This window comes from Neodiprion virginianus, chromosome 6 (genome assembly GCF_021901495.1).
Source record: "Neodiprion virginianus isolate iyNeoVirg1 chromosome 6, iyNeoVirg1.1, whole genome shotgun sequence".
Classification (NCBI taxonomy): Eukaryota; Metazoa; Arthropoda; class Insecta; order Hymenoptera; family Diprionidae; genus Neodiprion; species Neodiprion virginianus.
This window is the reverse complement of record NC_060882.1, coordinates 744192-865675: the sequence shown is the minus strand read 5'-3', so window position 1 is coordinate 865675 and position 121484 is coordinate 744192. Positions and strand designations below refer to the sequence as shown.

The window sequence follows — 121484 nt, the reverse complement described above, 5'->3', positions numbered from 1 at the left end:
TAAATTTAAACGAGGTTCTATTTTTCATTTTTCGTCGCTCTGCAATCATTTTGTAGTCGTTACTCAATTCAATTGTCTATGGTCATCATCAATTATTATTCACATCAATTGATTTCTGTGATCGTCTGAATGGGCGAAACGCATCTTTGGACCATCTTTTGCGTTCCGTGGTACGCTAGATGGAAAAAGATGCTGAGCTCGAAGACTTCGCGTCGAAGAGGATCGCCGACCGTCACGCCACACATTAAAGCATGCCTCCCAACCTCCCTCCCGGATTTGATTCGCACCTCGGAACAACAATCCGCATCGCAATGTGTCGGATTGAAAAAGACGCAGATGCGGATTGGGTTTCCGCAGAATTGTGCAACAAGTCCTAGATATTTAAAGTTTCTTCACAGCCTAATCGATCGCGCCTTTTTGCGCGAAAATTAATTACGAAAATCGGACGCGCCATGTGCGCGTCGATTTCGTAAACGGTATACTTACATATAAAAGTAAAGCACTCTTAATGTGCTAAGCCATCGGGTCTTCAGTCGATTTTGTTACGAACAATATCTTCAAATTTATCGCGTCTTTTGCACGTTTACTCGATACTTTTTGGTTCTGTGAGAAAAACGGCATTTGCTAGCAGGCACTTAGCGCGCAAGGACAAGAATCTCGGGAGTGTACAGTGATAGTAAAAAATCTTGGCGTAAGTATTTATTAAATATATCTTGAGTGTAAAAAATTATTTGTTTTATCGATTGTATTATATTTCGTTTCACAGCTGCGAACCATTTTTTCATCACCAGTACACTGAAAAATATTAAATGTTCGGCAGAGCAAAATATTCATGTCAATAGTAATGCTTGGTAGAAAATTATGGTTGATTCAAAAAGTATATAATTTTCTATTTTATTGTAAATGATAATCGCGTTGCTACGAATGTCATGGCTTGGGCTCGACATGGTTTTTGTTAGTTTACGCACTTCCGTCGTTCTGCTAATCGTACGTTTGTCTTTATCTGCTAATCAGACCTCTTTTCTGTTTCAGTGATATCTGTTTCACTGATAAAAATCAATATTTCATAATTTAGGCTTAAGTATAGTTTAGGTCACTCATCATGATCAAGAATTGTCAAATGTGTTTTTTTTTTCTAACAGTTTTTTTTGTCACTCGATTCTTTTCTACGATATTTTTCTATTGTATGACAGACATACTCTGACTTATCCACTGCTTTCGTGATACTAACTACAGATACCTCGAACACTTCCGTTACCGATGAGATGGCGCCAGCAGTGGAATCCAAAGCCGTTGTATCGTGGCCATGGACCGAAGTGAGATGCTGCGAAAGGGACCCTCTGTTGTGAGCATTGGCATGTACAGCCGCGAGAGTCGATCGAGCAATGCGCATCGATAAGCCTCTGGATTTATCTTCGAAGACAGTGTTCGAAGCGACTTTGTTGGTGCGGGATCTACCGATGCGCGTGAACATGAGTCGAGCAGAGTTTTACTGGGATAACGAAAGGAAGAGAGATAACAGTGTTGGAAGTATTGTGAATTAATAAATCGAAGTGACCAAGATAACGTAAACGAAATAACAAAACTAAACGAAACGAAGGATTGCTTCCTCGCGGATGATAAATAAATGTCGAAATACGTATTCAAGGAATGAAAACAAAGATGTGCTCTCTCGGCGCGCGACGCTTGTTATAAGGTTTAAGTTATGTGAAAGTTTTCTACCGTGCTCAACGCGTACTCACACATCTTAATGTAGTTTTTATATTTTACACCCAGTACCTTACATGCATATTATGAAAAAGTTTCTTGTTGTGATAAACGTACACCATGCCGTTGTACTGACTCTTCATCTCGTGATCGTGGAGTATTGTTTTGGTTGAAAAAAAACAATGAGTTGATTTAATAATCGACTCATTATTTTCTAATCCACATTTCGTCTACTCTCAATCCGCGTGCGGATACGTGTAATATGAGGGCAGTGAACAACGTGGAGGAAGGAAAAATGTTTCACTCTCTTCCAGCACCCTGATGTAAAGCATGAAGGTGAGACTCTCATTATTTTCACATTCCATTCAATACATTCACCCCGTTTATCATAAATTTATGTCTTTGTACGGCAAACGGGTGTCGATTTGATTCACGGCATTGCATTTATGTGAAAATATCATAGCTCGCAGATAAAGCAATCCGTGAAATAGATTTAAACTATTATTACACCGCGTCGGTCACGCATGTTTCTAATTTTTCAAATCCTGCCTTTAGGTTCATATATTTCATCAGAATAGCAAGTCCATAAGGATGTCGAGACGATGGTGATTTTCGTTTCCTCGCAGTGTACACGTATCTCTCAATTCGCATCGAAACCGTCGCTTTCTCGTTCCTGAATCTCGTTTATTTTTCCCCCCTGTTATGTGCTATATCACTGAAAACATATCGGGTTTTCTGTATTCGCAACTCGACACCACCGACTAAGAGGGACGGATCATTCTCACACGAAAGCTTGTATAAAAGAAAAGTTCCAAACGCGACACGCGTCCGGTGATTTATCGCCAAGTGTTCGTTGAAAAATCATTGTTGAATGATATTTGGGCGTTCTTCCAGAGAGAGAGAGAGAGTCGGTGAAATAATATGTTCGATCGAATCAAAATTCATACGAGCATAAGGTGTCTGTCTAAATTTCATTTTATTTCGTTGAAAAGTTGTACATTTTATTGTTCGGATTTTGTCATCCGAAACATGTTTTATGTAAATGCTTATGGATTGATGACATAAGGCATAACCGTGACTTTAACCTGAATCACGAATCACCGCTTCGGACAATCAATTCCTTTATACCCTCAGATAGTATGATAGTTTATCAAAAAGGCGTCGCTTGTACGTACGCGATCAAAGAAAACAGGAGCAGCGGGAGGGTGAGGGAGGGCGGGAGGGAAGGAGGAACGTGGTTTGCACCACAATAAGCGAGGACCGCGACTCGCCCGGCGTAACGCGGAGCAAAGTGAAGCAAAGCGAAGCAAAGCAAAGCGCGAGGCCTGGAGCCATCCCGGTTTTGACTTGACCGTCAGAAAATTACGTTTTAAGTGCCTGAATCAACAGGGAAGACGAAGCCAGAGACCGAAAAACAGGCTGCTCGCCATTCTGCGGGTTCTCGGTGTTAATTTATCTCACATTTCGGATTCCCCTCTGCGACGAAAGATGAGAGAAGATTAAAAAATATGAACAAGTTAAGCATACAAATTGCGGTGATAAAAATTCAAATTCCGAATATACGTATATTCATATACGGCGAACGATCGAGGAGGCTGCAAATAATACATGACATACCCACTTGATAAACGCGGCACTCGCGCAAGATTGTTGCAATCTCGCCAAGTTTAAGAGACAGATTAATTGCAGGCTCTCATTCGGTCGCCGAGCGTCCGTCTCCAGGACACGCGAAAAAGGATCCGTGTCTCGATTCGCGCCATGCACTGCGGCATAGATCGGGACAGTACCAGTGGGCCCAAGTCAAAGAGCTCCAGGAGCCGCGGGCACGCCCGATCTCTTTCTCTCTCTCTCTCTCTCTCTCTCTCTCTCTCTCTCTCTCTCTCTCTCTCTCTCTCTCTCTCTCTCTTTCTCTCTCTCTTTCTCTCGCTCGCTCGCTCGCTCTCTCTCCTCTCTTTCTATCGCGGACACACGGAGGGGACAGGTACATATAAAATATAGGTTTCGTTTTGGGCAGCCCTTGGAATGCGGTGGCCGCAGGGCGGACGGCTCTGTACGGCTCTGTACATACATATAACGCTCCTCCTCCTCCTCCTCCTTCTCCTCGTCCTCCTCCTCCTCCTCCTCCTCATCATCATCCTCCTCTTCTGCCACTCGAGAGGAATCGCGACGCGGTCCCCCTCGTGTTTTGGTTCCCCGTTGCCCCATTCGCGCGTCGTCTGCGTGTGTGGGGCACCCCCCCTGCCGACCCCTCGAGCAAGCCGCCCGTGTCTCGTGTCTCGTGTCCGTGTCCCGTGTCTCGCGCCGCTCGTGGACCGGCGATAACTAAGAGACACGCGCGCGCGCGCACGCTCTCGGGATCAACGATTCGGCACCGATCGAAATGCCCGCGGTCCTTTATCCGGATCGTTTCTGGTGAGCACCCTGAAGTTCGTCGGGATCGCTTCACACAGACTCCAATATTATGCTCGGATACTACAACTCGATGCTTTGCTCGTTTTTCTTCGATTATTTTCCTTTTTAAGGTTCCGTACCTTAGAAGGATAAAACTGACCCCTTATAGGATCACTTCGTTGTTCGTATGTTGAGACTCTTTTTCTCAGGAACGGGTAGATGTGTCGGATTGCAATTAATATCAAAACTGAGATCTACGGTCCCTTGGACGTGTAAAATGTTCAAGCTTCTAAGTCAACGCTGCGATGAAAAGATTAGGTAGACGACTGGCTTTCAATGATTTCACGTGATTCCCAATAATTTTACTCTATTTTACACGATTTCAGGTGATTTCAATTTCGAAGATAGTCACTGATTTCGATCAACTTCCAACGAATTAACCTTGATTACAAATAATTCTAAGCGATTTACGGTCGAATTCAATCGATTTTCACCAATTTCAAATGATTTTCAACCGATTTCTCAGGAATCGCTTCACATTGAGTGATTTTCGATTTTCAAAAATGTCAAGCCCTTCGAGAATAGTATTTTTGAATTTTGTGCAATGCTGGAACTTGGAACTTCCATCTGCTCGGTTCTTATGATATCTTTACACGGTACAAGAAAACCTCGGTGCAAATTCATTGCAGACTATAATTTGGCGTTCATTTCATAACACTATCCCTGATGTTGAATTATCGAATTAACCACAAATATATGTTCTTCAAAGTAGTCCACATCAATCGGATCAATTTTTCATCGTCAACTTGAATTAAGACCACCATCATTGATCGTTTACAGAAATTATTCGCAATTTTTATCATCTTCATTTCGTTATCTTCCTTACTATACCCTTGTTTCCTGCGGTACTTTGTTCAACCGATTTACCAATTTCGGCTATCTCGTGTGAAACAATGATAGTTTCGGCGAAGTCTATTCTAAGCAAATTTGAACCGAATTCATCTGAATAGCCTAGTTTACACGTGTGGAGAAGTCGAGCGATTATACCTTACGTTACACATACGACTGGCGGTAAAGGTGAGACCGGGCAATGCGTTTAACCTGCAGGGTACAAAGGAACGCTCAGAGGTTGGATGAAAAGAAAAAGAAGGAAGAAGGTGTGTTTTATTTGGAAAAAGGAGAGTGCAAGATATAATATAAACTCCCGGGAATAATAGGAATAAATGGTCAAGAAAGAGTGTAACGTGTACCGCATGGGCAAAAAGGTTGCGTAGTGAAAATAAACAACAAGAGAATCCATACGCTGTAATAATAATGATAGTTAAAAAAGTAAAACGAACAAGGATTTATACAGACAGATACGCGTGTACAAAAATCAAGGAATTACGAACTGCGGAGGTTCGTTAATCGCGTAATTCTGGTCGCAATCAGTTTTGAGTGCCGGTTAACTTCGTTTTCTTTTCTCACCGCATGCATTCAGCGTTATACGCGTATCCGTACGTATTCATAAATGCATACATAGGTATGTGCGTATGGCGTGTCGGATGCAGACCGCGACGAGTCTGCGGGGTATTTAAATTCGGCTGCATGCAGGCTTAATTCGTAACATCTGATTCATCCATTAGACCGTTCACGTCACAAACTGCATCGCGCGGTCGCGAAATACATTACGATGCATGCCCGATGAATCCCCTTGCCATTTAAAATTTTCCGAAATGTGAGGATCTATACTGCGTAGATCGTGAATTCTCCACATTGGCATTAATTCAGAACTCTCTGTCACGGATAAATATTTCTACACGCCCATAACACATATGTATACCCTACCTATGGTATAATTGAAAAGAAATTCTCATTAACGTAACTGCTAGCAAGATTATAAACGTCGATAAGTTTAGCGCTAAGAATCACTTTGCTGAATTGGTCGGATGTTTTCGAGGATGCCGATTATCCAGGCTGGAATCACAGGTTTCCGTTATACCTTGTAGCCGGCTCTGCAGGTCAATTAACGTAACGTATATATGCACAAATGAACGATCGTTCGGAAGACGTTAATCAGGTTTCGGTAGGCATACAAGCCAACAACGTCCAACAAGCCATTCGTCGGTTATTCAAGCAAATCGATTGACATCTACGTACAAGGTCCACTGAGCCATTCGCGTAACCTGAATTCCACCCCAATTTTTTAAGGGGCGATGGGGGGGATTTAAGATTTACGAAACCTTGGTAACGGCGAAAAATGACTGGGTGCAAGATGCGCCCCAATTGGAAATCGGATCTTCTTGTCACGCTGATCGGTTCCGCATCAGACGCGTGCCAGACGGGAAATTTCGAATCTGTCGAAACGGAAACGGACGAGTCCTGCGGTGTTCGGAGAAAACGGGAGAAGCATACGTAGTGGAAATTACGCGGAAGGGGTCAGACGGCGCAGGCGGCAAAGGGCTAGCCAGCAAGGGTGACGAATCGGCCGAACCTGAACGGTTTGGGGCGGGGGGGCAACGCCCTGGCCCTTCCGAGGGGTCAGGCACCTTGGTGCCTCGGGGGCCGGGTATCGTCGAGATAGGGCGAAATTTGTTACCGAGAAACTGCGCGGCGAGCTTGCGGCTTCTGGTGGAGCGCGGCTCCGGGCTCTTTACGCTCTCTTGTACGCGATCTTGTAAGCTTTTAAGTAACGCTGCGCAGGTACGGATCGATGCGATCGGTATCGCAACGACGCGCCTCGGTTACGGCGCGTTGCGAAGAAGCGGAAAGAATAAAAAATAAATAAAATAAGGAGAAGTCGACAGAGGAGGAGGAGGAAGAAGAAGAAGCTGCGCTCCGCCCCTTTATTTACCCTTCCTTTCTACCGCGGGAGCAGGTTCGTTATTTGGTAACCAAATATAGCAAAGAAATTTCGACAATTACCAAAATCGATCACCGTGATCTGCTGCAGCACACGAGCTGCTGATCCGGGGAAACCTGAAGGACGACGCGATCTTACATGGACGGCAACCCAAAGTCGACATCACCGATTTGATTTCTTCTGTAATATGTTATAGTAGACTAGAAAACTAATCGTAAGTGAAACTTTTTTTTTTTCATCTGTCGTCAACACTGAAGGGGTGACACCACCCCCCAAAGTAAGGCATGTCGAAGGGCGATTTAAGTTTTTTTTTTTCAATCAAAAAAATTACATCTTTCATTTTCCGATATGAGAAAACTTTTGCAGTTGAATTAGTTAAAAAATATTATTATCTCGTGGGCAAAACTGCCAAATCGCCCTCTGACATGCCTTTATTTGGATGGTGGTTTCATCCACTTAAAATGTTAAATGTCAGGTAAAAAAAAATACGTGTCGCTTAGTTTTTAGTCTACTATAACTGATTACAAAAGAAATCAAATCGGAGATATCGACCTGGGATACCTTCCTTGTTAGAGGCAGCTCCGTGACGCTTAAGTATTTTTCAAGAGTATATACCGATCGTGGTGTTGATTTCGAGGTATCTGCGATCTCTTGCGGACATCGAATTCGGGAAATCGGTAATATCATTGCGAGGGATCTTACAACAACAATTTAGTCGAAGAATAGTTTAACTTCTTATTCATATCTTGTATACGTTCATCTATTTAGATCCTGAAATTATTCTCATTGCAAGGTCATATTCAACCGATCGTATAAATTTATAAATAAACAGTGCAAGTACGTTTGTAACGAGAAATTAAATCTGCTGATTAATTCAAGGCTTTAGCATGAACTATTATTCACGATCGCGACAATTTATCGGTTTCGAGGCACGTTACGCTCGCATAACGCGCGCGATCTTCTTTTCTGATTGAAAATAATTTTGCCACACTTATCTACATACATATTATATGTTACGTATTTATGTATGTATTACATTTCCACAAATTTCAAGATTATTCAAGCGTTTCGGTTTTCAAATAACCGGTAATCCGTTCCCGAGACAAACTAAGAGGAAAAAAGGTGTACAATAGTTTTGACACAAATTTCAACTTTCATCTTTGATCAATGTCCAATTTATTGTCGTACCTAGTCAATGTTGCTTTTATTACTTACATTCAACACGCGATTTCTCATAATAATGCATAATGCAATACATATTTGTCATAGCGAGACTTGTGTACCTTTTTTTTCAAAACAGATGACGGTCCAATTTTCCATTCCGCGTATAACCGAAGCTTCAGCGTGAGATCGTAAAATCGCTGCTACTTTTCTGCCTTACGTATAAGGAGGTATACAATCTTTTTTATCGACTATTTAAAAAGGCTTCCGGACGCCTCGAACCGCGGCTGCACGACGTCCGCACGATTTTCAAAGTGATTTGTTGCACGGATATCGAAGAGATCGAGGCGCAGCCATATAATCGCGGCGTAGTATCTCCCACGTCCGATCACTCCCCGACCTTTGACACAGGGAAAAGCTGAATCTCCCTGGGACTTCCAGTACGTAATATACGATCTTGGAATTTAAACTTTGAGCCAACAATAGCAATGCCTACGTTTTACGTACCCTCGGTAGACGGCCGCGCGATGCGGCCACAGCTGCAAGACGAATTACCAAATTGATCGTTAAATCTCGTATATGCAGCTATTCGTTCGCAGGCTAACCTGATATTATAACTGTACCGACATTTAAATTAATTATATCGGTGAGAAAATATGTAATTTCTGTGTCAAGATGCGGTACGAACGTGCTCGCAAGTCCGCGAAATTTATTATACAGTAAGATCGCGTGTCTATGTAACCGCGACGTCGCGATTAAAGCATGCTGCAAACCTAACTAACCACCCCTCTTATTCTTTCTCTGTTCATCTTACAAAGTTTAGCAGCCCAGGCGTTTTCGTTATACTCGCAATTCGGCTTCACTCCGCTGCACGTCGCGTCAGTTGAGTTTCGAGCTCGCGAAAAAACCCGTTCGATTATTTTAGACGACGTGATTACTTTTATGCAAATTCACGACCAGCTAGTTATTACGTACGTGTATGTATATACTTTTTATTCACATATCGCAACACGATTTTCGATCAATTTAAATATATAAGTATAACCTTTTGGTTCTCTTTATTTCTTAGGTAATTTTCTTCATTTGCTCTTCTACGAAACACAAGGAAGAGTACAAACGCGTGTATTTAAAGGAGAGAAAAAAGAAAGGGAACAGAAGTCGCGGCTTATTCATGCCTTACGCGGATCGTGAGATGGGAATTTATTAACGCCTAATTATTAGAACAGCGATTCACGCCCCCGATCTCAGCGGAGTGCCGGCCGGGGAGATGCTGCCGAGACAGCAGGTATATTTAATTTTTCACTCATTGTCGGTACCGCACGCACGCAAACTGTAAACACACACTGTGCTTAAGCGACCTAGGGATCATGAATATGCGTGAATATAACAAAGAACACACCGCTGATGCGGTGCGGTTTCGCCCTCGTAGGATATAGAAACTAAATGCGTTCTTGCCTACTTCACACGATAACGAATGAAATACCATCGTCTCTAATTGCGGTAGCAATTAACCGGCTGACTCCGTTAATGACCTTCGACTATCTCCCGCGTATAATAATGTAATCCAGCCAGAGGAGAAGAAGAAGCAGAAGAAGAAGAAGAAGGACAAGCAGAAGAAATCGTCGCTCCATTAACGATAACACTTTCTTCTTTCTTCGCCCGGCGCTTCTGCACGTTTATGTACACGCGATGTCTCGCCGCAATGATATTATCATACGTATATACAATATTGTATATATTTTAACGTACGCATACCATGCGGTTATGGCTATCATGAGGGGATTCTTCTGTTGGTCTCTTCTTTTTATTCCTCTTCTCGTCGCGCCGAAGGAGAGACGTACACCGATTACTCTTATAGTGCGACTGACACCTCTCGAGAGGAAATAAATGATCTCGTTAAACGTAACACCGTCGGACAGACGGATCGAGAGAGAGAGAGAGAGAGAGAGAGAGAGAGAGAGAGAGAGAGAGAGAGAGAGAGAGAGAGAGAGAGAGAGAGAGAGAGAGAGAGAGAGGAGGGGGGGGGGGGGAGAGTCACTTTGGGAATTCTCGTCCTCTGAACTGGTAGCTGCATTGAGCCATGGCATAAGTTGAGCCAAGGAACAGAGGATGCGGGCCGTGAGCCGAAGGATCTGGTGACCAGTTGATTAGTAACAGTCTGCGCAAGTTGCGGCTCTCGCCTGTCGACATTCGTGCAGATATATAATCATCCTCTATACGGTATTATGTGTACATATTGCTATTTCCATTTATGTACGACGTTTCTCCGACGCACTGTCTGTATTAGGATCTGTGAGCGATGAAGATGCATGTGCGAGATTATTCTTCCTTCCTGCGTCTGCGACATCTGCAGGGTTGCACGACAAATTACCGTAGATTACAAACAACGACTGTTCACTGCTGCAGCAGTTACAAACGCAAATGCATCCAGGACGAGGATAAGGAGAAGACGAAGGATCTTCTGTATACTGTAAATCACTTGCAATCTATTGAGCTATCTATAAACCGGGAACGGTTAATCTCAGTCTCGTGCACTTCATTTCTACACATTACTGATGCCGCAGAAGCGTTCAATAGATAATATTATACAAACAGGTACACACATAAATACCTACTATAGGTCTGCGGGCGTCTAGTTCTGTAATTTGCAATAAAATCTACTTGAATTACCGAGCCGGTATAAATGAAATTGATTTATGTCTCGTGTAGTCGGTAGAAAAGACGATCATCGTCATCGGGATTCTAAGGATGAATGGATCTTAGGTACCGTCTGAATGAAGATTTAGCGGAATAGAAAACACCGTTCAACAATATCACCAGGAGTTCAGTTATTCGTGCGAATGGTGCACGCGAATGATTTCTATTGCGTACTGTAATTGAGATGGTAACTTAATTCGTGTTTACCAGCATCATCGATCCCAAATCACACACTGAACGAGATTTCTGAACAGTTTTTTCTCATCTCTCGGTTCAAATTCATCTTCAAGCGAACGATCCTGTCCTGCAGTAAAACACCTTGTCTCTATACGACATCCTGTGTGAGTAGTAAGGCAAATACCGATTCTCGATGCAGATTCCTGTACCGACAGAGTTACCGACCCTTAACCAAGACGCAAACCTAACATCTCACATTCTATAAATAGTTTTGTGTTTTGACCAAGCGTCGGTAACCGTGACGATGTAGGAACCGGTTTCCGGAGCCGGCATTGCTTCACCACTTGCATCATTCACAAAAATCCATCTTCTCCTCTATCATCTGCGCCTCTGTAGCTCTGCTAACCGAACTTCGAACTCCGTTGAATTGCAGATTCCTGGACTCCAAATCCCGGGATTCGTTCGGCTCCTCCAGTTGGTCGTCAAGTAGCTGCCCCAGGTAGTTAATTTGGAAATATCAGCCGGAATGGAGTTGGCCGGGCAGCAGCCGTTGTTCCTCGGGCCAAGCGGCGTCGTGGCCGCCGGTTCCGGGCCCGGAGGAGTCGTCGTCGCGCCCCGGCAGAGTTCGCCGATGATCCAGGGCGTCGGATCCGGAGGCAGCGTCATCGGCGTTCCCGTCGAGCATTACGGAGCTCCGCTGGGTCTCGCAGCCTGCATATCGGAGTCCGGACACGAAATACTCCGGCCAAAGCCCCGACGGTACGTGCAACACGCGTCGTTCGTGTCGCCCGCGCGTCTGCTATCTTCCATTTTTCTCTATTTGTTTTATTAGAATCATGCTTGTTGTTTTTTCGTTTGTTGGTTTTTTTTTTCTCATGGCTTTTTACTTCTGTTCTCAAGAGTAAGAGCGAAGCGGCGTATCGCGCTTCCACCACACATGCATCCGCCGCTCTTTATCTTGTTTTCTTCTCCTCGCTCGCGTTCCTCGACCTTCTCTTCCCTCCTCTTCTCTCCGTCCAGACGACGCAGCTGCGGAACCTGCAATGCCTTCGGAAGCCGAGACCGAGCTCTCGATCCGGTGACCCAAATGCTACCTAATACGCGACCGCGGCCCGCCTCGCCCTCTGCGCCTCTTCGTAAAAATTTTCAACCTGTATTATGTGCGAGGAAACAATCGGAGTCATTTCGAATCGTCGCAACCGTTCATTCCAGTTTTCATATTGTATCGCGTATGGAGCAGAGACACTGAATAATCGGGTAAAATTTTTCACATTTAAAGTCTATCGTCGTAAATGCAGTCTCATTAAGTGTCAGTCTTTTTTTACCGACCATTCTAAATTTAAAAACAAATTCATTCTGCACATCTATTTATGACGTACAGTATTGTAGAAATGTTTTTCAACCCTTCAAACCCGCAGTGTCAGAACTTGTTCGAATGTGGCTAATCAGGAAGTTCGGTGATCATAAGTTGGAAAGCAATCAAGACGAGGCTGAGCCGTGATAATTACAAGTTCCTTGGCCGAACGAATCATTATCATATAATCCAGTACACGTATAGGTGGTAAACATTTTACCGTCGGTGTCGTATAAACTGGAACACTACAATCCTTCAATTTTCTCCAAGTATATAAAATTGGGGGGCGATCGAAACCTCCGGCAACCTCGGGGCCGCACAATGGAGGCCCAGACGTAAGTCCGTGCGGTATCAATAGGACGATACATCAGAGGCGTATAACGGTAGCTCCAGTTAAGAACGAGCGTAATTGCTCGGAGGCCGGTAGGTAAGGCTCTACCCCGATGCCCCGGTACTGTTATAACGCTTGATTGAAACCCACCAGAATTTTCTACCCGGCTGCTGGTATTCTTCTTCCGATACTTACTCCGCGGCGTGTCTCGAACATTCGAGAGAGCGAGAGAGAGATTCAAAAAATATAGCCCTACAGCCCGCGACTAACGAGCATCGAATGCCTGCCTCGGCGATTCGCGAATAAAATCGCGGAACATATTTGCAGTTCCACTTTCGACCGGGCGGAGAATCGAGGCACAAATAGGTCGACCACTGTTCGACTTGAGGATTGAAAATTTCCAGCTCGCATTTCAGGATCAGTCCGCGACCTTTGGTTTTTCTTTTATTTTTCTTTGCTACTGCTTTCCTTTTTGCCCTCGGGAATGACAATTTTTTTCCTCATATTTTAACTTCGGTATTTAACGAAAGAAAACATTATGCGCATAGATATATGTATCATTCGAACAAGGTAGCGAAGTCCGAAAATCAAAATTTTGTGAAAAAATTGAACAGCATTTTTCTATTTAAAAAAAAAATTTAACTCTGGCTGCTAGCTTCAGCTTCGTATACACGGGCACAGCGAGATAAATTTATTTATATTATTACAGAAATTGATGATAATTGCAGCGTGGAAAAATGAGAACGCGAAAAGAAATGCGACTGCAGCAAATTGCAGAGTTGAAACTATTTTCCGCAATAGTAAAGCGTTCTCATTCGCGATGCGTATTACACGTACAGGTACGTTATGGGCTTACGAAGATCAATCAATGCAGTCAGTCGGAAAAGTGCATACCTGCGGTAAGCGCAGAACGCTGCTTATAAGTACATATACATATATAGGTATGTACGTAATATTTGCAATACCGCAGGGATTAGGACGCGGTGAAAGTTGACGTATACGTATATAAGGTCTACTGTAAACAATATCCTGTGTATACAATATACATATTTATACCGTTGCACGTTAAAGTTGCGTAACGATATTTGCGGTAAATTAGTCTTGGCAGTTGCGTCGCGTTACGTTATAGGTACTATTACACGGAATATGAAAAATCAAAGTCCTCGCGGAGATTACACGTTACAGCCATGCACTCGTCCATTATATATACGTACTTGACGGGCAACGACGCCTGACTAATCGTTCATAAATTGATACTCCCTCAAGTTACGCGGGGTAATTATTTTGCAATCGAAGATACAACTGCCAGCTTTTTTCTTTTATACCTGAATTACATGCGGTTTCTTTTCAAACACTCGCATGTTTGCACAAAATTCATCACAGGCGCAGCGATTATTCACGGTACAATACTTGGGTTCTTCCGAAGATTCTGTTCGGAAGAATTATCCACACTGACACGTAACGACGTACGAAACAGCAATCGTGGACGCGGGCAAGCTGACGAGCAGTCGAGAATAGCTTATAGCTGCAGGAGGATCGGCGAGGAGATGACATTCGCGAAGGAATTTCCAGCAGGCGATGCGGCGTCCTTGAATTCACTTATACACACACTCGCGCCGCATCCTGCACGCCGGCTAGCTTTTAGCACGCACGCGTGCGGATGCATATCCCGTGGTGTGCGGCTTTGAGATAACCGCTGCATCGTCGCATCATTCTATGCAACGTATAGGTATACACACGCTGTAAAATACCACGTGTAGCTAATGGCGGAGCGAAAGACGCGGCGAAGCTGTAGGCTTCTATGCAATGTAGCCATCTCACCATATACATGCACGCCTTCGGACGCACATACGTAACATACTTTGCCGTAATTTTCAATTTCCCATTATACCCCGTGTAATAATAATTTTCACTCACCGCTCGAGCGCAGCTAGTTTTTTTTTTTTTGTCTTTTCTTTCAATATACAGCCTTCATTTGATCCCTTGGCGTACACGTATGTGTGTAATTTACAATTTCAAATATTATTCTATACGGATGGATCGGGAAGAATGAGGAAGCGGCGGTGGCCGAGAAGGAAAGAGAAGGAGAACGAAGGAGCCGCGGAACGCGCGCTGGCTAATGGCCGTAATTAGGGTCTTCAGTTTTGCCCAACTGATCTCTCATGCAGTCAGCGATGCCTGCGGCTCGGTAACTCGTATAGTCTTAATCCTACTGCAGCTTGTGCGGAAACATAGCCTCTCGACTTGCCCCGCGGAATATCATCCTACACGATGGTTCGCAGAGGTCGGGAGTACCGAGAGAGTATAATTCGGAAGCCATTCTCATGGGGCGAAGATGGGAACGAAATACACGTACAATGTGAATTCGTGAACATCACATGCGTGATATACGCAAAAACGTATCCCCGCGTACATCCTTGCTGCGATGAATATCGTATCGATTAGAATTCACTGATTGAGTAATTTATCTTTGTATTTAATTCCATGCATTCTCTGCGGTAATGTAATAGCTCGATATTAATTAGGCGTGCCCGATACGATACGAAAAGGGCGTATCATCGTCAGCGCGTGTTTAAGATGGATCTTTCAATCAAATGATCCAGCGCAAGGATGAACAACATGTTGTGAAGAGGTGCCGGAGCGTTGCTGCGTGTCAGGTTGTAAAGATATTGGGAGAAGGGCGAGGAGGTGGGTTCGTTCGTCGTCGAGACTCTCGCGCGTAAAATCGTTTACGTGTAGAAAAATAGGCGTTAAAATTTTCGACGGTCACACACAAGCCAAGGCATGCTCGATCAACCCGCGTACGTGCTTCGGTGTCTCCATCGAGGTTTAATTGCTAGATAAATCAACGCCGTGTTAACGAAGACACCTTGCGGTATACGCATGCGAACGCAGGCCAGGCTTGGATACCGAAAGGAAATCCTACGGGTAGTACACGGATAACCTGTAAGAGTGAGTTATTAGAGGGAGAAATTACCGTGGAATTCACCTTGTCGCATGGCCGGACGATGATCCATTATAGACCTCGGAGGAAAGTGGTTTATACATCAAGTTTACGGGGTATTCGGTTCTTCGCCCAACGCTGATACACCGCTTCAAAGTGATCGAGTGTCTCGAAACTAGCTTGATTCGTTTCCGTGTCTTTCGAAATAAAATATCTTTCTCTACCTCTGACGTGGTTTGGTCACTTCAAATTGGGTTAGTATGATTCATAGGAAAATCGAAGACAGCTATGAGTTCTGCGGTGGCTTTTGTGCGAGACGTTTTCGGAACCGAAACAACGATTCGTCCGCGTCACGTTTAAGCGGAGCCAAATTAGGATGGAATAGAAACTTGTATGCACACGTATATATGTATATATAATAGATCTTGATGCAGCGTGATACAAGCACGGGTTACCTATGCTTTTGAATCGCCCATCGCATCGAGTTACTTACGGAGTCTTAAATATGCGAATAGAGAGCTACCGCGCACAGGTACGTGAATACAATCTTCCGACTGTTGTTGCTGTTGTTTTTGCCAGCGCGTTTAATTAGTTTATGTGTATAATGTGCTGTATACCTATAACCGTATGTATGGGGATAGCATGCCGCGCACCATCCGAACTGAGCTTGTTAAACCGGCGTAACTTTATACACAACACAATGTATGGGAAAATTTTAAAGCGTACGAGGTATGGATTGTAACGCGTGGGATGAGCAATGAAATTACAAAAATAAAGTGAAAATAAATGGATAAATAAAAAAGTAAAGAAACGGAAGAAAAAGGAAAGAGTTTGAAAATATTGTAAAGGAAATACGTTGACGTGCGCAGCACGCGTATATCAACCTAAACGGGGTATTCAGGCTAATAGATCTCTTTGTTTCGAGCCTTCCTAACTCTTTCGTATACGAATATATGGTATATAATCGTTCCTTTCCTCCAAACTACTTCCGGCACCGAGTCCAAGCTTAACTTTATACACCGGGTTGCATGCTTTTTGTCTCATGCGTTAATATTGTACAGTATTATATGTACAATGTCATTATAGAATATTCTCTGGGTCAAGTTTATTCGTTACGCGCGTTACACTCTCTTTTCTTCTACAATAGCAATATTCATTACACTTTCATACAATGAACAGTTCAGAGTAGGAAGGAAAAAAGAAGAGGAGTTTCTTGAATATATCGTTCTATTTTATCGAACAAATTTTAGAACGGGAAATGATTTAAGGACAACTTGGTTGTACAAATTCTTCTTATGAGCCGTTGGAGTGACATAAATTACACATTTTCGTTCCATGTATACTTTTATCTCTCTTCCGTACCTTTCTACAATCGTCCAGCCTAATTATTGAGTTGAGTATAGGCCTGTACGCCCGGTACTTACAATTTATAGGGAGGCTTATCCCAGAGTCTACCACATCTGCCTATACCTATATATATATATACATATTATAGGGAGGTATATAATATACACACGTGTTTATACATAGGGAGAAAATTTGTGTATTTTACGAGGGGCTTCCGAGAGGAGCTGCAGCAGCAGTGAATCGATTTACCGATGTACCGCATCATTTTAAGTCCCTCGAAATCTTTACTCGAGTTTCCTTTCTCTCTCTCTCTCTCTCTTTTTTTTTTTGTGTTTTATTTTTACTCTCTTCTCGTCTTTTAAATTTCGTTTATTTCGTTCCTCCTCTTATCTCTCTCTCTCCCGGGCTGACACCCTTCGACGCTGCTGCTTCGATCTACATATACTGTCCCGAGGCCCGTTCGGCAGGCACCGTTTCCGTCCAATTACCAGTACTTTAAAATGACAAATTACCTACTCACAAGCCACGATGCTTGAGAGTAAGAAAAAAAAAAAAAAAAAAACAATTTGAGATGGCAAATAATAAAGAGCCACGTTTTTTACGGTTTCTTCTTACTTTCTTTTACTCTTTGTCCCACGCTTTTTGAAAGTACTTTCCAAAGGTTTTTTAAAATTTTTTTATTCTTCTGTTTTTTCACACCGTGCAAGCTCGCACCTAAAAAGACATTTTATTATTCTTACCGAAAAAAAATTCGAGGTCGACAATTCGTATTCACGTCAGCAAACTGAATTGTTTGAAAAATGACTCTGCGAAAAGAATTTTGTTGCTGGTATAAATGACGGTTTTTTCTTTATCGTAATTGTTGTTCGTTTTTTTCCTATACCTCGATTCGATCCGATTTGATCACCGTTACATTTTCGGATAGGACGTAACAAGCAATTTCTATTACAATAGCAGATATGTAGGCTGCGGATAAGCAATGAATAAATTCCTGCGAGCTGACGACGAATGACCGGGGGGTATAGGTGAGCCTGTATAAGCTTAGAAGCTTGAAACCTCGGATCTTGCGGCTTGGTCCGAGGCTCGAATTCGCACCATCATCGTTACCGAAGCCCGCTGATGGCATGCCTCCGGTAGATTATACATACGTTATATTACACACGCCTAGCTTCCTTATGCGTGTAAGACACGCGTCTGTGTGCGTATTATGTTACAAGAGTCGGTTCATCGCGATTCCGTCGATGCGCAGCGTCCCAACCGCGGAATACAAGGGATTCGTCCTATACGCACGACGATATTACAGTCGAGGGGGAGGAGAGGAGAGGAGCTCAATAATGCGTTTCAAATCTTTCACATTCATCGAGCACAGTGCGCACACATACTTACATATCCGCTCCTGCGACGTCCGAGATGGATAACGGTATCCTCGAACGTGGCGATAGCGCACCATATACATATTATACACGATATACGATACATGTATACATATATAATATATACATATACACACTGTATGATTGTGCAGGAATTCGTGCAGTGTGTTGGTATATTTGACATGGTAAAACGCCCAGCGCAGTCGGTCCTTTCATCTTCGACAGAGATTCATTCCTTCGTCTTAGCATGCGACCTTCTCGCTCGGGGTCGCGTGCAGGTAACGAGCCTATCTAGGAATTTGAATAATATCGTGGCCAGTTACCGTTTTATTCAATTTTCCAAAAATATCTAACTTGCAACCGAAAGCGTGGAAGAAGAAAAAGACTTGCCGACCCGTGCAGAGTATACGATAATACCGCTCGTGCAGGGAAACTTTTTCGTAAAAAATGAATCGTCAATTTGTCTCAATATTTTAGGTGCTTTAAAATAGTCATAAGCCGATCGATGCGACGAGTGCGTCAGATGGTACGACAAAGAAACGCTGAAATCTTATCGTACTCTGTCACCTGTTGATCCCATTATATTTTAACTAAATATTTTTAACTCCCGAGGCACTGCTTACTCGTCGGAGAAATCGGCCAAGAATCGATTCTCAGACGATAAGCCTTCGGGATCCCAGACAAAAACCTCTCTCTCTCTCTCTCGCTCTTTCTCAAAAACTAAAAAAAAACTACCGACAGAATCAAAGAATTTTCAGAAACAACATGAAATTCTTAAAGAATTTTGATTTCACTCGTTAATAATAGGCACTATGTGTAAGTAGACGAAATAGTAACCGCAGTATAACAGGGAAAAATGGACCACGAATTACACCTATAAAATAGGAGTCCTGTCTTTATACGGTGAATTATTGCGGGTTTAAGCACCGACACAGCCTTAGATCACGCAGGAGGAAGTTCAGGTTGTTCGTCGGCGTGCGCCGGGAGTCATAGCCATGCGAATGGCTGCGGGTGAGGTAGGCATGTAAAACGTGAACGCCAGGCACATGTTTATGCTGTACGTACCCTAGTCGGGATATCGAAAGGGAAAGTGATCTATCTACGTGTTCTTGGAAACTGGGCAAAAAAATGTACAATGAATTACCGTGTAACTCGTGTTGTCTTATAACCAGGTACATACCCTGACTACCTGACGGTATGTTACTTACTCCGCAGACTGCCGAGACTCGGCTCGAGGCGATAGACACTTTTTCTACAAGTTCCGATCTTGCTCTCAATTAACCTGCTTCGAATCAGTTCTTTATTTTCTTTTTAACTGTCGGTAATTTACCGATTGCCACGTTCTGTACGGGTATGTTATTGTACAGAACGTTACATTGAAATTTTCAATCTTCATACTTGCAAATATTAACACATTCGTACAAAAAAAATTACGACTTTCGGTTTCGAAGTTTTTTTTGGCTCAAAATGAATTTATTATACAATTTTTATCGCGAGATAAAAACCACGTTAGAATGACACGCGTACAATGTGTGTCATAGATGATAAATATTTCGCCGCTATAAAATTACGGTATCTATATGCGGTTGCTAGGAAGGCGGGGTAGAGTAGAACGATATAGGTGTAGGCACCAATTATTAGTCGATCGTAATTCACGACGTTTGACTACCAGAAAGATCACGAGAAACGATAGAGTTTTTCTAGTCGACTCCAGAGGCACAAGGTCCGACCGCCGGATCGGCGACCCTCCGGGGCATCTCGATTATCCTCATCGCGAGTATCTCGATTATATCGAAGGATCATAGGTGTACACGTACTTAAGGAGAGACCGTATTCGAATGAGAAATCGAGAACATTACGATTCTTGTAATTCTCGTACCGCCGCGTGCGCGCCTCTTCGACTCTCTCACGCGGTGATACAGCGAGGAAAAGGGAGGGTGACTAGAAAATTAATAATTTTTTTCGACATGTATCGCGTGTGTACTCACCTGACCGGCGGAGTTTCGCCAGGTGAACACAAACAATGACCGGTGGCGGTGCCTTGAACTCGACGGAGGTTCGGCGGGTGAAGAAGGAGGAAGAGGACCACGCATGTGCGCGCTCCCAAGAACGAGGAGGATATACGACGGCTATAATGACGACACCCACCTCGTCCGGTGCCGGTTGAACTTCTCCACCCGTAGTCCGGTCTCCGACGGACCTACTTCCGGTTTCGTTCCGCAGAGTTCATCGTGCAGACCGGGGTCTCGAAACGTCGGCGATGAACTTGCGAGAAAAGCTCTTCACTTTCACGATTTACGACCTAGTTTCATCGAAGGTAGGCTATGCGAAGTTGTACGATCGAGCACCGGAGGTGACGATTAAAATATTCTCACCCGCGGCAAATATTCATGGAGACGATTCGCAGGGCTTCCGCGTCTCGGAAATGCAACGTATCCATCGCGTGCGGACGTCTGATCCCAGATGACGATCTTATTACCCTGGATGGGCATGAGGCGAGTTACAGCTAGACCATTCTTCATTCTTCTATATTACCACGGTGGCTGGTGGTGCGATGCGGCATCCGTACACCGGTACGGAGAGGTGTAGGTGATCGTGGAAGTGCCGTCTCTCTTTCCTTCTCCGGTGGATATCAGGGATGAACTCACTGTTGCCGCAGAGACGATGATTCTCTCAGAATGCAGCGTTTGCCGCTTACCGAGTATAACTGCGCTTTACCTGCTAGGTCGTTACGTACCTACGTATGAGCGGCAGCTACGCGGTACACGCACACACACGCGTGAGAAAGACATGCAAAGCCAAACAAAGAAAATACTTGAAAAGAGCACCTTGTCACAGGAATATTACGGTTTAGGATAAAGTCGAGAGCATTATAGGTATAAGGTATGATATTACATACGAAGACAAGAGCGATTATTAACACCAGGGAATAATTGTCCCTCCGGGGCAGCTCGGGTTTATCGAGTGAATCCGCCTCTGAACATCTCCTCGTCTCTCCTCGAGCGACCCGTGTCGTAGACCAGTGAAGCTCGGAGGTGAAAACCCTGGGAATATCTCTCGATCCCGTAAAACAACAATACCATAATCAGAAAAGTGCGGTAAAAAGTGTAGCGGTGTGTGCGTCCTTCGTCGCGCACGAGTGCAGGGTCGCGTCTCTTCATCGTACAGCCTGGCGCGGAAAAGCGCGATGCCTTACGGCGGAAGCTGGAGAATTCGCGCACGATTTCCCGGTTTCGAGAAACCGTTGCTAATTACCCGATCAGCTCCATCGACCAGAGGATGGGAATCTACTCGTCGGGGTCTCTGCGTTAGAGCGAGGCGACGGTGCGACGGTTGAGCGGTCATCGTCGTCACGGGGGGAAAGCAGGGACATCCCCGGCTCGAGTCGGCCGGAAGACAATCATGGGAAGTGGACTATAAGGCCCCCATTGCAGCAGGGGGGAAGGGGGTCTAAATGCGCGTCAAACGAAGGAGAGCCTCGGTGCTGTACGGTGCGACGACGAAAGGATGCGATTCGATACGAAGACGGTGCTCTCGACGCCCCGCCGGGGAAACTTCGCCGGCACTCCTTATTCCGCGTCCGCACGGTTCATTCATACATTCAGTTTCACCGTGAGTTACGGATCGGCCGGGTGGTCGGTTTAGAGGTGCTCCTCGTTTTCCCTGCTCAGTGCGCGTCGGTTCTCAGCGTGGGCCGGTACTCGAGGTGCTTGCTGGTGTACTCGCGCGAGGCGGAGTCGTTGGTGCAATCCTGGATCAAATATGCAAGCTCTTGTTTCGGACCGCCCGTGACATGCCCGTCCAGCAGGAGACGGGCAGGCGTTGTCGAGGCGACTGCACCTGTCTTCTCTGTCGCGAGCTGAAGAGCTGCAAAATGAGCGGTTCGGGGCTCCAGGACCACGGGGATACCGCGAACTTCATCCTTCGTCGGGCGCCGCCGTTCGCCGACGCTGTTCTTCCCTCGAGGACGTGTCTCTGGCGTCAGAGCCAGGGCGAGGACCATGGGAAGATCGTTGCCGCCGGTCAGAGGGTCCAGGTCAGCGTTGGAGAGCCCGTTAGGAAACCGGAACCGCCGGTCAAGCCACCGCGGCGGGACGTCAACCCTGGTGGAAACGACGCCGAACACAGACACCGGACCGTTGTCTATTTTGGGGACACCAACAGGGCGCAGCAAAAGAAGGACACTGATCGCCTGCCGCGGCCCGACTTCGTTGCCGAGCTGAAGAAGGTTCAGCACGAGACAAACGACGCCGGCGACGAGGAACCGGCGATTAAATTGCTGACCGATTGCTTTTCTGCTCCACCGGACGATTCTCGCCCCGAGCTCAATGGGAATCCTGAGAAACGATCTTCCGAGGAGACCCCGGCTAACGGCCGTGAGAACCACTTTGCTAGGATACAGGTGAAGGCTGGGACCACTTTCGACGCACCGAACGAAATTGTCCTCAACCTCAGCCCCAGCAGGGCCGACGTTCTTCGTATCGAGGAGGACCAGAGCTCCCTTGAGGACTACTGGTCTCTGCCTGGAGACACGACCGGATTCAAGGCCGACTGGAGTTTCGTTCAGCAGTGGCGACTTAGAGGGTAATTTATTTTACGTGGGAGGGGGAACGTTTGGACTGGTGCAGGGAAGAACTGCGATCACCGGGGATAATGTGTTGCTCGAAGTACAACGTCACTCTCAATTTTCGTCTTCGTGGTGCGTGAACCTTGGAGGCTGGCCTCGAAATCGAAAGGAAAAGTGGTAATTTGGGATCTCAGCGTTCCGCACGCTGCGGTTACACTTGCCGAGTGTGTAAATACCTGCTGGATTTTCGTACGCACGCGGATCTCTCTTGTAATATTCCTTTCTCGGAGTCACGCATGCCCGCCAATGAAATACTACAAGACCTTGGTCTTATTTCCAGCTCGACGAGCCGAGGAAAAATTTAAAAATCGAATCACTTGTTTTTCACTTGCGTCATAACGATGTTCGAATCACGTTCACTCGAATTTGACTGCAGTTGAGCTGCAGGAGTTGCATGCAAGTGCAGTCCTACAATGGAGTTAAGCGTATACTGGCGCAACGAGTTTAAAGTTCCTTGATTCATCGCTGCCACGTGTGCAGGGAACATCCGTACCGTATCCGTATCGTATTCGTTGAATCTCTATAAACCGCTTCGGGTTCACAAATTCATATGTATGCAAGCAAAGGTGGATTTCAGCATCGGGTGTCACAGTTCAATACCGTTTTCTCACCTCTTGCGATCACCGTGGACGTCCACCTTACTGTGAATGCATGCGTCGTGCGCGATGACCACATTTCCACGACTCTAGGTTCTTCGTTGTAAAAGTATAAGTAACGCTCTGTTGGTTCGTGGAGCCGTCATTAGTTGAACGATAGATTAAAGCGTGTCTCCAACGGAATATCACGAACGCACTTTCACGCCTATATTTTCTTGATTATGTGACGAAAAAGAATCGTACGTTCTCGAGCTCGCGTTATATTCCGTTACTCCGCTGGTGCGTCTTCTATATCTAGTACCTGAGCCGTTTCACTGATCGTTAATAGAAAATCAGCCTGTAACCCTGTGAACACCTTCGCCAATTCTTTATTCTAGACCCGCTGGGGGCGGAGGCAGGGAATTTTACACTGCTCCCTACGCGAAGGAATCGCCAGACTCTCCTCAGCAAACGGGGACGCACAATATGGTCCACATGGTTGCCGAACGAGACACAGACAGCGTGGCACCGACGCCGACGCCCCATCATCCCCATCACTCCCAGCACCATCATCTCAGCCTGCATGAACTCCGCGGTCTTCAGGTAGGAGGGTGCAACTTTGCCATCGTGCATAACTCTGCAACCTTCCCAAAAACGTTTCGGCGATCTGTTTTATTTTTTGTTCAATTACGATCAGCGGGGACCAGAATGCACGGGCAACAGTTCTTCGGATGAGAATCGGTCCTCTGGACATGCGAGCATGTCGGACACCGGAGGTCACACTAGCAGCAGTTCGCCCCCTCATCGTCACCACAGAGTTCACAGTCCACAAGCGTTGAAGGTTGTTCCAGAAGATGACCGTTTGTCAGCATCGGTAACCCAGCGTAACGCCAGGATGAGATCGGGACAAAATCGTAATCGGCACAGAGCTACTCCGGCAAAGGTGAATTAGAGATGAAAGAAAGACTGATCAAATACTTGAAACGACAATCGGATGGTAGGGGCAATTTTAGCAATGAGTTTTTTTCTCTTCTTCTTTCACAGCTACAGGTGCCGTGGTCAGGATCCGGACTGGAGGACATAAAGCTGGCTATTCAACAGCTGACGATGCGTTCTCACACCTCGACCTCGACGTACTCGTCGTTGAGCGGTTCCGAGAGTTCCGAGCCTGCGGTAAGACGGCTTATGCGTCACTCAAGCCTCGAGACGATCAACACCAACGTTACCAGTGCCGACGAATTCGTGTGGGTCGACTCGCACAACAGGCTTGTCGAGCTGCAGCAGCTTCCTTGGACCCATCACGACGTCCTCAGGGTCCTGCAGAACGGACGTACCAGGGAACACATGGAGCGTGTCTCCATGGAAACAATACCGCGATTATCGTACCTGCTTCAAAGGGCTCTCGTAAGAGTCGGCAGGGAGACTCAGAGGCTTGCCAAACCTCTCGGTCTTTGCAGCAAGCACGAAATTTACAGCGCCTTCAAAATTGTGCTTTGTCCAGCCTTGGCTGATTCTTGTACAAAGGTGAAAACCGGGAATTAATCCATTTTCATACTCATTCTGGTAACCTATTGATAATTAACAGAAAGGAGAAATTAGACTTGACTTCGAGCTGTACGGCACATTTCTTAATATCTCAATGTTAAGATACAGACATGTTGAAAGAATTATTTTTTTTTTTTAAGAAATTTAACAGTCAGCATTCTATACTGAAAGACAGCCACACACTAAATAAAGAATTGCGAGAAGTATCATCTAATCGCATTTCCAGAAGCATTTAATCGCTTTCCAATCGAAGCTGACTCTTTCTAGGCTTGCCTGCGAGCAGCAGCCATGTTCGCTGTGTCTGGGGACCAGCTGAAACAATCAAAAGGTTCGCGAGCAGGCCTGCAACTACCGGTCGGCCGTTTTATCAGATGGATGACGGACGTGAAATTAGGAAAAATGGTTCACGAGTACGCAGCTGTGTATTTGGCTGCTGGTGTGGAAAATCTTTTAGAAGAGATTTTGCTCCAGTGCATTCCGACGGAGCCTCACGCAACCTTGACCGCTACTATGCTGGAACACGCGATAGCGAACAACGGAGACTTGTGGGGGCTACTGCAGCCTTACGCGCACTTGAATGCGGGCCGAATCGCGTCTGGTAAAAATCCATTCTCGATTAACTGTAGCGAATATTCGTTAATGTTTGTCAATGTAACGATCGTTTCACGTTTAACCTGCCGCAGGCGCACTCGCGATGCCTCGATGGGCCAGCGTCAGTTCTCTCGGTTCAAACTCATCCTCACGCAGCGGGCGAGAGGCTGCCGGTTCCACCCTTGAACCTTCGCTGCTGACGACTTGCGTAGGCTCCATACCTGAGCTTACCGATCTAATATCCAAAGTAGCCCAGTCCGGGCGTTGCCCGGTCCCATTGACGCCCAGGGCCCTGAACGCGCTCTTTTACTACATGAGATGCTCTCAGGTTTGTACTGAAACGCAGTATCAGAAACGGTTGACATCATGACAAAAGTATAAGACACTGGATGAAAGCAGTGGAGAGGATAGTCAATTGCGATAGCCGGAACAAACTAGCAACTAATCACGTGGTTCCACGTCTCTTTTTGTTTTATTTAGCTAGAGCACGGTGAGAGAGGTTCGGGTATCCAGGAACTCGCCTATGAGCGAGCGTACGTCGTTCTTCCACCGCTAGTCGAGTGGTTGAGGGTGGCTACAGCCCATGCCGAGCATCGGCACGGGAGTATTTTGGACGATGATGACATTGGCCAGGCAGCCAGGCTGCTTTTACCCGGTGTAGATTGTCCGGTTAGACAGATTTGGTACGTTCAAAGTCACATAGTAGGCAATTCCCAGCCTAATCGCCGACTTCTGCTGTATAAATTATTCTAGGTAGTAACCGAAATTCGTTATTTCAGTTCGGAAGAAGTCACTCTCTGCTCAGGGCGGATAGACGATGCCGAATGCACGCGACGTCTGACGATGGAAATGGCCTTTAAAATGCTGACCAGTTCGCGACCGGAATTAATATCTCAAGCAATCCCTCTGCTCCCATCGACGAAACTGAATACAGTCAACGACAATGGTTATACCGCTCTGATGCTGGCCTGTATAAACGGCGACGAGTGCGCGGTTGTTGCATTGCTCGATGCCGGGGCCGATTTGAACGTCGAGAGTCCCGCTCCGTTGTCGAGCCAAGTCGCGGGAAGTCCAGCCAAAAGCGTGCTGGTTTCAGGGGGGCCGAAAAATTCTCCATCTCCAAAAAATTTGGGAGAACACCTCTTCGCAGCCTCGACAAAAAGCGCCAACAATCTAAATATATCGAATTCGTCAGGCAGCACCGGCTCCAACGTCTGCTGTGTCCAGAACGGATTCAATGCAGAAACGCAGCATTGGACCGCCCTCACGTACACAGCTTTGCTGGGTAATTGCACGATAGCAAGAATGTTGCTCGAAAGAGGCGCCGCTGTTGAAGGAGGTGCTAAACTGAGCGAGGATAAGTGCACTGTTACGCCTCTCCAAGTGGCTACTGCTGCCGGTAATCATGAAATGGTTGCACTGCTCCTTGCTCATGGCGCGCAACCGTTTTTATCCACTTTGATAAAGGATACATTCTGCTATTCTGGTTCGGCACAAAGAGGGTGTTACAGGTGATTAATTAGGTCTTGTTTTTGGAGAAAAGTATTTTGCTACTCTGACAATTTCTCAATACTTAGAATAACCTTGATTCAATTATCACAGCGCCGTATCGGTGGCAGCGGCACATGGCCAGAGAGCCACACTGAATCAGCTGTTATTCCATCCGTTAACTACTTCTTCAAGACGTAGTGAGAAGGAAGTTTTATCCCTAGAAGAGATTCTTGCCGAAGGAAACGCCGGTGTTCAACAACACACGGCTGAAGGACAAGGAGAAAGAAATCGAGATGCGAATGGTCCCGCCTTTAGTAAATCCCAAATTAAGATGCTGCAGGAAGCCATGTATCATAGCGTCGAGAGTAATCACCTAGGTAAATTGACGTTTGTTTTTTTGTTCGTTTTTTTTTTTTTCTTACTTTCCTCTCCAAGCTCAACGCTGAAAAATTCGGAACTCTATTTACAAACAATCATCCATTGCTCGACAGCTATAACGATGGATCTACGTAGTCTCGGAATAGGCTGGACCCTTCATTGCTGGATGCACACTTTATCTACTGCACACGAAATGCGACTGGAATCTGTTATAGACCAACTGCTTCAAGACTTTCTTCAAGTCTGCCCTGAAGATTATTCGACACAATTTGGTCAGGAGTGTCTTCCACTTTTGTTTAACATTTTTAGGTACAGCAAGGTAATTGGTAACGTTGTTTCACCCGCGTTAATACTTACAACTGTGCAGAAATGTGCACAATTATCTATTGTTACTTATGATGTGACACGTTACAGAAAGAAGCAACGACTCTTCTACTAGCTGATATATTCAGCAGTTGCTTTGGATGGGAGCCGATTAAGCCGATAAGAGATACCACGTTGTCAAGCGGTTCTCGAATTGATCCGAAATTCGTGAATAACCCGGAGTTGAGCGACGTTCAGTTCAGAGTTGAAGGGAGAGTATTTTATGGGCATAAAATAGTCCTCGTCACTTCTTCGCCACGGTTTAGAAACATGCTCAGTTCAAAATTGTGCGAAGGGAATCCACCGATTGTGCAGATAAATGATATTCGGTATCATATCTTTCAGGTAGATTAAAAAAACAAACTCATAGAATTCCTTCCAATCCATTTATTTGTACAGGAACATATGATAAATTGCTTTATTCTTTTTCAGATGGTTATGGAATTTTTGTATCACGGGGGTTGCGCGACATTGGAAGTCAGTCAAAGTGACGTCTTGGAACTTATGGCTGCTGCGAATTTTTTTCAACTAGACGGTTTATTGAGATATTGCGAAGCTCAATGCTCCGCGATGATTAACCAGAACAATATAGTCTCCATGTACATTCACGCTAAGGTAATTGTTTGATGAGTTTTACTTACATAAACTTGCCATGTTCTTATTCCCGTTCATCTTGCAGGTTTACAATGCAGCTCAGTTATTGGAATACTGTCAAGGATTTTTACTGCAAAATTTGATGGCTCTTTTATCGTATGATGACTCTGTGAAACGACTTTTGTTCGCTAAAAAATTGCCGAATCACGACGTGCTTGCAGGTCTGCTGCTCACTCTGCAGGCGCGAATAAAAGCGAGAAAACCTCAACAGCCGACCAATCTTAACGCTTAGTTGCGCATTGAATGAATCATTCCACAATAGTTATGCCTTGAGCAAACTATAGAAGCCAGGCAACTCTTCAACTACACGATGGTTACGCATGTACTCCGGACCTTTGCCAAATATTTCAATCATTATCCAGTGTAGGTGTAAACAATGCCGTATCCTTGTAATGACTGAACTCTACGTACTCTCTGACCTTACACCATCCTTATCTCGAATTTTGAAGCTGATAAAATTGAAGCGCCACTTTACCGTCGCTAGGAAAATGGAACCGTTGACTGCATTGAATACATGACTGCTCCATTATTTAATACTGATTAGAACTGTATATTATTTTTTTTTTTTTTTATAACAATCAAACTTATTTATATACTTATGTATAAATTTATGTTGTAAAAACTTTTCTTGCCTTAGGTCGTATTTTGTATTGTACTTCATTTACATATATAGGTTATAGGTTGTAGGAATCGTTTTGTGATACACGGCATTTGATATTCGGTGTTTACTTTTTTCCTGTTGAATTAAATTTTGTTTAATACTTTTGCCAGATTAATATGATACTGAAGATATAAATCATTCGACAAAAACTCGACATAAATAGATTGATCGATTTAGTTTTTTTGCTATCATTTTCCATGCCGTATATGAACTTTGTGTACAGATAAAGTATTTTGAAAACTTTGTTCACTGCAAAGCAAATATGTGAAATTAATATTTATAGTGTTAATTTTCTATTTCTTTTTTTCTCAAGTACTATCCTATATAGTATGGCATAAAAGATGTTCAATAATAAATGCGTATTTAATATCACATATCGTTTTAATATTAGTAATAGAATAATTACATTTTCGTGATCCATATTTAAGAGTACAGATTAACATTTGACTAAAATCAGTAACATAGTGTTATAATTATGATAATAATTAGTTGTATATACAGCTGTGGTAAAAAATGGTAATGATAGTGCTTTAGGGATCTCTCAGGATGTGTGTGGAATGCCTACAATTATTATTTATTACAATAAGAATGGTTCAGGCTGTGATAAAATGGCTGTCTCAATCTGTAGAAAATTTCCAATCATAAATATCATGCCTTGAAAATAATGTTCGTTAAAAACGAAGTAATCCCCATTAGCATGGTATACGTTGGTTTTTAAATTTGCACTAGACAGATTTCATACAATTTGCACAAAATCGCATCATTATTTCATTAACATTTTTCTTATTTTTTGAGTAAACTAAACAAACGTAGAACACTGGTCTTTATTCTAATCTTCTACTGTAAGAGATATAATAGAACAGTGTATATTAGAATGCGTAGGAAAAAATTTTTTTTCTTGCCGGGCCCAAACGAAAAACGTTCGTTTTTAACATAACATGAAGCCCTGTGAAACAAGCTTACGTCTTCGTTGATAATTTTGTACGTGTTAATCCATTCAAATATATAAAACTCGTAAGAGCGACCACTCAGGCTTTAGCTACAACGCCCTGCTTTCACAGCGCCACATTTTATGTCAAGCAGAAACGCTTTTCGTTCGGGCCCCATGAAAAAAGTTTTTTTCACACAGTCTAGTGTGCATGCTTGGTTATCATACACAAATGCACAAGTTTACCGTATTATTGAAACTCATTTCCCGTTTATCATATTTTTATGATAAGTTACCTCTGTTTTTCTTTTCTTTTTTTAAGGAATATTGCAGTCGAACTAATTATCGAACTAATTTGTCAACATGTCCTGTAAGAATGAAAATTAAGATTTTATGTACCTGTAAATTCTTTACGGACATCCTATTACTTAGCCTGGGTAGAAATAACACTGTAGGATATCAAATTGAATTGAAAAATAATACACTTACAAGGAAGAAAGTATACAGAAATTATAAACAATTGAGGTATCTAAGTAGATTTCTGAAAAATCAAGTCAGACAAAGTACCTACCAATTGCAAAACCGACTAATACAATATCCGTTAGTGGATTTTATGTATCGGCAGATTGGCAATTTATTTTTGTAAAATTTGATTAGCGAACAGCTTTTAATGTGCAGGTAGTTCGGAAAGACCGTTGTCAATTCTTACAATGATAAACTAAAGTATATTAACGTATAATGAGAGGGGAGAAAATTGGCAATTCCACTCTATAAAAATTAGGCAACAACATATACAATTCAGTTTTAGTCTCTGATTTCGTGATTTGTATTCTATGAGTTATTGTATACGCTAAGAGTTGTGACCTTGAATATCGACCTTAATATTCAATCAGGCAGAGAAAGAAGCGAATACAAATTATATAATTCTTTCAACAAAACTATAGAACGCAATTAAGTCTTAAATCTCTCCACTTATTGCATTTGTTTATTACAAAGCGATGAAATTGCATTAAAGAACTCCTATAAGACTACTACATCATATATTGTGATTATGCGAAAGCCCCTTATCAACAGATTGAGACAACCGTTTTGACCGATTATAACGCCTAAAAATATTTAAAACGCTAACTTAGTTCAGTGACTAGTATAATGGCTAGTATCACGGCCGCAACAACAGCGAGTATCAACAAGAAACAAACTTTTCGACGGAACTTTGACTGGTAACTACTAGCTTTAACCAATTCTTGAGCCCCCAATTCGACATTTCCGTGAACATTCTCTATGTTGTTCTCTATAGTATCTGAAAATATCAAACAAACCTGGCAGTATTATCGTTTCTTCAAAACAAAGTAGCAGTTAAAGCTACAAAATTTCACCTGAATTATCGCACGGTGATAAACAAAATGATAATTGAGTAACTCACCAATCGACTCTCCTTGCTGATGTACCAGCGCACCCAACTCACGCATTATTTGATTCACATCCAATATGTCTCCTTCGATTCTCCTAATTCTCTCCTCGCGCTCCAAAAGCAATCCTTGTTCAAATTCGAGCGATCTGGAAGCAGAAAAATCAAACGAATCTCAGTAGTATAAACTAATCATAACTTATAATATTGGAGGTCCGAAATCGATAAAAAATTAGAGAGACAAGGTTACCTCAGAGCGTCTCTTTGCTCAAAGTCTGCTTGGACTTGAACCAGAGTCTCTGTGTCCTGATTCCCATCTCCAGATTGATTTTCGGAATTACCGGATACTAGTAAATGCCTTTTCATTTTCTCTGCGACAGCCTGTGAGCATAGAAGTACGTCGATAGATTAATGTGCTTCGAATGAGATTTTTTTTTGATCCACTTCTTCTGTGACAGGTCATTAACTGTGGAAGGTTGAAGTACGTGAGACTTGGCTTCTTACAGCAAAAACATTGGACTTTCTATAAATGTGAATATGAATTGAGAGGTATACCATAATGTTTGTATTAAATTCAAACTGTTTCATTAATATTAACATCAATTATTTCCAATGCAAGGTATGCGATTACTACGATTTTCCTCCATCAAAAATATTCTTTGTGTTCCATGACATTGTAGCATTGTATTATTATACATGTTTCAGAATCTGGAATAGCTGAAGTAAATTCGAGATTATCAATTGACCAACGTACTTTCTGCATCTCAGAATATCTCTGCAAGGCATCTTTGAAGTCGGTTGTTAATTTTTCAATCTGAAGTTTCTGCTCTTTGTCACCCCGCCTCATCAACACAGTAAGTCTTGTAATGTCCTTGCTTGTTTGAGTAACGACTTGATTGGTACTGAGCTGTGTCACGTGTCTGTAGAATAGAATATGTAATCCGTCAGTACTTGGTTAATCATCATGGCCAGAAAATGACCAAAGAAAAAGGCATCATAAATGGGAGAGCAATTCATTTATCTTACACTCTGTCGCGAAGACCCTGGGAATCCTTATTAGTACCGATGGTTTTGAAAGCTCGATCCAAGGTACGCCAGCTCGAATTTATTGTATAAATATTGGTCGTTATATTCTCGCTTAGGCTGTAAAGTTCAGTAGGACTAAAGCCTACATCCGGAACGTCGGAACGCTGATCGGTGGATCCGTAACCGCGAGAACTGTGCGCCATTCTGCAAAACTAGAATTTGTTCCGTATTAGGAGAGGGTACGAGTCGTGATCGGCGTTGGGTAATTTGAAGCGGTTGAGAATTGATCGAGTGAATCACATTTTATAATCTAGGGGAAAACGGAAATTGTGATTTCTTTGTGTTCTATCCGGGGTGACATGATAAAGACAAAGAGAATGGTGTGAGAAAATTTGGTCCTAATCCATAGTTTTTTTTCGTTTAATTATTTATTTTGTTTTGATTTTATTTCAAACAGTTACGGTCTAGCGTACCTGGTTTATTGTCGAGGTTTGTAAATTCCGTATCAATGACGACGAGGAGCACCGACTACTTGCGACATTTAAAAAAATTTTATTATTGTAATCCAGCCTATTTTCTACGCGGAGTAACTGAGAATTATCGTGAAATGACAGTTGACCGAACGGTGGCTGACGTACCGCCCACGTGACAATAGTTAGATCGTCCTTTCACCGTGTAGCTAGTTGTACAGCTATACCAACGGCGTAGTGGATACTTGTGAATTTCGATAAACGGTTAATTTAGATGACAAAGGTACGCGGAGAGGATGAAAAAATTTCACAATGTTGCACAATGAATCTTTTATACCTGAAAAAATATGCCTGCAATGCGTATCGATGTTTTAATTTGAAAAAAATTTTATGCCATCTCACGTGGCTAAAGACTCATCGGCTGGTTACTTCTTGAGTCAATTGAGGGGCCGTATGAAACGTGAATGTCGAATAGAAATACGCGGTTTTAAAATCTCGTTCGAAGCACACGTGGCGGTGAAATATTAATTAACGATCAATCGCGGTTTCGGTTACTCCTCAAGCCTTGCTCGAACTGAAGTCAGTCTCCGTTCAGACGCTGAACTGATAAGACGTCGAGTACGATCTGTCCGGAAGTCCCCGAGTACAGCCGACGGATTGCGAAAGCCTCCACAAACAACAACCATCGGCCGTAAGTAAATCATCCTGTGTATTATTTTCAATTTTAAGTGGTAAATGTCAGGTTTATAAATTTGTGTGTACGCTAGATTGTGCTCGGGGGTGATACCGTATCGAGTGAAACAAAAATACGCCGCTCGAAGGTAGGCTGGAACCAATTTTGACGGGTTTTTCGCTTCTTTTTTTTTCTCGGTGCGGGAGCCTCGCAGTCGATGGACGGGCTCGCGTACGTCGCGCCGTGCGTCATGTCTGCTTGATTTCGAGCGCATCATCCTTGCCCGACCTTAAAACGCGTGCATCGTCTCAGTGCCTTTCGTTCTTTCGCCGTCCGAATATCATCTTTCCTCATTTTGCGTCTGGAGTAACGCTTGTAAAAATATTCGATCCTATTATCGGCGAATTTCGCTCTGCCGCACGCACTTTGCTTGTCGAACGTGGCGCGCGACGCACGCTGGTTTTTACTTTGACGTTTCACTCGATTCTTCCTCCCCGTCAATTCGCTTTCAAACAGAGACAGAATTTTCCTTCACTCTCCATCTCTCTCTTTCTTTCTCTCTCTCTCTCTCTCTCTCCATCATTTCATTTCTTCTCTTTCTCTCTACCTTGCCTCCGACGTTCGATCACTATCGGCCTATGAATAGCCGCCGCGCTAATTTACATTCGCTCGTGGCATTCGCATGCATCTACCTTGAGCTTTAATCTACACCACCAACACCAGTAGAACGGTTAGATTATTGATATTGAGGTCAAATTGAATTCCCTGCGCCACGCTTCCCCCTCTCCTCCTCCCTCCCCGCTCGGCTAACCGAATATTCACTCGATTCATGCATCCCGACATATCGTCATCGGCTCACGAAATTCTGACAGCTCTCAACGCTCGTTTATTCCCTGCTGCATCGTAGGACGTGGATTTTCTGTACGTTGGCATCGTTTTCCGGGCTGCGGGAGGGGCTTGCGTCACGCCATTGCTATCTCTTTGTCCGTCGCCGTGACTGACTTGACTTACGAACGAACGAACGAACGGTTTGACTGTTCCGTCTCACGTCCCAGCATAAAGATCCCTCGAGGATTCGTTAGTCAAGTATTTCCATCGGCCGTCTTCCTCAGTTCCAAACGGTCAATTCATGCTTATTTTTATTTTTATTCTCGTCTTTTACAGTTGCCTCGTTTACTTCTCCATCTCTAGATACATCTATCGCAGTTTCAAGTTACAAGGAAGCCAGTAAAAATTCATGCTCTCACCGCTTCGTGTTTAATCGATTATTATCAATGAAGTAGAATTCTTGCGAACGGGAAGTGATCATTCTAGAAATTGCTATTGTCATCATTCGCTCAGTTTCTTTTTACTCTGGCGTTAAAATTGAATGGTCTCTCCGGGTCGTTGTTTATTAGTCAGTAGCATGCGGCCAGTTTGAGCAACCAGAGTGAGAGAAAGAGAGAGAGAGAGAGAGAGAAAGAGAGAGAGAGAGAGAGAGAGAGAGAGAGAGAGAGAGAGAGAGAGAGAGAGAGAGAGAGAGAGAGAGAGAGAGAGAGAGAGAGAGAGAGAGAGAGTGAGAGAAAGAGAGAAAGAGAGAAAGAGAGAAGAGAAAGGGTAAAGTTTGCTTGAACGGTTCTTTTTCTCATTCTGAACGTACACACTTTGACAAATTTGCGGAGAAAACTACAGCCGTACCCTGTAATGTGCAGTTATTCGTTATCTCTGTCTCCCTCCAACTTGAATCGTCTGTCTCATTTTCTCGAGAGTTTCCGTTTGGCGAAATTTTGCAGTTAGATGTATTCCAATTTCGTGGAATTCTACCGCTGTTGCTGCTGTTAGCTGACGTAATTCTTTTTTGCGGTTACCTACGGCGCTCGTTTTATTTTCCCCGTTTCTCTCCCCCCCCCCCCCCCCCCCCCCTCCCTCACTCTCGCATTCGAGAAATGCAAAGATAATCAGACAACGCTTTATATAGATTGTTGGTTGTGTAAACGCTACGATGATGCGACGATCGCCATTTTGTAAGCATCTGATCTCGAGTGACTAGGAGTCCTAGCTTAGGTTTGGAATTTGGATATAAGTAGCCATATATTTCAACGTGTGTTCCTTGTCTTTACAGGTGTATCCGTAACGTCTATACCCTACACGCAGTACATACAGACGTACATATTCACTTATTTATCTACAGAGAGCGGGGTTTTTATTGGATTCGCGAATGTTCCGCGCAATCTCGCGTTTCTAGTCTCGCATACGTTTTACAGCATGAATCTGTGTGTGTATAATTGCATCAGTCATTCATTATTTTTATTTCTCAATGGTCCGATTTTCCTTTCTTTCGATCTCGTTTCCTCCTCGACTGTAACAATTAGAGAGCGAGTCAAATCTAAATATACCTGTATTGCGTTTACATGATATTGCGACATCTACAAGCTAATTTATTATTACAACCAGGTTCGATTAGACCCTTCCCGCTGCTCTATGTCGAGTGTCTATAATTTTTTGTTGACGATCGACCGACACAGGTAGTATCCTATACGTGTAATACGACGAATCGTAAACGTCACGACACCGAGTTGCTGTTTTCGATCCTGTCATATGTATACACGTGCATTCGAATTTCCAAATCTATTTGATTCTCGGATCTTCCCTGTAACTGGATAATCGAGGCGATGAATCACCCTCTTGTGTATTATATATTTATACATACGCAGCCGTACATTTCACCTTCGACCAATTCGTTTTCTTCGTGTTTACGCTCGTGTTTTAAAAAAGATTAGTAAACGATAGTGGATAAATAATAAACATTCGTCGTTATCGCTTGTGAGTAAATCCCGCAAGTTCGAGCTCGATATACGACGCAAGAAAAAAAAAAGGCAATAAGAAATATGACAAAGAAAGAGGGAGAGAGAAGTCGCTGTTAACCTGCAGAGTGATTGCGCGAAATGTTCTAGAAATACGAATGGGCTATATATAACTCGTTTGATGTATTATATGTACAATGTACGCGTATACGAATGTCATTAGTACAGAATTAATTCTCATAATCATACCTATGTCTCGTATTGGCATTGCGATAATACTCTAATCGGTATGCAATTAAAAGTTGTCACAGTACATATGTGCTGAATTTAGAGACATTGTTCTTTTACACGTCCGCATATAAGTCTCTATAGATCTCCGTAGACTGTGCTGTGTTATCTGAACGGATTTATCGCGTCAATTCAATGAGAAATCTTGAAACAACGTATGCGCATGTTAAACCAAGCTACATGTTACATGTAAACGTACCAAAGCGGGCGGGGACTCTGTCGAAGGATATTTTCGCACGTCATTTAAACACGCTTGTAATACAGTGCAGGCCTGTACCTTGAGAAAATACATGTTTTTTCCTCCGACAAGGTTGCTATAATAAAAAGAGAGAGAGGGAGAATCTCGTATCGCCTTAGTTCTTTGTACATTAACGTCGTGTACAGTTAAACAAGAGTTCGAATATATCCGTGAGAAGAAAAGAAAGAATATACAGCACCTAGGTGCAATTGAGCTTGACGTTTAAACCATTTCACCAGTCGAAACGCGCGTACCTCACTTATCATTATGTCTTATTGTATCTTCTTCTCATCGTCAGCGGTAAAAATCTACACGTTCGCACTCTTTGTACGTACCTACACCTACACATGCGCGTTAGACGGCAATGAGGGGATAAAAACAAAGAGGCTGCAAGTTCTCGAGCTGCTGCTGCGCGACCTTCGATGCCGCAGCAGCGACGACGACGGATCGCGAGGATGGTTATAACGAGAGAAAATTGAACTCCGGCCGAACCTGTTCGCGTTCCTCTCACTGGAGACTCGGAGTCGAATGAACTCCTCCATTCCGCGATGCGTGCGTTCACCTGCGTCGGATCACCCCTTTTCCCTCTGAACCCTTTGAACCAGGGTCGAACCTGGTCGTCACCTTCGGCAGGAGAAGAGGACTTCCACCCCGAAGTCCTCGACCCGGGAGCTCCTACATCGGTGCACCTCTTTCCTTCCTTCCTTCCTTCGGGCGTTTAACGTCTCCTCCGCCGAGTCCACCCGAACTCGTCGGGATCCCGCGGGGTCATTGACCGTCTGACCATGAGCCGCGCCCCACATAATATTACGCTGTTGCTGCCGACGTCGACGCTGACGCTGATCTTGCTCTTCTTGCTCTCCTTGCTCTCCGTCATTGCTGTTCTCCCCCTGCGTAGCGGAGCTGTTAGTCGCGTCTCGATCTTACCATACGATCGGTGCACTCGTGTGGGTGATTTTGATGGGTGTAGACATTTTACACGAGTGCTGCTCCTGCTGCTGCTGCTGTAGTTGTTGTTGTTGCGTTAATATTACGCAGATCCCCCTGCGCGCTCCGCACCCTCTATCCTTACAACGTGGTCGAGATACGTTGCCTCGATCCATTCTGCACCCATGCGCTTGCCTTCGGGAAGATCTACCGTGTATGTTATCATAGGTATACGGACGAAGGTAAGAAGAGAGTGATTCTGCCGACAGCGCAGGTGGGGGAGGACCGATACCGCATGTATGAGTGTAGTAGATGTACATACGTACATGCGTGCGGCGTAGCGTGGGATCGCGGTTAAATGACCGGGTGCTCGCGTCGTTGTCTCGAGTCTAGACTGCGATCTGTGGCCGCGGGGTTTATTCACCACCTTTTTTCTACTCGTTCGTAGTTTTTTGCTCGTTTTACTTCTGTCGAGCTCTATCTATCTCTCTTTATCTTCGAGACGGGTTCTTTCACGCATCGCTAACGAAATGACCGAGGATGAGTTATACGTAAGATATGGTCAAGGTCGGAAAAATCATTGTACTTGTTGAAATATTATCTAGTCTGATATTCTACTTGACTACAAAAATATCACCACGTGTGCCAGATGCACGCGCTCTCTCTGTTCTCCTATCTTACTCACTCACTCACTCACTTGCTCTATCTCTCTAGCTTTCTCTCTCTCTCTCTCTCTCTCGCTCTCTCTTTCCCCCAGCTTGCCAGCGGTCTAATAATAATAATGAACTTGATATAAGCTTGTATGCGAACTTGACGATGGATAAACACACACATTAGCTATTCGATCTGTTTTGGCGACTGAAAGGTGGGGGCGAAAAACACGCTGGTTGGATGAGATTGAATTATTCATGTAACAGGCAAAATTAGATCGTGAAAAATTGGAAAAAAGGCATAGCCACGCCGGCCGTGGGCGTGAGAATTCTTGCGGGTAAATTTTTACAAATTTCTCCGCAAATACGCACTCATTGATCGATTCGCGATGGCGCAATTTGCCTTTTACTGCAAGTTGTTTTAGAAATTTGGGACATCGTGCGAAAGCGCAATTACGGCGTACCTCTAGTCACCTCTGTAATGAATACCTACTCTGAAAGGAAACGGAAAAGAAAAAGAGGTGGATGACGGAAATTGAAAAGAATGAGAGAAAGAATCTTTTGTTCTCACGGTCCTTCTTGTTAAAGTCATTAACGGCCTACTAACCGCAGTAATATGATTATGTGCTAAAAATAAAGTTGAGAATATCGATCATGAGTGTTTCTCTTTCTTGAAACTCAACTGGGTTGCGATTTCGGGCAAAAAGAATAAAATTATCCCGACGAGTTGCGTGTTTTGAGGCAAACCTCTCCAACAAGCCCAATGCCGTTCGTAGAACAGTCAAAGCATCTAACGCGCTATTTATACAGTGTTGAGACGCCGCTTAAACTGCGTGTATAACGATATTGATTTATCCCTACAACTCACTCGTCGTAATTATAGGGTAACAATTCGGGGAAAATTTGTCGAATACCAGAAGATGATCGGAATACATTTTCTTCTTGTGATTTTCACCGTTACTTTGCACGTCATATTATTTTTGTTGAAACGTTGTTCTTTGTAACAAAAATAGTGTCGTTCGATCGGCATCGAATGATACAATGATAATGTATGACGTGATAATGATGATTTGAACGGAAAGTTTTTAATCTTAGAATTATGATATTGTTAATAATATTGTTCATGTATACCCGTTTTATTTTTCAGCTTCCTAGAGGAAGATCTGTGTGCTGTGGTTTATCATTTAGGGGGCCAAAACACGCGCAACAACGGACGACCCCACAGGACCGGGGGGTGCTTCTCGTGTCTCGGGAGGAAGGTCAGAATCAGCAAAGTTAAATTAAAAAGAAAACTGTCCGTTGACTGTATAAATTCCCACGTTTGCGTGTAAAGGCAAAGAAAGCACAAAACATCGGTCAAAACAAAAAAAATATCCATTTAACAAGACTGATTCGATGCCTTCCAGGGACGAAATTCGCTCCCTATCCACTAAGCGACGCTGGATCCCTCCTTCAACTATTAGACGCGATGCACTCACCCAAGAAAGCAGAAATGATCTCATCTTCAGAAAGGTGCGGGGTATTCTTAATAAGCTTACACCGGAAAAGTTTGCAAAGCTGAGCAACGACTTGCTCAACGTCGAGCTCAATTCCGATGTGATTCTCAAAGGTGTTATTTTATTGGTGAGTATCCCATCGATTTCTCAAACATACCGTACCCGTAGCAAGTACTCAAAAACTTACTCTTAATTTTTGATATATTTTATAACCAAGTCCTGAACTACCGAGGCCAAATTACAGCAATGTCTTTATGAGTAGCATATTGCATAGGAGTTGTTACGAAATCTAGAAAACTAGGTAAAATCAAAGAGTTTCCAATTGTTTGCCTTGAGGACAGTTTGGAAGAATGTTTTGACTGAAAAAAATATGAATAAATTGATTTTTGTCGTGACCTACAGATCTTTGATAAGGCACTCGATGAACCAAAGTACAGTTCTATGTACGCACAGCTGTGCAAGCGGCTGTCCGACGAAGCTCCAAACTTTGAACCTCAGAAACCAAACGTTGAAGGTCAAAAACCCCAAAGTACATTTAGACTGCTGTTACTCAACAAGTGCAAGCTCGAGTTTGAAAATCGATCAAAGGCAAACGAGGTATTCGACGGTCAGGATGATTTGGCCCCGGAGGAGGAGGAGCGCCGTCAGTTGGCAAAGCGCAAGATGCTCGGTAACATCAAATTCATCGGGGAGTTGGGAAAATTGGAAATCGTATCGGAATCTATCCTACACCTGTGCATTCAGCAATTACTGCCGGAGAGACGAAGAGGTGGATCCAGGGGGGACATGGCCAAGGATATCGAATGTCTTTGCCAGATTATGCGTACTTGCGGACGTATTCTGGACTCGGACAAGGGCCGTGGCCTCATGACTCAGTACTTTAAACGCATGAGCGTCTTGGCAGAGAGCAGCGATCTACCCCTGCGCATCCGTTTTATGTTACGCGATGTCATTGAGTTGCGTCGCGATGGCTGGGTGCCGCGAAAGGCTACCAGTACCGAGGGACCTATGCCCATCAATCTGATCCGCAATGACAACGAAGATTCGTCTAGGGGTGGCGGTTATCACAGGCGAGACGATCGCCCTAGCAGCGACATCTTTAGGAAAATGCGAGGCCTTGACGATATGTTGAGTACTATCTCACTAAGCTCCCATTCCTTCAGCATAGGACCCGCACCGTTTGGTTCAAATGGCTATTCGGGACCTGGTAACGTCGGCTACGGACGACACAACCAGCGCAATCAACCCAACCATTACCAAAATCAGAATCGTCATCAGAACAATTACCAGGGGAAGCATAATCACAATCAGCAACAACAGAACTCTCCCCATAATTACAACAACAGTAAGTTTATCAACACAGATATGACAGGCAATATAGTTTGTTTTTTTTTTTGTAAATTGTTTCCACTAAACAATGATCCTCTTATAGATGGTAATAAAGAGCAGTCTAGATTGAGGGGGAAAATGCTGATAAAACAACACTCAGAGGAAGTGTCTCTTAGGCCTGCAGCCAATTCAATGGTATTCAGCGCCAACATGAAACCCCCAAACTTACCTCTGAACAGCAGTAAGTATTTAATTTAATCGCAAATTTAATACTATTAGGTGCCCTTCCCTTGCATATGGGGAATCAATTTTAAATGGCCCCCATCGATGAAATTTGTATGTCGAAAATGATGTGTAATAATGTCGTATGTGATTTATGTATCGCACCATAAGTGAAAATGCATTTTACTAATTTTTATCTTTTAGGGATAGGTCTCTTCCCAGGACATGCATCTGAGGCTATGCTCGCATCGGCTGGTTCTCTAAAGGCTAGCCCACCGCTGCTGCACAAGGATCCGTCACCGGCGATTGTGATTAAGCAGGGCCCGGTAGAGAAGCGTGACAAAGTGCGCGACAGGAAGGATAAGGGACCTTCCAAGGAGGAGGTATTGAAAAAAATGAACGCTCTTATGGACGAATACGTTAATCATGGAAATATCCAGGATGCGTTAACAGCTTTCAAGGATCACAAAATACCGGAAAGATTCCTACGTCACGTCATCTATGTATTTTATTCCAACACCCTCGATAGAGGTGATTCGGAGCGCGAACTTGCCGGCAAGCTGGTAGTCGAATTAAAGAAGGAGGGGCTTGTGAACGGGCAACAGATACTCGAGGGATGGAAAGAACTCGTCGGCAGTATGGACGAGAGGGAGAGCACCATCCCATGCGTCGCGTCTCACGTCGCCTCCATTACAGCTAAAGCTATAATTGACAATCTTATGCAGCTGACGGATCTCGCTTCGGTAACCGAGAATGGGCAACATCATCCTCTCTTCCTTTTGACTCTTCAGCAGTTGCACAAGACTCAGGGAAAAGCTAGGCTCATGCAGATATTCAACGAAAGTAAGGTCAACCTGATGAGTCAGCTGCCAGAGGTGGAGAAGACTAAGGAAAGGCTCGGCAAGATCCTTGAGGATAGAGAATTGACGTTTCTCTACCCTCTGCTCAGGATCCAAAGGGAGATAGGGAGACAGCTCGAGTCTGACCCCAGCCCTAACGCCCTATACAAGTGGATCAAGGAGAAACTTGACCCTTCGCATCACTCTGATCCAAGCTTCATCAATGCTCTGATCACTGTTCTTCTCAAATATATCACTCAGGTTAGCGTATTTGCATTACTTACCCTCCCCGGTCTGTAAACGTGTCGATCTTTCAGTAATTGGCGGCGAAACCTCCTTGGCTTGCGGATGAAAGTGTATTGTGACAAAAAAACAAAGTTTAACCATCCATTTCAGGAGACAACATTAGGTCCGGGTGTCGACCCAGAGTCCCCCGTGGACAAAGCTCTGGCAGAGAAAGAACGAGCGTTGCTAGAAAAGTACGGGCGCGTTCTCGAGTCCTTCCTACCGACCATCGATTCTCAAGTGACCGCCGTTCACGCTCTTCAGGTATTTTGCTACTCGCACAAATTCCCCAAGGGGATGTTACTGCGATGGTTCATAGCTCTTTACGAAATGGAAGTCGTCGACGAGGAAGCCTTCATGAAATGGAAGGAGGATGTTACCGACGATTATCCTGGCAAAGGACAAGCCCTCTTCCAGGTGAGTCTTTTCACTCTTTTTTCATCCTAAAATTGATTGTTACGATGACTCAGGTCAAGTCGTCTCATCGTTTCTGTTACCGGCATCGAAATATTCCCGAATTTCATTTCGATCTAGGTAAACTCCTGGCTGACATGGCTGCAGGACGCATCTTCAGAAGAGGAGGAAGATGATGGGGACAACTAGAAGGTGGAGGATGGCCCGCGAAAGGGAGCCCATCATCTCATAAGACTACCTATTATTTGAGGATAGGGTTTTAATTATCCACTACACGCTGAGCCGAAGGATTCCGTTTTATTAATTGCGTTGTCTCCATCTGCAACACGGTAAACTGCTACCAACAACAGCAAAAACAACAACCTGTCAGTCGGTCGGCCATTTAGCGGAACGAAGGAAACCTGTGACGTGATTTTAAAAAAAAGAAAACTCCAAAAAAGTAATGAAAAAAACAAAAAACAAGACGAAACTAAGTAACAAAAAAACAAAATAATAAAAAAAAAAAAATTAAATGAATACATTAAAAAAAAAAAATAGCAAAAAGTAATAATAATAATAATAACAAACCCGCGGGTGGCGCGACAGACCCTTGAAACAGGAAGTTTTAACGTTTTAGATAATTGAATTATTATTATGATTTATATAAGGAAATTGGGCCAGCAGATATCAAGATACGCCGCAATATGATTAATTCAAAGTATATGTTTAAACACTATACGAGCGTAATGGTAATAAAGAAATAGAGAACGAGAGAGAAATTGGATGAGGAACGGAATAGAGAAGCCGAGGAAATGAAATGAGGGAAGGAAAAAAACGAATGAATAAATGAATTAATAAACATAAGAAATACAATTACCAAAACTTAAAAAAAACGAGAAAACATAAAAAAAAAAAAAAAATCAATACTTTATTAGTCTGGTGATTTGTGTTGTCCAAGTTTTTGTCTAGTATTGTGCATGTGCCACGTTTTGTAAGTCTTTTTGTCCGCGGCCACAAACGAGTCGCTTGTTATCTCTGTGTACCAGCTTTTACATTTATTACGAAGAAATATTATTATTATTAATTATATTATTATTATTATTATACTACAATTATTTACTTACTACAAAAAACTGAAATACATTCATCAATTTGCCTAACGAAACCATAATATCTATACGACGGTGCAGGAACGGCTCGAATATGTTTTTTTTTTTTCACTTTTCTTTTTAATAGCCTATGAACTGTGAAAGAGTTTTTCAACGCGTAAATGCGACGACGTATATATGTTGACGTGTAATTAACCAGCCATGAATCAGTGATGAAACTCCGAACTTTCACCTGAAAAAAAAAAAGGAAATGAAAAAACGCCAGCAAAATCAATAAAACACCATATGCCTGCCTCTATCTAACTTATATGCCTACCTTACCTATATCTACCAATTTATTCTATTTGCCGCGCAATACATACATAATTATAATTATTGTCACTAACACTACAATCACCGCCACTATTATTATTACTGTTGTTATTATTATTATTATCATCATTATTATTATTGTTATAGTTCTAATAAGTGATTCACGTAATTGCCGTTCAAACAACCAGCAGCCAATATCATTATCACCACTACCACCAACTAACCACGTAATATAATAGTGAAAGAGGAAAAGATAAATAGAAAGGAATATAAAATAATAATAATAATATACAATTAGCGATCCGATTAAAAAAAAAAAAAAAAAAAAAAACGTAAATGCAGAATAATAAACTTTGAGAAACTTATACACGGATTGCTCCCGGGTTGCTGAACTATCCCATCTTCCGGCCCAATTCCAAAGCGGTCTCATCATCCCGGTTCCCTAAAACTTCGGTGAACAATTTTAGACGTTTGAGGGCTTCCGCAGATGCATTAGGATGCCGATAATTGAATCGAATGTGAATTTGCAGTGAAATGTTGCATTTTGTGCATAAAAAAAGAATACTGTACAGGTGATTTTTCTTCTCAGAACTCTTGCCTCATTTAAGTAATTTCGTTGAGTAAGGAGCGTAAGGAGGAATTAAATCGTTCCTCTTTTGCAATAGCGAACGATGAAAGTTGAATGTCTCTATGTCTAAAATTGTTCCGATTCTGGATATATTTATCTATTATGTTATTAGCCTCTTCACGTACGTCTATTATATACATAATCGCTTGTCACATGAATCACTGAGAGAAAAAAAAATAGTAGATTATAATATCCCATGTAGGTATGCAGAGACATTCGCTGTGAAAACTATACAGCTAAAAAAAATTTTATTGCGTAATAGTTCGAATACGAAGCTCTTCGGGGCTTGACGTAAATTTATTATAACGATTATAATATTCACTTCTATTAAGAGTAATATTATTGCGATATTTGTTGTAAAATCCGTGTAAAATTACAGCCCTACGTTTGTCTCTCTATGACTTCAAGATTGTCGTTCACACGTCTATTATACATAAAACATTATTCACATGCAAATACGTGTCACATATATACGTGATATAATGTGAATAAGAAAAAAAAAGCGAGTTTAGTTTTCGTCCCAGCTAACACAACAGAAGAATAGCGCAAGAAATAATATATTGTAAACTCAAGTTTTGTTAATTTATTTTTTCACCCAACAATTGTTATACATACATACATACATTCATACATACATACCTACCTATGACATAAATTCATTATCACAGATATTCTTTATAGTCATCCTTAACCCCTCGCAGCACCCGACGATCGTTTAATATCGCCAGTATTATTTTTCATGGTAGAACTCATCATAAGTTACGAAAAACAGAAGAAATAACCGAAGCAAAATATCGTAATAGAAGTAGATGTTAATACTTATGATGGATACACGAACCAAGTTACATGCAAACGCGATAGTGTAATATAATATTAATCATGGAATATTTACGATGATCTTTTATTTCTGAATAGGTAATACAAATAAAATTGTTCTTAGGGTCATGATTCTTTTTCACGTTTGTACCATTGCTCATATGGTATCATTGTTGCTTATCATTAATTACATACGTTTTTGCCATTGTCTGGTAATATCTGCTATAGCTGTAGAGTCATTATTAATAATTATTCAACGCCATAATTTGAACTGTTCAGTCCCATTTCGATTGGCCATAGTATTAGTATTTTTACGCATTAACATTCGTAAGATATAAATAATAATAAACCCCAATTTTTATCTCAGACTTATTTTTCACTCAAGTCTGTATAGCACGATATCAAGTCGTTTCGCTCGTGGTTTAACAAGCGTTCAAAAACACCAAAATCTTGAATAAATCTTGAAAGCTTAATCCTTACGGTGCATGCCGGGGTCAAAATGACCCCGTGACATGTTCACCGTTCTATAACGCAGGTCATAATCTGATTTGATGCAAGATAAATCATGGAATATCGTATAAATCTTTAATTCATTCGGTTTCCAAAAATTCAACTCCACTCACTCGAACAAGTATCTTTTCTTCATTGTGCAGTGTCTCCGTTTTTTTTTTTTTTTTTTTTTTTTCCCTTAAATAGGTCGAAATCTTGAAAATCCAGTGAGTTGTGATTTTTGAACAGAATGATCGATTTTTCGGTATTTTGGTTCGTAAAAATTTTTTCTTTTTCGTATACAAAACTTGATTTGCCAAAAAATAACTAATTTACCTTGAAATATGGTAGTTAAAGAGTATCCCAGTATTTGTTCAAGGTGTGCGCAACGTATGGGTTAACTTTATTTGGGCGTCCGCCTAATGTAATTTACATTATTTATTAAAGTGTTAAGTAAGTCGAGTCTGTGTCCTGTGTGCAGAAAATATGCCAAGTAAATTATTTGATGACTGGGTAAAAGTTATGATTCTGTCATTCAAGTTTTTATTGATTGATTATAAACGTTTCAAGGTAGTTGAAGTAGATTGAATAATTACAAACAGAGAAGTTTTCTTGATATCAATTTTTAGAATTTCAAATACTTGAAATGGAAAGATTTTCAACAATTTTGTATCGTTTGTACGATCCTTTTATATTTGTTCGCAAGCGTGCGGATGAATATTATAATTATAAATAATTTGTTCTCAGCCAGAATTTATGAAAGGAAGGAGATAGGGGAAAAGAACCCCGACAGGTTTATGAAGAGGCATAAATTTTTCATTTTACGACTACCGCCTGTTTGTAGATTCACAGCGCGTCAAAAACTGGACATGATAGTGAATTTGTAACAATAAACATCGGTTTTGTTTACGATATCCGTGATATTTCTGCCTCCAGGTATAACACGCGTGTCTGCGTACAGGAAACCAGGGGCGTATAAGCCAAAGTAACCAGCTGCGGGCCGGATAAATAAATGTTAAAAATTCTCCGACAGTGACGACGTTAACGTCACGATTTGCGGGCGTTACACGCCATTTTATAATCAGTGTTCACTGTGATTTGGTACGTCGATTGATCTGTTTGAAGAAATATTCTAGAACTTGTTGAACAAATATCTACATATACACGTATAATTTCATTCCCTTGATGTTACGTAACATCGGTTCAAGTTTGATTCTTTGATATTAGCAGAAGTCGAGGCTCGCGCGATGATTTCCTTGCCGCCGATGAACGCGGAAACAATGAATTTTCAATAAGCGTTCAACGGTGAAATAAATACCTCACAGACATTACGTGCATTCGAAGATCGGCGAACGATTGTTACGTCGGATCACAAAGATATCTGAGTTCTGATCTAACCTTGGCTCAAATTGATGCGATAAATTCATCCGCATTATTTATCGCGGCAACAATTTGACGCTATCGTACTGTTTTAGAATTTCGAAAGAACTTTGCAACTCTCCAGACTGGATAGGTATACATACTCAGGGTGAGGCACGGCAAGATTCCGAACTGTAATTTAAAAATCTCCCATTTTCGCGTAACAAGTATGATAAATTATCCCCGGTGTGCTAAACTTGTCTACGCGTCTAAATAAGCTGGCATAAATAATTGACGTACGTCTTCAGGTTTTTCGTCAAATATAATCAGGTGACTGAATTTAATAATTTTCAATTCCACACACTCGAACAACAATGCAACTCAACGTACGCGTAACGTAGCGTATCTACGTGACGTCGGTAGTTTGTTTTTTATTTAGTCAGCGTTAAAATGACGAGATAAGTGCTGGCAGTGTATAGCCTATTTACACGATCACACGCAGTGATAACCAGGCGCATGCATACCAGTGTTCGGTGGAAGCGATAAGGGGTCGGGACAAATTTTCTTCTAGCTGAAAAATTTAGGCTTTAACGTAATCTATGCGGCAAAGAATTATTCGTTAATCGTTCGACCCTCTTTACGCCGCATCCGAAACATGCCTTTGAAAAATGATTATGATCGTACCTTGAACTACAATAATGTAGTAAAAAACGCCTCACTAAACAAGTATACGTGCATACTATACGTTTCTCCTCAGATTTTCGTTTTCCTCGAGTTCGTGGGAAAATGACACGGATCACCCATTTCTATACATATAATGGATACCGACTAATACGTAGAAGCGTCACACGTATTATACCTTACACCCATTGCATTTTCTTGGCACACGAAGTCTCGGGTATACAACCGCTAATCGTAAGTCTGCCCGTGAAGAGTCAGTATTGATCCAGCGGGGAAGTAGCGAGTAGTCTTGAATGGGCCGGGAGCCAGAATCTGGCACCATCCCCAAAAGCGTTAATTTTTCATGGTTTTATCCTACCTACATTTATGCCGATTGGCGAGAGTCATCGGCGAAGTATCGTTGGAAAACTAACACACGTTTAATTTTCTACTCTCGCTTCGACGTGCACGAGCTAAATTCGTTCACTGACTAATATAATCCAAGGGCGTGCCATAATTCCTTAAATTCGCAGTGATTCGAGTAATTTTGGCAGGCCTGCTTACACGGCAGCAAAATAGAAGAAAAAAAATTCCTCTTTTTTTGCACCACCGCGTAATCTATGACATGACCCGTTTAGAGGAGGCTGTATCGACTTTCTCGTTTCGCCCGCAGGAACGAGCTTTTCCTTACGAGTATAAATCTAGTCCGATCATAATTTTCCTCTCTCTCTGTTACACGTCATTTCTTCCTCTCGAACTCGTCATAGATACACGTATGCATCTACAGGCAGCTATAATTTAACCGATAGACGCTGAAATTCCAGCACAGCGGTCATTGATACCCGATTCATTCACGCTGAATTTCATTCGATAGTCTCCAATATCCGTTCGAATCCCCATCTTATTATGATTATGATTATACCTACGCGTCAGTTTCCATTTTTTACCATAAATCGCCGGTTCGTAAAAATCATAAATGCCTTCACACCTTCCCAGCCAAGCCGCTGCTTGCCTGCAATTGCGTCACCGATCCACGAGAGCCTCGCGTATCATTCTCACTTGATTCCTCGATCATGCATGGCACCTGCTGTACAGATTGCAAGTTGCAACAGATTTTTTCGTGCCTTTTATTGTTACGCCTACATCCACCTCATTGGCAGTCGTTTTACAATTTTATCCGTGCCGCTTTGATTCGGATAAAATATCAAAGAATGCGTATTCAGATCGTTGCCAAACTATTCCTAACTAAGAAAGTACCTGACTAACGTTTTTCTCTCATCCCTGTACCGGCGTCTGGAATATTTCGTGGCTCGGGTAAAGAGTTGCGGGTAGCTCTCGTATTGATTGACGTGCGGAAAGCTCGGCGTTGGCCGAACCCCGCGAAGCCTATAAGCTTGCACCTGAGGATCGAAGGTCCATGAGAACATGCCCTAATTTAAAATTGTCCCGGGTAATCACGAATTTGCTTCGTAAATATACTGCCAGTTCTGGCCTAATAACCGAAAGGCCCTACAGGGTTCGTAAGTTTTTTGAAATCTGGAATTCCCCAACTTTTACTACAGAAAGTAAGATTTTTTCCGGCAACCTTTCAAGTAATATATCGCTGATTAATGACAATTTTTTTACACATTAACTTATTAATACCGTCAATATTACCTAGTAACTATCTTACTGTCTGACCATCAATTTACCAACAACAGCCTGCGATTTTCTGTAAGTAAAAAACGAACGAAGGTTGCATATTAAGAATGAATAATACACGTAGAATGTATTAAGCGGTGCGACGGTAAATTTTAAGTGCAATTTTTTTTTTCTCAAGTCCGATATCACTTTGTATAAGAACCGAGTTTATTTTTTCCACACACTCGAAATTTCAGACCTATTTTCGGAATTCCAGGACTTTTTCCTGCTGTAAGAAATTCCCTGAGTTTTCTAGGCTTTCCCTGAGCTTACGAACCATGCCCCAACTACAATTAAATAACGAAATACTGACGGAAAAAGGTGTATTTCTTAAGAACAAATTGCAAAAGCCAAAAGTATGAATTTGTGAAAAAAAACTGGATTTAAGATCTTTTAAATCACGAGGGTCGAGAAGCGATGCGGAAATTAATTCAAGTGCTGTATCATCGTTAGAGTTGAATAACGCTGATCGAAGTGCAATGAAATTTTTTTCGTCACTTTCCACCGTTGAAAACCACACGGCATGAAAGGTCTTTGGACAAATTAGAACCATCAGTCTGCGACGGGCCGACCGAAATCGGGACAGAATTAACATCAAGGCTCTTTTGTACTAAGTGAACCAAGTCAGCCGGAACACTGTTACAGAGAGTAACCATATACCGTTCTGATACCCCGCATCACGTCCCGCGTGTATCGTTGAAACGGCACAATTATATTTAAACTCCTTTTATTCGTACACAATTTTTCAGCAACTTTCGAACGGTGTTGTGTCCGCGTCGTTTTAGAGGAATCGTGCGATTCCGCTGAACGCTGAAAAGTTTCAGTGATATCTCAAGATACAACTGTAGCTTTCCTCATTTTCTATAACGTGAGAACCAGACTACAAAGTAAAACTGCACATTCAGTAAGAACAATTTGCGTATGGAAATAATTCACTTTTTATCCTTCGTGAAACGACTGGCCAAATTTTAAGAACTACCGACTAATACATAACCACTTATAATACGTTACGTACAACATTATACACGAACGATTCAAAGGTTGATCTGTTATTGACTGTGTACAATGATAATAACGACAGCTAAACGGTTTAGCACTGTGTATAATTCACCTGCAATTGTACCTGCCGAAAACGACGCATATATAACAATGTCTGCTTATATAGCTGTGCAGGTGTACATTTCTCCTTCTTTTTTCTTCTGAGCAAAACTTTGAATTTTGCCCAGTGTTGAGAAATTGCATTTATGTAATGATGTGTACAAGTTTCGCATGTTCGTTTAATTTACACGTTCCGCATGAATAGTTCCTTTTCTTTTATGCAAATTCTTCAGATTCACAGGCAGAAGATATTTGCGTACAAAAGAATAGAGCAGGACTTGGGCCGTAATTAACGGAGAATTTTGTGGTAATTCGTGGATGTACGAGCCAGACTTAGATCTGTAAACGAGTCTGCACGCCGAACTAAAATCGGTGTACAATCAGTGTCCTACCATACGATCTGCGCTATAACGTATGAGAATTGTTAAATTCCAATTTTCCGTTAATCACATGCAGGCGTATATACGCAGGTCCGTGTGCGAATACGCAACGAAACTTGTTCGCTATTACACGTCTGACGAAATGTAGGCCAAGAGCCGAGGATGAGGCATGGCGAAAGAATTTTGACAACCGACCATCGTCGTCATCATTACCTAGTATGACCTTTCATCGCAAAGCGGTGGCACGCGATTGTCCGTGATGTGGGTACGCGAAGAAAAGTGCCTCTTATCTGTGCCTCGCGATCTCTGTGATTCGTACCAAGCGTTACGCGATCAAAATAACCGAAGAAATATGCAGAGAGTGCAAAAACCCGGCCTTCGACAATCATTGGCTCGAAATTTTGTACCACCTCGCGGTGCAACGGCCATGTCAAAATTGTCGAATGATATTTATTACGACCCGGGACGCGAACAATCAATAAAGCCCAGGTTCCCCGTTGGCGTTTTCTTGTTTGCACCGTTTGCACCGCGTTGTAACGCGGTAGAATCGCAATTTCGGCGAATTGGTTCCGGATTACCCAGAGCTATATTTCCTAATTTTTTTTTTTTTTCTTTATGGACAAAATCTCTCTGCTACTTATCCAGACCAATGCGAAAGCTATCGATCACTCGGAAATGTTGTTTCCAGGTAACTTCTTCCGTGGTTGCTTCCTCGTAAATGTTGCACGTCATTTTGCGTGAGTGAACCAACGGCTATGCGATAATACGACGAGTAACTCCCGGTACGTACAAAGTACAGATTTCTGTCGCGTTTCATGGTTTCTCATTTAATCGAAGGACACGGGTGGTCATTATTGCCGTGATCGTCAGGCATCGCATACAACGTAATTGTCTTTCATTCCTCTTCTTCCTCAATTTTTACCCCACAATATGCGAAATTCTATCATTTCAAAGTATATAGTTTGCACGTTACACCGCACTCGTTCGAAACGGACGAATGATCGTTGTACCTATTTTTTATCGCACGTTAAACGTAATTTTGATTCGCCAAAAACGTGCGACGATTGCAAGTGTAAACGGAATCGTTACACAGTCACAGCCTTGCGACGTTTATGGAACGCTACTTAGACTCGGACTACCTGTAATTCGTTTCAAGGCTAGCAGTGGGAAAACCAAGGCAACGCGATTCTTTACGTAACAAGCTGAAGATTAAGCGATCCGTATTAACGAGTAAAAGTTATCCCGTCGGTTCGATTTATTGCACGCCGCAGATATTTTATTACTCTTTCAATTATTCAATAACTTACTTGTTCGAAAAGCATATAACACATATATATATACATAAATATATCAGATGACTGAAATTAAATACGGTGTAATAATTATTTATATCAACGTCGAGGAATTGGGAGGGTTTTGGAATTTTGAAGGAACAAGACGTGGGCGACGATCGTAAAACACAAAGTAGTAATAATAATGATAACAACAATAATAATAAAGGACACGGACGTCGAAACTTTGTTCAAATTAAATTTTTATTAAACACGGTTTTCTGTAACATCGAGGACAAGTTTTAACATAAATATTATCATTGATCAATCATCACTTTTCAGCACTCAACAATTATGAATTTCCGGTACTAGTAAATAACACTGGAAGAATTTCCCTGCATGCGGGGGCGGCGAAGGGCTGTTTCATGGTACAATAAAATTGTTGTTTTTCTGTAATATTACTTCGTATTCGTGTGTTCTTGTTGTTGTTCGCTTATTAATTTTCTTTTTTTTCTTTTTTTTTTTTTGTTTATTTCATTTTCTTTGCAACTTCGAAAATCTCCATTGCATACATGCTCTGTACCTCTTTATAATTGCCTCTGCCAGTGCTCGTTACGACACAGTAATTTAACTATTCCCCGCGCGCCCGTTCTCTCTCACCCTTTCTCTCACTCTCACTCTTCCGCTTCAAAACTGTTGTCATTTCATTCCATTCGTTCGAATTCGAATACAGCCCTGCTCTCTTTTCCCCGCAGTGAACAATACACAGTCAAGTATCCCCCTAATTCGGCCTGTGAGCCATTATAGAATATAACAACAGGCAAGCTTTCATTATATCTATAATTACATTTTTAGTTCTAACGTTATTTCTATACAGATTTTCGGGACACCTAAAGATAGTCGACAAGAATCGTTGATTTCGCGAGGAGGTTGCTTCACATATTGATTTTTTTTTTTTTTTTTTTTTTTTTTTTTTTTTTTTTTTTTTTTAAGGGTGAGTGAGCGAGCGAACGGATTCATCGGTGGATTTACACAGTTTTCGATTTTCGTTTGGTACGATATATCCTAATTTTAGGAGTCGGGGTGGTGGTTTTGCGCCAGACAATATCGCAGGGCGTATTTGTGTGATTATTTTTCAGGCAATAAAAGCAACAACGGTCTTACACGTTTACTCATAGTTTCATTTTTCCCGAAAATTTTGACACCTGCAATCATTTCACGTCGAATGTATGTCAATTATGGGTGAAAAACAAACCCTATGGGCAGAGAAAAAAAAAAAAAAAAAAAAAATGCAAAAAGGTAATAATTTATATGTATCAATTCACAAAAAACAGCTACTTCTAGACTTGTTAATGCGAAATACTGTGGACAGTAAAATAGCTAATTAATCAATTCTCGTATACGTTCGATCGCGTCGATCGATCATATTTTTCCGCCCTTGTTGCGGGTGTAATCACGAATAACAAACTGCCCAGCCCTCGAGCAGACCGTAGAATAATTTGATTAAAATTATTACACGCGATTTACATATTCAACAAATATCATCCGGAGATAGATAGGGAGTTCGTTTTTAATAAAATCAAGCTACGTCATAATAACGCCTAATAAATCTAGCCGATATCGATCGTCAGCTCCCAAACGATCGACACGGCGGATCTTTCGGCGATTTCAATACAACATAACATAAGCTCTTGAGCGATTATCGGTTATTGTTATCGATAAAAGATCGTTGTGTCAATTAGACCCTCGTCCCTCTCCTTCATTAATTAACCCCGAGGACTTTGTACGCAATGCGATGGCGGAATTTTTTCCTCCAAACCCTGACGCGCACCCCGCAGCAAGTTGACGGTGTCCCATTTTTTATTCTCAGTGAAGTTTGTTGAATTTTCACAGGACAACCGTCAGTGACACGCTAAAAACGGGGGGCTCCCTCGCGATAGGATTTAAACAAATTAAATAAAATGCAAAACGACGCGATCGAACGCGTGATTGCGTATAATGCACGCGTTATGTGTGTGTGTGTTTTTTTTCTTTGTCGTTTCGAAACAAAACTTATATCATGGAATGTACAAATTGTATTATTTATTTTACTTAGTTTTCTTCTACTACTTCTTCTCCTTCTCCTTCTCCTTCTTCTTCTTCTTCTTCTTCTTCTTCTTTTTCACCTTCCTCATCTTCGTCGTAATCCTTTTCCTTTCTTTCTTTTTTTGTTCAACTATTTTATTACGTGCTCCGTTCTACATTTCGTTTGGTACCATATATTGTACATACATATAGATAGCATCAGCTGGTCAATGTCATGTTCGTTTTTTTTTCTTGATTTCAGTAATTTCAGTAATATTCCATGTTTCATTGGAAAGAAACATTGGGGGGGGGGGGGGGGGATGTAATTAATATGATGAAGGGAAAAAAATTGTCGCTGGCCTAAGGCGATAAATATTTTTCTCCACCCCTAATGCAATTCCACCTCCTGCCCCACGAACGAACAACTTAAACTGCAGATGTTACTACAGACCGATATCTATAAATATGCACGTATCGACGTCATCTCGGTGTAATACTATCGCGTACTTGATGTTTTTTTTTTCTGGATCTTATTTTTTTCCAATGCTTTTTCCATTTAAATATATATATATGTATTTTCTTTTTTTTTTCGGTATAAGATTGTAAATTTATGCAGAAGTCGAATCCAGCAAAGACTTGACATTGACATTTTTTTTCCGCGAGCAAGAAAGATAAAGGAAAACAGAGCAACGAATGAGTCATTTTTTATTTTATTTCTCCTCTTTCTCTCTCTACTGTAGAGCGGATTTTGGCTAAAAACGATTCGTATACCGTTTGGTTCTATACCTTAAAGCGAGATGAAAAAGAAAGGAAAAAAAAAAGAAAACGAAAAATTATAACAAAGACGAACTCGATGCTGACGTTTCGTTTGCCCTTCTGAGAAATATAATAATTGTGCTTAATATATGTGTATATAGTCATAATTATACATATGTATATCGTATTAATACAATCATTTTCTTTTTTATTCCTATTCTCTTTCTTTTTCCGCCCTCTTCATATACAACACACAACGATTTAAAAACCAATGAAGTTATTAATTTTAACTAGCTGATGTCTTCTTTTTTTCTTTTCAAACTATAATATATAGTTCTATAGATACTATGTGTACCATATGTGTATGCGTGTACCTTATGTTATGTAATTTATGCACGTGTATGTATGTATGTATAATTATACGTGTACTCGCTAAAATGATATCTCGCATATTATATGTACGTGTGTTTCTTTTCAGCTATACAAATGATAAATAATATAGAGAAAGGTGCGCGCAAGAGGAACTTTCGGGCTTTCCTTTGGAATAACAAGCGACTTCTTTCTCCCTTCTCAACGTCTTCCATTACCTTTTTAATCCCTCCTCCGAACCCTTTCCCTTCGCCCCTTCACCGCCAGTTGTACACACCGATTAAACGTGGATTATATACGCTGCCGACGTTAATTATAATATTCTATACATGCACTATCATACACACATAATGTATTATCTTTTGTGTGTTCCTGCGTATTCGCGTCTCGCGATTTCATTAAACGTGCACAGATTTTAATATCCCTCTGCGTGATATCGACAATTTACCTATACATATGTGTTGCAGCTGGGGTGGGAGGATTGAGATGATGAAAAGAGAAAAATAAAAATAAAATCTAACAAAGTGCATCAAAATGTCAGCTGGTATTACTGAGGGACGAAATTGGCTGAATGTATTAAAAAGAGAGAAAAAAAAAGGAAAAAAAGTAGGCCGTTTCGTCGCGGACAGAACTGAAGAGAAAATTCGCATATCGTTCGTAAGTTTGATCGAATTTCATTTTTTATTTCTTGATTTAATTTCAACACGTTTATCTCTGATCTTTCGTATATAGGTATACGACGACGACAGTGCGGTTATACTACGTTGTATATTATTATTTTAGCATATGGCAGTAGCAGCCCTATGTTACTGTACCCATAGTAGTATCGTAATGGCTAATATAATTTGCTGTTCGTTTGTTTGAATATTATTTATCGATCTTTGTCCAAACAATTTTTCTTCCTCTTTTTTCTTTTCCTTCCTCTTGTAGCGGTGACACATCGGCGACGAAGGTGACGATTTGTAACGATGACGAAAATGACGGATGATAACGATTTACATGATATGACGCGACGACAACCGTATATTATTTATTACAGACAGTTTTTGTCGCCGGTTTTTCTTTTTCCTTGTCGGAAATATTCCTCCCCCTGGGTATCAATACATATACAACATATACATATATATGTATATATATATATGTTTGTGTGTGTATATTTATTTATATTATACAGAAAACTGACTTTGCAGGTGTGCGACGAGTGTTCTTCATTTATTTGATCATTTCTGTTTCATCTTCTTATATTATCTCCCTACTCTTCTCCATCCCCTCATTCTTTCCACATATCAAAGCGTCAAAGAAAAAAAAAAAAAAAAAAACCAGAGTAATTCAGGTTTTCATTTATCGCTTTCCCTTAAGATCGTTAGCTACTTCATGCAAGGATTGTACATATGGGTAGGCACATGATGCGGTGATAGGAATAAGAGAGAGAAAGAGAGAAGACGATCTACTACCCTTGCATCGCGCGATCGAATTTTCGCGAATTTATTGATTAATGAATGAAATTTTTGTTTTCCAATTTATGCGGATAACAGAGATGTCGTTATTAGTGTGATTACTATGCGAAGTGAAGAGAAGTGTTGCTCGCTTGTCTGCGTCTGTTACATATGTATATATACATATACATATATATATATATACACATACATATATATGTATATTTTTTTTATTCTCGTTGTTGTAGTTGTTGTAGTTGTTGTTGTTGTTGTTCTTCTCGTTCTTGTTGATGGTATTTATATGTAATTTTATATCTAGGGGGGAGATGAATATTCCCGCGTGAATCAGTCCCGGTATTATTACCGCTTCACACCTTGGTGTAGAGGAAGATGGCGACGATCAAACCGTAGAGACCCAATACTTCGGCGAAAATAAGGATCAAGATCATACCGACGAAAAGACGCGGTTGTTGAGCGGTACCTCTCACACCTGCGTCACCCACTATGCCGATTGCGAAACCTGCGGCCAGACCCGAAAATCCTACCGCGAGACCAGCTCCGAGGTGAAGGAATCCCCTGAAAACATAAAGCCAACGTCACTACAACTGTTACACACCATCCTTTGGATCGCATTTTTTCGTAAATTTCTCACGTCATCGATAACGAGAGAATACGAATATTGAATGCGGTGAGGTGTGTGTGTCTGTAAGTTTCTCGCAAACTGTTGAAAAAAAAAAAATCGCGCACGCGTAATTAAGATGAGAATTTTTCCAGTTCCCGATTCAATTATTTTCGTAATTTACCCTCGACAATTTTGTTGATTCATACGCCTTTCTAATCTGCGTTATGGATTTACCCAGTTTATACAATTTTATCCAAACGACGCATCGCAACGAGGGAGCAATGCGGCTGCATATCCCGTGACGGACACGCGAGTAGGTATGTACGTAGTAAAAATGTCGAAACTGTGAACCGGGTCTATATCCGTCCGGTGTGTTGCGTCCGGACCAGCCGATCTAACTATAGTTTAGACTTTCAGAGTCTAGACTCTAGCCAGCGTGCACCGCGAATACTCTAGACAACGGTGATCGGTGTACCGTTGGTGAAAATTCTTCCCCTTCGGCGTTTGCCAAGTGGTTCATTCGTACTTCGCGTGCAGCAGTCTACAGCTTCAGGCCGTCCGGTACGATTCAAGAACCGAAAGCGAGTAGCGCTGCGGGCCTTCGCACAAATACACGCGGGGAGGGAAGAAAAAAAAAAAAAAAAACAGCCACTTTCAATATTAATTCTCTGGGAGTGTAAGTTGTCTGTGGAAACAACTCAATTTCAGACGTACATAAAAAAAAAAGAGAAAATAACGAATGACCCGATTTCAAGGTAGTAAATAAAACAAGAAAAAAAATGGTATAAATTGCAGGCGTCGTAGTTTGATAGCACTGCAGAAACTGTACTCCGTGCGAAATAGCTGAACACATAGGACGAGAATATTCATCATGAACAGACATGAGCTATAAATAGTGCCGGCATCTTAAAACGATTTTGCAGAGACGTGGATGTGATCTATTTTTGATAATATCGGTGTAAGGGTTAATTTCGTCGCGAAATCGTAGGCGGGAAGACGCGACGCGACGCGTCGTTGGCCTCGAGATCTGTAACCTTGGTATCGTGAAAAGAATCGATAAATCGGTGAGCTGACGATAAACGAAAAAATGGGGAAGAGAAAAAAAAAACGAGATCGAAGTTAGTAACGTTATCGTAACGAAACATTGGGACGTAAAAAAGAACGACCGTTTTCTTATTTTTGCAATGACTTTGAAGGAATGAAGGTTTCGAAACATGAGTATATTTTGATTAATTACGGTTTACCGAATTTAAAACAATTCCAAAATCACGAAGTAACGGTTTCTTCGCAGCTTGGATCGTTACGATTACGTTACTAACTTCAACGTGATGATTAAAAGAAAAAAAAAAAAAAAAAATCTGAAAGAGAAAGAACCGTTGTCAGAGCAAAATTATTCGGACATAACTTGCGTCGTGCCTTGAATACATCTGCAGCAAGCGATTATTACACATACATCTATACGCAATTATACAGATTGCAAAATTGTCCCTGTGTCGATTATGCGCATTGAATAATGATCTCGCGACGATACGAATTTTCAGTCGCTCAGTGTCCGCCCACTTGTAACACAGCTCTCGAATCGCGAGTAAAAGTTTATGCCTAAGCGTAATACGTACTTGTACGCGAAAGCAATACGAATGGCCTTTGCATTTGATTTGCCGAACGGGGGAGAAGGTCTTTGTTCGTTTGAATGGCGCGGAAGGAGAACGACGAGGACACGTCACTGCTTGACTGTCGATGCGTCGCAGACCGCGGATTGAAAATCGCGACACCAAACGGCTCGGCGCTGATGATGCTGCAAGGCAGCCGGGTCAGCATATTTTATTCCCGACGAATAACCGCGAGGATATGACACTTACGCTCAAACTACGACTGCAATAAGGGCTGCACGTGCCTCCTCGTAGACCCCGAGAGAAATAATTTCATTGTCGCGAATGACGTCGAGATGCGACAGCAATTTGGTGCCAAAAATAGGGCGGGAAATCCCGGAGAGAAAAAGAGAGAAAGGGGGCAAAAATTGGCAGCCGTGGAACCGCAGCGCAATCGTGAATCGGATCTTCTCTAGAGAGAACTTGAGGCACGCACGTTCGGTTAGATTGTCGCAGGTCGGTTATATGTCCCGTTGTCGGTCAAATTTGAGCCCAGAAAGTCGCGGGGAAGAAAAATATCCGGATATCGTGCCGGTTTGGGATTCGATTTGTCATCAGGCGAGCCTGAAATGATCGGATGAGAAGCGGTCGGCTGCAGGTTCGAAACGGATTCGATTCCTTCGATTCAGTCCCGCGTCAGAGCGATTCGAGAGCGGAACCGAGGCGGATCGTTTCATCGTTTCAGCTGTGAAACAGTGTCGGTACGTTAAGTATGTACGGGTCGGCTTTCGGGTGTGTCAGATGCCGAGTTGGAGTGCATTCTGAAGCGTGGCGAAGAGACCTGCGTGATTCGATCAGCTGAGGCGATCCGTACAAGGTATAAAATTGGGAATATACGCGTATGTATGGGACGCAATTCATGTATTGGTTTACATCTTCGAATACTGCAGTGTTCGAAGCGTGTTTCATCACGGGCTAGTTATTAATTCGCGTGTCGTTGTGAACGCGTCAAAATTTCTCGCTGCGCGGTTATTTTAGAAACAATTAATTATCGCGGTGGAAATAAAGGCGGGCGCCACGGAGAAATGAATCAGCCGTTTTGTTGGTTTTGTTTTAATTTTAATTTTTTTCTCGTTTCGTTCGCTCAATTTATTACACACATCCGATCGTGCAGGTCAGGCACGCCGCCATGTGCTCAGACTCGTAGCTTTTAAAACCTCGAAATGCTCTCACCCTAGATCGACGAACGCGGCGACTGCAACGGCTGATTAAACGAGAAAACCTTAATAATAATAATTATGAATAATGTAGTGATTGCCGAAAATAAGAGGTGTTGCAGATCGGTTCAGTAGTTGACAAAATTACGTACACGTGAGGAAATCTGCGCATCTTACAATTGGATGCGATTCGGTAATAAACATGCATGGTTAATAATATCCGCAAGGAAAAGTGATTAAAAAAATCACTGCAAACGCGCGACTTTTTTTTTGGCGCAATATTTCTGTCCCAACGGCGGCACCTCGGTGAGACAAATGTGTGAAAATCTGTAAGGCTATCGAATGTAAAAGTCGTGGATTAAAAGTGTGTCATCGCGATTGATCGATCGAATGATATACTCACTTGTAAAGGGTGTAATTGTTCGTCGGCGAGTCGACCGACCCCGCGATAAGAATCGCCACCACCAGACCATAAATGGCTATAATACCCGCCATGACGACGGGAATGATGGACTTCATGATCAGCTCAGGCCTCATGACGGACATGGCTGCGATACCGGTACCGGACTTTGCAGTTCCATAGGCCGCTCCGAGGGCTGCGAAAAACAACAGTCATAAGTATATAAGATTTCAGAGATTTATTCGAAGGCGAACGTGACGGAAACCAGAGAACCAATCGTAAAACTGAATGTTGGTTGCGACGAGGGATTATAAATGGTCCGCGAGGATGGATCAGGGATCGTATCTCGAGGAATCGACAACGACTTTATTTTCATTCGCGGTGTCTTTGGTGTACAATAGCGCAGGTTGTTGAAAGTGTACGATTTAAATTGTTTTGTTAGCAATAAACGAAAAACCGCGCCACCGCGCACACCGTGGTCGTAAAACAACACAACGTCTCGGGACGAGGCGGCGGTACGTTGATCTTGATTACGTGCCAACAGTTTTACAATGCGTATAGATATATCTCTTTACCCAAACAACATTGCTGCCGATGCACATGTCGCCAATTTCATTCTTCAACGCCGGAGTTCGTGCCGACGTGAAATACGCGCTTCTCGTCTTCTTTACCATTCTATTTTCCTTTCTTCTCTCTCTCTCTCTCTCTCTCTCTCTCTCTCTCTCTCGTTTGTTCGGCTTGTTGTTAATTATTCACGACACTTGATATCGTTTGACCGAATCATCGTCACTGTGAGTAGACTTAATTTATCTAAGAAATTGAAACATGCCATCATGCTTTGAAATTCCGACTAATTCACTATAAGTATACTCGAATCTCTTACTGCAGAATTTGTGTATCTGAAAATTCGCCCTGAAACTGCGATCACAACTGAATTGGTATCAGCAGCGAAGCAGCGGGATCTGCACGTCGAGATATGATACGGTAGAAGCGCAATGAGTTCCAACGCTTTACTCGCAATCAATAAAATTCTGTGGGCGGCCGAGTCATCGCGCATCATCATTTTGCATCGTTTACAATTATATTACCATAGGAATTGCTCTCGGATACGTGACGGAACGTAGGTAAGAACATACGTATTTGTTCTATACAGCGAACGTGTGATGAAGCGTATAATTTTTTTCCTGCCGCGATGCCGGTCTGCTTTTTTTCTTTATGAGGATGAAATTGGTAACGCTGCAGTAACGACGCATGTTTAGGAAGAATCGTTACTTTGCAAATTCACGATTGTCCGAAATTTAGTAAACTATTACAAACAAAACATACTCATACATTTCGAAAAGTCAAATCCTTGAACGTCGTGCAGAAATTGCACCATAATCATTTTTTCCCCTGACGTTTCGTTTCATTAGCGTTATTAACTTCAGCCTCGTTTTTCTTTTACGTATATTCAGAACTACGGCCTATCCTCATTGTATTTATCGTATCCGTCTCAAAGAGTTGAATTTGAGCAATTTTTTTTAAACATGCTCAAAGCTGACTAATAACATACTCAAGTGATTGTCGATAGTCTTTCGCTAATAATACTGGAGATAAGAATAGCACAGATATAATAGACCGAGTACACCGAGTATCAAGTATTAATTCACTCTTTCGGTGTATAGAAAATTGTAGGAGCGTGATGCGGTAACACTTTCATGCAAATTCGTTTTTAATTTTTGTTGCGGCAACATTTGAATTTGAATTTGCGAAGTTGAACTTCGGCAGCATCTCTCTTCCGAAATAAAAAAAAAAAAAAAAAACGTTCCGGCAGAAATCGGACGGCAGGATCATCTCATGTTTTGCCCATGGAGATCAATTTCGTGGAATTGTACAACGTGAGCAGCTGTAGTGATGAGGCTGTTGCGGACTACCAGTACGTTCACATATATCCGTAACCTTCATCGCTGGCGCGAGACTAATTCAGCGTTTCGTCTACACAACGCGTTGATGGAAATTACGTAACGAAGTTACGCCCCTTTGCTATCAATGGAGGAAAAAAAGAACAACACGAAACAGGAATACGATATAGAACCACGCTGTAACAAAGCTGATTTACAGAAATAGATGCGCGACGAGAATTTTCTTGCAGAATCGTCAGATAATTGCCCTCGTACATCGTCACGTGGCGTGAAATTTCAACGACTGTTCATACCGAGAGCAGTATTCGATTTTCAATCAATTTAAACATTCGCGTGGACGTAATTCTGCTAATGCTGGCGCTGCTAAGGCATATCATAGAAAGAGCCGATAGACCGTCGCGATTACGAAGGTAGTAACGTTACGCGTGTTTAGGAAAAATCGTTACTTCGCACCTTTAGGAATGTCTGAAATTTAGTAAACTATGACGAAGAAAAAATACTCTCACATCGAGAAACCGACTCCCTGAAAGTTGTTCTATAAAATTGCTCCGTAACGATTTTTTCCCTGATGTTTCGTCGCGTTAAACTTCAGCCTCATAGATCGTCGGGATGATGCAGAGTGAGTCTGGGGCGGGGCAGGCGGAATTCGACGACGGTAACTCGATAATCTTTCGACGGGAATTCGGGTGGAAAGACTGGAAAGAAGAGAAGAGAAGAGCAGAGCCCGCGAAGGGGTGACGTATATTCGAAAAGAATTGAAGCCGATCCTTGAGTTGGCCGGATTTGAGGAGGCTGTCGAGGAATTTCCCATTGCAAAAAGGATTCAGCCGACTCGCACAATGCGTCGAGTGGTTTGCCACCGAGGGAGCGGTGGTCACATGACCGACTCGTGTTGCTCGAGTCACATGACAATCATGTAAGTCCCGGCCTCGTGAGCCAGGGGGGCGTGGCACGGTCCCGCGATCATTTTCGATCCTTCTTCTCCGCTCTTTGCCGATCTCGATTCTTCTTTTTCACCCTGTTTACGGGAGAAATATACGTGATTTAGGGAAACGGGGCTCGGCCAATTTGGCCAGGAACCAAAAACTTCCCAGACTCCTCGTTTTTTTTCGAGGCCTGCTCTGATGATCTTTCTTTTCATCCCAGGTCGCGTCGTCGTTCAGCCGGCTCGCGGATTTTGCGATCGAAACCGACCATCTCGTCTCGCGCGCCTGACTGACGACGACGAGAGAAAGAGAGAAGAGAGGAGAGAAAGAGCGAATTCTGGCGCAAGGGACGAGAACGAGAGAGTAAGATTCGTATTGATTTCTAGATAGAGTCGACCTGACGCCTACGACGAAGAACGGCGGGCGGAACGCGGCTGCTTTTCGCGCAACAAATCCTCCCGTCGAACCTCTGGTTTCGGCTTTTTTTCCCTCCCGAGAACGGACGGGAAAAGGTAAAGGAGATGATTGCAAAGGTTTTCCTTCTTTCTACTCTGCGTTCCAGGTTGCGTCGAGGTATAATTTCTTGGAAGGATAGGTAACTGTTTTGACGAGTTTATCATATATATATATATATATATTTTTTTTTTTCCTTTAACTACAATCCGAACAAAAGAGCGGGAGAGAGGAGACGGAGAGCGGAGTACAAGTGTTTCGATAGTATCATTACGAAACGAGTTCAGGGTATACATATAATCTCAATCGTGTGAGAAAATGGCGTTCCAAAATTGTATCCATACTTCATCGCGAACATCGTGCGATACGTCATCGATCGCTTGTACATCATTGTGAAAAACTTGGTTCGTTATCCGTCTCCGGGCACGTTATTTTCCATTTATTACAGCTATGATTAAATGACGAATTTGGCAAAAGGTTGGAGGAATTGCCGAATGAGGCTAGCGATGAGAATCGACGCCCCCGGGGGCAGTTGCATTGCGCGTGGTTATTAAAATAGTTGTATCGTAGGCCTCCTGGGAAACAGCCGAAGCGTTTTAACTCACCGGAAAAGACGATCGCCGAGGCGGCGCCCATTACTCCAAAGAATGGCCCGTAGATGGGATTTGTTTCTCCGATATCGACAGTACTCATCTTGGCGAGTTTAGTTGTTAGAGTATTTACAGGTTATATCAAAAAACACCAGGGGTTAAGTGAAGAGGAACAATCTTCACACACTCACTTCACTAAACTAGTACTGGACACTGTCAAATATGGCCTACACAGTGAAAAGGGTCATGTGACGACGAGAGGAGCGAGAGGTGAGCTGTTAGCTTGCCCGTGCGGGATTGTCTATCGCGATGCTATTGGCTCCCAACTGCCGTGAACCTCGGGGAAAGCGAATGGGGATTCACGTCTTATCCTTTATAGCTGACGTCAGTCGCTGGCCTAGGTCCGCTGACTGGGCAAAACGTTTTAAAAACCCTTCGAGCGCTTCGATAGATATCGAAGCGCTCAACGCCGCGGGGTCTCGTGACTCGCATTTCGTCCTTTGGCGCCTTTGCGCGGTTCCGCGTTTATTCGGATTATCAAAAATCAACGCCTCGACGATTGCCAAAGAATAAATTTACCCTTTCGTTTCACTCGCGTCGATATCTGACTAACGAATTGATATTTATTCCTATTAGCCGACGCCCGATTTTAAACACATGACCGATCACGTGAACGCAGCCATCCTTTCGAGTCTGCTTTTCTTTCGCTTATCGAATATTTCTACGCAATCGAATCGGATTGTCGATCCAACGCAGCCAACGCAGCCGCAACGACGCGCTTCAAGCATGTGGCCAAGTTTCAAATTCTAACCTCGCGTAATTTACAATCTTTCTTATTATCGGAATGAAGTTCGCTTACAAGGTGAGTTTGCATGCGCTTACCGTTTCAGCTTATTTCATATAATCACCCCGACTTTCGTATTAAAAAGCATCTGAATAATTGTTCAACCTCGAACGTTGCGCTTCGTAACCTACAAACCGCTGTGAACTTTCCTCTCTGAATTTATTCTTACAGTTCAGCAATTTGCTGGGAACCGTTTACCGCAAAGGAAATTTAATCTTTTCACCCGATGGGTACTCCGTCATCAGTCCGGTTGGCAATCGAATCACCATTTTTGATCTCAAGAAGTGAGTTTTCTTTCGCATTGTTTACTACATTCCTGTCAACATGCACCTGCATGATAAAGTAGTTTTCATTCCTTGAGAATTATTTTTTTCCAGCAACAAATCGTCCACACTGCCAGTTGAGAGCAGGTTCGATTACACGTCGATCGATATCGCACCTAATGGATCCATATTGATAGCAGTAAATGAAGGTAAGAACCAAACTTCGATGCCTCTTTATGATGAGAAATCGTTTACATGAGACAAGGGAACGCGACATGATTGCTGACCAAGACTATAAATCTACGAGCATTAAAAATGACAATTTGAATAAATTACTTCTATATTCATATGTAATTGGCAAAAGTGTTAACAGGCTGATTTCCGTTATTCAAAACTGCCTGTGTCATCTTCCCAATGTACTTCATATCTGTTCAAAGCAAAATATTACCTAATGTCTGATCTTATTGTGTTACAGAGGGAGAAGCAAGTTTGATAAGTCTGATTAGCCGGAGAGTTATACACAAATATCGATTCAAAAGACGAGTTAGATGTATCAAGTTTTCACCAGACGGAAAGCATTTTGCTGCATGTAAAGAAAATAATGGTGAGTAAATTACAAATTTCTTTGCTGGCTGTCGTCTTTACGCATAATAAAAAAATTCAAGAATTTCTAATTATGGTTTTCTTTCAGTTTTCGTATTCAAAGCACCGGGTCTATTGACGGGAGAATTCAATCCATTTGTTATGGAACGAGTTTTCCATGGCGCTTTTGACGAAACTACCTACATCGACTGGTCATATGATTCGAAACTCTTAGCCGTGGGCTCTAAGGACAACTCGACACGATTGTACAGTCTGGAAAAATGGGCAAACTTCAAATCCTATTCCCTTGGGAGCCACACTGATTCTATAGTCGGATGTTTTTTTGAGAAAGACTCTTATGATCTTTCCACGATTAGCAGGTAAGATATCTGACGCTTTAAAAACCTTTGTTTATGTTTATCTGTCTTTCGGAAATTGACATAATGATACGGATTGATTTATACATTTCTCGAAGAAATGGTCAGCTGTGTGTTTGGGAATGCAGCATCGATCCTGATGCTTTAACACCTTGGCAGCCTATTGCTAAAAAACAGAAGCCTCAAGAGAGCGAAAGCGAAGATGACATAGATTTTGATAAAGCTTTGGAAAAGACAGAGAAACAGAAGAAGAAGGACAAACATGTATCAAACCAATCAGGTACTTGCAATGGAAACGACATTCTAGAAATTAATTATAATTTGGAACTGGACTAGTTTCACATTAGTCGATAAGTCCTTTAAATTTGTATTGATTTTTGTGCTATTTTTATACAGTGAAACTAAGTCAGTAAAGTAATTGATTTATAGCCGCAGACGATGCAGAGGATGAGAAGGATACAACAGATAAGGAGAGCAAAGTTCAGAAATTATTCTACAAAAAATTGGGCCGACACTATTTGGGCGATGAAGTACGAAAACAAAACTCAGATGCAGTTCTTACATCAGCTGCTTACCATCGCGATACGAAAATTCTTGTTACTGGTTTCAGTACTGGAGCTTTTTTCATTCATGAAATGCCCGATGTTAATATGATTCATTCCCTGAGGTGAGTTGTCTGCGTCAAAAACAAACAAAGAAACGCCAATCATATTTCAATGTAATTATAAGGAAAATCTTCACAGTATTTCAGAGCAGTGCATTTCATCGATAGCCTTGAATAATACCGGGGACTGGATAGCACTCGGTTGTTCTGGCCTTGGTCAACTCTTGGTCTGGGAATGGCAGAGTGAAACTTATGCAATGAAGCAGCAGGGTCACAGCACAAACATGAGTTGTTTGTCCTACAGTCCCGATGGTCAGTACATAGTGACTGGTGGAGACGATGGAAAAGTCAAACTGTGGAACGCAGCGACTGGATTCTGTACCATAACGTTCCAGGAACATTCCTCGGCTATTAGCGATGTCCTTTTTAGCCACAATCGGAAGTTCGTCGTCTCCGCTTCCCTTGACGGCACAGTCAGAGCCTATGACATGACGAGGTACAGGAACTTCCGTACTCTAGTTTCTCCTCGCCCCGTACAATTTTCTTGCGTCGCCTTAGACGCGAGCGACGAATTTCTTGCTGCAGGCGGTCAAGATGTCTTTGAAATATTTCTGTGGAGTATGAAACTCGGGAGACTGCTTGAAGTGAGTTTTTTTCCCGTTTCAAGATTTGCAATTATGCGCTGAAAAAGAACGATAAGAATTATTAAAAACCTAGTATTGATTCTGTAAACATCCTTCATCAGATTCTCGCTGGTCATGAAGGTCCGGTGGCGAGTCTCGCTTTCAATCCAAATCTAGCGAGTTCGGCACTAGCATCCGTTTCCTGGGACAAGACGTTGAAATTGTGGAATGCCATTGAAAGTGGCTCCGCTCACGAAACAATTCAACTGACAGCGGACGGTTTGTGCGTTGTATACAAACCTGATGGCAAGGAAGTCGCTGTCGCTACACTAGACGGGCAGATTTCATTTTTTGATTGCAAAACGGCGATGCAGACCAGTAGCATTGAGGGAAAGAATGACCTGGGCAGTGGGAGATCAGATACAGATTTGGTGACTGCTAAGAAGAGTTTGCAGGGAAAGTGAGTGCAATAAATGGATATTTTTCAGATTTAGAATGCCAGTGATTACTGCTTATTTAATTTAGTATTTTGTTACAGAGCCTTCACCTGTCTTTGCTACATGGCTGATGGCTCGTGCATACTTGCTGGAGGTCAGTCGAAAAACGTTTGCATTTACAACATCCAAGAATCCGTACTCTTGAAGAAGTTTGAAGTAACGCAGAATCGGTCTTTCGACGCGGTCGATGTAAGTCGATAATATCGGCTCAACTGAAAAACGATAGCTATAATTATTGAACGGCTATTAAACCTTTCACAGGATTTTATAAACAGACGGAAAATGACCGAATTTGGTAATGTGGCGCTGGTCGAAGACCGGGAAGAGAATGAGGGCGGAAAGGTATCTCTTCGTTTACCAGGAGTTAGAAAGGGTGATATGGCTAGCAGAAGTATCAAGCCAGAAGTTAGAGTTTATAGTCTTCAATTTTCTCCGACAGGTAGAACAAAATAAATTGAAGTTAAGCAATAAAAAACAATAAACTCGCATTCGTTGAACCTGAGAAATAATTTTCCAGGACAATCGTGGGCTGCGGCAACCACAGAGGGACTCTTGATATATTCTTTGGACATGGGGCTAGTGTTTGATCCGTTTGAACTGGAGTTCGGTATAACGCCACAGACTGTTAAAGAGACCCTGTTCAAAAGAGAACATGCCAGAGGTTTGTATTTTTTACAGAATCTACAGTGATTTCGTTTCTTCATTCTTAATTACCAAACTGGTATTTTTATATTCCTTATTTTACTACAGCGCTCATGATGGCCCTTAAGCTGAACGAAAAGCTATTAATCCAAGAAGTAATCGAGAATGTTCCATACCGGGACAGTAAGTAACTTTGATTCATATTTAAATCGTGATGTTCAATTACGTTGAATGGAATCCTGAGATTAAACGAGATTACGTTAATATCGGTGAATAATAAGTCTGCGATATTTTTTATTTCAGTTGAATTGACTATAACAAGCTTGCCTGATGTCTACGTAGAGAGGGTGTTGAAGTTTGTAGCTTCAGAGTTGGAAAATACAAGGCACATTCATTTTTACCTGATATGGATTAACGCGATACTAACAAGGCAGGGATCGAAAATAAATTCAACAGTACAAATGCCGGTGCTGTTAACACTGCAGAAAAACATGCAAAGAAAGTACGACGAGTTGAGTAAAATGTAAGTACAATTGCCCCGTTGTTATCCTTTATTTTTATTTCGATAAAAATTACGTCACACAAGCTGTTGAAACTATTTTAGCTGTGATTTCAACCAGTATACAATTAAGTATATTCAACGACTGGGAGAACACAAGGCAGCAAAAGAAAAGGCGAAGAGTGACGGAGAAGAGACGAGCGAAGACGAATTGCGGGAAGGCACGCTAGTCGAGGAAATGGAAGTAGATTGATTGTGAGTACCGATTAGTTTTTAACAAACCTGACAATGAAGAATTCTTGTTAATATACGTTAACTTGAGGAAACCCATTGGGAACGTCTTTGTTTTTGTTATTGTATTGTTTTCAATTTATTTTACATAAAATATAACACGTCTCCGTGTCGATTTTTAACGTCGATATAGGTACATAATTTTTACAATACAATCTAATATATTATGTGGTCATTATTTGCGCTCACGGTATGTCTGACATTGATTACGCTCTAATTTTAATGTTAATCTGGGGGTTTTTACTTCCCTCAGCGCTCGCTCAGGTTTACGAGGGAAGACTTTGTTGATAAGACAAGAATTTTCATTGCGCTGGCATTGAATGTTTAGCAATGAATATTATCCACATTTCGGTTCGAAGCTATAACACACGAAACTACTACAGCTAATCTGATTTTATAGTAAAAGTGAACGGTACATTTATAGACTGGATCCCAAAACGCGTCTTATCGATATACGTTCGTAAGAATTTGTGAATTTGTAAATCCTAGAAATGAATCTTTCGCCGTATTGAATGAAGAAACCAGAATAAGGAAAGTGAAACACGGTAAAGAAATAAATAAATAAATATAAATGACCTAAATTCGAAAAAGGTCAACATGTTAAGACGCTTTTTTGAGGAGAAGTATTGGCCAGTAAAGCACGACAAATAGGAGAAATAGGGCCGGGAAAACAATGCGACTTTTACGATCGATGTGGTTCCATTGTGTTTTGCCAAAGGCAACACCCAGCTCATGATCAATCCATGATGTTTGCAAAAGACGCCGACTACCTGCGCGTTTTTGTCTCGGCTGAGGAGCGTACGCTGTTTCGCAGTCCCAGGCAGTCATGTAAGGTGTTTTCTCCATCGCTCCTACTTTCTGCAAAAGTCGTTGATCGGCTTTAGTTTTCATCGAAAATAGTCAAAAGAGAATTACATTCATTAAGAGTAAAAAAATTGCGGAATACAAGTCAACCGGTTAAATATTTTAAAGCCTTCGGCATGAAGGATATTTGAAATCGTCGATCCCGTTTAGAGGCGAATCTGTTATGATAGTTGCTGGGAAAAGTAAGATTACTGAAATGAGATCAGCAGGTCAAATCGCTTTGGCTTATTAATGTAATATTGTGAAAAGTAAACGTTTGCAGTAGCTGCAAAGAAATTTATCGTTGGGAAATGCTTGCAAGTGATTCTCTCTCTCTCTCTAGCTCTCTTTCTGTACAGGTCACGGCTCTTATCGCGAGATAAGATGTATATTATCGTATTATATATCAAACCGCGATGTATCAGGTATGTTTGAAGAAGCCGTAAGATTGATAACGTCCGAGTATGAAATTGACAAATTTGGTCTAACATCGATAAAAAAAAAAAACGGAATGAACCGTGCCATCTACAATGCAGCTAAAAATCCCGCAGACGTGTTGAAATTTCGGAAAACAGTTTAAAAAATGACAATGATTTAAATTAATAAAGAATGAAAATTGAGTAGAAGAAACGGGAAAAAAATCGCTTCGATCAAAAGCTTCTGAAACGAAAAGAAGAGAAAATTTTATTCGTGGTAGAACTGAAACGGGTATTAATCCGTACACTTTTTAGCACACAGGCATCAAGAATTACCTGCTCATTGCGTAAGCATGCTCGGTTACGCAACTTACTAATAGCCCGCAGACAAAGTATGTATACCTATGTACAATATATGTTATGAAACGACGAATGGCAGGTAGGATCAATCCGTCTTGATCTGTCCGGATGATTGAAAAGATTTGTGGTAAATTTTTTGCCTTTTGTTTTCGATCATTATCTTTACGTTCAGAGTGGCCAGTGGTTAGGGAATTCTGAAAATGTCACGGAATTGTGAAATACTGAAATAGTCAGGGAAAAATGTCAGGAGTTTTTGCGGAAAGTAAGAGAATCGTTTAGGATATTTTTTTATCGTACAAATACGTCTCACAATTTTTTTTAAGCTTTAGATAAATTTAAATTATGCTTTCACCTATTCGGTTAAGAAATATTAGACGAATATTTTACAGCAGAAATAAGACAAACCATCGGCAGTACGCGAGGAAGATTCGTCGCCTGGGTATCGATCTCAACTTGATAACGGAGATCGAGGACCTTGACGACCACGAATTCTCCGAGGGCGGCGAACACGAATACCATGCAACCGGCCATCCATAGATCTAGCGCCTGTGGGAGGAATTTTAAAACGGCATGTTTAATATGGAAAAAAAAAACAAAAAAAAACTGCCACCATTCTAAATTGCAGATGAAAAATTTCTCGCCCGCGGATCTGCTCACCTTGACGTAGGCAACAGGCGGTATGTCGCTTTTGAGACCTGTGAACATGGTGACGAGGGTCAGCATGCTCGTAACGAGCAGAGCTACCCGGCCAGGAATCGCGTCCAATCCGAGCCAGAAGCTGAACCACGAAAGCATCACGACTAGCGTCGAAGGTGCGAAAGTCTGGATCAAGTGATGCCCGATCTGTCTTTCGAACCGGAAGTAAACTACCAGTCGCGAAAAATTACCTGATAACGAGGAATGGAAGAATTTCATCGGTCACCCTTGTCGTGTTCGTTAATTATTATTTTACCATTTTTTTCTCGTTTCTCTTCTCGCGCTTTTTTTGTACACGTAATACATACGAGATGTATTGTAATTGCATGCGTAAATATACGCGCGTATCCAACGATTGTACTAATTTTTTAGACAAACTTAGCAATGTGGTGACCCTGTTTAATAGCGCCGTGAGAATTGGGTTGTGTAATTCCAATGATAACTCGGTATATAAATTCTTGCGAACCTCGGCTTGGAATAAGCCGGAACAAGTTGTAGAATAAGAAGCTATTTCTAGGTACGTGAAAGAATCGCGCTAGTGCTTTTGCTCTCGTTAAAAATACTTCGTTTTCCGGGTTAATTCAAGTTCTCAAGTCAGTCCAACTTGAAATAGATCTATATGGGAATAAAAAAGAGGAGAGAATCAAAACGCGGTCTCGTCGAGAGTTTAACTCCGTACGTCTTATCTCGAAAACGTGATAAGATATAACGAGGTACCTGTTCTAAATTATACAGATACATAGTCTCGTGGAAATGAAGATCTGTTGGCTTTACTATAAAAATAGAAATCTCACGTCGTGATGTTAGTTTCAAAATGTATAATATGAATCCCGAAATTTCTGACCACCATTGCTGTGTATGAAAAACAAATTACGATCAAAGAAAAATCGATTGACTCTTTAATTTTGAAACGATTGAAAACGTTAAAAACTTCAGTCGCCTCGAGGATTATTTCCTATTTTTATGGAAATCTTACTTTTTTACGTTACCAATGTTCAGAAAAAAAAATGACCAACTCTATTGGGTGTAGCTGTGGATTTGAACTTACATGAAACCAACTGTGTAATTTCTGAACATAAATTTCAATCTGTTGATGATATAACGGATTTGCGCAGGTCGTTAAACGCCCGAACTTAATTAACCTCGTGTCTTATCGTAATTGATGATTTTCATTTCAAATCAAATCTAATTTTCTTTTCTCGAATAAGTATTTTGCCGACACAGGATCGAGCCGGAGTTTGTAGAACGGGAAATAAATAATTGATTACAGTGATAATAAGTTCTTATGTTTTGCTTCGCGTTACTTTCAACTGCGTGTTCAAGTATCTTTCACAGAAATAGTCATTGAAATTTCTCACCATTTTTCTCCAGCATGTATCCGGTCGACTCCTCGAGCTGCAAAGGCTTGCCGATGTTGTACTGAAGCAGTTTCAGCTCAGGATTCACCTTGACTCCACCATCACCCCATCGTAGACGCAGTTTCTGATTATTGTAGGAAACTGAAAGTCCGGAGAAAAAGTAGGTACTTAAAGATCTGGGGAAAAGCTTAAATAGCAATGTTATCCGCGATCCGACCAGCTCTGTAAAGAAAGTGTGCGAAAGCCTTGAAATCCACAATTGTGAAGAAATAACTCACAGCTCTCTATGTGGATTGGGCAAACTTGAATGTCCATTGGGTACAGTTGAAATTCCATTTGGCAAGCTATGATCGCGTGCATTCGAGCCGCGTAAATAACCGTCTTGTTCCTGTACAGCGTTACGGAAGAGAATTTATGCGTCAGTGTTGCAATTTCTGGAAGAAGAACCGAAATTATTTCGAAAAATAAAATCTTCCATATTCTTCGATTCATCTTCGATGTGCAAATATCCGTCATTTCTAAGGATCAAAACCACTTTTATTCAGACGTGTGAAAATTTACCGGCAACTTTTGAGTTCAAAAAGTAAGGATCCGGCTGCCAGAGGTTGTCGAAAAACTCTGGGGGCAGGGTGACGTAGTCGTCACCTTCCTCGAAAATGTCGTCGGGCATGTGAAGTCGCGATTCCGTCCAGCTTTGGCGAACGAACATGTCGACCCTTGAAAAATGAGGAAAATCTCAGTCTTTGAAAAGTAATAGTCTCGGGAAAAAAGAAACGAACACCTTAAAATAGACAATTCGCCAGACTAACCGGAAGTCCATGTCCTCGACGTTGATGGAATTTATGTCTACAACGTAAACGTTGAAGTCCACGATTACCGGGGTCCCTTTTTTCGACGGTGGTCTCATTTCTTTGCAACGAAAATATAGAATGAATCGTGGATTTCGTTACTCGAGTCAAGATCATCGTACTCAGGTTAATTACCTTTCACGTAATGCTCGGGTAGAACGACTCTGGGGCGTATGGAGTAGTTCTTCTTCGCATCCGCGTTGAACAAACTGCAAAATGAATAATTGTCCAATTTTTTTTTTCCTTTTCACGGTTCGAATGAGGACTTCTGGTCTGATTTCAAACATCGCGCACGGTTAAAAGAAAATGCTTCGTCATCCTATACAGTGAATGTACGAAAATTTAGACCGCCTTCGGATGCGCTGTATGGTCGTAAAAATTCGCGATGAAAATTTGCAAATTTACCTTGCACAGTCAAGTGATTTTGGCAGTGACACAAGACACAAATAAAATAGTAAGTCACTCCGAAGGTTGGACTTCATCTTATCTTGCGGTTGATCGAAATGCTGCGAGATCCTAAGGTCGCATCCTCGCAACGAATTAGCGTCGATTAATCTATTGAGAGAGCAATTAAATGCAATCAACTTCTGACAAACATCGCAAAACTTATCGCCGCCGCAGCTGTTGGGCCGAAAAGCTAGATCCTGTATTATAATTATAGCGTCGCTTTTCGAACTTTCAATACAAAACAGTAACTCATACTCAACCTTTCCATCCTCATTTTCACACCTATTATTCTATAATTTCTACTCACAAAACGAAAACAACGAGTTGCGTGTAGTGTATGAACCGCAGCTGCATCATTATTTGCCGCCTGTACTCTTCATTCTGGTCGTCTGGAACAGATGTAACGGTTGTGCAAATGAAAAATAGTTTAAAGAGAGAAAAGCACAATGGGAAATGGGGACGAAGGACGAACTTGTACGGTACCCCGTTGGATACGTTACGGGAGTGGGGTGGTGGTTTTTTTTGAAACCCACGGCCGTCCGTTTGCAGCTCGGTTAAGTGATAACGTCCCACAAGTGTCAGACTCCTGGCGGCAAGCAATTCGTGCTCATTTTACGCGAGCGCGTAACAACCGACAGGCGCATTGTGCTTTACGCAGCGTTGCTTCGATTTAGTTTTACAAACAATTAAGTATTTCTTTTTACCTTTGAGCTCGGTTGACGGCAAGACCTTGTGATCGGGAATTCCAGGCGCGTAAGGTTCTTGTCGGACAATTTATAGACAAAAATTAATTTCATTTCGGAATAGAAGAATAGAATAAAATTTGTAAAGTCGTTTATTCGTTACGGTTATCGAGATGGGGGATATATTCGTATTGGCAAATTGAAATTTTTCAGCGAAATTAATCGCTGCGATCTTAAGCTATCAAGGCGGAAAAATCTTCTGATTTCTACTCGTAGGGGTTTTCATTCGGTTCCGACGAAACCGACATCGTTTTATGAAAAGAGGTGATTTTTACATCAAATTTTTGGCATAAAGTGTTTGAATTTTAGTAAAAACATTTAGAAACTTTGTGGAAAGCGACAGTTTTTTTTTAAGAACAATAGTCTTTCTTTCTATTGCGAGTACTTTGGACAATGAAGGACAAAATCATACTCGTAATTAAATTGGAATCCTGTAACGACGATCGAGAATTTTTTTTTATTTCAGTGCGTGTGTCATGATCGTCAGTCAGTCATGATCGGGAAACTAAGACGAGCCTTCTTTTCTACATCTAATCTATATCAACGTTGCGAGAATGTTTGAGTTTCTCAGAAAATAATTTCAACGTAACGGGATTTGTATTTTTCGTATCTATCTAATTTCGCACGATCGAGAATAATGCAGGCGATGCTGAGAACGACTCGTGAAAATGACGAATTTTGTACAATAACTCTGTATACATATAGTATATAAGTCTATATAAGTAGCTTGATATCCTTCGTCTAAGAGCGTGACAGGTTATTTAATCAGCAGAGAGCTGCCGCTTGGCCTAATTGACTGATATACGGACTCCAGTATGGGAAAAAATAATAAAAATTGAACAATTGCCCGAATGATGAATCCAATTGTTAAATAAGACGTTCAGATCCCGTGGTTCTTCTAAAACAATTACCTGTAAAGTTCGCAAGCGTTTTAAGAGCTGTGTTTTTCAACTTTCAATTAATTAGTTGAGTTACGAAGTGGCAATAGAGTTCGGAGAATTCAACATCCCGGCTAAAATAAACATATTAAATTACACATTCAACGTAAATTCGGAGCACACCGTGTATCCGCTAATTATGCTATCTAGGGATCTCATTAGTCGTATCGTTGCTCGCCTAGCGGCGAAAAGTCCTTCCTTGGAGCCTCGTAAACATCTCTCATTGCAGCCCTCTAGTTTACCTTTTTTTTCTCTTCGCCCCCCCCCCGACTTTTCGCGTATCCTCGTCTTCGGTGTCTCGCGTTACACGCACTTATTAATCGCAACGAACGTTCCTCATTCGAAATATTGATATTTTCCTCGCGCGCTTTCAATCCTTCGAGAACACAACTTGAACAAAGTTTGGCTACGTGTTTCATTTTCATCAATTTTAATCAACTAATGTACAAAATCGAAAAATTTATCTCAGAGATTGGTTTTAAGTATCGGCGAAGTATCAGCGAAGTTTGTTAATTTGAAAACCGCGGAACGCGGAACGGCGGTAAGAAGTCAAAATTTCGATCCCACTGTTTAGTCTTATGAAAAACCGTTCAAGCGACACTGTTTTACACGTTTCACGAGGAAAGTGATTTGGAAAAAAGTGGCAACGAGTATCTTTTACTTACCCCAAAGCTGGAGGCGAGGAGCGAAAGCCTTGAACGATGTAGAGCGGAGGAAAGACCGAAGAAACTCTCGTGACTCTGGTCATTCCTGGAGTTTGATTCTGCGCCGTTTTGTCTCGCGACGCCGGCGTCGCGTCGTTCACGTCGATCCCCAAAGCACAAAAGCTAAGAATACGAACGTCAAGGATGATAACGATACTCCAGCAATTCCTATTTTTCTCATAATTGTTTCACGGGCAACTTCAAAGCAAACATTACGTACAGAATAAACCTTTGCACGCGATGCTTGGATACAGTTTATACGTAAAATAAATTAATCCCGAACTATACAAAGTTTTTGACAAATGCACGCAGTACTGTGCTTCTGTATTTCAGGCCAATGGAACCGCACAATTTACACTATTTTTGCGATAGCGGCATTTTTTAAACACAATACGAATCCAATTGATTCTGAGTTGAAATTAATTCAGGATATTCAAAAAGATGTATGTCAATGATTTTTATTTAAATATTCGTAGTCCGAGAAACAGCGTTTCTAAAAACATTAGTGCAGAAGATTAATTTTCTTATAATTGGTAGAAGATATTAATGTTACCTTAGATGTAACGCGAAGTTTTGAATACGAAGAAATTTCATTCCACGTAGATTCAGGTTGTACGTTTTGGAGCGGTCTTGGCGTGATTTTGAAACACGTGGCAGGTGAGGTTTTCCACTGGATGAATAACTGAGTTAATTGAAGGGGATTGTCGCGATGTGAGGGGGCGGTTGGAATTGATCAGGCAGTTTGCAAACGGGCAGGAAAAACGGCACGCTTGCGAAAGTGTCGCTTTCGTCACGTGATCGTGTGCTTTCGTCTCTGAAACTTTGCAGACAACAATAATCATAATGATAATAGTGATAACAACAAGCTGTTGTGACGATGGGAAAGAAATCAAACATACCAACGACCAAGCAAAGGATTTTTATATGAATATCTCGAGTCATAGAAGAGTCAGAAGAACGTGGTAACGATGCAGTTTGCACTGTAAAAATGAATTGCAAAAATTCATAAATCTTGAAACATAAAGTTCACGGTTTTCTCTGTCAATGTGACGGCTCTTACCATCTTACGGTGTTCGTTCACCTTTCGAATCGTTCTAGTGGAACCGAAGTCGGTATGTTATCCTTAAATGTTACATACATACACCGTTTATCGACCGCCGGATGTTATCCGTTAACTAATGAGATGCGTGGTCTGATCACTTTTTACACGTAAGTGAAATATTTAATAAACATGCGATAGAAATCTGATCACGAGAATTTTTCTCAATGATTTGGCCGGGAGAATCAGGACTAACTGACCACGAGTTTCCCATTATTCCAAATTTACGCCACAGTTTTTTTCCCCTCGGAACAAAAACGCGACAACTTGGAAACAAGGGTGAATTTCATCTCTTTTCATTATGCAAGTGGGTGTGACAATTGCTTTTAAATAGCCCGACGTACAGTGCAAGATGTGTGAAAATAATCTGATGTAAATTGAAATTTGCGAAATAAATTATCGTGCAATCTATACCGTATCGATCTGATGATATAACATTTTTATCCGTGATTCTTGATTATTAATCACGTTGGTATAACTCCGTCTTTGGACTCTCTTGCTTAAAACAATTCACTGATCTGTTGTTTGCATTCCTTCGAAAATTATATCATTTGATCATACTGTCATTACGGCTGTGAGTTTCAATTTGATCGGTATTCAATGAATATATTTTTACTGTTTCGAAGTCAGTGATTTTACGGGAATTAAAATCTGTCACGAATTTTTAATTAGTGTACTCTAGACGTAGGATGATTGAGAATTTATATTCTCGCGCAAAGAATGTTTTCTGTGTAGATTCTTTCCCAATCCCTAAATGAAAAATAAGCAAGAGACATCCGCTGGTTCTCGCCTCCTGTCCGCACTTTCGCTGAAATGTAAAAGAAGGACAAGTCCGCGGTAAACGAGAGATGGGTAAAAATCAAGGTTATTCAAATACTGTATCCGGCTTTATATTAACACATTTGGATATGGCAGCGTAGGCACAGCAAGTTTCGTTGGAGAAAGTGCGTGTAAGAATTACTTGGAGGCTGTTTTTTCAGCGGTTAATTATACACAGGCGTATGGTGTTCGTGCTACGACGACCTTGCTGCGCAACTAACGGTACCAATATTAATTTTTTAACTTTTGAAAGCAAGTCCCTTCTTCTCTGTCCGTGTTCGGCTTAACGAAACGTTTCACCCAATAACGATTATGCCTATGTAGCCAGTTGAAATCCGCAGATCTCTCAGGTTTTCAACGTACCGAGGAATAAGATTCTATTCTCCAATTCTCGCTCTAACAATTTTGTAGCCTGAACTTTTGAGATACGCGAAATGGACAATTGGGACGAAATTCAACCGAGAGGTCAATTAGTGTTGGGACGAAATGTGACCTGTAATTTAGCGACATTCTTTAATTTCCTGTTGCATAATGGTGGTGCACAGTTAACATATTCCAATACGGTGTATTGTATCATTGTTTGTAAGCGAAATTTGAAATAGGCAAATAGCCAAAACGTGTATGGTAAACTTACAGATGTGGCACCTTGACTTTGGCCATATATCGAAACAATGCCATTCCACATTCAGATACCTAATAACATCCGCGATCTTTCTTATACTCTCATTTCAGAATCACATTAATTTACAATCATCCTTTTGTTTTCCAATCTTATCCATATAAATTAATTCAACATGCAGTTCACTCATATGCATGGCAAGATTTCTCTTAATGGATGCAAAAGAAAGTCCTTTCGACGCAGTGTGACATAATTAATAATTTATCGAGTGGAAAGTAAATTATCAGATGGATAAATAAGAATATTTATCGCCTTTCGATTATGCACGCGATGTAAAGTTATCGCGCGTTTCGCACGTTGAAAACGTGTTCACTGAAACGTCATTCCCCCGACAGCGAATTTTTTCAAAGCAAGTGTTTATTCATTAAAGAGTCTCGACATTTTTCGCAAATGTGCCGTTTTCGTTGGACATGAGTAAAAGAAGCTGCTTGTTTTTTCTTCTTTGTTCTGTAATAGCGTTCTTCGTAGGCAATATTCTGAACAACGGTATATAATCATCAAACCTCAAAAGAAACTTTCGAGATACCGGGTTGAGAACGGACACGAGAACCGCCCTAAGGGATACCTAAGCAATTTCCGAGCGACCAAGTATGTGCGTTTTATGTCCAAAACCTTCGTTCTACACGTGACGCTCGAGCTGCCTTTTCTTTGATAAAGATGTGGGTCAAGTTGAAAATTAACGCAAAAGAAATTTCTCGCCCGTGGACGTAACAACTACACAGACTTACGAGTGTAGAAACGCGGTATTAATTGTACCAACAACAGCTGCGCAGTGCGGAATATTATACCTACTTCGTTAATCCCGACGAGCTTATAAGAATGCAATTCATTCTCTAATTGTATTGGCCTCTCAACTTGACGCGCGTCATGGAATATAAATAATCTTGGTTTTATCACCGTGTAATAAACCTGACACACGATAGGCGAAGAAACTTGCCCGTACGAAGATCAGACTCCTCGCGGTGACCCTTCTTAAAGTTAAGAGTTAAAAACAGAAAAAAATAAATCAGCTTAGAAAAACATGGTCCTAACTCACGTTTCGGGTATGCTGGAAGTACAACAAAATTACAGATATTATTGGCTTTCAATTTCATATGTGGTTTTGTTTCGTCCCTCGGCTTTGAGATACCATAGAAAGTTCTTCAGCTATTCCAGAGCGCAAGAGAATCGGCGACTTTTCGCCTCTCAAAATCATCCAGCGTCCGACGTGAGCCTACACGGTAGATTTTCCACTCAGGTTGCGAATGTTTTGCAAAAAAAAAGGCGAGTATTCCGAATCCGACAGTCCATCGATCATCATTAATCGAGGAAAACGTCTTTTCTCGTTGTCTTACAATACCGAAGTAGCGAAACGAATGGCGAGGCATTCGTCAAGCGTGAAACCGTGTCACCTGAAAAACGGAAGCTCGTAACTACTCGGACGCGATACAATGAGATGCACCTCGCGGTTGGAACGAGGAATACCAATGCCAGCTTCTTTCGCACGATGATTCTGCACCATTAGCATTCCCTCGCCGAGTCCGATTGCGAGTCGGAGAATTCGCAGCACAGGTTCCTCTGCTACTTCAATTTACGACGAGGCGAGCAAACTCGAAAATATTTTCACGGGCTGTTTACTGCAGCTCGCAGTGCAGGTACTGCATTTAATGCAATTAGCGAACGCCGTGAGCTTATCCGATCGTAACGATACAAAGTAAGCGAGGCTTTCCTGGAATTTTCAAATCGTTACAACTTTCACGCCAGTCTCTGCAGTCAAAACGTATCCACAGCTCCGTGCAAGACTGTTGGAATCGCGATGACACAGTTTCAAATTTGGTCTTTGAATACGCGCGGCTTTGCACCATGGACTATCGGCGTCGGAAAACTTTGAAAAGTAGGTATTTGGTATTTAGTATTTATTACACCAAAAAGATTTACACAATAATTACCGAATCGTGAAGTAAACCTCACAGAGGTAATCGATGTTACCTACTTGTTCGTGGTTTGGTACAGAAATTTGAAAAACTCCCTTCAAGTCCCGCGCACATTTCGATTTCAAGTTCTTCCAGCACCGATTGCGGCTGAGTCGAAACGACATCCATTTCTCCACAGAGCAACGAGCGTGTTTCTGCTAGTCTGAAAATCGGACATGTGTCACTCGGTGTTTCTCCAGTTGCGGCTCATTATCACCGTCTGCACGGCGTGAGCGATGACTCGAGAATTCCCATTACTAGTTGGGGCACAATTGTCTCGGGTTCCACGAGGAGCCCTGGAGGCGTGAATGTGGACCGTGGCAACCATTCGGATGCTGAGGAGGAGGAATCACGAACGGCTCAGGTATTACAGAGCCGAAGGCGCGATGTTCCATTAAGCATCTTTGAAACGAGGACCGGTAGCGAGTACATGCTGTACGGGACTTTTACGTCACTCGGTTCTAAAACCCGTAGCCTCAATCCCCGACCTCGATGAATTTTTCCGCCACCTAACCATCGGCCTCTTCAGGGCAAAAGAAACTCGCAAATCGCTGAATGTTTACACTCGAGAAAGACACAGAGAGAAAAATAGAGGAAGAGAGACGTATGTCTCTGATTTTTTCCCCTTTCTCGCTCCCTGATCTCGATCAATTTCTCTTTGATGTTTCATCACGCGATGCGAATGATCGCGGGTTTCATTGATTCAATTATCTCGACAGCTTTCAATTACACAAGCTTGCGACATCGCGCTCCGCCCAGTTATCCTTCCCGCAGTGATCCTTGCATTTTTCGAAACCATGCATTCCGCGATGTACGAGAAAGCACGATGTCCAGCTCAGACTAGATCGCTTATTACTGAATTTACATACTCATACGCGTTAAGCCGCTACGATTTCTCGCCGTTATAGCCGTACTAAAGAGGAGGGGAAGTTTGATTGGCCGTGAAAGTGGTTGACCCCGACCTACCGCGTCAGAACATTAAAAGACCTCTAACAATTACTGTTATACTGCGACGCCCGTAATTATAATCATCCTGCATATGCCGAGATTATACGAGCACGTTTCTCCTTTTATCTTTACCAAATTTCTTCGATTTTGATCCTGCACTGATCATAGATCACAGATCACCCGTATTGTTTGTATCGATCTTGGCAGCTGTTTAGAAACCGATGTCTCTAGTCGTGTTCGTGATACCGGATCATTTATCTCCTTAAGCACTGGGTACATAATTGACCCAGAACTCGGACAACTCGTGTATTTTTATGGCAATAGTAAAATTCTTTGAGTACGGAATTAGCACCGTTATCCTGAAAATCGGTCAATTTCACCGATACTCAGAGAAAGAAGCTAACAGGACTCGGTTAAGAACAACTCTGGGAATCGTCAAGGATTTACCTACAAAGATTTTCGCGTCATGAATTCTCGATGCGTGCCACCAGCTGTAGTGAAGTGTTCTTTAGTTCAATACCTCCTGGTTAACAATGTATCTACTGTGTGAAGATATACCTATAATACCTATGCATAAATGTATGCCTACACTTATCCGTAATGACAAATCCGCAGGCGAACCGACTCGGACTTTCAATGTCTTTGAGAATGTAATTGGAAATCGTTATCGTGTGTAGATTGGCAGAAAAGCCTAATGCTTGTGTTATTACGATGATGGAAATTGTGTGTGAGTGAAAATTGTTCGGTACATGTTACACGTTTATATAAGACTCCGAAACGATTGCCAATTTACGTTTGAAATCAATTTTTCGCGTAAAGATGGGCGCACCCGGAACTTGAAGTTACACTTTCAACCGACGGACGGAGAAACTGAAAAATCTGTCAACACTGAACAAGGTATTGCAGAATTTTTTTTACCCCGATAACAAGGATTATTTACCAAGACAGATTAATTGATTAAGTAATCCAAATTTTCTTACACAAATTAAACTCTCCAATGGATTTAGAATTTGATACGGTTCTTTTTTTTCATTCTTTATTTTCCGCGCGATTTATCGTCATATCCGTATATATGTACGAAACTATACCACGGATGTTGAATCAACTTTCTCGCAAACGGTGTGGGTATAAATATCAGTGAAGAATCCCAAAGTGTATAAAATCACAATGATTAATTATCTCTAATCTCAGGAATAGCAAATACGGACTCATATCGTGCACAGGTGGTAAACAATTTGTTGTAGCCTCGATATATTGGTCCATTTACACTGAGTATAACTTTAATCATTTGCGTGTGAGAACAAAGTGCAGATGTTATATTTCAGGTTTTATTTCATCCTCCATTTATGTAGGAAAAAGAAAATAATGTATTAAACCAAGAAAATACGGTTGCTCGTATATTTTTCGGAAAAATTTTTTTTGTTCACGCTCACCGGTTCGTTTCGAGGATAAGAAAAAAGCAAAAAATAAAGAATCTGTTGAATACGGACTGAATCGTGAAACGAGTCTCACAACTTTTACCATCGCGGCGATAAGTTGATCTCGATTGGAGACATTGAGGTGACTATTCGCGGTGAGAGAGGAGAAATACAGCGTATTGCTTTCCGTAGAAGATTGTTGCGGGGAAATGGGGATAGATTAAAAAAAAAATAAAAAGCATTTTCCACCGCGGATGGATCGTCGGCGATGCTGCAGGCGTTTCTTTCCAACCAGTAAGCGGATATGGATGTATCAACTGACTCTTGGCGGTTTTGACGCAGAGTGGCGCTCGACTCTGGCAAGGGTGAACACGGAGTGGCGAGGGGCTGTATTGATTTCAGTGATGGCTACCGCCGTTCGCTAACACACCCTCCTGTGCCTGATACTGCCGAAAGATCGGCTCTGCGTGGTATTTAGTAGTGAAATAAAAGCGAATCGAGCCGATGAGAAAAGTACAAAAGTTACGATTAATCAAAATATGGAAGTGAAATAACGAAGACCTGCCGTCTGGGAAGAAATCGCGCAACTGCATCCGGCTATTACTCAAAACTCGCCGATTACCATACTGGGTGCACTAGTCCCAGCCGGCGAAGAACCGGATCTCCTGGTTCTCATTCCGATTCTTTTTCCACGCACATACGGCAACCGGATACTTCGATCAAGAGGTTAGTGAATTGAAATTGTGATTGTTGTATAATTTTTCGGAAACGAAACATATATATGTATATATATATATATACGGTATTCCTTGCGATTTGCGTCGAGGCTGATTAATCAGTTTCTCTTCAGTTTTATATGCCTTGTGACATGACCCAGACACGTTCGAGTTGGTCAAGATCGTGTTCGTGCAGAAAGTACTCGTAGCATTTTAGGATCCCGCAGATATTTGTTGCACGCTGCAGCCATCGCTAATTATCACTATCATGCGTACCGTATAAAGAATCTTTACAACGACTTTCTCTTCCGCAGACGAAAAACATTCACTTCGTATGAATAAAATTTTACTCTCTTCCATCATCTGATTTTTTTTTCATTTAATATTACAACTGCATCGGTCGTTGTAATAATTCACACCAAAGCGTGCTGCACAGTGCGTCTGGAGGTTGCCGGATAATTACTGAAACAAAATGTAAGATGTGCGATTGAATTGAAAAAAAAGTATTTTAGCCGTAATCAATCGTCTTCCGAGATTCATCCCACGCATCGACGTCCGTAACGGGAAGAGTTGTGGAGCGAGTTTCGACCTCGTCGAGAGCGAAGCAAACCGGAAAAACCGTTGCATCGGTGAAATGCAGGATAGCTGTCGACCGGGTGCAGAGGGTGAAGCTGCATCCGAGGAAGAAGACGGGTTTCTTGGCGTCTGAGGATCACGGTGGCGGAATCGAGAAACCCGCCCAACTTTCACCGTTCCCTATCTCGCGGTATTTTTACACGTGTTTACACGCGTGTCTGGAGTTTGCGAAAAGAGGGCAAATGAGAGCGAAAAAATTAAGAGCAAAAAAAAAAAAACCACCATACATGGGAATATAAAAAGTGGGGGGCCACAATTATAAAAACGAGACTTAGATTACTGTGTCATCAAAATTTCATTGTAAATTGTCGGTGCGATTGTTGTTCTTTCACACTTTTCCGAGTCGGTGTGATGGAATATATTTATATCCTTTGGGGGTGGTCGCGCATCGTTTCGCGGCACCTAGGTACTGACCGCAAAATTTCCGACTTATACAGCCTTCGGGAAATTTCACGTTGCGTTGTAAAAATTTCTCCTCGAGCAATGATTGTTGTTTGCGGCTAATCGACTCAGCCGTTTGAATACCTACTCAAGCTTCGTCGAGGAATTCTTTCCTTTCGATACATCGTCGAGTGAACTCAACGTCGATTTGTCACTTTCCAATTTATTAGGCAACGTGTTGTACCGCAAAAATATCTATTCGGGCTAGTTTCCGAGGGTAATTACAATTCTGTTTACACAACATTATCCGGCACGCGATCAAAACTCTATAAACGCAACGAAACGCTCCAATTTAAAATACCGACCGTTGCAACGCGACGTTCATTCTCTTCGAACGACTTAATCAAGATAAGTAGCGCATGGGCGGAAACTTATCGATGGTCAATCGATTCCACGATCGGTATTCCCGTTTACGATACGCGATTTATAGATTATACACATAGATTCATCGCAGGGGCTTTGGTTTAAGTTGCAGGCTAGTAAGAAACCGGTAATCCACATGCGGTGCAGCGGTAAATGCGATCCGGTTCTGCTGGTTGTAAAGGAAAAAGGAAAGGAAAAAAATTACGATACGGTATGGAGACAGTGCAGTGCAGCATCACGGCTACTCGCACCGGTGGAGAAACGCGCGTCGGTCCAATTAGCCTAGCTTAACTTGAATTATATTCCATGCTGAATGTATAGATAACCGCGTTGTCGGCGAGATCATTACCAAGCGATTCATACGTCGATCTATTCGTCATTCCCGCACCTCGACAATCAACTTTGCAGATCTGAAATCATCGTTCACCCGGGAATTTTAGAATTCGCTCAAACATCTTTTCTGCGTGTGCAAAGTTCTAAAGCACCTGTTGAACACAGCTTCTCAAACTTGACGTGAATGCTCACTGCAAATATTGGCGTGCATTGAACATGTTTCAAGAGGTCTGTTTGCGGACATCTCTCAAGTTGTTTTTTTGTTTTTTTTCGTTTAACTCCACTCTCTCCCACGCAAGAGCCATTGCCTATATTGCGCGAACGTATTCCTCGTTGGAAATGCAATGTGCGGCGAGATTGATTCTCGTAATAAGAGGATGAAGAGACGCATGTCGGGCGGCGGCAGCAGCCCCTCATCGTGAAAGTTAACTAGAGAAAGAAGTTAATTTCAGTTAAAGGAAAGATGGGTGTACGTTTAATACAAGGCGGGCAATGCGATCGAGTCCGTCGTGCGTTTCCCTCTCTTTCTTTTCCTCCGATTTACTCCTCCTTTCTAGATCCGTAAAGGAACGCCATGTGTTTTGAAAGCGAGAGTTTCTCGCGATCAAAATATCATGTGTAAAACTTCTTCGCCACTGTTTCTTTTTCCTCAACCCATTAATTGGCGGTGTTTAAGAAAGCTGCAAGCATCCACCGTTTCTTTAGTTCTTATTTTCACTCTCTCGATTCCATACAGTTCAACAAACGTAAACTGCGTTAATTCTCCGGCATGGCAGTACTTTCGATTTGAGCACGTACATAAAACAGGTTCGATTTCGTTTATGTCTTTCTCATCGGTACGTGACACTGGGATTTTTCGTTGTTTTTTACGTGCTTAGCTTGTAGTTGAGCAGAAGCGAAATCATCTGGCATTATTATCTTTTTTCTAATCACGGAAAAAAGGCGAAACGTGAAAGTGCGAGTTCGTGTGAGAGGAGGTACCCACTCGGGCGGGTGTGAGCCTCGTGCCGTTTCCGGAGTGAACAGATGTGCGCCCATGTAAAGACGCGCTTGTATCACGCGTCGTAAAATTCTTGACCCACCTTTTTCCAAGTACCTGTACGTAAAGAAGCAATATCCGCAGAGTTTCAAATATTTAATACACACAAATATTATATATACCCATATTATCTTTGGTTAACCTATTGAACCGGCATACATGCTAATGCTCATGTAACACTTCCGCGTATATAATACGAAGATATCAGCTGTGTTACAGCAAAAACTGCAGGCGTGAAGTTTTGCGTTGAAAGAATAAGAAGAAGAAGAAGAAGAAAAAGAAGAACGTGTCTCGTTTTGCATAACAATAATTTACCGATGGAACGGTAAACAGAGGATGAAGAAAAGGGCGCGCCGAGCTGAATCGCTGAAATTAAAACTGGGACGTTAGATCTTCACGCTTACTTTTTTCCAATCACTCTTAACGCTTGACGGATCGAAGAATCTGTATCCATTCCCGTTTGCCGCAGTCGAAGGTGAAAATTTTTCCGCTTCTTGCCCAGTTCTCGCATTATCGCTCAACGACGCGATGCTACTGACGTTGTTTCGAACATTATTAACGTTGCGTGTGCGTAAAGCTTGTCATGCTTAATTGCTAGTCGCACGTTTCAGAATCGTATCATTTGATTAGCAGACGATTTCTAGTGGAAAAAAAAACTTTCGTTGTAAGATGCGATTTTCAGTCAACGGTCTTCAAATTCATACTCGGTCAGGATATAGGTAAAAAAAATAAAATAAATAAATAATAACGCGACTTATTCTGCTTCAAGTAATTCCAAATCGATAGGATGACATTTACAACTAGAGGTAGTTGTCTACTTTCGTAGTGCCGATACAATATGTGTCAAACGTGCGTGAAGCCCATACACCAGCAAAAGTTTAACCGAATGATTTATCGTCATCGCGACCTAAGACACAACGCAATTGTCACAGTTAATATACGGCACCGTATGTTCCGTTCCGTACCGTAAATGCAGTTAAAACTGCTGGCTAACAATATTGCTATCGGACAGTGCATTGCGAATTGTCGAGAATCCGGTAAACTACAATAAAATTATTTTATCCCTCGATGAGTTGGCATTTTTATTCACTTTATGAGAATCTCTTGCAGCAGCTTGTAGAATTTACCTCGAGGTAAGAGAGGTGAACGCATAAAAATGTGATAATCCAGACCGGCTTTCAAATAAGGTCCTACCGAATCTTTGTCGAGATTGTAATTAATGTCATGGCATGCCATGGCGTACCACCTTTCAAGCCGTCTGTGAACAATCTTGGAACCGTTTCATTCAACGTGGAGATAGATACGTATCATGCCTCGCATCGTGCGTACAAAGACAAGACCAATTCGCGGGATTAACATGACTGTGAAACATTTTTACGGTTTCCGGGGAAACCTGGCGCATTTGAGAAGTAGAGACGTAAGGCATAACGATGTAGCAAGATCTCTGGAAAATCCAACGGCTGAAGGTTTTTCACAAGTTTGTTGAACACACATCGATATAACTTGTAAATTTACTTGAAGAATATCTTTATCATGCGTGGATATGATGACAATATTATCCCGTCTACGTCGTTGGCACTTCTTCCTGGTACGAAAATTAACTTCTATTTGGAAACCGTGCCAAGTTTCAATATTCGCATATCGCGTCACCGCATATGACGTGAATTTCTTCGCAGAAATTAGTGTACTGGACAGTACCTGCTGTACGTTCGAAATAGAATACTTAGCACCCGATCAATGTAGAAATTGAAGCTGTATGCTTTTTGGATCACGATTATTCGCCGTCAGTAATGACGAACGAAATACGAGCGACTCGGTTCTAAACGGACTTGCTGTGCACGCGGTGAAAAAAAATTTCACTTGCTTCACACCCGGAAGAGAGTACAAAGCCCGCGGGCGATCTACTGTCTCTCGGTGATGTAGCGTGTTGCAGGTGTGCCTTAGGAACAGCCACCATCATCCGATGATCAGCTCGAAGTTTCTCTCCGGCGATCAAAGTTATCATCCTTGAAGATATTGGTCAAACCTTTGTCAAAGATTACGAATTGTTTGTCCATTCGCTTTGCCTCGCCTTGATCGGCTTCCAATTTTTACAACTCCACTCTGCGATCGCGTTGACGGATAAGTTCGTTGCTTTCTAGTCCGATCGATCGGAGCACGCGTCCTTTGGCTCTGCAAAGCCAAGGTGATGGACGAGATGCGGATAATAGGACGGGGTCTTCGAGTGCGCTTTCCCCGGCCTGTGGTGTCTTCGCAGAGAGCATAGGCGACCTTTGGTCGAGACCTTTTCGGCGAGAGAATCTTCGTCTGAATGCGCCGAGCTGCACGCCTTACCCAGTAACCTAGCTTCATCCTGTTCCATCGTAGGCGGTTCAATCCCATCAGAAACCTCGTGCTCGGCGCGTAGATAGTTGCGGTGATTACCCGAGGTACGAGAGGTTCGAATAATACACTCGAGCCTGATACCCATCTACCGACGGCGTTGTACGTAGTGCACGCTCAGCCGTTGGCCCGTCGGTGGATCGGATGAGCCTAGAAATATCGCAGTTGCGGTTTAGGAATTTCCAAATCGAGTCATCGTGGCAATTCTTGCCATAGTTGACCGACCTTGGAAATTTCCTCGGTGTTTGCGCGAGACGACAGTGTGATCAGCGGGATCAGGTTTACACGTAAGCTAAACAAGATGACAAGAACCAAGTCGGTCGCGGAAAATACTGTCGATTAGCTGCTGACCAAAATTCCGCTACGCAAAAAGACTTCGCTGTTTGGGTCGGCGTTGAAAAGAATTTGATTGAATTCATGAGATGTGGGTAGTTGGAACCACGGCTGCGAGGTCCATGTTGGCATTGAACGGTGGGGCAGAACGTGTAGTGTACTCGTATTTCCCGTGACAGTAACCTAGTCCTTGGCGTGGGGACCGGGCCGAGCGGAGGAGGGTGGTGGAGGGTAGGGGAAATCGGTTGGAGCCTTCTTTAGCCCCCGCTCGTGGGAGACGGGGACTGATACTTGCGGATATGAACGAGTCCCGTCTCCGCTAGTCCATCCCCACAGCATTTCTGTAGGTTTTGACCCCGTTAAACCGTTCCCTTTGGTACCTCTCCCCCGGTGTCGGGCCAAAGTTATAAAGCAGACCGAAGAGACGCCGAGATCCGCTGCCACTTTGGCGCTCGACGTTCGCGTTGTCGTTGCAAATTGCCATGAGCCAGCTTTGACGTGCCACGATAGTTTTGTGTTTTATTTTTAATACTAGATTTCGGGATACTGGTAAGCGGTGCGAACTGTCACACGCGGTAAGAATTCCTCAAAAATATTCACATTTATATACAAGTTTCATTCGCGCAGTTGCAGTTTAACTTGTTTCTACGTTACGTCGCGTAGAAAGTTGTCCCCGAGAATGGTTTGTTCCATACAGTGAAACGTTCTGCTTTTTTTTCCTTGTTTTTTCCGATCCCGGTGACTCTTACTTACATTTTGTTGTCATTCCAATAAAAGAAGTTCGGCTGTTTCACCGTCTTCTCTTTCAGTGATCACTCTTTCTCCTTCTCTCTTTCTACCTGTTTCCTTGTGAACGCCCGTAAGTAGACTGAATCCTATATCAACTTTCAATTACCCGTTAGAGATCGCGAATGCAGTTATCCGAGATTTTATCGGATAAACATATCATTTGATACACCTTGAAGCATGTCTTGCGGTCAGTCGGACGGGAAATTGTATCGCGTTAGGAGTTTCTTTGAACAGGAATCAAACGAGGATCAAACATCGTCTGCAGCTTTGTGGGATTGGTGATTAATTCGCGGTTACTCGCTTTGTTTCATTCTCTTATTCGTATAGTTGAAAAAGTGAAAATAACTACGTCAGTTTCGTTACCAAAATCCCAAGGTGCATGTATGTGCATATACATAGTAAGTCGCATCTCCGTTCTTTTGAAATGCCTTCTCGGGCAACATGCGATTACAACTTTCTCCGTGCGCTGTAATTATCTGCATACCCGGATTCGCGTATAAGTAAAAGTGCATAATCAGAAGGAGCATTTCGCTGTTCTGTCGGAAATTTTAGTTTCGATCTTTAATTGTGGTCTCTCTTTATCTGTTTCAGGCAATGGCAGGCCTGCTAAACACGACAACGAATTTATTTCACGATGCTTACGACTACTATCTGTGGACGCTTTCGCTGGCAGGTAAGATAATAAGAAATCTTTTGACAATAAAAAATCCTGTTCATCATCGGCGATCCAACGGAATCGATAGATCAGCAAACCAATGATCGGCGCATTGCATCGATTATAATTTTCCTTGACGTAGATGATAGAACGAGAGGATGGATGCTGGTCGATTCGCCAGCGCCGACGCTGCTCTACACCTTGTTGTACCTCGGAATAGTTTGGGCCGGACCAAAGATCATGCGGAGAAGACGAGCCTTCAAGCTCACCTGGGCCCTCGTCCCCTACAACTTGGCAATGGCCTGCCTCAACGCTTACATCGCCATAGAAGTGCGTAACTAAGACCAAAACCCTCCTCGATTTAATTAACACTTGCAACAGCGTCTGTAATCTACGTCGTTTCACTTTTTTGTTGTAGTTATTCGTAGCCTCGACCAGGTTACGGTACAGTTACGTGTGCCAGCCGATTAGACACATCACTAGGCCAGATGAACTTCAGGTAAGAACAAGTTTATTGCTAAGAGACAAATCTTTCCAAGGATCAATGCAATTCTTATAATAAAATCTTCAATGTGCGAATACAGATTGCGAACGCGGTTTGGTGGTACTACTTCAGCAAGCTACTCGAGTTCTGCGACACGTTCTTCTTTATTCTTAGAAAGAAGGATAACCAGCTTAGCTTCCTTCATGTTTATCATCATTCCACCATGTTCTCCTTGTGGTGGATTGGCATCAAGTGGGTGCCGAGCGGGTCCAGTAAGTACATCCTCCATTTTCAACCGTGCGCCGTGGATGAGACTAAAGTTGACGGATTGACAAACGGGACTTGCTTTCACCATTTTTTTCTGACTTCTTGTACCTGTCACCAAAACAAATCGTCGTAGTGGGTTACCGCTCAGTTCGTTTAATGTCTAACCAGCAGAATACTGACCGAGTTCTCTGTCTTTTCTTTCTCCTTTCTACCGACGCCAAGGATGTTTAGGACTTTCAAACAGACTGCGACAAGTACTTTTTTTTTTTTGTTTTCATTTTGAACAAATTATAGTGCGCCAGTGAAATTCAAATAACTTGGTGTAATCATAAGTACCGTCATGGTTTCCTCAGCATTCCTTCCGGCAATGGTGAACAGCTTCATTCATGTCCTGATGTATTCCTATTACGGACTTGCCGCCCTCGGTCCGTCGGTAGCGAAATTCTTGTGGTGGAAGAAGTACCTGACGATTCTGCAGTTGATTCAGTTTACGGCAGCCCTGGTTCTCGGTATAAATGGGATTCGTTCGGGGTGCGATTTCCCGCTGTGGATGCAGTACGCTTTGGTTTTGTACATGGTCTCGTTCATAGTGCTCTTTGGGAACTTCTACGCGAAGGCCTACATAGCCAAGGTGAATACGTTAACGAATATAATAATTAGTTGTTACAGGAAGTTAACGTTGAATAGCCAATAAATTTACTTCTTTATAATTGTCTTCCCCAGGGCAAACGAGCCTATGCTGCTAAAATGGCGGCCAACGGTAAAGCGGTGCAGGCCAAATTAGCCGCGGAAGCTTCGATGTCTGCGGAGAGCATAGCAAACGGTAAATTGCAGAGGAACGGGTACAGGAACGGTTACGCAAATGGTACGACGAAAAAACTACAATGAGTGGAAGGCAGGACACGCTGTAAGGACAAAGCCTCTTAATCCATTGACGCGAACAGCCCGATATAGGAATGAAGTAGCGAAAATCAGCAGAAGACAGCAACTAGTCGGTTCTGGACCTGGAAATTTTCTGGCTGGTGCAGAAGGATGGACTGTTGATGCACAGTGGAGAACGAGGCGCTTTAGTCTAAGGACGATAAAGTTTAGCTGCGGCTTACCACTAAGACGGCTAGGCGGCTGCTGGCTTCCGGCGTGACTTTTCACAAGCCGAGAGACGCGGCTATCTTTTAGTTAGTATTTGTACAGAAACTATGAAACCTCTTTTTATATAATATGACATACCTACTTTAATATGCAACGTCTGCAGCATGGCTGTGAAACGGTCGCAATTAGCAAATAGTTATATGTTATTTGGGCGATTGAAAGGTTTTCGCCGAGTGCGGGACGACGAGTAACACATTCCTTTAAGTACCCAACATCCGCTTTCCTTCACCTGGATGACTCTCATGCAGGAAAACAGACACGAACAGGTTCCGTAAACGCATATACTACGGTGTGCATGAAAAATGCGTTTATAATTCCGCGTAGAGCAATTATTATACAAAAACATCACCTTCGCACAACTGTAATTGGTAAAACCAGTTCGTGCTTAAGAACCGTAGGTGAAAAGAGTCGTGGTTGCATTGTTTAGTTTTAAAATGTCGTAAGGTATTCTTGGTCAACTACAACGATGATGATGACAATGATACTTTATTTATTCAAGTCTTCATTGCATTATTACTTCTGATAAAAGCTATACGATTACATGAGGTGATTACATGTGGATAAAAGAAAAATGTTGTTATATTACGTTTGAAAAAAAACTACTGTGAAATTGTAACAATTATTATTACCATTGTTATGAAAATACGTCATTGCCGAGCAGTGCTCGAAAATTGATAACAGTTCTGTACTATTATTTGCAACCTGAAAAAAATGTGTAATGATGAATTCTTCGTGTCATTGCAAGATTTACACAGTTTCTAAATCTCGAATCAAAAAAAAAAAAAAGAAATTTTGTTTTGCTCATATAGTAAAACCTTCCTCAAATTATTAACGCCACTTTTGTTTGCCAGTGAACAAAAGCGCTACTCATGCAAATCTGGGCAATTCACGGAATGAATACAATTGTAAGCAACTGACAAATGTTTCAAGGTGAGCCTGCGGTGTTCGTAAGTATGTGAAAAATATTCATGTTAATTGCTTAAACGGTGTGTATCATTCTCTACTCCTCATTACGACGATTCCCAGCCAAAGAGAATGCGCGTTACCGATATATCTTTGCACGTGACACGCAAGTGCGAATTCAATAGGCCCAAAAGTCTTGTGTATTTTGGTTGACATAACTTGTTCCGCAAGTTCCGCGAGGCTTGAATGACGCAAGTTAACGATAAAACCGTGGGTGTAATACGCTCTGCATAGTTGCTTGAGCTCCTTTTTGTCCGGTTGACCATTTCTCAAATCATTGAACTTCGGTAAAAAACCTCGCAGCATCGTCACCGCGTGTCTGTTCCACGTTGTCGTCATACAATCCGCGCTGCGCCACTCGCTGATCTTAGCTTTGAGGTGCTCCTCTATCCTCTTCCCAAAGTCTTCCTCCGAATCACCTCTCAGAATGCAATTGTTCAGTTCCAGCGTTTCAGTCGGACGACTGTCACCGGCGTCGTTTGTTCGGCTAATCGGCCTCCAGTCCCTTGACAACTTCATATCGTGCTTGAAACTCACCGACCTTATATTCTGCTGGGTATTTTCCCAAATCTGAAACGATGGCACCAGTTTCAACGCTAGCGGGTTAAAGTTTTTACCGCTATACTCACATTCTGATGATTTATCAACCGATAAACTTTGGTCAGGGAGCATCGCGTGTCTCCCGGTTTGTAGTGATCCCCGTTTTCCGGATCCCAAATCGTAGCTTCCGAGTTCTCCTCGGTGGTCAATACGTAAGCGGCGCATTTTCTTGTCTGCGAAGAACCTGAAGCATCGAGATCATGAATTTTATTTTGGACTTGAGGAAATGGTTAACCTGCAATCAAAATCTTTTCTCAGCTCACCCAGAATGACGCTCGATTGAAGACCCAGGCCGCGAAGCAGAGTAGCAAGGAACGCAGCACGCCCGAAATGATCAACCTTGTTGAGCGAGAGGGCTTGTTTCGGGGTCAGCGGACCGTAGGAAAGAGGCAGCGATGGCAAGAGCATAGCCAGCCTGCTGGCGTCGACTGGATCGTCAACGTTCTCCACTTTGTAGGGGACTATGGTACACCTCTGTACCGCCCTGGCGAGGGAATCCAACGACGAGTTATCCGTTGGTCTCTGATTGCCAGGCTGCTCCATCTTCATAAGCACGTAAAGCCTGGTGTAGGAATGACCAGGGCTGGGCTGGACGTAGCCCAGAGAAAGCACGGGGCTTGAAAGGGGCGACAGTCCCACCCATCGCTCGAGTTCCTGATAATCGTGGTGGACCTCCATGGGTATCGAAGCCTCGCCGAGCCACTGCAAGCCCCAGACGGGGTGCTGGTCGTAAAGACGAAGCTTGATGCTCTGGTCCTCGCTCTGCTCGGGCGCCTCGAAGCGGAAGGTTTGGTGCCAGATGGGAACCGAGCCATCGGCCGTCGTTGTCTCGTGTACCGTGTCGCCCCACTCGATTTCCAGCAGGGGTTGGACCAGCGCCGATTCTTCCCTGATCGGGACCTCGACCCCTCTGAGAACGGTGACCACCAGGAATTGCTTCTTGGCGCCTCGGAGCTTCTGGGAATGAGTGCTGGACGACGGTCGCAGTGGATGTCTGGACTGGAACAAGTGTCTGAGGGACATTTGGCCGAGGGTGAAAGAAGCGTGCTCGATTATCACGTTATCCACTTCCTTGGGCTCCGGTCTTCCGTCGGATCTTCGGCGCGGCTTTATCTCGCCGGAATCAAATCGCAGCCCTGGGTGATCAAGTAAAAAGTATTTCACCTCTCTTATTTCCCTTTCCAATTTGCTGCGCCGCATGAAGGTGGCGTTTCTAGGATCGTTCGGGTCTTCGCTGGGCACGTAAAAATCCATCGACACACCTCTGGAGGGCTGGTGGCCCTCGATGGCAAGCGAAAACGTGCAGACCACGGTTCCCGAATGGAGAACGCCGTCGGCAGTGCTGATCGAGAAATCTATCTCGATTTTGCTGTTACTCACGCTGTGTTTGGGCAGTGGAAGCGGAAGAACACCGGAGCTTCTGTCTCGCATCTGTACTTGGATCGAGAGATTCGCAGAATCCGGCGGGTCTCTGAGCAGCAGCTTGTACAGCTGGCTGTTGAACGGGCTCGGTGATCTACAAATAACCTTCCTCTTGTAAAGCAGGGCCACGGACTTTACATCGACGGCTGCGTTTTGCTCGCGCGAGTCGATTCGGACTTCCCGAATGGCTATCTCGAGGTGTCTGCAGCATGTTTTTGGCCTCGCGTTATTAGCCTTTGATCGGTTCAGCTGGTACGGTTTGACCACGGTTTTGGTCAGCGGCTGTGCCGAACCGGCGTACAAACCATCCTCGGTTAGTTCGTTGATGCCGCTCAATTTTCGCAGGTTCTTCGAACCGATTGTAGCGATTACCGAGTTCGATTCTTCGGCCGGGGTCAGCTCTGGGTAGGCATAGCAGAGACTCAAACGATTCCGACTTTTACTTCGACTGGGAGTCGCGGTGGATCCTCTCACGAAGTCCAGACCCGTTGACATTGCACTCGGAAGACTATTACTAAATCCAGCTCCTCGCTTAGCGTGTTTCCGCGTCTCGAATCCATGACAACCATTCTAGTTCCGCACTTTGCTGCGCGTCGGCGCCGTGCACCGGCTGTTCTAGAATCCGGCCGCTGGTGCTGGGGAACGTGCACGAACACTCCAGGTGCACCATTGCCAGGCAAGCAGATCCGAGTTCTCAGCAGTCGGTAAAGCGTGGTCGAGGCGCCCTGGTGAATCGATTTTCCGAAACGGCTTCAATTGCCACCTGTTTTTTTATACACCAACGAAACGTATTTTATGTCACATATCAATATGTGTCATAGCTCTGGATGCTACAGCGAAACTTAGTTTTTAACTGTCAATTATTATTATAAAAATTACACCATTAACTTGGGCTACACGTGAAATGAGAACATGATCATACAAGAGAAAATTGAGAAAACCATCACGCTCAATTTGTACCTCTTATCTGAGTTACAAGATGGCACCAAAATGCAAAAGACGTAGTGTCAACTACTTTATCGGAGGCAATTTTTATCAGTAGAAAAGGAGAGCATGATCATATATATCAATGATTTTACCTACGGTGAAAATAAACCACAGTCGAATGTCAACTCAGCCGTTATCACTTCAGCGCGGCATTAATTTGCTATACATTTACACAGAATTTCGTAAGGCAAAGAATCGAGGAGAGTAAGATGTCAGTTTACTCGTTGGACTCGCTGGAGGTGGGGGATTGCAGCTCACGATTAGAGATCGGTGGGTTCCTTGTGTGCATCGATGAGAGAATCGTTTATTCAATTCGGAGTGAATTCCAGGCTGCGAGGCTGTCCGAATCGCTGGAAAATGGGGTGACTCCAAATCAACCCAGCCAGACGGAATTCTCCATACAGAATTAGCAACGAATCCGTTAATTTTGCTCGATTATACCGCAGCCGACGAATCGTTAACTAGTTCGAAATTCCGAGTAAGACAAATCACGTCGCTGCTGCCGCTCCCGAAGAGAATCATGCCCAAGGTAGAGTCGGCGGCTGATCCAAACAAGAAGAAGAAAAAGAACAAGGAAAAAGATCACTCGAAGAGCGTCGACAATAACACCTCGCTGATGAAGAATGACAAGAAGCTTGGGACCGTTCTGACTCCTCCAGTCGTCGAGGCTAAGACCAAGGCCAAAAGCTACCTGGAACAGTACCGCGAAAGAATAGGTAAGCCAAAATATCAGGATCTCCCAGACCTTGCTGCTGAAACTACCCTCGATATTCAAACCAGGTGTTCCGTCCCAGGGGCGAATTCGCTCTCCAGAAGGCTCGATGTTGTCGGTATTCGGCGACACTTGCCAGAATTCGGTCAGCAACGTGGACAGTCGACCGCCGAGCGGGACGCCCAGAGACGATCAAAGTGAGCTCAGCTTTTACCGCCGACTAATTCGACACCAGCCCCGAACCACGCGTTCCTACGACCCCGAGCAGCTCATCACCGCCACAAACGACTGGCTCAAGAGCGTGTCCGATTACGGTCTGAGCCTGTCGGAACATCGACGAAGGTCGTATCGCCCCTACAGCGTCACAGACCTGAAGAGTCTGACGGTACCAAGAGCCGACCGATCTCTGGGACCCGACACCGCGGAGACGCGAGCCAAGGTGAGTTTGGTGTTTCGCGATTTTATTCCGGTGTAAATGAATGCCGCGAAAGGCAGTTTGGGTAAAAGTTTGCGTCGTTTACGCGCGTCGACTTGGCGAAATCGCGTAAACTTCACCGCCGTTTCGCGTCAGGGGTGTCGAACGTTTTACCGGATAATTTCGTCGACGTTGCGCGGTTTATCCACCTCACCCGGACTAAGAAAGTTAAATTTTCCGTTCAAACACCCGCCCTAGTTTTCGCTGAATTCTGAATATTTCAGAAAGCTCGTGTTCTGCTGCCTCAGGTTTACGGTCACCTTCCGTGTACACCGAAGTCGGTCTGCCATGCTGACACTAACAATAAAAGTAACTCGGTTTGGCTGCGGTCGACGCTCGCTCACCCGACCGGCCATCTAAAAGTGCACCGGGGTCGTACCGAAAGTAGAAACAATTTTTCCAGATTGAAAATTAAACTTTCATGTTAACTTTATCGTCCCATGAACCCAGCTGACGCGTTAAGTCGCGGGTTCTATCGTAGCGACTTCAACTGTCCTTGTCGTTACAACTGTAACAGTTGGCAGATATTTTCCCCTTGGGATAAAGATTAATGGAATTTTACTGCACCTAAAGCTTGGATAGTTTGCCCATCGATTCCATACGCTTGTACAATGGCAGCTTTTCGAGTTGCTAAGTTCGCTGCGAATTTTCGGGAGCGGGTATTTAGTCAGCGGCGATCTTGCGCTCCGATTTTTGCGAATTCGAAAAAATTAAACTTGCCGCGAACACTCGGAGATGAGTCGATATTTGGAGAGCTCTTGTTGTGACCGCTCTGAAGTTAAACGTAAGGCGCGGTCAAACGTGCCCGGCTGAAGGGTGGCTTTGAAAGTTGACCAGAACCATCGTCCCTCTGCGCCAGCAGGAGAAAAGTTCTTACGAGTATCACGAAATAAAGAAGTAACGTAGTGTGGGTGATACAGGGAGTGGTGGACATTCAACTTTTAAGTTTGTTTGTTTGCAGCTGGAAACATTGACGCGACGTATCGAGTATGGAGACTTGGCGAGTTCACGGAACCGGAAGAACTTATGTCGAATTTTCGAGCTCCGCAAGGTACGTGGAATAAGAAATTAACGCTATATTTCTTCTTACGCTCGCATCAATTAAGAGACGTACGTAGGTATGTTATCGTGATCGATCGTCTGTGAGAAACGCGAGGATTGCATGTTGCATAATCGCGTCATTGATCGCTTATAACTCGGAGTGGGGCGGTGCTGTGTTAATGATTATCTCATGATGCACCAGCCGGTGCAGCCTGAGGCCGATCATGATTATGTGGTGCAGTGGATGCAGCTCCGGTTTTGCCGTCGAATGGTGCATGGCTGCTGCGGTGCGGGCTCATCTTTGTCCTGTAGGACCACGTTAATCCGTTATGAATATTTAGCCACATCCATTATTACCCTGACACCTTCAATTACCCATTGAGTTAATTTCGTCCTGACAAAACAGGGTCGAAACCTGTCTTATATACAATGCTCGAGAGTCGTTTGAGGGGATATTTTGCGGAGAAAAAAACGCCGCTCATTTTGTCGAGTTCATTCTAAGACTGGCAGGGTATCCCGCTAGTTCAGAGTACAAGAAACTCCTGGCAAACACGGGAAGGGCTCGCGAGCTAGAAGCATGAAATGAATTTTGGAACCGTCGGAGCAAATCGCATGCCACTTAACGTAAGAAGATTCAACGTTTTTTTTCCCGGCGTTTGGTACAAGGCTGCGGGGAGCGAAGGGATAAAAACGATCCCCATGGTCCACCGGAACCGGGAAGGGCTATTCTAAAGCAAGCAGTAGTATCACGTTAGGAAGAGAGCAAAAAGAGTGGAAAAGGTAAAAAGATACCGGCGGCTCACTTTTTACCACGACTCATTCCTCTCCCCGGGCGGGCAGAGAAATTTTGCGAGGGATCGAGCCTCGGGCTTAGCCCACTGTATACATATATACATATATTTCACGCAGATACATATGTACATATACATACACAAATATTTCGCGTTGAATTTCCTACGGTTCTTCTATTCTTGTATTCTCTCCTCGTCACCGGATGATTTATACCGAAATTTTTTTTTCACTTTCAAATGCGATGGAAAAGAAAAAAAAAAAAAAAATGAGGTGAGGGGAATTGGTACTTTGCGAGTACAATCGGACAAGCATGCCGGCATTGATCAGAATCACCGACCGTGAGGCTCACAGTTCATCACTTGGGGACGGCTCCGCGCTCTCGAAAATATCTCGTTACATCGGAACGCAATTAATCCCAATCACGCCGCGGTACGGAGCAGCAGTGATTTTACCCGATCGTAAATTTGATCTACCTGCAATAATACCTTCGCACCCATACAACGCGTCGTTAAATATTACCGGGGTGTACACAGTCGACTAACCGGAAGCAGCCGCGCCCTTCGACCCCGCACTCATTGCGGTCCTCAAACCATCTGCAGTTCTGTAATTGCCAATTACACATACCCATACGCCTGATACTCTCAACCTTCCAGTAATTGCACCTGCACGTGATTTTTCATCCCTCGAAACCAGCCGCTGCAAATGCAGCCCGACTCTGAAACCGATTTAATCCACGTTGTCCAACCACTTCCTATATCCTCAATAAGCCAAGCTATTTCAAATCCGGGAGTAGTTTCACCACCGAATTCCAACCACTTGTAAATACTGCATATCGACGGTGGGCCGCGATGCTCAGGGGGATCCAGAACTTCGATGACGGAATATCGAATTACATCATTCAATATACCTACATAAAAACGGTCCAGCTGCACAGCTATGCAGTAGCGATCCTTCAAACTCTCCAGCAGATTTAAATCTCTAGTGTCATTGTCTTTTTTATCCTGACGACAATACCGTCGGAAAGCCCGTCTGTAACCGGATGGAAACAGTGAAAATAGCCGCGAGAATCAGGCCGTACAAGAAGAATCTATTTCTCTCTGTAGGGCAAGCAAAAACTCACAAGACCCTTATAAGTATCTAAGTTTGATCTAATCTCTTTTCGAGAATACGGCGGGGCGTTCTGCCCTCTAATCCGGTGTTTTTTACCGACGATTGCACAGACGGAGGGAAATTTAACGTAGCAAGCAAACGGTTCGCGAGCAAAAAGTCAAGATGCGGAAGATTCCGAGAGGCGAGAGAGCCGGTTTGCTGTTCGGAAATCGTACGTCGGCCGGCTCGGAGCTTGCGGTCGGCTCGCAAGCACTCGCTGGACATAAATCCAATTATACGCACAAAGCAGGTGGTCGCTTGCCCCGGGCGCGGTGTGTTCTATGCGCCCGTTCCGACGGTTCAGACTGTCCTCCGGACTCGGTCCGCATCATGCCGCAGAGCCACGAAACCGAGCCCTTACCTGCACCACGGATCACTCGCTCCGAAATTAGATCTCGAGCTCAACCCTGTGCAGTCGGCTGTCTCTCGTCGTACGCGGTGCGTTCAGTTTGACGAAAATTGGATCACCTTCGGGGTGAAACGTGAGGAAATTCCATACCCAAAATTTGCGTGTGCATTTCGTCGCCCTGCCTAAAACCGTTGGCTCAAAACTGAGCCCTGTCCAAGCCGGATTTCCTTTCTCCGGTGAACATTTAAGCTACGCAGGCATGCCGTGTGCCGGGGGGCTTCTGCTCGTTGAATATTTTAATAATCGAAATTACTTGACGTCTCCGCGCCGTCAGGGGGTGCTTGAATTTTTACCTCTTGCGCAAAATCGCGATCTTAGAATTCGGAGTCGGTCGAGAAATCGGGCTACGGAGAAGTTCCTCAAAGAGACAAAGCTCGGTGTACTCGGTGAGCAGAATCAGACAGGTTGAGTCGTTTCTTTTTCCGTACGGAGGCACGTCTCGTGTGATTTTTGTTCGCTTACTCATTTGCTTACTATTTCTTTTATGTCGACAGTGCAGGAGAACGAACGCTCGACAACGTACCGTCGGATTCCCTTTGGTGGGGCTGGATGACGCAGCGTCGGAACGAGCAACGGAGTCAAAGGTAGAGCCGGAGAAGGCGGGGGTAAGTCGCTCGCTTGGGTACGCCAGACGCGTTTTGAGGCGTTTCTTTTCCCGTTTCAAAGGATCGTTCAAAGTCAGCCGGGAAGGAAATGTGTCCGGAGTAAATACCAACTTTGAGTTTTGCCTTACCCGAAAAGGAACCCGCCGCTAGATTCGACGAAATTAAACGCCGCTCTCGCGTTTGTTTTAGACCGACCGAGTAAATACATAGATATAGATAAAGGAAGCGGAAGCGAGCGTGCCAAATTTTCCACCCAGAGCATGAATTTTCTTCCCATCGTTTTTCCCGTCTCAAAAGCGCTCGATTTTCAGGACGAAGAGAAAAAAACTCGACGCTCGTGTCACAGCCGGAGGAAAGAGTTGTCGCAGTCGACCGTGGCCGAGCACACGAGTCATCCGAAGGGTTCCCCGAAGGCATTTGAAACCGCGGTTAAACGGTCATCCCGCATCTCGTTGGGAGATAATGCGAATAGTTCTAGCCTCGAGGATCTTCAGCGGCGTCATCAGAATGAAAAGAGAATTATAGACATGATGATAAACCGCACTTTGCGTCGCTGAATTCCAAACCTCAAATAGAAACTTGGGTCAACCGTGGTTGGCCTCGTCCTTTTCATAACATCACGCCAGCCTTCTTAGCCCAAGGCTCAAAAACCACTGCCGTATTCTTCACCAGAGTCCAGAGTCGGTAGTAAATTGTCTAACATGAAAAACTGATGAATTATTTGAGGGTTGCACGCATGTGTGACGTAAACCGTATTTCAAGCCAGGCGAACGGCTCGGTTAAAAGTTCATTTCTGTCCTAAGCGATACGCGATGATAACCGAAGCAATGCAAATTCTGAGACAGCATAAATGTACGAGCTAAAAATTGCGAAAAAATAGGGGAAAAGTATGAAGCACGTTTTCTGCTCTCGAATTTCGCTGAATTCGAACTCGAGGCGGCGCGGCTTGGCCGAAATCGATCGGAGAGTTGCGCGCGCGTCGCGACGACAGAGCCGCTGCAGCGGCGTCGGGACGCCGGACTAATCTGACATTTCTTAGGCGTAAATAAACAGGCGTGTTTAGTTTGTGGGCCGGTGTGAGGCCGCGTGAGTTTCGGCGGACGCGCTGAGACAAGTGCATCGTTGCTGATTACCCGGCGATCATCCCCGATTGGCGGGTCCAATGAGCGCCCCGCAACGCTGAGCTCGGTGAGCAAGGGTTCGTCCCGACTTTGCCGGGGTCTCGACGTCTGACGGAGGGCCGCGCCTCGCATGCCTCCACGTTTATCAATGATTCAGGTGAGTCGGTTTTGCCCTCTGCATTGTCGTTCCTCCCCGAGGCCCCGCAGGCTCATTTCAACCCCGATCACCCGACGCCGGCGACACTCGTGCTGGTGTAACTTACCCCTGAAGCTTACATGGAGGGTGGAATAATTCTACTGCTGGCCAAAGATGTCGCTACCAGTTCCTATTCGACACGTTTTATAAAAGTTTTGACCTTTGTCACTCGAAGCAAAAAACGTTACCGTACTGATCGCTGATATAGATTCATACCGATTTATAGAAGAAGGCGACGAAATGGGCTTTCAATCTTTAGACACGCTATTGGCGACTGTTCACATCGCTCGTGTTCGTTCAACGGTATCATCGTCATCATAATTTGCATTTTATAACGTCTTGTGGATTTTATTTATGTGTTAGGGCCGTGAACTCTAGTAAGAGCTAAATTCATCGTAATTGTAACGGTAGCGTTGATCGCTGATAATTGGAAAAGTAAACTGTGTGTGTGCCGGACGTTCCGGAAAGTCTGACGTCGCGCCGGTGTTCCGCAATAAATATCAATGGGCGTAAAATGTCTCCGTGCAACAGAGGATGAAATATCTATCCATTATTATTCTGTTTTGTACACTCGAGTCCTAGCGATCGGCTATAAAACTCTGGGGTAGTAGGATAAGAATTTTATATTTCTGTTTGTGTAATTCCCGCTCTTTCAATATCGCCACGTATAGTATGCCTACGTATACGTATGAATAAAATCACACTGAGAAAAATTCGAAGATGAATCTCGATCTTCGATCGACGCTCCCGCGCGTATAAGCAAGAAGGCGAATAATCTAACGCCTATAAATTCAAACGACACGAAAACCCGTCCTATCTCCCCTTCGCGTATCATCGAAGCTACACCGACGACGTCGCCATCCATGAAGTCGTAAATGGGATAAAGTTATCGGGCATAAATAACACCTTTGAAAATATTATACACCCATACATTATTTATCTGCCTGTTTATAATATATTTTCGCGTCGATCAGCCTCTTGTGTGTTTAAATCAGAAGAAGTGGATTGAGACGTGGAAAAAAATATTCGAAGACAATATATGCGACAAATTCAGTGATCAACTTCGCGAAGGCTACGCGCAGAATCGGAATTTATTCTGCGGGGGCCAGAACTTTATTAAATAAAGGCGAACTACATTGGTAGGCTCGGAAATTTATTATCGAGCCTGACAATGCGGTGTATGTGTTTACCGCTGTTTACACCCTGCCTCCTGTTCGACCCAAAACTTTTGAACAACTAACATTTGCGTTACTGTTTACCGAACCGGGGATGGAGCAGGGCTGATTGTAGATGGAGAACTTGGAGGAGGGTGGACAATTCCGAGGATGAGGACGAGAGGATTTATACTAGCAGAGATTCCCTATTCCGACAATTTATCGTAGCGTTTATCAAATAATTCTATCGAACTGACCGGTCGCTGGGAATAACCGCTCGCTTCCCGGTGACTCGACGGGATCCATGGAATTCTGTATTACGGGATCGATGCCTTTGAAGACAGAGAGTAAGAATGACAGTGATCGTCGGCCGTTGTGCTCGGAAACTGACATTCCGCAGCCATGCATACTCGATAGAATTGCGTTCGCGTGTTTTGGAATTTTGACGGAAATTGGTGAAAATTATACGACATTCCCTTCATAAGGGGGCTGCTTGTGTAATTTCCGTAGAAATTTATCAGGTCAGGCATGTTCCAGGCATTAATTATTATCGAATCACGAGCTTTTCAACATGCCCCGGAAATTATAAACGAGCGTATGACATTTCCATTTTATCGTTGAGAAGTACTCCTGCGTTTTGGGTAAACTCTGAACAATATAACCTCGTTAAAAATTAATTAGTTTGGCCCAAACAAAGCCAGACCACAAAAAAAGTCAACGATGAATCAAAAGTTTGCAGGCGAAGTCGATTTCGGGAACTAAGCGCTACATTCGATGTCTCATTTTGTTCATGAAATTAGTTCAACTCGTTTGGAAATTTTTTGGTCTTGGATTAGATAAACGGAATTTTTTTTCGGATACAGAATAATTTGATTCTGTTCCTTGTATATTTGCTCTTCTCTCCAGACACAAGCAGCGAATCTTTACTGTCAGGTACCTACTAACTTTCCAAATTTTTCCGAGTGAAATTTCACTCTTTTCTAGTGAAAATCGAGCCACTCCAATAACAGGAGTGAGATTTTACTGAAGAAAACTTGGAGTGCTCTCCAATTTTGAAAAATATTTCTTGACGTCTCACTTCTGTCGAAGTGGCTCAATTTTCACTACACAAAATTTACCGAGCACAAACGATATTGAATTCGATAAAGCGTGCACTATTTATTAACAGGCACAAAAATTAAACAGTGTAGCAATATTGTCAAGTGTTTGTGCAGTTGGTGTCTTCTTTTCAACATCGATATCATCGGCACAATATGTATTAACAGCTGAACAAGGTATATGAAATATTTCCAGCGGATAATATGAAACATTGGCGTTCATACGGAGCTACGTTTATGGCCTGCCCTCTCTTTTTTTCGTCGATTAATGATCGGATAGTTTCTTACGTTAATACTTTTCGAGTATTTACCATCGCTAATTCAAGGCAATTGTGGTGTCGTATGTTTCAATTGTGGCTCGACTTGGGACGAGATAAATCCATAATTTGTGTGCTATTTAGAATTATATAGGTGTAGCTAATGATTCGAAATAATAGCAATAATTGCAACAACGGATTACATAGTTTTTACCATTTCATTTCATCGTCACTTGTGCAATTTGATATTTTTTTTCGATTTTAAGGTGATTCTGCATACTCATATGTATCCTGACGGTGAAACCTTGTCGCGAGGCAATTTTCGAGTATAACAAAAGTTTGACGTGATACATCCGAGACTTGCGTATTTTCTTTCGTTCAATTAACAATAAAAATTGCACACATTAAGCATACATTTACTGTTCCAGTGACTTATCATGAAAATCAAATTATCGTTCACGTTTCGCGACGTGGTTACCAAGCGATACCGTTGGATTTTTGGCCGTCAGGAAACAGTCTGATTATTTCTTATCTTTGAAGTAGTCCGACGAGTCGTTTTAATATCAAAGTAATAAAAACATATTAAATAGCAGTTGAGTCAAGTTACGGTACGAATTTTATCGTGTTTTTCGTATTTTTGTGAGAAGCTCGGTCCCGCTCAACGACGTTGGTTTTTATCCCACGTGGCACAAGTTGCGGAAGGACACGTTGGAATTTATCCCATGAATCCATTATCGAATCTTCGCGAGGTGGTAAGTGAGTATAAACAAAAAATATTTATCACAAGCTCGATTGGTTTTTACTCCATAAAGGAGTCTACGCATGACTTTACCGTCGCCGAACTTTTTTCACCAAAGGCAACCAGTTTTACATTCTCTACGAATTCTCATACGCGGGATGTAGAAAAACTTATATGCCCAACTAATATTGAACAAATTTGTAACAATACTTCGTATCGATGTTACAATCTTCGAATCGCAGTATAGAACTTTGGATGTCGTTTTTCCTTTTACCGTCTGGTGCGCTTCAACTCACTTCGATGAGTCGCGCGAAGGTCTTGAAAGCTTTTGGACCGTTACCTTTATTTCATTTCGGGATTAGGTAGGGATACACCAAGATGAAAGCAACACTTAGATGAATTCGAATATTCGTCAATCTTGAGCGATTTCTAATCTTTTTTTTGGCCCCATCTGGCTGCTTAAATCCCTAACTCTTGAAATTCCGATGTTCACGTTGCGGCATTGAAATCTTCCGCGATGTAAACGGTGGCAATTACTGGTCGGTTTTTAAGTAGGCTCTGACGGCAGATCGGGGGATGCATGTCGAGGGCAATTATCGAGTTCCTATTGTACACGTGCAGTTGAAACCTATCAGGCCGCAAAATTATTCGTGAGAAAAGCGAGTCCCCTCCGGATGTCAGCGATCTTGTGTGAAACGAATAGCAATGGCAAGCGCAGGTCCATTTTCGAAACGAGCGTCGAAACGGTTTCGGATAATCCAACTGGAGCACTTTATGTTCTGTAAAAACTAAAAGTCGCCATTCGATGCTCCAGTTTCTCGATAGCCAATCACGCAGATCATTTTTATCACGATAATTGCGACGATATTGCGTACGATAAGTAATAAATCGGAGCAGTGCGATATAAAGTGGGATGAAATCACCTCGGATGATAATTTATTTTTTACCCGATGCCCGGATCTTCGAACAATCGCCGGGACTGTCTGCAGAGGCTGGATACCTCGAGGATCGTACCTAAAAATGGAGGACCCTAGACAGCAGGATAGTAGAGTGTTAGGGCGACAGGGCGGATAAATGGTAAGCTGGGTTTCAGGGTAATCGGCCGTGTGATTGTCACCTCGAAGGGCTACGCCAAGAAACTGAAGTAGTTCTCGGCTGTATTGAGTGCAAACTGGGTGGTTTCTGAGGGTCGGTTGTACAGCGTCAAAGCGGCCCTAAAACTCAAAGATAATTAGAAATTTCTCAGCTAATTAGCTCCGACGGGATGCCGCTGAATTCCAAAAATACTTCCAAACCTCTTTTTCGTTTCTCTCTCTCTCTCTCTCTCTCCCTTTCTCCACTTTTTGTCACTCGACGAATTTCGTATGCGCGGAGAGAATAAACGCCGGCCGTATTGAACGCACACAGAACGTGTTTCTACCCAATATTGACACAGATTCTAATCTCCTCACAGCTCGGAGGAAATGCGGCTTATCTGTTACTGATAACTCCTTATCTAAATATGAATCGGGGACTGCAGATAATGTGAAACGATCAAGATCAATGTCTGATTATTTCGGAATGCTCTGCGTTCAATATTATTGATCCGAATGGAGAGCCGAATTCGCCATCTCTTCCACGCAACAACAAGAAGAGCCAGTCTGGCCCCCTTAGCCTCACACGTCGAGTAGGTTATTTAGTAAGTTGGTTAGTTAGTTAGTTAGTTAGCTAGTTAGTTAGTTATCCGATACACCAACGCGTCCTCGTTAATTTTTGCAGCCCAGTTCACGGCACGACGAAGCTTTTACAACGGTTCAACGTTAACCAGCATTGGAGATGAGCAGCCCCTCAAGAAAGCAGCTCGCGGCGCGCGTTTTCACCGGTCGACTATACACAAGTTTTTCATTATCACCCTTGAAAGGTACACGGGTATCACAGCGAGGAAGTGAGGGAGACGAGCAGCGTGGATGTCTCAGAATAGAGGCAATACGTGCCAATTACCTTCCTCCGTACGGCCGGTTTCACGCCAAAGTACATGGTAAGACGTAATTGGTGTATTTTTCCGCGGACGAGGCAAGCTGAAAGTGTCCTAGAGAACGAGATGAAAGCTGGCGTAAAGTTTGTGTATGAAATATTTTAATTGGGCGTAATTGCCCAAGCTCAAGTTAACTCAGGCCTGCGTAAAAAGCGCTGCAGCATAAGCGGCCCGTGCTCTAGGAGACGAAGAAGCGCACACTGTACTCCTCGACTTATCAAACTCGAGCGAATCGCGTTATACAACCGTCGAATTAATTACTGGGGGATTATACTCCAAGTCGAGCATAACTGTGTAATCGAATCGTCTGGGCGAGCCGACAGTCGTGGCATTGATCGCGTTTTGGTGCGGTGCGAAGCTTACAGATATCGTTATGTAAGAAACGACCCGTATACCTCATATCCACGCAGCACTGAGAAGGTCTCAGCAAACATTGACACAGAAGTTTAGAGTTTGAACAGCAGCCGGAGGCCGTGAACTCGGTGGATTTTTCGGTCTAGGTTCTGCGGATACAGGCAGCCTTTCAGATCCCCGCAGCCTATTTTCCCCCTATTTTCCAGAGAACTTCGAACGCGAGGTTGAAACGGCCGGAACTCGGGTTAGGATAAACTGAATACTGTTCATTACCGTAACTCGAGGTGCGGATGGAGACTGGGATGCGAGGCGGCTAGCGGTTGGCCTGGGGGACTGCAAAGGCGAGAATTGGAAATTCTTTGGAAACTCTCAATGCTCTCGACTTTTCTATAGAACGCCGAAAGCGCGTTACCCAATATCGGCGGGCTCGGTTCTACGATGATAAACTAATAGGTCTGCGTTATACCACGGAACCGCATCGCCTCAGAGATAAGCGTATATACGTTTTTATACGCTGCCTCATTAAAGCCCATGCATCGCACGTCTGTTAGCGCCGGACTGTAGCCTGTGTTGCGTGCGAATAGACTGATTACACGAACCAATAACAACTCTTGCAGTATGCACGTACATGCGGTTTTTCCCCCTCTACATTGTAGTTAGTTTGAGGCCAGAATGACCAGGCTTGAGAATCGGCGTTGAGGAAAAAGAGCCGAAAACCTGAAGAACCAGCGGCGCTGGTGCCAATCTGGTAATGCCCCAGTCATGTAACGGTGATGCATGAGTCAGGCTGTACTCGACGGCCTCCATCGGCGATAACATTGTACCGGCATAATCAATCATCTCCTTCCTGACCTGCCGCTGTACGTACTCGCCCGCGTGCATTGCAGCGGTAGACGAGCAACCCGCACTCTGCACTCTTGCACCTACTGCAGAGTTTGTGGTTATTCTCAACGAGCAGCTCGACGTTCCCTGTACTTGCTGCTGCGGCTTGAACTGACCTGCAATGCCACGTGTTTTCATTCGCAGTCCTAGTACGTGGAAGTGTCCCTGTGATCAGCTATTAGTACGGGAGCAAAAGAGGCTAAATGGTAAGTCACTCGAGCGCTGCGAGAACCTATTGGATCATAAAGATTAGATACTAAAAAGAAAAAAAGTTCATATGATATATGCTCTTTTACTGCCGGGGGAAGTAGGTACTAATTTTCAAAAATGTAAAAAAAATTTATTATAAAGAAATACTCGAGTGCGTCAGACATTAATATCGTATACGCCCTATGTGCTTCCGTTAACAGAGAAGTATTAATCTGCCGGCTTACAAGTCGGGGGTGGCAGCACGAAGGGGTAGAAAATGAGAAAAAAAAAAGGTATTTAAGCTCATCAGATATTCAGGGGGAATGTTAAGTGACCTCTAAAAGGTATCCTATTCAAAAGACTGACGATTTGGATGCAGTCAGAACTCACAGCCGATTTTTGAAAATGTAAAAAAAAAATAGTGACCTTGAAATACTCAAGCTCATCAGATTTATATGCAGACAGTTCAGCTCGATGTCCTTGTTGTGCTAACCTATAATCTGATAATTATGTGGAGGAATTTCATTGTTCTGACAGCTTAAGGTAGTACCGTGACATGTAAAGGACACCAATAGTCAATGGCTATTGTTTTCTTTCTCACTCACTAGTGCTGTCTTTCTTTACCGACTATCGCTCACTTACTTCCACTCACGTGAATCATCGCAAGTGACCAACTTTAAAAATTATTTACAAAAAAATAAATACTGCTTGTTTATGTTTTCTTTGAAAAAAATTACTTGTTATATCCTCAATTAATAATTCTCAGTTTTTGAAAACAATCCTAAGAAAAATATGGCTGTTATAAAATAAAATAACTTTTAACTTTTTTAAAACACAATAAACAAACCAAAGCGTCACAAATCTACGAACACGACCGCGTTGTATTGTGATCAGCCGCAGAAAGTAGTGGGGGGACGGTGCGAGAGAGTGAGAAATAGAGAAAGAGTGAGAAGGGGAGAGAGGCGCGGAGTGGGAAATACATAGTTCTCAGCACTTGCACGTACCTCACTTTATCAATAATTTTAGCTTTTTTACGTTGTAGAAACCGTCAGATTATATTATATCCGTAATTTTTACATGATTTCCTTCAAATTAAAAAAAAAAATAACCGCGCTCGAATACTTCCAGGTGACGTTTTTTCTTTGCAAACTAATTACTCGCTTATTCTCTTATATCATGATCAAATCGTCAGAATATTGAAATTGACGCTTTTTTCCATGTAATTAACTTACCTTCTATTAATCTGACGAGCTCGAATTAATTTGAGGATCAATTTTTTTTACTAATCTGATTGGCTGCCCTAGACGCACCCTTGTATGTTAAGGGTTCATATATGGTGGTCGTTCATAACAGGGTGCAAGGTTTCCTCCCTTATATTGTTCTGTCGCGCTTGAATAACACCCAAAATCCCCTCTTGGGCTCCCCTACTACTACGCGCACGTGGAACGTATCATAATTACGTGCGAAAGTTGCGGCAAAAGTGGCGTCTAACAGAATTGGTTGGCTTCTTCGAATGTCTGGAAAATTTGTTTGGATTCTAGAGAATGGTCATAGGTAGAACGGATTTCTCTCCCGGAGAAACAACCCTTAAAGCTACTATTCCCGATTTACGATTAACACGGTATCGCAAATTCCCAGGAACTTGCTTCCAACCTGGAAGATCACCGGCAGAATACACTCGGGGCTTATCCTCATTACGATTTCCGCGGTTGTCCGCGAATAGAACGAATTCAACGTCTAGTCTTAGCGACCGCATCCTTGCCAGTGGAGGAGTGGCTTTAGAATAGGGAAGCAGTTCGTTTTTGCGTTTAACGAACAGAGACGTGGGCCGAGGCCGCATCGTCTTGTTACAATTCTATTTTCAGAATCGTGTATTATTCGCGGTTATATTCAATTCTACGGCCAACGTCTTATTGTAAGTACTCTAAAAAAGAACTGGGCCAGGACAAAATTGTTATCCGTGCATCGAGAGTATTACCTCACTTATTATTGTACGCCTATTGATATTCAGTGTGACCTGGAAATTTCGTAAATTTCAACAATAACCAAATCGTGATGCGTCGAACCGTCGTTTGTGGAGCGTTTTTGGTAGCTTGAAGAGAGTAGAAAGTTCCGCGCTTAAGGAAACCAATTGCAAGCTAGACCCTGGGCACCATGTGGAAATAGGGGAACGGCGAAACTTGGTGGATAAAATCGAGCGTATCGTCTGCTGCATGGACCCGTTTACGTAATGTACACAGCGCATAAGCCGTCGTCCCATAGAAGGCGGAACTTCGAAGTACCGGGAGTGAGTATCGCATAGTTTCGAAGTAAATCAGTGCTGCACGACTGGGGCGGTAAGGCCGCCGAATTTGCTCAAGGCCTTTCTTCTTCCCCATCGGCCACTTGTCCCGTTGCCGTTGAATCGATTAATGCAACAACTTACTCCTAAAGTAGCATCTCGTGGCCAAAGATTCAAGGGTCCGAAGGAGGGATTTTGAGTGGCTGAAGGGTATTTCGCATAGTCAACCCCGAATCTTTCCTCTCTCGTTTTCTTCATTGCCGCGGATATGCGAAGAGGGGGAGCGAATTTATGAGAAATTAAAAATAACGAACTGAAGAATTTTTCTGACCTTTTCACGGCGTTTTCTAGCTCATTTTCACCAGCAATGAAAAGATTCCGCCTCCACGAGACCTGGGAATATTTAATTTTTATAATGGAACGCGATACACCCGCGGCGCAGCCGGGCAATAAAGCATCTCGACCAAGGCTGATGGGGATTGGGTCGTTAGTAGGTACCTACGAGAGGATGCGTAATCCGATCCTATTGCCACTGTCGACCATAAACTATCCTTCCTGTGGCTCTGCACGTGTAATTAATAGCCTGATATCTCGTTACGAAATCTCGGAGGGCCGGGGAGAAGTCAACGGATAAGAACGGCCTGGGAGAAATCGCGAGGTCCGATGCGTCATCTTTGATATACCCGCCCTAACAATCCTGCATAACGATTGCTTCGTCCGAATTTCGCTTTTCGATATCGGACCATTTTCCTCTCCCAATGCTTTGCAGCTACTGCAAATTCACAAACGATTACTTTCACCCCCTGTGGACGCAACACCTTAATTTTACCCTCGACGTGTATTTACAGCGAAGGAAGAAGCCCTCTTTCGATTTACTTTGGCAAAGTTCCGAGCCAGATTTTTGTTCCGCAACTCACGCAAGAAGTTTTCGACGAGGTAATTACCCACCCAAAATGGCTTATTCATGGGAAAAGCTTCGCGAGAGTGATGACAGTTAGAGATAGGGGAAGAAAGAGAGAGAGAGAAAGACATTGCGGACACCTTAGAATTACACTTGACATGCGAGAAAAACATAAATTGTTCAATATTGTTTGTAAAATCAGGAATATTCTTAGGAGCATAATATTCATTTCGCTCTAACAAATATAAATTAAAGATTTTGAATACCGACCCAGGCCGATTAAAATTGCAGTTGGGATGTCGGCCATGGAATCTCAGCTTGGTTACCGTCATAATAATCACCTTCTCGAACATGCTCTTCACCATGCTGCTCCTTCAGTCGGAGGACTGCGGGCCGAGTTACGTAGCCCCGGCAGACGATGCGGGAGAACCTAGTGTCCTGACAGAAAAACCTCCGGCCGTCCGGACACCGGCTCCGGCGCAATCTTGCGATCCACGAGACTATCAGCAGCCCTCGGAGTCGAGCATCGTGCGGATGGACGTGCGAGTTGGGCGATGGGACGCAAGGCGGTTGTACAAAATGTTCGACTCGGTGGTGGTCGGCTCCGAGTTTCCGGCGCTATCGTCGAGCTACTCAGTATCGATAGCAACGCAGAGCTCGGTGGAGAAGCTCTACTCGCTGGTTCAGGTCGCCCATCAATGGACGGGACCGATTTCGGTGGCGGTTTTCACCCCCGGAGACGAGAGTTTCTTCGTGTTTCAGCGTTACCTGGCCTACCTCAGGAAGTGTTACGCGCCGATCCGCGAACGCGTGACATTCTCGGTGGCGATACCAAAGGACAGACCGGTCTTCGACCAGCCCCAAGTGATCGAGCTCACCGGCGACGAGGACTGTCTCAAGCCGGAGGCAACATTGAACACCTTCCTCGTGGGCGTCTCGAAGGAGTTGGCAACGTGGAAGAATCGTAACGTCTACCCGCAGAACCACCTGCGTAATCTGGCGAGGAAGAACTGTCAGACCGAGTACGTGTTCCTTACGGACGTCGACATCATCCCAAGTCCGAACCAGGCCAACCTCCTCGACGAGTTTCTCAAGTCCTCGCAGTGCGAGAAGTGCGCCTACGTAATTCCTACCTACGAAATCGACACCAGGGTTCGGTTTCCTCAAAACAAGACCGAGCTCGTCAGAATCGCCAACAAGGGACTGGCCAGACCCTTTCACCAGAAGGTCTTCATTCACAACCAGTACGCCACCAACTTTACCAGGTGAGAGGATGGGCTGAAGCCAAAGGCGAAGATAGGTGCTTAGCAAAGTTCTTGTCGCGTTTCAGATGGAGCTTGGACGTGTTGCCAGGCTACGGAGGCAACGTTGACGTCGTAAGGTCCGGCAAGGTTTACGTGAGTCACGAAGTGAATAATTTCGAATTTTTTTACGAGCCGTTTTACGTCGCTCGTGACACCGCGCCGGAACACGATGAACGTTTCATGGGATATGGCTACACGAGAAATACCCAGGTGAGTGAATATTTTACCTCTCTTTCTTTCCTTTTCGATCTCGTAAAAAATTATTTACGCACCAATTCTATTTAACGACACTCGCCACGGTGCTCATCGTGATACGTTGACACGGGAATTCTGTAACACGACGAGTGCATGAATGCGATCGGCTAAACCGTTGGGACGTCAAACTATAGAGGGAATCTCTGTCGTGACAATGTTCGGCGACAGGCGGTGGTCCCGATGATGCGAGTGCAGCGGAATTCCCTTCGCGGAGTTGGGGATCTGGTTGCGGTTCATCGCTGATTGAATTCCACATCACAGCGTTAACGTATGACAGGAACTCGTTGAGTCCTCTTGGCAAGCATTATTCAATTTCTAGGCACCCGCTTGATATACGTGTCGATAATGCCGAGTCGGGTATCCGTGGATGTTCGGTTTATACTACATTCTGGCACTATTATATGCGACGTGCATTCTACTTTCGAGGCGCTGACACGGGTCTTTGAACTTTCTCGCGGTCCCGTTAAGAAACTTTTTTCAAAGTCTCGAAGACCGAATCAATCGCGGTGAACCAGAAATTCGAAACTCTTCTTACCGATTCATGCTCGGTACATCGGTGTTCCCTGCCAAGCCGCGTTTCCTTATACTTACCCAGATTTTTTTATCTTATGCGACTAATGACTTCACCTTTATAAAGCCGTAAAATACATCCGAATTAAACTACCTGTGTAAAAACGGTGTTGGCGGGCAAGAAGGGGAAATTTCTAATCCAAACCAAACTCCCTGAACAATCGGTAAACTCTCAATCCTCAAGCTTTTTATGTTCGTTTCTGAAAACAGTAAAAGGAAAAGGGTGCGAATGTTTCGAGGGGAAAATATCCAAGATGCAAATGGGTGAGACAGTACGTGTAGTACGTGCTAGTACGAAGCTGGCTTTAAGGTAATGTAACACCGGTTGGCGCACGAAAAATAGACCTACATTCGCGAACACAGCACAGCAGTCTGAATTCCGGGCGACGGAATGAGAATGAATATTCTCTTCCAGCCTTATTTCGCCTGGTATGTACGTACATAGGTAGCTGCATACATTTGACCCGTGTGTTTACGATTCCGTGTCGCAAGGCAGACCCGATACACGTTCTTCAACCCCTCAACGCTACATAGGCCAGCGTTGTAGGTAGGTACATAGATTTGCGCTTTTCCTAGGGGTGAGATGAAAGTAGAGTAATGGTGAACCTCGAACCTCGCGCGTAAAATGTGGAAAGCAGGGAATATCTTACGCTCAAAATATACAGCAAGAATATTATTACTTCAAATTGCGTGGTGAGCTTTCTCGCGTTCCACGGCATGAAAATAGAGGGGGAAAAATATGTTCTTCAACCCCTTGCGGGTAATGGCAGATTAGCGAAATATTCTTTTCAAGCGCTTAAGCAAAGCATGTTCAATTCTCGTTAATTCAAGGTCCTCGCGGTTAATCGTGGTGCGATCCCGACGTTTTACTTTTACGGTTAATAACCAAGTTCCGTAACTTACCAAGGTCAGCTGGTACGTGGATTTATTTTACAATTATCACAATCAGCTCTTGGTCCAGATTGTTCGGGGTGTATCAATATAGTTTAATTGTCGGGTTGTGTTCTGACAGAAATATTTTCTGTACCGCTTTCATTCTCTTCCCACGCCTAATTAAATTTGTGGTAATAGTTTGGATGTTTGATATTAAGGTACTTGGTGTAACTGTTAATTAATCGGATTACGCAACACAGATTTTGCAAACATGCTTTTATCAGACGGTAGATGAATTACAACCCGACATTTGTTCAAATTGATTCGACTGACCACACCTTTGTACAAGCAATTGAGTCGAAGACGGAAAACCCTCGATAAAAAACTGATAAGCAAAGAATAAAATTGGTCGGGCAAATTGAAAATTGAGGTACAGCTCCGTGAGCTTCGAAGCGGACGATAAATGCTAGACTGATTGAGTACTGCTGCACTGGATGCTTTGCTCAACGTTTACTTTATCTCTACGGGTATTGGTCACAGAATAGTCGGTTTTTCGAACGCACCACCTGTAGGATCACTCGGTGTCGAAAGCGGTTGAGAATCTCGTTCAACACTGTAGAAAAATTGCACGCCGAGTTCATGATCCGTCTGAAAATATCGCAAAGTGTACCCTCGGTCTCTCGAGTATTCGAGGAAGACGGAGAGTCGATTTTGCACTGTAAAACGCCTGCGGTAGAGATCAGTGATTCGACTGGGTGCGGTCGAAAACCGGGAAACTGCAGCATCGGGAGTCGTGTGGCGAGCGGATGCAAATGTGGATGTGAACGGAAGAGGAAGCGGAGGGCCACTGTTAGAGGTCGTACGATAAGTGGGCGTATAAGGGAGGACGCCCCTTATTCAGTAGGATTTAGACCGGCGTGTGATCGCATAAAACTCAATTATCAGATTCACCTTCGGTAGCCCCGTCGTGTCTCCTTGCCTTATTTACATGCGATCCCCTCGAATAAAACTCACCGGCTGATAAGAGGGAAGTTAGCGGTGCTCTTTTTATTCAATCTCACTTTCATACGTGCAAGAGGAACCGTGACTCTTTTCTGCTTTATCCGCCAGATCATCTCCGCGTTTTTTACTACCTTCTCCCACGGTAGATCACCGTTCAAACTTTGCTGGTTATCCTTTGGGTTGAAAGGTAAGTTCAAGGGGTTCAACGGCGCCTACGAAGGGACCAAAGCTTTGCGTTCCACAGAGCGATGATTGCTTTCGATGGAAGTGTCATTTGTCAATACTGACAGCTCCAGCCTTGAATCGTTAACGATGTTCATTGTCTAACACTGTTCTTCGATGGACCGTTGTTGCTGGTAACAGTGTCATCAATAGTAACTATTGAAACACCTGCTACAATAAAAGCCCAGTGCTCCATCGTCCATAAACAATATTCGACTACTACCAGCAACTACTGTTCGATGATTTTCAACGGTGGTACACTCAATTCAGCTGCGAATGCTTTTGAACGGTGTTTTACCGCACGGTATCAGTTTGTGCTGGTGTTGTGCGATTAACCGATTATTCGGCAGCTTCGTTTTTTTCGATTAATTGAATCTGAGTCGAATCTGAGTCATGACTCAGACATACAGTATCTGTCTACGTCGGTCAGAGACGAGCACAGTTCCAACATGGTAAATGAGTTGCGAGTCATGTACCGATTGACCTACATCGTTATTACGAGACAAGGGAAAAACGGAACGACGATCGATCGATTAGTGGGAAAAACGGATATCGAAGCTGCCGATTGACCGATTAATCGCACAGCACTGGTTCGTGCGGAGGGCAGAGTTGGAAAAGTATCGAAAAGGAAGGACGGATCGAGACTCGCTACCTCCACTTGAAACCTCATGAAATTTAATAACGGCGCAGAAACGGGGTATAAACAACGCACGCAGGTGCGAAACTGCAGCGACGTTGCACCCGGTACCCAGCAATGGTCACCGCTGCGGGTGATGCCAGAGCGTGAAATTAACCCGAACACATTTCCCAAGCGTACACCTCCTCTTCCTCGTCCTGTTACCTGCAGCGTCGGGCGGGTGAGCTCGGCGCCTCCACCCTTTCTCCGTACACTTGACAGCCGCCAATTTCATTTGCACCCACGCCCTGCCACCAGCCAGTGTACACCGGCATTGTACCCGTGGTATGCGCACCGCGGCTTCTCTCTTATACGTACTTCACGACACATGGCACACGTTACATTTTAAATTTTTCATTCCTCGAACGTCCTTGTGCCAACGGAACGCGCCCCCGCATACCACCTCGCATTTCTTTGTCAAACTGAATTAAATATATCCGGTGTCTAGACCATCGACCTTGAACCGTGGCGTGTCCATTAGGTCGGCTGTCTCGTACACGGTACCGCCTCTGTCTCGATACCTACTCTACCTACGTAAAGGAGTTTTCGGAGAGCTCGTAACCAGTTCTACTTCAAGGAATTTTCTATCCAGGAAAACCAATTACATTTTGATTATATAGTGTCTCAGGAAAGGAGGCTATCGATTTTTTCGGTATTGCTTCTTCCATCAGCGACGTTACCAATAAGGCGAGAATTTTTTCACGCTGCGAATGTAATTTGGCACAAAAGCTTTTGCCTGAAGACCGAACCAGTCGAAAGGCGTCACCTGCAACAATCTTGGAAGCTCTTTCTTTGATCCGTTTCTTCATTCCTCTAGCCCGGGTTTCGAACCTGACATCGCGATGCCAAACGATCATGAGACGTCGTCGCGACTCGTCAAGTCGGTGGCTGAAGGGGGTGTCACGTGTCGACTTGCAACACGACCCAGGACGGCGTATAGGCGCCGGTACATTATTATTGCGACGTCGTTCCCGGGACAGAACAACGAGACTAAGGTGTCGGCTGTCTGCACGTCTGTTTGCGCGTTAGCTGGGGCGGAAATTGCTGAAATTATGTCACCCGTCGCAGCGCGAGAACCGCGCGTTAGCTGAGCGAAATATCAAACGGAACTTGGGAGTCGTGATAATTAAATTGGGGAGAATTGAAACAACGTACGAGTATCGTGCTGCACCTGCCCTTCTTCCCTTCTGTTGAACACATTTACATCAGAGTTGAATTTCTTCCGTTGTTGATTCAGGTTTACGAGATGTTCGTTGCTGGCCACGAGTTCCTTGTGCTGACGCCCATTTTCACCGGACATTGGGGCCTTCAGACCAAAAAGGGACGACCAGCGTGGCGTGAGAAACAAAACAGCATGAACCGGAAGCTCTTCGATGGGTTCAAGAAAGAAGTTTTCGCCCGGTACAATCGGGATCCTCTCAAGATGATGAAGAACCAGAACTGACAAAAATCCCTCCGTCGATTCCGAATCGCGTATTGAACTCGGTGGATCGACTGATTAACTTTATGACACGATATACGCATTATGTAATGTGAAAATCCTGTGTGAAAAGATTGGTGTGCCATTCGTGAATTAAATGCTCACTTCGTATAAAAATGTGTATATATATATATATATATATATATATATGTGTGTGCGTGAGCGTGTGTGTGTATGTGTATGTATATATATAATATATATATATACATATATATATATATATGTATGTATATATTATATATATATATGGCGTATGGCGCCAGAAACAGTATTAAATTAAGCTGAAAACAGTTATCTGTTATTTTTGAAAACTAATAAATCGATTAACTGATATCGACAAACATATTTTTCGAAAATGAAGTTGCGAAGTTGCATGTTGTTCCAAAAATAATGTAT

The 121484-nt window shown here is 43.1% G+C and overlaps 10 protein-coding genes across 26 annotated transcripts; 6 read left to right on the top strand and 4 right to left on the bottom strand.

Annotated features, from left to right (window-relative positions):
- Nucleotides 1-1164: 1164 nt before the first annotated feature.
- On the top strand, nt 1165-28861 carry LOC124307043 (ankyrin repeat and BTB/POZ domain-containing protein BTBD11). 3 transcript variants are annotated; one of them, XM_046768343.1, is made up of 14 exons: nt 1165-2043; nt 11409-11734; nt 23925-24129; nt 24224-24469; nt 24571-25050; nt 25339-25669; nt 25755-25990; nt 26143-26345; nt 26442-27173; nt 27265-27530; nt 27645-27850; nt 27946-28239; nt 28327-28509; nt 28574-28861. In XM_046768343.1, exons 2-14 carry the CDS (start codon nt 11502-11504, stop codon nt 28778-28780), a joined length of 3822 nt encoding a protein of 1273 aa, XP_046624299.1. In that variant the 5' UTR covers nt 1165-2043; nt 11409-11501; the 3' UTR covers nt 28781-28861. The 3 variants fall into 3 exon arrangements, with proteins under 3 accessions (XP_046624299.1, XP_046624300.1, XP_046624298.1); XM_046768344.1 differs by lacking the exon at nt 1165-2043 and having other exon boundaries at nt 11466-11474; XM_046768342.1 differs by lacking the exons at nt 1165-2043; nt 11409-11734 and adding an exon at nt 21988-22908.
- A 710-nt stretch (nt 28862-29571) lies between these two features.
- On the bottom strand, nt 29572-33220 carry LOC124307048 (syntaxin-12). Its single transcript, XM_046768359.1, has 6 exons — nt 33045-33220; nt 32572-32783; nt 32300-32465; nt 31796-31926; nt 31561-31694; nt 29572-31437 (listed from the first exon to the last, which is right to left on the bottom strand). Exons 2-6 carry the CDS (start codon nt 32772-32774, stop codon nt 31262-31264), a joined length of 810 nt encoding a protein of 269 aa, XP_046624315.1. The 5' UTR covers nt 32775-32783; nt 33045-33220; the 3' UTR covers nt 29572-31261.
- A 373-nt stretch (nt 33221-33593) lies between these two features.
- Nucleotides 33594-44504, top strand: LOC124307045 (eukaryotic translation initiation factor 4 gamma 2). 4 transcript variants are annotated; one of them, XM_046768348.1, is made up of 8 exons: nt 33594-33732; nt 39748-39859; nt 40007-40223; nt 40499-41441; nt 41529-41666; nt 41852-42747; nt 42883-43188; nt 43306-44504. In XM_046768348.1, exons 4-8 carry the CDS (start codon nt 40538-40540, stop codon nt 43372-43374), a joined length of 2313 nt encoding a protein of 770 aa, XP_046624304.1. In that variant the 5' UTR covers nt 33594-33732; nt 39748-39859; nt 40007-40223; nt 40499-40537; the 3' UTR covers nt 43375-44504. The 4 variants fall into 4 exon arrangements, with proteins under 4 accessions (XP_046624304.1, XP_046624306.1, XP_046624305.1 ...); XM_046768350.1 differs by lacking the exon at nt 33594-33732 and adding an exon at nt 33803-33862; XM_046768349.1 differs by lacking the exon at nt 33594-33732 and adding an exon at nt 35810-35846.
- Nucleotides 44505-53494: 8990 nt separating this feature from the next.
- LOC124307049 (V-type proton ATPase 16 kDa proteolipid subunit) lies at nt 53495-65642 on the bottom strand. Of its 2 annotated transcripts, XR_006908738.1 has the most exons (4): nt 65305-65642; nt 61423-61615; nt 55132-58167; nt 53495-55089 (listed from the first exon to the last, which is right to left on the bottom strand). XR_006908738.1 is itself a non-coding variant. In XM_046768360.1 (3 exons), exons 1-3 carry the CDS (start codon nt 65390-65392, stop codon nt 57960-57962), a joined length of 489 nt encoding a protein of 162 aa, XP_046624316.1. In that variant the 5' UTR covers nt 65393-65642; the 3' UTR covers nt 53495-57959. The 2 variants fall into 2 exon arrangements, 1 of the variants encoding a protein (XP_046624316.1); XM_046768360.1 differs by having other exon boundaries at nt 53495-58167.
- Nucleotides 65643-66004: 362 nt separating this feature from the next.
- On the top strand, nt 66005-74102 carry LOC124307044 (periodic tryptophan protein 2 homolog). Of its 2 annotated transcripts, none has more exons than XM_046768346.1 (16): nt 66005-66151; nt 66305-66417; nt 66511-66605; nt 66872-67000; nt 67088-67358; nt 67454-67635; nt 67785-68022; nt 68099-68603; nt 68705-69042; nt 69121-69268; nt 69341-69518; nt 69597-69740; nt 69830-69904; nt 70025-70244; nt 70326-70475; nt 72756-74102. In XM_046768346.1, the coding sequence occupies exons 1-15, from the start codon at nt 66134-66136 to the stop codon at nt 70471-70473; spliced, it is 2802 nt and encodes a 933-aa protein (XP_046624302.1). In that variant the 5' UTR covers nt 66005-66133; the 3' UTR covers nt 70474-70475; nt 72756-74102. The 2 variants fall into 2 exon arrangements, with proteins under 2 accessions (XP_046624302.1, XP_046624301.1); XM_046768345.1 differs by having other exon boundaries at nt 72520-72796.
- On the bottom strand, nt 70435-77986 carry LOC124307046 (glycine receptor subunit alpha-2). Of its 2 annotated transcripts, XM_046768352.1 has the most exons (11): nt 77826-77986; nt 75787-75868; nt 75438-75587; nt 75168-75241; nt 74994-75093; nt 74746-74900; nt 74463-74618; nt 74185-74325; nt 72788-73017; nt 72536-72676; nt 70435-71369 (listed from the first exon to the last, which is right to left on the bottom strand). In XM_046768352.1, the coding sequence occupies exons 2-11, from the start codon at nt 75834-75836 to the stop codon at nt 71112-71114; spliced, it is 1455 nt and encodes a 484-aa protein (XP_046624308.1). In that variant the 5' UTR covers nt 75837-75868; nt 77826-77986; the 3' UTR covers nt 70435-71111. The 2 variants fall into 2 exon arrangements, with proteins under 2 accessions (XP_046624308.1, XP_046624309.1); XM_046768353.1 differs by lacking the exon at nt 75438-75587 and having other exon boundaries at nt 77826-77983.
- LOC124307047 (elongation of very long chain fatty acids protein 4-like) lies at nt 74207-95044 on the top strand. Of its 4 annotated transcripts, none has more exons than XM_046768356.1 (7): nt 74207-74344; nt 92403-92484; nt 92609-92796; nt 92885-92965; nt 93051-93222; nt 93571-93848; nt 93941-95044. In XM_046768356.1, exons 2-7 carry the CDS (start codon nt 92406-92408, stop codon nt 94103-94105), a joined length of 963 nt encoding a protein of 320 aa, XP_046624312.1. In that variant the 5' UTR covers nt 74207-74344; nt 92403-92405; the 3' UTR covers nt 94106-95044. The 4 variants fall into 4 exon arrangements, with proteins under 4 accessions (XP_046624312.1, XP_046624310.1, XP_046624314.1 ...); XM_046768354.1 differs by lacking the exon at nt 74207-74344 and adding an exon at nt 85169-85505; XM_046768358.1 differs by lacking the exon at nt 74207-74344 and adding an exon at nt 91345-91365.
- A 131-nt stretch (nt 95045-95175) lies between these two features.
- LOC124307235 (coiled-coil and C2 domain-containing protein 2A-like) lies at nt 95176-97846 on the bottom strand. Its single transcript, XM_046768748.1, has 3 exons — nt 96193-97846; nt 95959-96113; nt 95176-95899 (listed from the first exon to the last, which is right to left on the bottom strand). Exons 1-3 carry the CDS (start codon nt 97844-97846, stop codon nt 95360-95362), a joined length of 2349 nt encoding a protein of 782 aa, XP_046624704.1. The 3' UTR covers nt 95176-95359.
- A 515-nt stretch (nt 97847-98361) lies between these two features.
- Nucleotides 98362-104078, top strand: LOC124307234 (uncharacterized). Its single transcript, XM_046768746.1, has 5 exons — nt 98362-99054; nt 99119-99489; nt 100487-100576; nt 103411-103521; nt 103833-104078. Exons 1-5 carry the CDS (start codon nt 98859-98861, stop codon nt 104076-104078), a joined length of 1014 nt encoding a protein of 337 aa, XP_046624702.1. The 5' UTR covers nt 98362-98858.
- Nucleotides 104079-104547: 469 nt separating this feature from the next.
- On the top strand, nt 104548-121226 carry LOC124306747 (beta-1,4-glucuronyltransferase 1). Of its 6 annotated transcripts, none has more exons than XM_046767711.1 (5): nt 107592-107612; nt 107994-108098; nt 114998-115971; nt 116037-116220; nt 120846-121226. In XM_046767711.1, the coding sequence occupies exons 2-5, from the start codon at nt 108069-108071 to the stop codon at nt 121050-121052; spliced, it is 1395 nt and encodes a 464-aa protein (XP_046623667.1). In that variant the 5' UTR covers nt 107592-107612; nt 107994-108068; the 3' UTR covers nt 121053-121226. The 6 variants fall into 6 exon arrangements, with proteins under 6 accessions (XP_046623663.1, XP_046623667.1, XP_046623666.1 ...); XM_046767709.1 differs by lacking the exons at nt 107592-107612; nt 107994-108098 and adding exons at nt 109625-109763; nt 109844-110102; XM_046767707.1 differs by lacking the exons at nt 107592-107612; nt 107994-108098 and adding an exon at nt 104548-104799.
- Nucleotides 121227-121484: the final 258 nt, after the last annotated feature.

Coding starts and splice junctions, on each gene's coding strand:
- LOC124307043 (XM_046768342.1), top strand. CDS start 22,118: ATGCCCGTCCAGCAGGAGACGGGCAGGCGTTGTCGAGGCGACTGCACC. Junction 22,909..23,924: donor CAGCAGTGGCGACTTAGAGG/GTAATTTATTTT, acceptor TCTTTATTCTAG/ACCCGCTGGGGGCGGAGGCA. Junction 27,174..27,264: donor GCACAAAGAGGGTGTTACAG/GTGATTAATTAG, acceptor CAATTATCACAG/CGCCGTATCGGTGGCAGCGG.
- LOC124307048 (XM_046768359.1), bottom strand. CDS start 32,774: ATGGCGCACAGTTCTCGCGGTTACGGATCCACCGATCAGCGTTCCGAC. Junction 32,466..32,571: donor CAGGGTCTTCGCGACAGAGT/GTAAGATAAATG, acceptor TCTATTCTACAG/ACACGTGACACAGCTCAGTA. Junction 31,695..31,795: donor GAGCAAAGAGACGCTCTGAG/GTAACCTTGTCT, acceptor TTCTGCTTCCAG/ATCGCTCGAATTTGAACAAG.
- LOC124307045 (XM_046768351.1), top strand. CDS start 39,996: ATGCCTTCCAGGGACGAAATTCGCTCCCTATCCACTAAGCGACGCTGG. Junction 40,224..40,498: donor TCAAAGGTGTTATTTTATTG/GTGAGTATCCCA, acceptor CGTGACCTACAG/ATCTTTGATAAGGCACTCGA. Junction 42,748..42,882: donor TTCTCAAATATATCACTCAG/GTTAGCGTATTT, acceptor CATCCATTTCAG/GAGACAACATTAGGTCCGGG.
- LOC124307049 (XM_046768360.1), bottom strand. CDS start 65,392: ATGAGTACTGTCGATATCGGAGAAACAAATCCCATCTACGGGCCATTC. Junction 61,616..65,304: donor CTCGGCGATCGTCTTTTCCG/GTGAGTTAAAAC, acceptor TGTTTTTCGCAG/CCCTCGGAGCGGCCTATGGA. Junction 58,168..61,422: donor AACAATTACACCCTTTACAA/GTGAGTATATCA, acceptor TTATGTTTTCAG/GGGATTCCTTCACCTCGGAG.
- LOC124307044 (XM_046768346.1), top strand. Junction 68,604..68,704: donor AACTCGGGAGACTGCTTGAA/GTGAGTTTTTTT, acceptor ATCCTTCATCAG/ATTCTCGCTGGTCATGAAGG. Junction 69,043..69,120: donor AAGAAGAGTTTGCAGGGAAA/GTGAGTGCAATA, acceptor ATTTTGTTACAG/AGCCTTCACCTGTCTTTGCT.
- LOC124307046 (XM_046768352.1), bottom strand. CDS start 75,836: ATGATGCAGCTGCGGTTCATACACTACACGCAACTCGTTGTTTTCGTT. Junction 75,242..75,437: donor AAATCACTTGACTGTGCAAG/GTAAATTTGCAA, acceptor TTCATTTTGCAG/TTTGTTCAACGCGGATGCGA. Junction 72,677..72,787: donor CGCCTGTTGCCTACGTCAAG/GTGAGCAGATCC, acceptor TTCCTCCCACAG/GCGCTAGATCTATGGATGGC.
- LOC124307047 (XM_046768356.1), top strand. CDS start 92,406: ATGGCAGGCCTGCTAAACACGACAACGAATTTATTTCACGATGCTTAC. Junction 92,485..92,608: donor GTGGACGCTTTCGCTGGCAG/GTAAGATAATAA, acceptor TCCTTGACGTAG/ATGATAGAACGAGAGGATGG. Junction 93,849..93,940: donor CGAAGGCCTACATAGCCAAG/GTGAATACGTTA, acceptor TGTCTTCCCCAG/GGCAAACGAGCCTATGCTGC.
- LOC124307235 (XM_046768748.1), bottom strand. CDS start 97,846: ATGTCAACGGGTCTGGACTTCGTGAGAGGATCCACCGCGACTCCCAGT. Junction 96,114..96,192: donor TCAATCGAGCGTCATTCTGG/GTGAGCTGAGAA, acceptor TCGATGCTTCAG/GTTCTTCGCAGACAAGAAAA. Junction 95,900..95,958: donor GGTTGATAAATCATCAGAAT/GTGAGTATAGCG, acceptor CCATCGTTTCAG/ATTTGGGAAAATACCCAGCA.
- LOC124307234 (XM_046768746.1), top strand. CDS start 98,859: ATGCCCAAGGTAGAGTCGGCGGCTGATCCAAACAAGAAGAAGAAAAAG. Junction 99,055..99,118: donor ACAGTACCGCGAAAGAATAG/GTAAGCCAAAAT, acceptor TATTCAAACCAG/GTGTTCCGTCCCAGGGGCGA. Junction 100,577..103,410: donor GAATTTTCGAGCTCCGCAAG/GTACGTGGAATA, acceptor TTATGTCGACAG/TGCAGGAGAACGAACGCTCG.
- LOC124306747 (XM_046767706.1), top strand. CDS start 111,457: ATGCCACGTGTTTTCATTCGCAGTCCTAGTACGTGGAAGTGTCCCTGT. Junction 111,542..114,980: donor GGAGCAAAAGAGGCTAAATG/GTAAGTCACTCG, acceptor ATACCGACCCAG/GCCGATTAAAATTGCAGTTG. Junction 116,221..120,845: donor GCTACACGAGAAATACCCAG/GTGAGTGAATAT, acceptor TTGTTGATTCAG/GTTTACGAGATGTTCGTTGC.